Source organism: Urocampus carinirostris, chromosome 9 (assembly GCF_059441175.1).
Source record: "Urocampus carinirostris isolate Australia breed hairy pipefish chromosome 9, RoL_Ucar_1.0, whole genome shotgun sequence".
NCBI lineage: Eukaryota > Metazoa > Chordata > Actinopteri > Syngnathiformes > Syngnathidae > Urocampus > Urocampus carinirostris.
Window position 1 is genome coordinate 39,969,793 of NC_142357.1, and position 134,246 is coordinate 40,104,038.

A 134,246-nucleotide genomic window follows, 5' to 3' on the forward strand; every position below is an offset into this window, starting at 1 on the left:
AGTCAAAAATACAGAGACGGACGCTTCCGACGCGACCATCCGGCGTTCAGCAGCCAGGAGCAGCTACTCAAGGTACTGTCACCTGTTCTAATGCGCAATCAGAGTTCAAGTTGTGCATGGTACATACACTACAATTTTTGGTGGATTCCTTCAGGTTCTGTGTTCTGCTGTCTCGGAACACACGCTCCTCAAAACTGTCACTCACATCTTTGCCGAGGCCAGAACCAATGACCCGAGTGTGGGCGCAATCGTGCAACAACCGTCCAGCTACCAACCGCATCGATACTCCGCCTCGGGTCAGAAACCGTGCCATGATATTCCTAACTGCTGAAACAGTCGCAGAAGAAGGTCTGAGACAGCAGCGTTTTCTTTGGCCGGACTCTTTCAGATCCCGGTGTTTACGACGAGATCATGAAGACGGTTCTTCATTCTGGGTTCCTCTTCAGGTCCAGTTGCACCGGCAGCAGCCGAGGAACGATGTGCCGCCGTTCGCGAGAAGGTTGTTGTCTAAGTCTTGTTTGAGTTTTTTCTGTCCGCTTCATACCCCGTGAACTTCTGCAGACTTCCAGAAGTTCTGGTGCTCAGTGGACAGGTCCCTTTTGTTCTACCAGTCAGAGCGATCGCTGGAACCGTGCCTGGAGATCAGTCTGACGGACGTGGTGTGTTTGGGGGTCAGCCGACCTGATCCGTCCCACAAGGGATTTGCAGACAGGTAACCTCTTTGCTCAGCACCGCGATCCAGAACCGCAAATCGAGCAGTTTTCTGGCCCAGGTTCCGGTACACTTTCGATCTCTATTTGACCACGGACAAAGTCTATCAGTTCGCCGTGGAATCCGCAGAGGCTCTGCACACCTGGACCAGCGCCATTGGGAAGGTCAGATTCGTTTTTAGGGGCAGGTCCCGATGTGAGGCTCATTGGCAGTCTTCTGACAGTTAACGGGAAAACTGCCCTTTTCAGGCAGCGACTCCGCTCAGCTGTCACTGCCTGCTGACCCGGGAGTTTGAGCGGATCGGACGTTTGCGGTACCGAGCCATGTTGGACCCTCAATGTTGGAAGGAAGCTTACTTTGTCCTGCAGAAGTCCAACCTCTTCATCTGCCCCCAAAATGACGGTGCCGCCGAAGACATCATCAACCTAAAGCGTCTCCAGGAGCTAAGTGAGTCTCTCGAAGGAATGCCTTCGGTTTTTGTGTTGCTGACAGTTTGTTTTGAAGGCGTGGCTTCGGAAAACCAGAACAACGAGAAGAAAGAGATCCTGGTTCTGGTGGAGAAGGGGAGGTGAGCAATTTGGCCTCAGGTTGCTTTCATTCGGGCTGCTGTGACGCCACCCTTGTGTCAGGACGTTGCAACTGCAGGGCGTGGGCCGGGTCGACTTCACCTGGTGGTACACGGACATCCGACGTGCCGGCGGTGGGAAAGGAAACGCTCTCCGAGATCAGCAACTGAGCCGGAACGACATCCCCATCATCGTGGACAGCTGCATCGCCTTCATCACGCAGTACGGTCAGTAGGCCGTGAGCTGCTGTGGGTGCGGCCACTGCCCGGGGAGTGGCTTTTGCCGTTTCTCAGGTGTGGCGCTAACGCTCGCAGGTCTGGGTCACGAGGGAATCTATCGGAAGAACGGGGCCAAGTCCAGAATCCGACTGCTGATGGAAGCCTTCCGCACGGACGCTCGCGACGTCAAACTGCGCATCGGGGACCATTTCATAGAGGATGTGACGGACGTCCTCAAGCGCTTCTTCAGGGAGATTGACGATCCTGTCTTTGTTGCCGACCTACACCCGTTGTGGCAGGAGGCCGCCAGTGAGTCTTCTCTTTGTCTCCTGTCTTGTGTCTCCCTGTCTTATTTCTCTAGACCTGGGTCTCCCAGCCTTTTTCTCCTGTCCTGTGTCTCCCAGCCTTTTTTTCTCCTGTCTTGTGTCTCCTGGTGTTTTTCTTGTTTTTTGTCTCCTGCTTTCTGTGTCTCCTGTTCTTTGTCTCCTGTCATGTGTCTCCTGGTCATTGCTAAGCGTCTGGCACTGGCTAAACGACTCTCTCGTGTGCTCCTCAGAAATCCTGCTGAAGGCCTCCAGGTTAGACCGCTACAAGGAGATCATTCGGACTCTTCCGCGAGTCAACCGCTTGACTCTGGCGGCCCTGGTCAGCCACCTTTACAGGTGAGTAGTGCCCGGTATTCCCTGCCCCCCTGTGTGCGCCACCCAATCTTAATGTGTTTTTCCCTCCAGGGTTCAGAAATGCGCAGACTTGAACCAGATGTGCACAAAAAACCTGTCGCTGCTCTTTGCTCCAAGCCTCTTCCAGACTGATGGCAAAGGAGAACACGAAGTCAAGATCGTGGAAGATCTCATCGACAACTACTTGTATCTTTTTGACGTGAGTACGAGCATGGTCTTCTGCTCTGTGAGGATGATAACCTTTTTTCTACTATGCTCTCTGTCATAATCAGGACCAAACTCACACATGTGACATACACAGCAGCTAAAATCATAGGCCTACCGTCACTCAAACACTCAGACTTAAGTAACAGGTCCATCATCCGCAAACACAACAGACCAGAATATCACTCACCCATTACATCAATAGTCGATACTGTAATTGTCAGGGAGCAGATACAGGGCAAAAGAGTTAGGAGGGCCCGCCTCGGGAAAAGCCTGATCTCCGCTGCCACCGTCCTTCTAAACAACAAGCCTCGCTGACCCCTCCATTCAGTCTGCCTTCATTGTCCCACCGTCATTCTGCTGTTACTGAAATGCATGTTGTTTTCCACCGCTACAGTCTGTGGAATTGAATTTCCTTAAAAGGACTAATACATTCAATGTAATCTAATCCGATTGGTCGCCAGATTGACGAGGAGCAACAGAATCAGATGGACTTGGAGATCAGCCTCATCACCTCCTGGAAGGACACCCAAGTAATATGGCTGACTGCTGGGCAGGGTGGGGGGTGTCAAAGTAGTGGGCGTGGTCATAGGACTCAGCCAGCCTTTTGTGTGTTCCCAGTTGTCTCAGGCTGGAGATCTGATCATCGAGGTCTACTTAGAGTCCAAGACGCCGGACAGCTGCATCACTCTTAAAGTAAAGAAGTTCTCATCAATGGGATGCTTCTGTCGCTACCCTCAAAATATTTTGCCCCTCCCCCGTTAAGGTGTCGCCTAGTATGTGTGCTGAGGAGCTGACCAATCAGGTCCTCTACATGAGGAACGTCCCGCCCGCCGACAAATACGTCTGGATGACGTTTGAGGTCATCGAGGACGGGCAGCTCGGTGCGTTCGCCACCTGCCGCTGAACACGCGCGATGTAGGCGTGTTGCTAGCGTGTTTGACGTGTTTTTGGCTCGGTAGAGCGTCCCTTGCACCCCAAAGAGAAAGTTCTGGAGCAAGCGCTGCAGTGGTGCAAGATGGCCGACCCCAGCTCCGCATACCTGCTGGTGAAGAGGGTCCCCAAACGCGATGGTGTCGACATTCTCACCTGTGGGTTGACGGAACATGCTGAGGCTTGAGTGGCATCCCGGGTCTTCGACCTTAAGGTGTGATCTTGCGGTGTAACCTTCAGCCTACAGGTGTGACCTGACCAAGGTAGGTGTCCTGAGGTGCCGAGAGGAACCGCCCAAGCTGCTGCAGGGAAACAAATTCCAGGAGAGAAGTTTCCAGATCAAGAAGAACAAGCTTCTGCTGCTCAAAGACATGAAGGTTACTTGGCAGACAGACAGACGGATGGGGACTGACTCACCGGGACTATTGACCCTTCATTTTGTTCGTCAGAGCTTGAAAGCGGAGAAGGAGTGGCCTCTGAAGAGCATGAAAGTCTACATGGGCATCCGCAGGAAACTCAAAGCGCCCACAAGGTAAGCGGCATCTCAGGTGTGGCATTTGTGTTAAGCTAACGTGCTCATGTGCTATTCCCGCGCTAGGTGGGGCTTCACCTTGATATCGCACAAGCATCAACTGTAAGTGCCACCTGGCACCTTTTGGCAACTGGCACCAGCACATCAATTAGTGGCTTTGTGTGCCCACAGGTTCCTGTGTTGCCCCAGCGAGGCCGACTTGTGGGATTGGGTCAGCAGCTTCCTCAAAGCTCAGGTGGGTCCCCGACTCCTATCCTTCTTCTCCATCCGACTTGACCGACTCTTGCCCGCCGCCACCGTCCGCTTTGACTAACTCATGTCTGCCGCCGCCGTCCGATCTGAGCGACTCACGCCCGCCGCCCGATGCGACGACTCTTGCCCAAAATCCTATATGAGCGACTCCCCGCCGCCTCGCGATTCGCCAACGCCAGCGCTGTCCGATTTGACCCGCCGTCATTTTGTCAGAACGAGGATCCGGGCCCTCCCATCCTCCGCCGGCACTCCTCGTCCGACATCGCCAAGCAGAAGTTCGGCACCATGCCGCTGGTGCCCATCCGAGGAGACGACAGCAACCACGGCATGCTGTCGGCCAATCAAACGCTGGTGAGGACCGTCCGTTCTTATGGGGGCGGAGTCTTCTCCTTTAGTCGCTATTAAAGCCCCCCTGGTGATGATTGCGTGCGACACCACTGGCCATGGGCATTTTGTTTCTTGCGTTAGGGTTAGGTTAGGGTTATGGGTTAGGGGCTTGGGTTTGGATTTGGGTAAGGGGGTTAGGGTTTAAAGTTGGGTTTAGGGTTTAAGCTAAGAGTTGGGTTTAAAGTTTAAGGTTAGGAATTAGGGTTTAGGGTTAGTTTAAAAGTTTAAGGTTAGAGGTTGGAAGTTAAGGTTGGGGTTAGGGCTTGAAGAATAAAGTAAGGAGATTAGGATTAGAGTTTCGGGTGAGGGTCTGGGGTTAGGTTTAAAGTTTAAGGTTAGGAGTTCGGGTTAGGGTTTAAGGTTAGGTTTAAAGTTTAAGGTTAGGATTAAGGGGTAGGGTGTAGCAGTTAGGTTTAGGACCTTACCCTACGGCATGCCCGCAAGCGTTTGACCACCAAATTGTCTTTCTTGCGTCCATCCTCAGAGGAAACTTCACGACCGTCGGACGCTCTCCATGTACTTTGTGAGTGTCGGCCCCCTTGTCGGCGTCCGTCCAATCGGTGTCCTCCTGACTGTCCGGTGCCTCCGTTTCAGCCAATGAAAGTCCAGCGGGACAGCGGCGAGGACCGTTCCGGTTCGCCGCCGGAGCCGCTCTACGAAGAAGTGGGCGACTTCGGGCTGCAGGTGCTCCAATCACTGGAGACTAGCTTCCTGTCGGCCACGCCCGCAAGCACCTCGGAGGCTGGGCCACTTTCTGCCCCGCCCACTCCAGCTCAGGAGCTCCTCCTGCAGGAAATGAGTTCCGTCTTCGGCAGGAAGGGGGAGCCGAATGAGGAAGGGAAGGAACCTGGACAGGAAGAGCCTTTTGAGTGACAGCGGTGACGGGAATTACGGCTCTCGTTCGAGAATTGGCTCTTTCGGCTCACTGAAAATGAATCGGCTCTTTTGGCCCCTCGGAAGGCTCTCCAGATTCATTTTGTTGTTGCTTTCATTCAGAGATTACCGTTGTTATCATTATGTAACAATATGCATCAAATTAAGTCAAATGACGAAAGGAAAAAAAATGGGGGAAAGGAAAACAAAAAGGTAAAAAAAAAGGTTAAAAGCTAGGAAAACCGATACAAATGAAGAAAGAAAGGAAAAAGAAGGATAAAAATGATTATAATAAGTAATTATAATAAGTAAAGTAAGCAAGAAAAAAATAAGTAAACGGCAGGCAAAACAATAAGATGAAAAAGAATAAAGTAGACAAAACTCATAAGAAAACAATTAAAATGCAATCAAAAAGACGTAAACAGATGGGGGAAAAATGAAAAGGAAAAAGAGAATTAAAAATAATAAATGGATAAAAATGCAATGTAAAAGTAAAAAAAGAACGAAAAGACAAAAATAAAAAGGTAAACAGACAAAGAAAGAGAGAAGAAAAAAAACTTAGGGTAAAAGGAAATGAATAAAAGAAAAATGTATATTACTACTAATCATGTAACATTATGCACAAAGTGAAATCATAACTTGAAAATTCTATTATTTTACTAAATTATAATAGCATTTATTATTTTGTCCTGCTACAGTAAACTTTTAACACATTCCAAAAAGCAACTCGAAGTCAAGCAAATCCAAATCCTTGACGTCTACAGGACGAAATCTTCATTGAAACGGATCGACTTTTCATTGCAACACGTCAACTTTCAAACACGGAAAGACGGCAAATAGCAATCGAAACATTCGCAGACCTCAAGAAACCAACGGCAATGTTCAAAGCTTATTTAACCTGTACATACTCGACACATTTAGAGTCAAGACGACATGGGAAGAAAATGCTTTCTGGCCAATCATAAAAGCATCCTGAAGAGAGTCGGCTCATTAGGATGTTCCGTTCACGAACGACACGTTACTCCAGCCGGCGGAAAAGGAGGAACCTCGACAGGAAATGGGCTTTTGATTGACAGCCAATCACCAGGCTCATCTCGTCGTGGCGCTAGACGGCCTGCAGGCGGCAGTGTTGCTCAACGGCTCGCCGGACTGCCGCTTGCACCTGCAAATCTTTTTCTTTCTCCCACATTAAAAACATTAAAATGTGAATGGATTGATGAGTCAAGGTTTCAATTTTTATCACTTAAGCGTGTGAAAAAAAGATCGAATGGGACACGTTTTAACATTCTTGTATTTCATGGCGCCGAGGTTCTTGATTTGACGTCATAACCGTGCGACGTCATGGCGGGAGTTCGTTTGCAGCTAACTAGTGATTGTTATTTTTGGAATGTCGTTTTGCTCTTATATCAAGACTTTCTCGGGCGGCCTCATCAACATCCGAAGGATAAACGATGGCGTCGTAAGCGGCCAGTTTGTTTTTCCCTTTTCGATCGGAAGCCACGCGAAATGGAAACGATCTGCATTTTTTCTAGAGTGCTTTTCGAGTCACTGAAGAGCTCCCGAAGCGCTTTACGATGTGCTTCACACTCAGCCATTCAGCCATGCAAGGCGACTACCTGCTCACGGAGGCCATTAGGGACTTATTTAAGGGCCCTTTTACAGATAGAATGTACGCTTTCACTTCAAAGGTTCTACAAATGCAAAATGAAGCAACAACGCTACGTTTCTTTTGCCTTGGATCGAGTCTTCATTGTTATAATAATAGAATAGAATAAAAGTAGGATCTGAGATCCATTAAAGTCAGTCAACAATTTGCCTAGAAATGGGAACGATCTACGGAGAGAGCCTGTGTGGTTGCCCGCGGGCACCAGGTTGGAGACCAGTAATGTTTTTGTTTTGTTTTGTTTTTTGAGCTTCCTGCATTGTTTACCACTGTATCCAGAGCCGTCCCCAGGCATAAGCGGGCGAAGCGGCTGCCTAGGGCCTCGCAACCACGAGGGGGCCCCCGAGAGTCTTTAACTCTTTTGGTGACAACATTGTCACTTTGTCCACTCAAAAATATTTCGACAGAAATACAACAATAATAGTATACAAGATCTACAAAACTAAATGTCAAATAAAGTGCATCGAAATAGGGACCTTATCTATAATTTTGCCTTCCTTTTGAAAATCAAAAAATAGTTTTGAATTACTCCAAAAATACAACTACAGTATACTATATTACACAATACGACAGAATTATTTAATCCCAAAATACTACAAAAAAACACCAGTAATATTACAAAAGTCTTCAAAAATTAGGACAAAAATACTACTATGGAAATATTACTAGAATACTGCTTTAGAAATACATCAATTATACTTTTACTGAAATACCCAAAAATACGAATACACAATACTATAATATAAAAGACTACCGGTGAAATAATACTACAAGAGGATTACAAGAGAAATACTGCAAATTACACCTGTAGCGATGCTACAAAAATGTTCCTATGGAAAAATCACAAAAATAAATTTACAGTCACACTGTACTACAAAAATATTACTGCAATACTACAGATATACAACATTCTTGTGTAGAAAACTACAAAATACAACAGATATTGAACAAAAATACTAAAAAAAAAATAGTAATCCTACAGTAATACTACAAAACTACTATAATCATAAAATTACAGACTCTCCCCAGTTAGATTTTGCATCGTGTGCACCCTTTTCCGAGTACAGGACATTACTGTAGTGCTTTTTTCCGCCACTACCGGCGTGTGGCGCTGTAAGAGGTCATCCAGCATCCAGCCAGAAGAAAAAAAATCTGCTTCTGCTTCCTAGTTCGTGTGTAAACATTCTATACTGTATCTCCAGCGCGCTAAGAACTTTGATGTTTTTATTGTTTAATATCTCCTGCATCCATTCAATAGAGTTGGTGTCAAGTGCAAGGAAGAGGCGAGCCATTTCTTATGAAATGGAAGTGGAATAAGAAAGTTTGATGCGGTTGAGAAAATGATTGGATCAGGGTTTTTTTCGTCCACTTTCTACCACAGAGGAAGGAGCCTTACTGTTGAAGCTCATCTTCAAAAAGTAAGTTAAACTTAACTTTATTTATGTTTATAGTGTGTAATATTTTACGAAATGTGTTTTTTAGTACAAAAAATACAGGTTACTTATAGAAGCCTTAAACATACTTCTATAAACCTTAAACATACAAAACATACACCTTAAGCAGCTTACCAACAAATTCAACTTACGATCGTCTAGTTAGCGTCTGTACTGTAATAAAAACAAAAACACTACAGATATACAACAAAAAAATATCTACTTTCGAAATACAACAAAAGTACTACAGAAATCTTGAAAAACTACGACATAAAAAATGACTTCAGAAATACGACAAAAACGGTATAAAAATAAAACTCCAATAACACTTCAAAAAAACGACAGAACTTCCCCAAAAAAATCTGACTTCAGAAATACCGCAGTAACAAATTATTTTTTGAGGATTTGTGTTGGCCTTCGGACTCCATTTTAAGAAGGCTTTTTCTTACTTTCACCATTTTCAGGCTAGACTTAACAGTAGAGGCTGAGAAGAAAGACGCAGGGCCAGGTAGGGAGAGGTGTGCCTGACAGTCACATACCAGGCATAAACTCAAAGGGGTGGGGGGACTTGGGACTATCGACTTTGAGAGGAGGCTCTTTGAGAAAATCAAGTATCCGTTCCGGGACATTAGTACGGATCCCATCCGAGTGTTACGGATCGGCCTATTCTTAACGCGAAGGTCATGGGGTAGGAGGTGACCCGGTGCAGGTGGGCCACCTGGCCCCCCGTGGCACCTTTGCCCCCTCCCCAATTTGGGTGAAAACTGAGACCGGCGGCGTCTGCGGCTAAGTGCCTAAATGGCCTGAGGTGGCGCAGCAGCTCGTCCCGCTCGTGTCGCAATTTCACATCCGAGTGCGGCCTTTCGAGGACCTTTTTTTTCTCTTTTTCCTTTTTTTTTCCCTTTCGACATGACTCGACTCGTTCGCTCGCACGAGGTCACCCGGGTTAAGTCGGAGCGATGCCTCTTTTGCGAACAAAACGGCTCTCCCGGCCGACTCTTTGCGGCGAACGACCGGAGCCTGCTCTTCTAAACGCTCTCTCTTTTCTATTTCTTTCCCTCTTTCTTTCTCCTCTCTTTTTGGCTGTCGAACGGAAAGAGCCGCTTCTCTGAAGAGCCACAGAATTATCATCGCCGCTGATAACGTGGCAACTCGACATCCGAGTGTGCGATTCCAGAGCCCTTTTTAGGGTTGTTTTTTTCTTGTTTTGTGGCAGGGGTCGGCCCGCATTGCGTCCTAACCTTTGCTCCGTGCGGCAGCGACCCCCAAAGGTTTTTCGTCTCGGACCGGGCGTCATCAACCGGGCACGTATCCTCCTTTTGTGCGCGCACACTTGTTGCGTGCGACGGCGCGCTCCGTCTCTGTGCAGATGTCTCCGTCCCTCATTTGCCTAGAAAGCCACAATCGGGCCCATCTGGCCCCGTTTCACTGGGCCCTGAAAAATCACCTCTGTCGCCCCCCCCTTCCTCGGGGCCATCCTTCCCCGGGGCCCCCTTTCCTCCCCCTGCCACTAAATCTCCCTTCTAAGCCCCTCCCGGGCGGGGCCGAAGCATCCAGGCAGAAGGGTGTGCGTGTCACACAATCCAAAGCCAATCAAAAAGCTATACGAGAGTGCTTTGCTTTGCCGCGAGCAGACACAATCGGGGGCCCCGGGCGAGGCCGACTGCGGGGGGCCGATCCCCCGCCCGCCCCGCCGGCCACCAGTACGGCTATCGGTGCAAAAAAGAGCTATAGAAAAGGGGCGCAGGACAGACTTTTCCTGGGGAAAGCTCATGTCGGAGGACTGTCGTTTTCTTCTCTTGGGCCCATGGAAACGGCAGCAGAATTACAACTCCTTTCTAAAAAGTTTTTAATGACAGAATATTCTGGACACCGCCGTGATAGAGACAAAAGCTACATTCTGACAAGAGCGACATTTAGACGTTTTTTTGAGCCTTGCTGTCGAGGTCGTGGGTTGATTTTTTCATCCTTTATCGATTTCCTGCCGGCAGCCGTTCGATGAGCTGAACTCTTTAGACGGACAGTAGTTTGCTCTTTGGTCTTGCGCCGTGGTTGAATTTCAGGTGAAGAGAATGTTGCCAGAATCGAAGGCTGCAGGCAAACTACTTTTCAAGATGTTTCTTAATGCGGGAATATTCTGGACACCATCGTGATATAGACAAAGGCTACATGCCGTGACAAGAGCGTGTGCCAGTGAGACTTGAAAGAAGCTTTTTCTTATTTCTTCCAAGGTGTCGCTCGACCGCTATTGAGCTTTTGGGTTCTTTTTCACGGTTCGATTCCGGTCGGATGGCTCGCTTCTGCGGCGCCGCCTCGGTCTCGCGGACGTCAGACTTGTCGAAACCAGGCACTCTCGCGGCCAGCGCAAAAATCTGAAAACATGGCTCAAGTTGATCCGCTTCTTTTGCCTCAGCATTTTTTGACAGCCTTCCGCGCCGTCTTCCCTGAATCCGAACCGAGATAGCAAGTGAGAAACCTGATCTAGTAATGTTTTTTGTCAGGAACCAGAACAGATACAGGATCCAATCTTGGACTTTCTCACACATACCTTTTATTGTATGGAAAATGGGGAGTCATGCACGTTAGGCAGCAGTCTGGCGTGAAAGGACAGGAAGCCAGAGGCCGACAATATCGATACCGATTGCCCGAGTTGATATCGGATAGACGGGGTCGGCGTTAGGGACAGGAAGGGACAGCCGGGAGTGGTAACAAATCAGGATATTGAAAATCAACTGGAGAAACTAGACGGGAACGAAAACTGGAGAAAATAATAAACAGGACAAAAACAAACGGAAACAAAACCGGAACCCGAAATTAAACGGGACAAAAATAAAGGGGAACAATTCCGGACCGGAAATATCAACAGGCAAACAGGACCGAGTCAGAACCCAAGTCTTGTGGGGCAGAAGTTCGTTTGACGGGCTGACAACTGAAGCAAAGAGCGCTGAGCTTTATCTGGACAGAAAGTCACACGGGCGGGGCCAATTGGTCACCACGGCAACCGTAACAAACACGGCGCAGCCAATTGGGCAACATGGCAACCATGACATTTTTGGCACTTTGGTCCGATGACGGCCCACCGTGTCCCACCCCTTTTTTCGTCCCGACCTCTGACAAAACTGGGAGAGGCGAAGGAAAGGACCGGATTTCGGCGCCTGATCCTCTCCCGCTTTCATCGAAGGTTTCGCCATAAACGTTCCGATCCGGCCGATTCGGTTCTCGTTCCGAACCTTGTCGGTAAGACTGTCGTGGAGTTCCGCCGCGTCGACGCCAGCCAGAGGCGTCGTGGTACCGATGAGCTCATTGGGCTCAGCATTTAAATACAGCTGCGACAGACCTTCAGTGTTGGTACCCCTGATGAGATACCTGTAGCACCCTTGTTGTTTTATTGATTTGAATACCTTTATAGCAGTAATTATTGGAACACAAAATTGGTTTGGCAATCTCGTTGACCCTTGACCTACGTACACTTGTAAAGCGAATCATGAGAAAAGGTATTTAAGGCAGCCAGTTGCAAGTTCTTCTCCTCTTTGCATCTTCTCTGAAGAGTGGCAACATGGGAGCCTCTGTCAAATGACCTGAAAACAAAGATTTATCAACATCACGGTTTAAGGGAAGGATACAAAAAGCTAGCTCAGAGATTTCTGTTGTCAGTTTCCACTGTGAGGAACATAGTGAGGAAATGGAAGCACACAGGCGCAGTTCTAGTGAAGGCCTGGAGTGGCAAGCCAAGAAAAATCTCAGATAAGCAGAGACAAAGGATGGTGAGAACAGTCAAACTCAACCCACAGACCAGCTCCAAAGACGTACAACATGGAGATGCTGTATGGGAGAAGCCTTTTCTGCGCACATGCCACAAACAGTCGCTTGAGGTATTCTAAAGCACATTTGGACATGCCAGCTTCATTTTGGAATAAGGTGATGTGGACTGATCAAACTAAAATGGAGTTATTTGGACATAACAAGGGGCGGTATGCATGGCGGAAGAAGACCACAGCATTCCAAGACAAACACTTGCTACCCACAGTCAAATGTGGTGGTGGTTCCATCATGCTGTGGGGCGGTGTGGCCAGTGCAGGTGCTGGCAATCTTGTTAAAATTGAAGGTTGCATGGATCCCAGTCAGTATCAGCAGATTCTGGTGAACAATGTTCTAGAATCAGTGACTAAGCTGAAGTTGTGCCGGAGCTGGATACTTCAAGAAGACAACGACCCCAAACACCGCTCAAATTCTACGATGGCATTCATGCAGAGGAACAAGTACAATGTTCTGGAACGGCCGTCTCAGTCCCCAAACCTGAATAGCATTGAAAATCTGTGGTGTGATTTAAAGCGGGCTGTCCATGCTCGAGAACCATCATACCTGACTGAAGTGGAGATGTTTTGTAAAGAAGAATGGCCAAAAATACCTTCAACCAGAATCCAGACCCTCATTGGAAGCATTTAGAGGCGGTTATTTCTGCAAAAGGAGGATTCACTAAATATTGTTGTCATTTTTCTGTTGGGGTGCCCGAATTTACGCACTTTTATTGAAGCAATCATTCCACATTTTCTGTAAATCCTATAAACTTCGTTTCACTTCTCAGATATCACTGTCGTTGTCTGCTATATGATATACTGGACTGTCTCAGAAAATTAGAATATTATGATAAAGTTCTTTATTTTCTGTAATGCAATTAAAAAAACAAAAATGTCATACATTCTGGATTCATTACACATCAACTGAACTATTTCAAGCCTTTTATTATTTTAATATTGCTGAATTTGGCTTACAGCTTAAGAAAACTCAAAAATCATATCTCAAAATATTAGAATATCATGAAAAAATATACAAGTAGGCTATTCAACTAATCACCTGAATCATCTAATTAACTCGAAACACCTTGCGAGGGTTTCCTGAGCCTTAAAAACAATCAGCTTGGTTCAGTAAACTAAATCACAAGTATGGGGAAGACTGCTGATCTGAATGCTGTCCAGAGGACCATCATTGATACCCTCCATCAGGAGGGTATGACACAAAAAGAAATTTCTCAAAGAGCAGGCTGTTCACAGACTGCAGTTTTAAAGCATATCCACAAAAAGTCTGTCGGAAGGGAAAAATGTGGCCGGAAACGCTGCACAACCGAGAGAGATGACCGCAGCCTTAACAAAATTGTGAAGAAGAGCCGCTTCCAGAATTTGGGGGAGCTTCAAAGACGGTGGGCTGAAGCTGGAGTCCAGGTATCAAAAGCCACAGTTCACAGACGTGTCTGAGAAATGGGCTACAATAGCCGTATTCCCGTGGTCGAGCCACTTCTGAACTCAAGACAACGGAAGAAGCGTCTGACTTGGACTATGGAGAAGAAGCACTGGACAGTTGCAGACAGTCCTCTTTTCAGACGAAAGCAAGTTTTGCATTTCAAACCCAAACCCAAACCTTTGCATATGCCTTGACTTAAATGAGACTGTACGTTATTACTGGCCTCGTTTTGAATGGACTGTGGGGTTTTTTGTGTTATTGACTTCCTTCTCCCTTGCTCTTCGGAGCGCCTTTTGTTCAATTCTCCCTTTTCTTATGAAAACTCTGGTTCTGATGCCCGCGTCTGCGCCTGGATCTCGCACTTCATAACGACGGCGGCCTTTTCCGGATTTTGAGTCTTCCGAAAGGTCTGCGCCTAAGAGGGCCGCCGGATCGTTGATAAACAAAGGCGTATCGTGAGAAAGCGCTAACTCTTCGAATTCAAGATAGGATTTCAAAATAGACTCATCGGAGAAACATCACCTTCAGTCTCAAACAAGATAGCCCAAAATGAGAAAGCCGGCGTAAGTCACCCCTGACGTCCCCTGGCCATCATCAAATTTGTTGGATGACTGCAAAAAGAGCTTCCTTTCATTCAAGAAAATCCAGAGAATCAAACATTGACTCCAAAACACACCAGAATGCCGAAAGATGGGGAAAAAAATCCACCTAAAAGCATTCCCGCATCGGTTGACGATCCTTGTTGTAATCTGCTCGTTTCGCTACATAATTTCCGTTTACAATGAAACGGTCGTAAAATTATTTTTCATATGGCCGTTAGCCTCTAACCTTCGGATTGACACCGCTCCCAGCCAATAGCGGGCTTTTTTCACGGTCCACAGTCTATATTGGCCTATAAGGGCCTGGATTGATAATATGGAGCCCCAAATATCTTTAGCTGGTTAACGGGCTGACAACTGAAGCAAAGAGCGATTGAAATGATGATTGACGCATTGGTTAGCCTATGAAATTTCTAATACAAATACGTAAAGTATGTATTCAAATAAGAGCTGAAAATAAATGTGCGTGAATTCATTTTTTGCGCCGTTATTATGCACAAGTGTCCACAATCATGGTTCGACTTCTGGGAATAGAAGACATTTACAACTCTTTGACAATGTCTAAAAATAAATTGGCCAAAGTGAAGTGCACGGATGCTGAGGTTTTACTCTTGTTAAACCTGCATCTCCAAATGGCCACTTTTGGAAACGGCTAGACCCAGAAAAATGTGTAAATGACAAAGTTTAGTTTTTCAGGTTGTGTTCGAGCTTTTTCTGGGAGCAATTACGGCTTCAAACTATTGTCTCACCTGTTTTCCAGTTACGAAAACAGCGGCGGGCATATGATTGCAAAAGAAAATTCAGGCCAGAATAAAAACCTTCAATTTCTGTGTGTTCCAACTCAATGCTTTTGGCATCTTCTCCAAAGGGTTCCAAGGAGAGCATTCAATGGTCTTGGATTGGGATTGGAGGCCAATTTGAGAGGAACGCTAAGGGCTTAACGTAGGTGCCAATATTCAGATCCGCTAGCTCGGTAGACTCCTTTGGACTTTGAGATGCCTTCAAACTCTCTGATGCTAGGATTGTGTTTTCAATATCGGGAAAAGTAGAACCAAAACGGTGACAAAAACGAGGTGCGCTTGTTAGAGTGTTGACGGAGCGTAAGTATACGGTCTTTTCCTAGGAAAGGTAGGAGACCCTCTCGGTTGTGTGTCCAACTTGATCCCTTCGCCATCACAAAGGATCAAATCTGGTTCAGGTAACCCCTCTGTTCGGCTTCCAACTTGAGAAAATCCAAAATAGAAGAGACAAAAGAAAGGCTCCGCTTACAGGTCTGGGCCGGTGCTGCTACGCCCCTTTATTGAGTTGTGTTGGGGTCATCCAGCAGAGCTTGCAATCGCTAAGATGGAAATGTTTTAGAATTCAAAGCCAAATACCGCCCTTGTTTTTGAGCACCCCTGCCTCCGGTCCTTGTCTCCCCCACACGGGTCTATCTAAAACCGAAACTCAAGAAGGAGCACTCTTTGCCAGGGCTCAGACTGGATACAACTCATCAAGTCCAGTTCTGGCTTTTGTAGCTAGTGTACGGCAGCAAAGGAACGAGAAAATAAGAACCGGAGAAGATCGAACGTGGACATAAGGGGATCTTCACGGGGTGAAAGTTCAGAGTGTGACCTCGCCATGATTCGGCTCGGACTTTGACCTTTGAGGCCGCCGAAGCTCCTCCGAAGAAAGGGCCGGTTTCAAGACGGACGACAACAAACCTCCCGGCGGTCCGCAGGGCGAGATTGACACCCGCCGTGCCACCGCACCGCTTATTTGAAGCCGATCACAGAACGACCCATCGGGAAAGGCGTTTGCTCTTGTGGCTCCGGGCGGGCCGGCCAATCAGAAAAAGTCTTTGTTTCGGGCCGCAAAGGCAGGTGCCGCTGTCGACTTCTATCATTAAACAAACAGAACCCAGAGAAGACTGCAAACACCGTTCCTGCCGCACCTGGGCCGGCATCTTGGCCTTCTGGTCGCGTGCTGAGCTCCGGGACGGGTTATATTGTAACACAAAGGAAGAGAGGAGGTTGGTGGGACGTTATTCCAGTGATGGAGATTATACCCTCCGGGGTACGTGCCCTTTGGACGAGGTGTTTCAAAACTCTCCTAGTAGAATAGATCCGGTCAGTTTCACTGAATGCCCAACTGAGAAATTCCATTTTGGTAGCAGTGACTCTTGGTCGGAGCGGTGAAATGTCATCTTTGAAAGTCTGCGGGTCCATTTTCGGAGTTTTGTGCACAGATCAGCACAGATGTCAATAAACAGTGATAAGACGTCGCCTTGGTCCGGGTTCAACAATGACATAATGACGAAACATGTTGGTACACATGCAAGTTCTATAACAAGAAATCAATGAAAGCAAAAAAGACTATATTCTGGGCTTGTTCAAAAGACAATGACGCATTTTATAAGACATGGACATGGTTCCAAAGAACAGTCTCTGAATAATGTGGAAATTTCCTTATTCAGATTCAGATTCAGATTCAGATCTACTTTATTGTCATTCTAGTACACGTGTATACAGAACGAAATGTCGATGGATGTTTTTGAGTTTTTCCTTGCCCTCATGTTGGTTTTAGATCAGGGGATGGTGAAATAATAGTCTGTGCAATAACCTGTGCAGACCTTTGAGACTCTTTGATTAAGGGCTATACAAATAAAAATGACTTGACTTGACAATTTTCAACTATTAATCACCAACTAAAAAATGCAAGGAGTTTCCAATGACTGGACCAGACTGCAAACAAACAACTTGAAATAAATGAGTCACCTCCGCACAAAATAACAAAGTTACTACCGCTAAATGAATAATCTCATTTCACCCTCATGTTGTATCCGGAATGGGCAAAAGTAACCGGGTCTCAGTCAGTCCTGACTGTATAAAACCCTTCTCAACGTTTCTTATTTTCCTCATGTTGAGTTTTTTTAGTTTTTCCATTCCCGCAGGTTGGTTTCAGATCAGGGTATGGTGTCATTGTAACCTCTGCGGTCCTTTTCGACATTTTGTCTTTAAGAGCGTCAAAAATCAATGGGACTTGACTCCCTCCGTGGTTGCAGCGAAGCGCTGCTATTCGAGAACCACTGGGTTAAGTGTAATGGCGCTTGTGAATTGGAACCGCGAAACGGCAAAGGAACACTAAAATATCCCCATGAATGCAATTTTAAAACCCTCGATTCTTGTCATATCTTCCGGACAGGAAACGGGTCCCCTCGTAATCTCGATGTTATGGCCTCTGAGACACTTCTTACATTTTATAAGAGTAAACGGGACACTCGGAGACCATAACGTCACAGAAAGGGTGAATACGGCTGGAACTGGAAAATCGATCTATTCTAAACTATACGTCGCCTTTCCAGTCAGCCCGGGTCCCGAACGGATATTGTCTGCGTTGGGACCCAATGAGACCATTTTTAGGATCATTGTTGTGATCCAAGAGGCAGTGAGGGAATTTGTCCCGGTCCCATTGACGGGCGGCAGAAAAAGCGGAACGTCGTGAAAAAGCCATTAAAAGAATATCTGGGCCTGCCCGGCCCCCCATTCAAAAGCCCCCGTTCCCCCTCCCCCCCTCCCCCGTCGCCCGCCCGCCGCACAAACAAATGCAAATGGTGTGAGAAGTTTAGAATGGGGACCCCCGTTTGAGAGGAGCCCTGAATGGCCTCCAAAGGAGACCCTAATTAATCTAAGTACGGCACCAATAGGCCCACTTGGAATTTGAACATTCTCTTTATGTCAATGGAGGGTGGGTGTGGGCGCCGGGGGGAGGGAGCCCGCTCCTTTAAGAAAAAAGAAAGAAAAGGGAGAAGGGGGTTAGGCCTGGGGTGGGGTGGCTCGCCTATGGACCCGCCCTCTTCGGACCCCACTCGCCCTTACGCGCACGCTCCCTGGTACGGATCGCTTTTTTTTTTGTTACCGATGAGTCTTCGCTCTCGCTCTCGGTCCCGAGCTCGGTTTTCTGGCCGGCCCTAAGTATAAAAAAAATAACTGAAAAAGTAGATGGATAGATACATTATTCATTCCCGTCGGGAAAGTCACACTTCCAGCAGTATCCTTGTGTTGAAAAATAAAAGCTATAGAATACAAAAATACCCAATATAATGTGATGATATAGAGTATTTAAATAGTGCTACGCTGTAATAGAAATAGGGTAATATGCAAATGTCGGGGTGGGCTTTCATGTGGGCTTCTACTCCCCTGGGTGGAGTTAAAGAGCCTCATGGCATGAGGAAGAAATAAAGTACTAAAAGGTTCGGATGATGTGCAAAAGTCAGTGTGTAAAAAAAGAAAAAGTGCTGAAAACGATGTCAAAGTACTGAAAAGTAGTCTGTAAAAGGAGATGTTATGCCAAAGTATGAAAATGAATGAAAAAGGACCGGAAAAAAACAGGAAACCGATTGAAACGGCCCCCAAAAACCAACAGAAAAACGACTAAGATATCGATCGGAAAAACGACTCGAAAAGCGACGTTAAAAACCTGAAAGTTTTTTTGGTTGAATCTCCAATTTGAAAGGGGTCAGGTGGACAAGGGCGACAGAAGGGGGGTTTTGAGGGGGCTTTGAGGGGGCTTTGAGGCGGTGAATCAGTAACAGAGCTAAAGGCCATGTGCCTGCCTGCAGGGAGTTCTGCTTGAGAAAAGGGGCTTTGAGTGCGACAGGGTCCCCCCGTGGCCCCCCGCCCCTCCTGGAACCGGCCCCTTCACAATCACTTGAAAGGAGCAGGGGGTGTCCCCCAAACAAAGTCCCCCAGCAGCAAAAGCCTGAAAGAGCTTCTAATAAGCTTTTAACTATTTTACACGGGGCGAGGCGCTCTCCCCGTCCCGTGCCCGACCCTCTGTCCGAGACACCCCCCGACCACCTCTCCATCAATGCCCCCCGCTCCAGACTGATTCGACCCCTTCACGTTGCTGGGGTCCGCTTTTGGGCCTTCCGACTCTTGAGGAGCAATTGTGTCTTCACCGGTTACTGCATATTGTTGGAAAGTGCCAAGTCTTGGGATACAAAATCAAGTGATGGCAGAAACATCGCCGTCAAACTAAAAAGCTGGCCTAGCTCACCAAAGACGTCTTGCAGCCATCACCTTCGACGACAGTACGCGAGCATGGCCTCCTTACATCCAGGACTGTCTAGTCAATTCTTTCTAGACATCTACCTAGACATCTAGACATTTATCCATGTAGACATTGGTTTAAGATCAGGTAATTGTGTAATTGTAATCCTGTGCAGTCCTTTGAAACATTTTTGTGATTAAGGGCGTCATCAATAAATGGGACTTGACATCTATCTAGACATCTATATCTCTCTCAGGAAGCCATACTGTAAAAAACATACTCACATTCATTCCCTTTCGCTCTTCACAACCATGTGTATTCAAATCCATACCCGTCGACCTCCACGGCAACATGCCCATAGAAACTGTCGTATTTTCCCGTACAAAATACGAAATAATCATACACCATATTGTTTTGTTTTTTTTCAAAATGATGCATGATGAGAAATCCCCAGGCGACAGACGCATGCGATTGACAAATTTGCGTTTTTGCGAACAGATTTCCTTGTACGTCGTAAAAAAGAATTTTGCACGGCAAAACCGTACAGGTTGACAGGTATGCAAATCACAGCCAAAAATAAACGTGCGTCATGCAACTTGGGATCCATTTTTACGGCAGTTATCTCGCACAAGTGTGTACAATCATCGAATGACTTCTGGAAAGAAAGGTCAAACATTTACAACGCTTTCACGCTGTCTAAAAATTGGCTTAAGTCAAATACACAATTGCAAAGGTTTTAACGCTGTCATCTGGTGGTCTCCAAATGGCCACTTTTGGAAACGCCTTTAGAAGGATCAAGTCAAGTCAAGTCAAGTCATTTTTATTTGTATAGCCCTTAATCACAATAAGTCTCTAAGGGCTTCACAGATTAGTACACTATGTTACACAGACTATTTTTCAGCCGACAAGAAGAGGAGGTTATTATTCATATGCAATGGAGTAGAAGTGAGTTTTAAGTTTAGATTGTGGGGGATGTGTAAAATACAATGTTAGTTTTTCAGATGGTCATCCATTTTTACTTAGTGATGAAAAATTACACGATAACAATTTTTTTTTTTTTTAAATCAAAACAATGCCTGGCGAGTGTCAACATATTTGCATCCTTGCAGGGAGGAATAATACTAGGAACGGGACGGACTCTGAGGGCGGCGGGACCGGAGTTCGAGACCCTTCCGAACAGGATTGTTGCGCGACCCCGGCTGGCGGGCCCTGGGAGGTGCGGTCGCCGTGGAAACGCTTTATTGCTGTGGAAATCGTTTTGGAAGGGGTCAAAGTTGAGCCGGGACGAGCGGGGGTCCCGGTAGGGGGGGCCACCCGCCCTCCCCGTGACTTTTGCGCCGCGCGCTCAGAATTTCGCGCTCGTCCCGGTGACTGAGGACGGCGGTTGCCGTGACGATGCCACCGCGGAGAAAACGGGCGGCGGGTGCCGACCCTGACTTTCCGGAAGCCCACATTGACGCGCGGGACACGTTCACTTCCAGATGAGAGGGTTCCCCTTAAGGCGGGGGTCTCCGACCCAAGAGATCGGAGGGCCGGCGGGGCTCGGGTCCTCCCGAGCCGGGGCCCGAGTGGCTTTGCCGCGACATTGAAAAATAAACCCTGGTCTCAAAGATCTTTGTCAAAAAATGCTAAGCTAAAAGAAGAATCTCAAGAATCCATGTGAAAAGAAATCCATCAGTAATAGAGTATGTCTATGTCTGTATATGTCTATGATTTGACCGCTAGATGCGGCTTTAGGACGCCCCAAAACCGCTAGATAAAAACAAGACTTCATGTGACCAAACCACAACATTTTCTTTTTCTTTGCTCGGCCTTTTGCAAAGAAGGAAAAAAGGAAAGCCAGGCAAAAACAAGGGAAAAAAGGCGTTTTTTTTGTTTGGTTTTGGGGGGTACATGTAGCAGCAAGACGGCCGACGACGATGTCAGCTCCATCTAAGTGAGGCTAATATTATGTCAAAAAAATGCTAATTCCTCTACCTTACCTGTGAATTTTTTTTTTTTTTAAAACATGGATGTTTTTTTTTCTGTAGTATTTTTGTTTTTAGCTCATTTTTAATTCAGTCTTTTTTTCACAACTAGGAGGCCTTTAATAGTACACACTATCCCCTTAGACTTTATATGAAGGCAGGGGCCTTCGGCGATCATTTCGAGGACCGCCATTGGCCCCCGTGGCACGAGTTAAATACCCCTCCTTTAAGAAATGAAATGAAATGATCTGCATTTTATATATTCTCTTTTTTATGGGATCGATTGTTTTGCGTGTCGAAAATAAGGCACCGGGCTAAAATCGCATACGAGTTCAGGAAGAAGTGTTCTACATCAATGTTTCCTGAGCATTGAGTGAAACGAGGGCTCTCCAAGGTGGAACGGAGATGGAGGGCTGCGGGGTCCTCGTTCCCCCCACCGTCGCTCACGAACGAGACCCCGAGATCACGGAAGTCCTCCTCTCGGGGCGGGATCTCGTCCCCGATCCGGAAGCGGCAGAACCGGGGTCTCGGACTCGGAGGTGCCCGTCTTCGTCCCGGCCGCTTGTAAAAAGATCCAATGCTGAGGCCCCCCCCTGACCGGACCCCTCCCCCTCCAATACCGCGCCAACAACCTCTGTCCGTGAAAGTTCCGAACAGAGTCGGCGACCGATGGACGCCTTCGCCGAGTCCTGCCGGAAACCAATCCGGCAAGCGATCGAGTTGGAAAGTCCAAAAGCGGTCCGTCGTGAGTCTGAGCGTAGAGGGGGGTCCGTGTGGGGAGTTAGGGGGAGGTGGGGGGTCTACAGGTGCAATGAGTGTCATAAGGTGGGGAGGTCTTGGGGGTCAGAGTCAGAGGTTATCTTCAGGAGCAGAGGCCAACAAACTTCCATCTGCTTGAAAAGTCAAGCATCCTATCCGTAACCCCCCCTATGCCCCCCTCCCACAGGAACAGTGGCAGCCATCGCTTTTATGGAAAAGCAACGTCTGCCATCGCTGGGTTTTTTCTCCTCCAGGCAGAATTGGTCTTTTTTTTTCTTGATGGGGACTTTGACCACAAAGGGGGACACTCACCTTCGCAACTCGAGCACAATTGGCACTTTGCTTCCGTTCTAAAAGAAACCCCCGGCCCCTTCAAAAATCCAAGCGGGTCCCCGAAGGTCCTCCGGCACTCACTTGTACCTGTCGAGCCGCTGAACTTCGACCCCAAAGGTTATTGGAGTCAATGGCGAGCTTTAGGCTCCGCCCACAAGAAGGGGAGGGATGGTTTTGCGGTGCGTGTCGTGCGCCATCCCCCTTATTACCCTCCTTAACATTCCCACTAGGTTAGTCCTCCTAGTAGTGAAAAAGACAAACAATATCCTATCCATCCATCTTTAAAAATATATGACGTGCATTTGGTAAAATACTTGGCAGTCAGGAATTGAACATTTATTTGACATAGGATGATCCTCACCTGGAGGGAGCTGACATGATTGGTCTCCGTCTTTCTGCCAAGGCACCCCCTCTTTTCTTTTCTTTTCTTTTGCGCCTCGTTTGAATAGTCTTATGTTTTGCTCGTTTTGAGTCTCCATAGTTTGTATGCTTATGTCTTCTAGCACTCATCTTGCGTTGCGCGCATCACAGTACACATACACTGTAACTTCAATTGAGATGCTTTGCAAACTGTCGCAGTGCAGCGAGCACGTGTGAGCCATTTGCATACCTGTCAAAATACTACTCCATTTTTTACGCCTAATAACAATTGTTCGACTAGGGAATATAAACTGCTACATAAATGTGTGTGTGTGTGTGTGTATATATTTGTATATATGTATATGTGTATGTATATATATATATATATATATATATATATATATATATATATATATATATATATATATATATATATACACATATATCAGTGTATATATATATATATATATATATATACACATATATCAGTGTATATATATATATATATATATATATATATATATATATATATATATGTATATAGATATATATCAGTATATATATATATATATATATATATATATATATATATATATATATATATATATATCAGTATATATGTATATAGATATGATATATACATGTAGATATATATTTCACTTTATTTATTTTGAAAAAGATGATGAGTTTCATCATATTTGTTTTGAAACGATCACAATAAAAGTCAAATCATATGTTAGGTTCCTGTTTTAAGTATTACATTTATATTTGCTTTTGTAGTATTACTCTAATTGTGTTCTTGTGGTATTTCTGTAGAATTTTTGTCGCGTTTATGTAGTTTAATTGATAGAGTATTTTTGCTCGTAGTATTTTTTATTATTTCGATGATAGTTTTTGTGTAATATTTTGTATTACTTTGTAGAATTAACGTATTATATCTCTAGTCTTTTTTGTAATATTACGGTAGAATTTATTCAGTATTTTTTCGGTCGAGGCATTTTTTTAGTATTTCTGTCGTAATAATTTGTAAGAAATCCTGTATTCATATTTTTGTAGTACTCCTGTAGTCAAGAACTAGGAGAGATGTTGAAAGAATTGATTGTGTTATTCATTTGGACTATCAAATCGCCTCCGTTCTTTATTCTTCCGCGTCTTGCTGTGAGTAAATAGGTGCCGCGTGGTGTCTGTAAGTGTTTTTAGCACACACACAAAAAAGAAAGGTCGTGCATTTTCTTTATAAATACTTTATTTGTTCTGAAAAGCGCCAGCATAAAAAAATAGTTCTTTCTGTACAAATATTTTGAGCAATAAATTAAGACGACGAGAAGGAGGAGTCTTGAGTGGGACGCTGCTGGTCCCGGTTCTTGGTGCGTCATGCTTACGAGTTCCTTCACTCGGGCGAGAGTCTTTTCCACGCCTGTGCGTGGGTTCGAGTGGACGAGTCAGGCGTTGGTTCACGCGTCATCGAGTTTCATTTGGACCCGGGAGTTGATGCGCCGGTTCGAGTCATGGGTCGGGAGTCGGTTCCTGGGTGCTTGGGTTCGTTGGGTCAGGAGTCGGCTCTTGCATGCGGGGGTTCGGGCGGGTCAGGAGTCCTTTCACGCATGCGCACGTTCTGGGTTCCGGCGGGTCAGAAGAGCGCCCTCGGACCCCCAAAGAGAGCGAGCTCCCGCACGGGATCCAACGGACTCCCGGGACTGTAAGGGGGCGAGGAGGAGGAGGAGGACGAGCAGGACGAGGATCGCGGCGGCGAGGAAGAGGGCGAGCCGCCGCCGCAGGAGAACCAAGAAGCGGGCCCGGTTCCGCTCGGGCGTAGGGTCCCTCCTCGGTCCGCCATGCGCAAGGTCTCGGCCAAAGCCCAGATGTAATTGTGCGCCAGGCGGAGCGTCTCGATCTTGGTCAGCTTGCTTTCGTCCGGAAGCGCCGGCAGGACGCGCCGGAGCTGGTCCAAAGCGCCGTTCAGGTTGTGCATCCGGTTCCGTTCGCGGTCGTTGGCCTTCAGGCGCCGGCTTTTACGCACCACGCGCACGGTGGCTTCGTTGCGCGGCCGCCTTCGGCGTTTTTGCGTTCTTTGCGCCATGGGCGCGGGGGACGCCGAGCGGGTGCTGCCGTCCTCGTCGCTGGTGGGGTAGAGAGCGTGCGCGTCCATGTGGCGAGCGTGCGCGTGCACCTGCCTGTCTACGTGCGTAAAAGTGGCGCGTAAAAGTTAGCTCGGGCGAGTGTGGCACACGACCGGCCTCAGCCCGCCTTTTATAGCGCGCCCGACATAAAGAGCCCCCTCCCCACCTTCCCTTCCATTTCTTCGCAGAGGATAAAGAAGATGAATGGCGGCTGCCCCGTGCCGCAAGAGCGCCTCGTTTGCATAAGCCCCGGAGGAGCGTGCCACCAATCAGCAGGCAGCCAATCAGCGAGCAGCCACGCGCGACCGCTCCCCGCCCCCCCTCTGCGCCGTCACGTGACGGCACACAGTCCGTCACACTGCGCACAATGTGCGCGTGCGCGCGCCCCTGCGCGCTCCTCCCCTTGTCATTATGAAATGATGAGCTGCTGCTGCGCGTGCACGCGCCATCTATCAGAAGGTGAATGGCGGCTTTGTGAGCGCGCGCCCGCCGCGCTTTTCTTTTTCGCCCCTTTGTGGAGATTTCTTTTCTTATTGTAATGCTCGTGCATGGGCGCGCGCGCACGCACGTGCGTCTCGGCCTCTCGTGCGAACGACCCCCTGACAAGTTTTTTTTGTGACCTGCGAAGATTTGCGGTGCAAATGGCACCTTTTTTTGCAAGACAGAAACAATCCCACTATGCTCAGAAAGGGAGAGAAAGAAAGACGGACCCCCGCCCCCCCCCCCCTCCCCCCACCATACACACAAAACTTAAGACCTAAAGCAAGTGGTCTGCCTTGGTAACAAGAATCCCCCTTTCGCCTTCTTTATTTTGGGTGTAGAGTGGGCGACTTTTTGAGTGCTAAAAGAAAAAAAAAAGGATCGTCTACATCAGGGGTCAGTCAACTTTTGGAGTCAAACGTCCATGAAAGCAAAAAAGTTTGGTTTGTTTTTGTTCCCTTTGAGAGCCGCACCATATCTATTTTGCAGGCACAATTCAACCAAGACAAAAGCTCATTCTATAATGCATTCAATTTGTTTTGGAGTAGCGGCAGCAATACTCGGTCTCCTCTCTATGACTTACTTTATCACGTGCGCAAAGGATGGGGGAGCTTAAGATCAGTTCCATGTGTACAGGCCGTTATGACCGTAGGAGCTTCTGAATTGAAATCGTTACAGTACATCCGGTTTATTTGTTTTGAGAATGTTAGGCTAGAGAGGACAGTGTGGCCTTTTTCAGGACAGAAATGACGCATGATAGGAGTCTTAACACTCTCAAAGGTGAGGTTCCTACATTTTTGAATGAATGAATGAAAACTTTATTCAAAGATTAAAATAAAAACAGAACAAAAACAATAACTCAACAACAAAATAATGTTACATAACATGTTCGAAAAGGGATAGTTGGAAGCAAATTGCTTCTATTCCCTCCCCCTTCATCTTCCCTATTAAATACACCCAACGATTGTAATAATATTAATAATAACAGTTATGATATAACAACTATAACACGAAGTTAACCATAGTTCTAGACGCACTATTCCCAATCTCTCGTATCACCCATTTTCTTCATCTCTGTATTCCGCCAGGATTTTTTTTTTTTGTATTTTAATTTGAACAAATGAATCGTTGGACATTGTTTGATCTGGTCTTGTAAATTATTCCAAAGTTTGACTCCGCACACAGACACACACATACTTTTCCCGGTGGTTCTCACCTTTGGGATGATGAATTTACGACAGCCCCTTAAATCATACTTTCCCTCTTTTCGAATGAATCATTTACGGATGTTTTCTGGCACAATGTTTTTGTTGACCTCAATTAGCAGTTGTGCAGTGAAAATATTTACTAAATCATCTCGATTTAATCATTTGGACTGCAGGAATAAAATAGGAGTATGATCTCGATATCCTACCGTCTGTATGATTCTAATTGCATGTTTTTTGGAGGATTAAAAGGGGCCAAAATGAACTTTTGGAATGATGGCCTAGTTTGAGGGGTCCTTAAAAAGTGGCAAATGAAATCTTTTCTCAATTGATTGAGGGTCAACAATGCCTCATGAGGTTCAAAGAGCCCTTATACTTTCTCTTCCGTTGCGCCTATCTGCTTTTATCTTCCTGTTTTCCTGCTGGTTCCGGGCTGAACAAACTCCCAAAAGATGAAAAGCTGAAAAGATGGCTTCAATTCATGATTGCAGCCTTAAGATTTCAGACTATGAAATGTGCTGAAGAATGAGCTTTTGTGGAATTGTGTTTGAAAAGGCAAGGCGAGTTTTTTTGTATAGCACAATTCATACGCAAGGCAATTCAAAGTGCTTTACAGAAATGGCAGACAGGTTAAAAACACACCATAAAAGACATTGAAAATTTAAAATGTGGTTTTTAAAATGCATTCAAACCACAGATAAAACATCATCAAATCAATGAATTCAAATAAGGTCAAAGTGAAGAGTGCAGATAGAAGCCTTTCACTTGTATGCACAGTTGAACAGAGCTGTTTTTTAGCCTGGACTTAGACATTGTCAGAGTAGATGCCTGTCTGACCTCATCAGGAAGACTTTTCCAGAGTTGAGCTGCATGGAACTGAAACGCAGCTTCACCCTGTTTAGTCCTGGCTCTGAGCACCAGCAGAAGGCCCGTCCCTGAGGTTCTCAGGGTCCGAGATGGTTCATATGGGACCGACGTGTCACAGATGTACTTTGGTGCGGGACCATGAAGAGACTTATACACCAGCAGAGCTGTTTTAAAGTCTATTCTCTGAGCGACAGGAAGCCGGTGCAGAGACCTGAGCACAGGACTAATACGGTCGTACTTCCTGGTTCTAGTCAGGACCCGAGCAGCAGCGTTACGGGTGTTCTGCAGCTGTCTTACAGCGCGTTTAGAAAGTCCGGTCAGAAGGCCGTTACAGTAGTCTAACCTGCTAGAGATAAATGCATGGATAAGTCTGGTTTAGACAGTTAACCTTTGATTCTGGCAATGTTTTTGAGATGGTAAAAGGCTGATGATGTTACGGATTTCATGTGGCTGTTAAAGTTTAGGTCTGAGTTCATTATTACCCCGAGATTTCTAACCTGATTTTTAGCTTTTAAACGAAGTCATTCCAGATGACTGATGACTCCTTCTCTGGGTTTTTGTGGCCCAAAGACAATGACTTCAGTCTTGTCTGAGTTGAGTTGGAGAGAGTTGTTTTGCATCCACACAGTGATCTGTTGGAGGCAGTGACAGAGTGAGTTCACGGGCCCATGTTCTCCTGCTGTCAGCCAGATCTAAATCGGAGTGTCATCTGCATAGTTATGGTAGGACACGTTATTACTACGTATTAACTGGCCCAGCGGCAGCGTGTAAAAAACACACGGTGTGGCTTTTTTCAAACTACTTTTTGCTTTCATGGTTCTTTTGGTGGGAGAGTTTACAAACCCCTGATGGCCCCTGCCGTCCACATTGGCAGGCTGTCCTAACGGGCGCCTCGTCGTCTCCGGGACCGGGAGTCGACACGCCGGCAACCGCAAACTTCGGTCGCTTCGGCAAAGGAGAGATTTCTAGGCAGCCCGGATAGGCCGACGTGCCCCGCTGCCTGGTGCGGCTTTGTGTAGAGTGTACTACACAAAGGTGCCCCCCCCCCCACTTCTCGAAAGCCGAAACCCCCTCCTTCCAGAGAAGGTGAAAAGAAAACAAGTGAAAGAGAAAAGCGGCGGAGTGAGAGGTCTGTGCCCGGAGCAGCTCCGACAGGATTAAGACACCAGACGGGACAACCCCCCCCTTGCCTCGAGACCCCCCCGTGACCCCCCCCCCCTCCAACCTGTCAGGCCACCACTGGAAAGTCACCGCACCGTGCAAAAAGAGGTTTGGCCCCGCTCCTTTTTGTCTGCTCGATTGCCGATCGGATCTCTTCAGCAGCGCTTCCGCGTGAGTGGCGGGCCGTCGCCGGGGGTTGAAGAACGTATACACCCCGATTTGATTGGGGGTCCTTTGGGAAATTCACCTTTCTCCCCGCGACGCAGGTCGTATCCGCAACGTGGAAACGCTGTCGTGATTGCTGATTCGGGGGGCACCTGCGACTGCCCCGTTGGCCCCAACAGTCCTGAGCGCTGATTGGTTCCCTGACTCTTTTTAAACCCCCGGCTTACGAGAGGAAGCTGTCAGATCGTCTGCGAACTTATGCTTTCAGCTAGGCAAGCTTTGTACTATCCGACATTCTCTTGCCCTGTGTTCTCCTGCCTGATACCTGTTTCTGAACCCGTTTCTGCCTTCCTCCATCCCGGCTATCGACCTGTTTTGCCCCGTTTCCTCCCGATACCTGTTGCTGACCTCTTTTCTGGACTCGTTACCGCCCTTGCTCCCCCGTCCCGGCTATCGACCCGCTTTCCCGCTTCCTACGGCGTCCCTCGCTCGACACGGAAGTGCCACTTCCGCGTTCCTGCCGTCCGCTACCCGTGTCCGACGATCATGGGATCGCAGAAGCAAGCGCTGCTCTCTTTCTCAGTAAAACTGACGAGAGCCGAGGCCGGCGCACGTTCGGTTTCCCCGGACATTTCCCGTAAGTCGCGCGAGCGGAAGCGTCGACTGCAAAATGTGAGGCTGAGTCCCGTCCCGCCAACAAGGTGAACCTGTCCGAACCGCCCGTAGCAGCATGTCAGCTCGAGTTCAAGTTTCGTTTATTGGAAAAGGGACAAGGAGGCTCACGTCACGTACGTTAAGATTTTAGCCAAGGCTCGTTCTCAATGGGGCAGCACGGCGGCGCATTGGTTAGCGCGTGCGCAGCACTGTTCTGAGGTCATGAGATCAAACCTCCTGTGTGGAGTTTGCATGTTCTCCCCGTGTTTGCGTGGGTTTTCTCCAGGCACTCCGGTTTCCTCCCAATTTCCCCAAAACTTGCATATTAGGTTGATTGGCAGGTCCAAATTGTGAATGAGCGAGTGAGTTGTCTGTCCCTGTGTGCCCTGTGAATGGCTGGCAAGCAGTTGAGGGTGTCCCCTGCCCACTGCCCGAAGACAGCTGGGAGGGGCTCCGCCGCCCCTGCGACCCTACTGAGGATAAGCCCTGCAGATGATGGATGGATGGATAGTTCTCAATGTCTGTCCCCAGAAACAAAACATACATCAAATACACAATATTAGAAAAGCGCACAGTCGCAGAGGCCACGGGTGGTGGCCTTTCTGACCTCTGATTCAAAACAAGACATTTCCAACAGCAGGGCAAAAACCCGAAACAGCGGAACGTCTCCATCAGCTCTGAACCTTGAAAGTCCGAAGCGCGAGCTCCCTTCACGGATGCCGCCGAAGGTACAAGTAGCCTACCTTTTCCCCAGCATCTTCACGGCTTCTCCTCAGTAGGGTCGCGGGGGTGTCGGAGCCCTTCTCCGGGCAGTGGGCGAAGGCCGACCTCGACGGCCGCAGACCCTTTCCCCTCTCGTGTCGAAAATCCCGCGTCGGTGTTTCCGTGCAATCCGAGCCATTTCCGGCACTTTCCGGTCCGAACACTTCGGCTGCCTTCTACTACGGGAAGTTTTTGCACAAATGTTGTATTTTGTGATCTTCAAGCTTCACTCGGACAGCACAAGCATGGACAAACATCCATCCATGATCTGCACCGCTTATCCTCAGTAGGGTCGCGGGGTGCCCCAGCTATCTTCGGGCAGTGGGCAGGGGACACCCTGAACTGCTTGCCAGCCACTCGCAGGGCACACAGGGACAGACAATTCACTCGCTCAGTCGCACACTTTGGACCGGCCAATCCACCTGAAATGCATGTTTTTGGAACGTGGGAGGAAACCGGAGTGCCCGGAGGAAACCCACGCAAGCACGGGGAGAACATACAATCTCCGCACACAGGAAGGTTCGATCTCATGACCTCAGAACGGTGACGCGCACGCGCTAAACACTGCACCGCCGTGCCGCTTTGGATACTTTACGCGCTATTTCGTAATTCAAGTAAAAAAGAACGTGTCCATTGTCTTCTCAGACTTTGGAGTATCCACCTGATCAAAACACTTGCTTGGTATGGATGATATTGATATTCGCGCCTCTGGTTTTGCATCAGTGTCTGTGTTTTGGCTTTTGGGGATGGGGGGGAATGGGGGTGGGGGTGGGGGGGTCCGCAACGGGGTGTGTGTTTTGGAGAGCAAAAAGTGTCTTTGTGCGCCAGAAAAGCATTTGTTGAAAAGAGTCACTGCAAAAACTTTGCTTTCACGCTAATGAAGCTGTTGTGGCAGGGGCGGTGGCGAGGGGGGGCGAGGGGGGCGAGGGGGCGCGTCCGCCGTCCTCAGACCCGATATGTCCTACAATCGGAGTCTTTAAGGAGGGGGCGGAGACGGAGGCCGGGGTGACCCCCCCCGCCCCCCTCTGCGCCGCACCTCCCCTCCATATGTCTGCGCGCTTTGCATGTGAAAGGCGTGCGCGTGCGTCCTTGGGTGCGCACGCGCAGTCCGGAGCGCCTCCAAAGGGACATCGCTGCTGAGTTCGAGTCATGTCACCATGGCAACGGCCGGCCACCAAAAAGTGGAAATCTCGTCCGAGAAAGAAGGAGCGGAAATGAAGAGGACACCGGAGACGATTCTGCTTTACCGTGAACGAGATAACATGACGAAGAGGAAGGAATGAAAAGTACGACGAGGGAAAAAAAGAAGGCGAACGAAAAACCAAAGAGAATTGTGAAAAAGCAAGAAAAAAAAGGAATACATCAAATAAAACAGGAAAAAAAGAAGAGGCATAAAGGGGAAAGTAAAAAGGAAGAGGAAAACAAGGATAAAGGAAGAACAAAGAAGGCAGAAAAAAAGGAAATGGAATTGTAAAAAGGAAAGGAAAAAGGGCAAAGTCGAGGAAAAGAAAGAAGCAAAAGGGGAAGGAAAATAGGAAAAGTACAATAAAATAGAAAAAGAAACGAAGGCAAAAGAAAAGAAAAACAGCAAAAATATAAAACACAGAAAAGGGATTTTGAAAAGCAAGAACGGAGGAAAAGAAAAGAAAAAGGAAAAAACAGGGGGAAAGGAGAAAAACCAAAAAAGAAGGGTGAGTGAAAACGGAAAGAAACAAGCCCTATTTTTGTGTGTTGGGGGAACCCGTAGCAGCAAGATGGCGGACAATCACGTCAGCTCCCTTGAGGTGAGCCTCAAATGCAAACGAATGCCTCCATCGACAACTAGATTGCAATGCCCAATTCGAGATCGAGTTGATCGATTTGGGCTTCTTATTCGCGTCGATCTCCTTGTCTTGAATGGATGCATTTTTTCCCTAACGGTAGGTGGCGCACAATCGCGTACACTGTCCCTTGGAAGTCCTGAAGCGGATGCCGCTGATCGCTCGCGCCGAAAAGGAAACGGATAGGGGATTCTCTTCCCGTTTCAGCTGAACGTGAGCGCTTGACGCTGCTGCCCCCTGCCGGTATGACGGCGCAACTTCCGTTCCTTGCTCCTCTCTGCTCTGTCCAGAGCAAAATGGCTGCCCTTCAAAAGTCCAAACTTCCATCCCATCTTTCCCTTTTGTGATTGCTCAATAAGCAGTATGGCCAGGGACTCCATTTTTCAAGTGTATCTTGTTCTTCTTTGGATTCTCCGACATTTTCACGCACGCTTCCGTTGTTTTTCAGTACTTTCACTACTGTCTACGCTATTCTTGTATTTTGGAGTTGTTGCCACGGAGATTTTCTTGTTGTTACGCAGGGATTTCAGTCACTTACTTCCTTAAAGTTGCTTAAGTAGAATAAAAAAGTCAAATTCATAGAATTTTCTCAAATAGAAATTCCTTTTAGATAGATAGATAGATAGATAGTTTATTCATCCAGGTAGGGAAATTCACACTTCCAGCAGTATCCTTGTATTGAAAAATAAAATAAAGATATAGAATACAAAAATACCCAATATAACGTTTTACTATAGAGTATTTAAATAGGGCTACGTAAAATACACACTGTCATAAAAATAGGGTCATATGCAAATGTGGGGGTGGGGTTTCATGTGGGTTTTTACTCCCTCGGGTGGGGTTAAAGAGCCTCACGGTATGAGGAAGTAATGATCTCCTCAGTCTGTCCGTGGAACAAGACTGTGACATGCATTCTATGCATTACTTTAGTCACAAAACGACCCAAGGGACCCCCCCAAAACCTTTTCTTTTCTCTTTTTTCTTCTAACTTTTCATTTCTTTGTTTTTGTCATCTTTTATTTCTTGTTTTCCCAGCTTCTGACTTCCCTTTATTATGCTTTTTTCTTATCGTCTGCTTTATTTTCTTTTGTTTTCCCTTTTCTTCTTTTTTTTCTAACCTTCAACTTCTTTTCTCCTTGCTTTATTATCTTTGCTACTTTTTGTTTCGTTTTTCCTCTTTTATTCTCTCTTTTATCTTCTGTTTTTCTTTTGTGCATATTGCTCCCCTAGAATGGGTAATACGTGGTTTAAAGCAAGAAAAGACATCTGAAGAGCTGGAAAAGCCACGTGTCTTGAGTCAGCCGAGCCGAAAGTGCCGCTTCTCTAGAAATAAACGGAATTCCCATCACGACGACCGAGGCCGGGAGAGACCCATACACTGTGTGTGCTGTAGGGGGCAGCAGAGTCCAGGCTAGTGTTGGCTGACATACGCAATAAATGGTAAATGGTCTGCATTTCTCTAGCGCTTTTCAAGTCAATGAAGACTTCCCAAAGCGCTTTACAATGCGCTTCACACCCACCCATTCACACACACAAAAGAAATTCAACCGAGAAATATATTTTAAAAGGAAATTCTGGATATATGAAGTTATTATGGAGAAAATATTTTACCTACGTATGAAAAAAAACACATTTTCATATTTGATTCCTTTATTCTTATTTTTGCACAATGTTGCTGCCAATGATATAGTGGCTCTGTTTATTTTTAGAATCAGTGTTCTAGTCGCAGAAGGAAAGGAAGCAGGGGGTGTTTTCATGCTCGTTCTCAAGGTTCTTCTGTTAGCCTAGCTAGAAAATAGCCAAAGTAAGAAAAGGACTGGTTGAAATCCAGGCCAAAAAGCCAGCGCCCCCCAGTGGTGACAAAAGAAGAGTTTATTAGAGCCCATCTAAGATAGACACGTACTTTCACGTGCAACAAAAGGAACTTGACACAAGCCGCAATGACGAATCCAGCCAGGAGATGGCGTCAGCGAGTAGAATATTTTCAATCTCGGTGCCGGTTTCTACTCGATTGGGTTATGTGAGCGAGAGAAGCGCTTCGGGCGGATTCCGAGGGCAAAGTTCAAGGTCAAACTCCTCCTCCGGGTCGTTCCTCCTTCGGCGCTGAAAAAAAATACGACCGGCGGTTGCGGACGGCTTTTATTTTGAAGGGTACGCGCTGGCGGTCTTACCCTCCTCCGCCTGCGGGTGGTCCGCGACCTGCGCGATGACCTCGACCTTGACCTGGTCAAGGTCGTCCACCAGGCGGATCTCTCCCTGGGCCTTGGCTTGGCCTTTAGCGTTCGCCGCGTGACACTGGTAGGTGCCGGACTCCTCCTCCGAAAGTGGCGAGATCTGAGAATTGGACGGCGGTAAATAGCATAGAAAATAGAATAGAATGAAATAGAAGACGAAAGAAGAAAATGGAAACATTGTATGCGACGAAATTAGAAGAGATTAGACATGGCACTCCGGGCTAAAACATGTGATACATGGCAGAATCCATAAATTCGGTGTTTCTAGACGGACCCGAGTTTGAATCCTTAGGTAACGAAAAAGAAAGGGATCCCAAAAGGGTGTTTCCGCTTACGGGTTAGGTTTTAGACTTAGGGGTGAGTGCTAGGTTAGGGCTCGTTGTCAGGGTTCAGTGGTTAAGCGTTCTCGGTTAGGGCTTAGGGTTAGGGCCTAATGGTTACGATGAGTGGTTACGGTTAGGTTTTAGGGTTGTGGTTTAGTGGTTCATTGTTAGGGCTCGTTGTCAGGGTTCAATGGTTAGGGGTTCTTGGTTAGTGCTTAGGGTAAGTGGTTAGGGTCAGGGGCTAGTGTTATAATTCATGGTAATTAATTCGGTGTTGTTGTTGGTGGTTAAGGTTAGAGCATAGGGGCTAACAGTGGTGGTCAGGGGCTAATGGTGGTTAGTGACTAGGGATAGAGCTTAGGGGTAGTGGTAAGGGCTTGCGGCTAGTGGTTAGAGTCAGGGGCTAGTGGTTATGATTAGTGGTAATTGGTTTGGCGGTGGTGGTCAGCAGTTTGGGGCTTGTGGTTCAGGTTGCTAGTTAGTGGTTAGGGTCAAAGCTTAGGGGATAGTGGTTAGGGCTTGTGGTTAGTCAGGGGCTAGCGCTTATGATTAGTGGTATTTGTTTTGGGGATGGTGTTGGTGATTAGGGTTAGAGCATAGGGGCGAACAGTGGTGGTCAGGGGCGAGTGGTTCAGGTTGGTGGTTAGTGACTAGGGATAGAGCTCAGGGGATTGTGGTAAGGGCTTGCATTTAGTGGTTAGAGTCAGGGGGTAGTGGTTATGATTACTGGTGAATGGTTTCAGTGGTTAGGGTTAGAGCTTAGGGGCTAACAGTTGTGGTTAGCGGGTAGTGGTTGGTGGTTGATGTTTAGTGGTTAGGGGTTGGTAAAAAAAAAAAAAAGGTTTATTTCAAAGGCCTTCGTCCCTCGCCGCCACGTACCAGAAGCCATCCGGTGACTTGATGCTTCTCGGGTCCGCCCCTGGTCTGGACGGCCACGTTGTCCCTGTCCCCGGGGAGGAGGGAGGTCTTCTTCCCGCTGCCGATCACCTGCGGGGACGGGCGGACCGCGGTCGGGCGTGGCAGTCGAGGGCGCGGTTTCCGTGGGCGTGTCTTACCTTCCTCCAGGTGAGCACAGGCGTGGGCACGCCCAAGACTTCGCAGCTGAGGAAAACCTGAGCGCCGCTCACGTTGAAAACTCGTCCGGGAGGCGAAACCACGACGGGAGCTGCCCGAACACAAAATGGAATTTTGTGGAAATTTGTCGGCTATTGCCCGGAAACTCCCCGTTTTGCCCGGAGCCCCGCCCCCTTCCCCTTTCCACTTAACGGCAAATCTTTCTTTGATCCGATAATCCGGGTGTGTCGAACGTGATCGGGCCCGCCGAGGGTTTTAATCTGCCCCTCAAGACAACAGATGTTGTGGTTGCTATGGAAACCATTGTTTTTGACAAAAGTCGAAGATTTTTTTTTTGCGTTCGTTTTCAGTTGCATGACAATACAGTGGTCAATGAATACACTGTCCCTTTAATGCGGGTGGAAGAGGTCTGTCGGCATCACCCCAAGCGCAGCGGCATCAAGCTTTCGTGCTCGTCGCTCGCCATTTCTAAGGCATACCTAAATTTTGAAACTCACAAATGCCGAGGTCGCTTTTCTTGTCAGGGCGGGCCACGCTCCGGCCCGGGCGCCGCAACGTGCCAACCCGAGGCCAGACCTGTAGACCCGCAGCCTCACGATTAGCTTTTCTCCTGACGCCGCCTCGGTCTCTTCCCAAATCCCATAACAATCCACGGAGTACCCACTGGCGGTCAGCATTTCTTTGCGCTCTTTTGACTTTTCCTACCAGTCCTTCGCACGACGCACGATACGTCGAGATCAACAATAATAGAGACGATTCTATCGAAACCCTGCAGAGCGCCATATAGCAAGGGGGTTACCGATCTGTTTCTTTTCTTGAAATCCAAAGAAATGATACCATTTGTCGCGGTCTCCATGGCGCCCAATTGGTCCCTGCCGTGTGGCGCCAGCTTCTGTCACGGTTGCCAGGGCACCCAATTGGCCCTGCCCATGGACACCCGGTGAAACACGTTGACAGATTGCGCCCTGACTACTTAAACGCTGTCTTGTGAGTCGCCTTTTGTCGGAGTGTCTGCCAAACTCCTGCTAAACTCAGTTGTGATACGTCATGCCCTGTGAATCCCCGTTTTTCCTGTGTTTTTCACTCTTGTTTTGCCAAGCTCTGTGAATCTCAGTTTTTGCCTGCATTCTGCTCCTGTTTCGGTCTCGCCCCGATCTGTTTGATTTTGACCACTTCCTGGTTCCGAGCAATCTCCTTCCACGACCGACGATCCCCGGATCGAGTGTGCGCTCATTCCTCTTCTCCCCAATAAACGGTGAGTAACGTTACGCGATTGGGTTCTGCTTCCTCTTCTGGTTTGTGACAATTTAATATTTAATGAATGCGAGTGGGTTCTTTACTCTCCCACAAGGAGGAGGTGGCCCGCGTATATCAAAGAGACTCACCGGAGGCGCATCGGCCCTTGCCAATCATGGCGAGTGGCGGGCGTCCCGGCTCTTGCGCCCGCCGTCGGGCGTCTTTCAGGGCGCAAACGTTGGCGTAAGTGAGGCCGTCGCTCCCGCAGACTTCCTCCGGATTCTTACACCGGCAAACGCCGAGCTGGCTTTTCTCATCGGGGCGGGCGCACTCCAGCCCGGCGCCGCAGCCCGCCGACCCCCGGCTACCGCCCGGCCGGCAGGCCCGGCCCTCCGCCGGCAGGCAGGAGGTGCAGCAACCGCAAGCGTCCGGAACGGAACCGGCGACGCAACCGCCGGGGGGCGGGGGCGGGCAGCGGTCTGGTCGGCAGGCCCCGCATTCCGCCGCCGCCCCTGCCCAGGCCAGCGCCGCCAAACAAGAGCAAAGCAAGAAAAAGGCCATCCTCGCCTGGAAAATTGTGGCCGGGGGCCCACGGGGCTCGGAAAGAAACCGGGGGATGGCTCCGCCCATCGAGGCGTTCCAGTCCGCGAATAAGGTGCTCTATTCGCTCGACAACAACCGAATAAGATCTTGTTTTGACTGGTCTGGGCTTGATATGAATCCAAAAGAGATTGAGAGGAATGTCAAAGTCGTCCGGACATGTACAGTGCAAGTCGAGCTGCTCCATTAACCCTTTAATGTTGCTGTCAAATCCGCTTCAAATCCTGATCCGAGACAATTCAAATCAAGTCGTTTATTTGTTTGGCCCCTAATCACAAAGAGTCTCAAAGGGCTGCACAGAGCACATACTATTGCGAACCACAGACTATTAGGACAACATCCCCTCATCTAAAACCTACATGAGGTCACAGATATTTTCATCATAAAATATAGGTTATTCATATGTTATGGTATAGAAGTGTGTTTTAAGCTTAGATGGAAACATTTCCACTGAGGTTGCAGATCCGATCTCAGGGGGAGGAGCGTTCCACAGCACCAAGGCCCCCAATGAAAAACACTGTCGGATTTCTTCTTGGCTCTCGGGATCACTAGTAGATCTAATTGAATGCTGTTCTTAAACCTTCTAGACGCTTTTAGTCTCTTTTAGTATTTTGTCCCCACGGCGAGTGCTACTGACATCGAGTCATCTGAGTTTCGAACACACAAAAAATCCCATCACATGCTTGCTAAACAGGAATAGCTCGAAGCCTTACCTGGTCCTCATGTTAGGTCTATGCGTTTCCAAAAGTGGCCATTTTGAAAGAACCACTTGACAGCCCTAAAACCTTTACAACTGCGTATTTGACTTATCCCAATTTTTTTTAGACATTTTGAAAGAGTCGTAATGGTTTGACTTCTCTTTGCAGAAGTCAATCTATGATTGTGCAGGATTGTGGGTAAAAAGAAATCACAAGTTGCAATACTCGGGTTTATTTTGGGGTCTGATTTGAAAACACGGTGTGTATCTGCGTAGTGTCGTTTTCCCATTTCATTGGCTAACCAATGTGTCTATAATCATTTGTTTTAGTGACGACTGGCTAAATCTAATCCAGGCAATGTCCGTATAATCACGACAAGCCCTCGTTGTATCGTTTCTCGTGCATTCAACCATGAGACGTGGCGTGTTGACGCGGACAGGATGTTTTCTTTCGTGTCACTCGCTTCTCCACCATAACATACAACTCCAAACATGAGAATACACACCGTGCACGCTCCGTAACCAAGTGGCATCATGGGTAATGTAGGTCTTATTTTACGTGTTCATAACATTGCACTTAGAGACTAATGCGGGCCGTGGACCGTGAAAAATGTCCCGCTCATCGCCGAGAGTTGTGTCAATCAAAATATCTGAGGATAACGGCCATATTGGAATTTTTATTTAAAAAGGGGAGTTATGGTGCGAAACGAACAGATTACAACAAGGATGATCTCACGAGGCAGAAATGCCTTTAGGCGCATTTAAAAAAAAATCTGTGGGCATTATGGTGTTTCGAGTCAATATTTCACACAGTAGCATTTACTGGACTTTCATGAATGTAATCAGAACGTGTATGCGAAGAATTGTTTCATCAAGTGACTATCAGGGCCCGTTATCGGTCAGTTAAGCAGGATTTACAGTTTTGGGGTATCTGGTTTCGGACCGATGGTGATGTTTCTCTGATGATTACATTTAGAAATCATATCTTGAACGATGTGACCGATTTTAGGGACTGGTCACATCGTAGAGAGACGTCTTTGCTTCTCAACGGTGAAGGGGTTAAAAGCAAACATCTTGCTCGTCACGGCAGCAAAATTCAGACGGAGTACCCGGAGAGCTTGAAAAACGGGTCACCGAAACCTCAAATGCTGAGAAAATAAGTACAACGTCGATGTATGCTAACAGAACCTGGTTTATTTTTTGTCTTAGATGAGGCCTCTCTAATATACGATATTCGACTTGAGCTGATCCACTAGGAATTGTCCTTGCTTTTGGCATATTTCCATCTAAAAGCGGTCTTGCACACATGATCCACTTTTCTTTGTAAGATTTTGAAGAAAAACAACCCACGGGATTATTTTTGACCCCACTTCTGCATCCCAGGGTTAAACATGGAGAGATGTGCTCTACGGTTTGCACACGTTTGAGTTTGAGCTGCTGCAAAAAATGGAATCGAAAGCAGGAAATCGTCGTCTCATTCGCCGTTTACTTACGGCAGAAAGCATCAAACGGGAAAGGACTCCTTCATTTCCTGTCCCGGTTGGGGTCCGCCAGTCCAAAAGCCAAACCACAACAAGAAAACCACTTGTCCGCACGTCTTCAGTGGAGACCACTTTCCGTTTACTTGCAGTACTTCCTGAGAGCGGCATCCCAAAGGTCCTTGTAGGGCCTTTTGGACGGCTGCGGGGACAATTTCAGGAACTTGTGGACGACGTGGGCTCGAAGCAGAAGGTTGTGGGACAGGCCCGCCAGGCTGGAGCACCACCAGTAGAACGCCATGGCCTGAAATAAGAGAGGAGAGGGGTCAGCGACATCCGCTTCTAGAGCTTGCGGGATCTCCCGGAGGTACTGACCGACGGGACGCTGGCGGCGATGGGGATCATCAGCAGGGACACGCCTCGCATCATGTTGGTCGCCACTTTCTGGAAAGGAGACACGTTGGGACGCTGCAGCGAAAAGATCTGAAGAAAAAGGAAGATCATGGAAAAGACACTCGATATAAGGAGCGTGAAAGGATTATGAACTTGCTAGGAGAACGGAAGACGGGACTATACCAAAGAAAATTCCAACCTCTTCCAAAAAGAGAAGTACAAATGATAAAGACGCCGTACCTCCACGATGAGGAGATTGGTCAAACCGACGGCCAGCGGGAGAAGCCAGGTGGAGTCGGGCGAGGTCAGGTCGGGGAACCACAGGGCGCCCCCCGTGGACAAGGAGTTCTCCCAGGCTGCCGAGCAAAAAAGTGCAAGCTGGTCTTTGCCCCGGTCTCATGGGGAAGCCTTCTGACCTTGAAGCTGACCTGAAGGTCGGGCGCTGAGGTTCCTGAGGGCCAGCGAAAGGCTGATCCAAAGCGGCATCTGGACCCAGATCAGCAGCGAGGCTTTAAAGGGGTGACAGTTGTCCCTCACGTACAACTCCGACACCAAACGCCGAAAATTCTTCTTGAACTGGAAGCTGGAGAGGAGCGCCATCGTCAGACAAATGCCATCCGACCGCTTCACGGACGAAAACGGCCGACGGACCTTTTCCGTCCGCCCTCTGAACGCAAAACGTCACTTTGACGTCTGAAAACATTTCAGACGCCCCTCTAGAGGAGAAATGAGTCAGGTCCTGTTGATGGCTTTGGCCCTCCATCACAAAAAGTCGCTACAAACACTACCATTACGGCATCCCCTGATCTTCAAGCCGTGTTTATGAGAGTAGAGTTTGAAACGAGGATGTTACACGTGAGAGCAAAAATGAGAGTATCGGACTGTGTGCGCAGGGGGAGTATAAGACACACAATGGGGAAATTTCCTTTTGTGACAGCCGTAAGACAGCGAGTAATTCATTACAACTAAGAATATGAACGGTAAAAATAAGTATTTAAAGTATATTTCAAAAAAATGAATATTTTTAATGGCAGAAGTGCAAAATAGTTAGTTATCAAAGCGGTTATTTCACACTTTTTGTGATTTATCGTTTTAGGTGTCTGCTTCTATCTTCTGTGTTTTTGGTCCCGTTTGACAACGACACTTTGGATGACTTTCTATACTATGGTTCTGGCTTTTAACGCACAAGAATGCTTTTATTCGAGGAATCAATTCCTTTGCCCTGAAGAATTCTCGTGCCGGCGTGATGAGGGGCCCCTATCGTGGATGCAGAACCGGAGTAAAGGCTAAGCGGCGAGCGGCGTTATAAGTCTTCGCTGCCGTCCGTAATCATGCTAAATGTCAACTCTCTACCAAATAAGACCGAGGAACTGACTGTGCTGGTGAAAAACATCACCAGCGTACAGGGAGTGCAGTTTGCTGTGGAAACGTGGCTCACGTCTAGCATCCCGGACGCTAACGTGGAGCTGCCCGGCTTCGGCGCCTTTACGACAGACAGAGACACCAAAGGCTGCGGGAAGCGGAGAGGAGGCGGACTTGCTATCTACGTGAACACATAGTCAAGTCAAGTCATTTTTATTTGTGACGCCCTTAATCACAATTAGTCTCTAAGGGCTTCACAAGTTATTACATATAAGAAGTTTAGGTTAGTATTTGTTTGGATCTAGGATAGTAGTGGTGTAACCCTGGGCACAAAGATTTCCATCTGCCGCAGGGACGTCCAACTTTTGGCCTAGCGTGTGACATCACCCACTCTGCTGTTGCTAAACTACAACACAGCACCCCGAGGCCATCCTGTTCATCTGTTATCAAACAACAAAGGAGACTGCTGGAAGTGTGAAATTCCCTACGGGGATGAATAAAGTATCTATCTATCTATCTAAAGTGGCCTTGTGCGTGAGAGCATAGTAGTGTGTGTACGAAAGTATAGCAGTATGTGCAAGAGAATATAATGGTGTGTATAATAGAATGCGTAAAAGATTATAGTCGAGTGTATGAGAGAGTATAGTGGTGTTTGTGCACGGGTTTGACTACGTCTGTGTGAGACTAGAGAAATGCAATCGGGCACTATTCTCCACAGTATGGCTGCCCTGGCACTGTTCACGCGATGCATTTGTGTTTCTTCAGCACAGTCATTAATACGTGCTCATTGGATTTCGTGGTCTTCGCCGCCTCGAACGTTAACATCATCCGAAAAAAATGACATAAACGACTCGGAGTAGAGCTGAAAATGGCGCGGGGCGTGCCAAATTTCCCCCGGTCCTTACCGACTCTGTTTTTCAGTCCATCCTCGCTGGGCGGCCGCGACGGACACTTCGGCGCTAAGTCGCTTCGCTAGCGTCGCCATCTCGCTCTGTAGCGCCTCCACCTGCAGGTCGCCGCGGCGACGGACATAGGAAACAGGAAAAGGATGAGACAGAGCGGTCGCCGCGGTTACAAGAAAAGGCAAAGGCCGGTCCTGGGAGGTGACGACCCGTCTCGGCTTCCTGAAATCCAATGATTTTTCTTCTGTCTCCAACCTTTTTCAAGCCTTAAGCTAACATTTCTCACTAATTAACTTGGCTAGATGGCATGCTAAATCGTTCCAATTTTAGTATATGCTGAAGCTAAATCGCTCAAAAGGTAGCTCGATAGTTAGCTAGAAAGGCGAACGGGTAAAAAATGGAGAGGGAGCTAATTGGCTAGCCAAAGAAGGAACTCAATAGCCGATTAGAACGTTAAAAAGAGCTAAATAGCTAACAAAAAATGTAACTGGATAAATGGCAAAAAAGGTCAAATATTATCGAGATAGCGTTCGAAGAAATGTAAAAAGCAAGCTATCAAGCTCGCTTTGTACGGGTTTTGCATGCTATCTGACTTCAATTTTTTGCCAGTTATCAAGCGAAATGTTGGCTTCCTTTCGAGCTAGCTCGCTAGCCTTGTTTTTAGCTTTCTATCTTGCTTTCTTGTTAGCTGGCTAAAAGAGTAAAAAGCCATCTAGCTCCGCTTCTAGTTTTTGACCCGTTGACTCATCTTGCTAACTGTCAAGTAAAGCTATGTTTGAAGCGATGTTGCTATCTTAGAAACACATATAAAATTGGGTTCCCTTTGCGCTAACGAGTAACGAAAAGTAGCTCTTGAAAAGGCTCGGCGTTTGTCTTCTTCATCGTGTCTTTCAGCGTTCGGTTTCAGTTGTGCGACAATATACAGTGACATCCGGTGGTCAAATATGACACGCTGTCCCTTTAAATGTCAGGATGGGCGTCACCTTGGCGAGGATCCGCATCTGGTAGGCGGCGAGCGGCAAGGTGACCAAGGTCCTGACGCCGAGGGCGCTGAGTCCGATGCCGATCCACCAGGGGAAGGCGCCGCTCTGTTGGACTTGCACCAGGAAGTCCTCGGCCAAGCGTACCGGGGCGCAATGCGACAGCTGCTCCGACCAGCCCCCGCCTGAGGGGGCGCCGCCCGAGGAAAGCGAACGTAGTGCGGGCCGGACCAAGAAGGCCCGGCTGCGCCACGCGCGCATGGGGAGACGCGGGAGGCGCCCAGCCCCCACGGCCAACATGGCGGCGGCCTGCTGAGATAAAACCTCATTAACATCTCGGGCCGCAACCACTAATCGATTAACACGAATGATTAAAAGCGTTGGCGACACGAGATCACCGTTTGGTCGTATCGCGTGACTTATGAGCCACTAAGGGCATGAATCAATGCAAATGAGAGTTGTAGTACCTAAAATTATGAGCAATATAATAACGTATTATTATTATTATGATTATTATGATTGAATCCATCCGTTTTCCGCACCGCTTATCCTCAGTAGGGTCTCCCGGGTTCTGGAGCCCATCCTAGCTATCTTCGGTGGCTGTAGCTCAGGAGGTAGAGCGATCGTTTTAGGATTAAGGGATCCCAGTTCGAATCCCGGCTTGTCCGTGTTACATGCCGAAGTGTCCTTGGGTAAGACACTGAACCCCCAATACCCCCAATAAGCAGGTTAGCGCCTTACATGGCTGCACAGATCACGGCCGCTATTGGGAAATGTGAAGCACAATGTAAAGCGCTTTGGGAAGTCATTGACTTGAAAAGCGCTATAGAAATGCAGATCATTTCATTTCATTTCATTTCATAGACAGGCAGACACACTCGACTTGCCAGCCAGTCACAGGGCACATAGTGACAGGCATATAAGAAATATACATTAATATTGTTGTAACAATTACTATTATGAAAGATCTACTAGTTAGCACCAGTAAGAGGTAAGTATTAGTTTCAGGAGCGAGCAGCAGCAAGTCAACTGCAGGAGAGAGAGTGGGAAAGGTGAGATGGCACAACATTCATTTGGACAGGTAACTTAAAATTAGTTTTATCTGGTTATATCAGTATCAGAAATATTTTATTAACACTCCACTTATTGAAACATGAATATTTTGTTTGTTTGTTTGTAAATGATTCAAATTGAATCTTTTCTTCCGGCGCCGTCACGAATGGCAGCCACTCCAGCAGCTCCCGTGTTATTTTCGATTGTTCTCGATTGTTCTCAGCTCAGGGATGCTGCTGGAAATGTGAATTTCCCTTCGGGGATGAACAAAGTATCTATCTATCTATCTAGTAGCAAAGTTACAGCCTATAGTAGGCATTCCTAACAACTATCCTACTGACACTTACTAGCTCATTTGGCATTCACATAAATCTAATTCCTATGACTACAAATGTAAATATTTCGAATGAGGTATTTGGTCCAGTCAATCATTTTAATGTCATGTCGCCGCATAAGGCTTCTACGGTACTTTTGAAAAGGCCTGTTTCCTCTAGGAATAGCAAATAGAATTGGTTTTCCTTAACATTGCTATTTGAGCTCCCGCGCACACAAAAGCTGGGCATGTTGTTTTTGCAAATTGTGACTCTAGAATCATAACGCGACATACAAATTTGCTCTCGCTCTATTCAAACCCGTACTGCTGCTCCCACTGTTTTGGGTCAAGGATGCGCGCGCAACCTGCGACGATACCGTGATAACATCGGCTAGAAAGCTCTACAGTTTGACGTTTTTTTCTTCCTCCACCTTTTCGTAAAAGTCTTGCGTTTTCTAATTACCTTTCTGTTGTCAGTTTTGTTATCCCTTTTCTCCTTTTTCTTCGCTTGCCTTCAGCGAGTCAAGACGTTCACAGGGAGAACAAAACTAGTCGCTGTTGTGATGACGTCACTCCGAGGGGCGCTTAAATATGACGTTGAGCTTGCCTTTTTAAAGCTTTTTCCATAGCATCAACAAAGACACGAAGACAAATTAAAACATGCCATGGGGAGAAAGGGATGTTCGTGTCTTTGTGTTTTTTTTTCTATCTTTGTATCCTGGTGTCTCGTACAGTTTGAGTGTTTTCGCAACATTGTAAGAGAAGTTAGAAAATAAAGAGAGGAATTAAAATGTTGGGGAAAAAATAAATTTTGCATTTGCACGAAACATTCAAACAAAATACAAAGTTAACAATTTTCTAGGGAACAGAAAAGCAGCAATAACGCAGAGGGGGGGGGGGGTGTCACACAAAGAAAGTTAAAAGAAGTCATAACAATGATGACATGTTTAATGCGACACAAGGGGGACACTCTTATGGATATCACTTGCACATTTAGAATGTTTATCATAATTAAAGATTTAACCCACACAAAAACAAACTCTACAACATTCTGAAAAGTGGCCTTAGATCTTGGTATTCTTTGGGTGGCTATACTATATCCATATGTTATATATTTTTTTCCTATTGATAAAATGAGTTTTATTGCTCTTTCATCGGTCTTGTGTTGTGTGAAAATCCAATTGTAATATGTTCTCTGGATAAGGTGGGAGGAAAAATTACACTTGTGATCAAGAGTTGAATATCATGCCAGATCTTATAAACAATTGAACCGAAAAAAGGGTGAGTGGTTTCTATAACAATGTTGCGAAACGAGCAGAAGTTATCTTCAATTTTAAAAAGTTATTTTAATAATGACTTCGATACACAAATATTATTCACGTTTTAATGCGTGCTTCTTTAACTTTGGGGGCTATATGTAATTTTAAATACATAGTCGTCAATCTATTTCTCCCGGTGTCATCAAAATGTTTTATGACTTTGTTTTGTTTCTCCAAATGTCCACCGGAGACCATATCAAGTCGCAGTTTGATGACGTCACATCCCGAGGCGGATTACCTCTTGTTTGCTTCTGTAACCGTAATGCCATTGTTATAAATGTATTCAATGTTAGCTTTTAAAACACCGCCATGGTTTAAATTTTAGCAACTTTTTAAAAATTCCAATTGCTGGAACATAAAATTTGAGGCTTGGACAAAATACGTTGTGAACTGTCGCCTATCGCGGAATGAGGCGACTTTATTGTGAAAGATAAAGCGGAAGTGTAAAACAAAGCGGCCAAGATGGCGGAGTTTAGCCAGGTCGGCCTGGCAGCGGCTCTTGTCTTTTTCACGGCTCTAACGCTCCGAGACGTCTACTTGGGTCACCCGAGCCCCCAGGGCGACTCCAACCTTCCGCAGGAGCGAAAAGTGGGCAGGACGGCCTTGTACAGCGGACCCGTCCTCAAATTCCAGTACTGGTGAGCTCGTTAGCAATGGCGGCTTCGTTTAGCACATATGCTAACCAAATGAAACGTTCGCACTGGTAAGGCTTAGATAACAAAGAACCGGATTTGCAATGACTGTTCCTGTGGCTTGTAAAGTATAAACATAGACATATTCCATGTTAGTTTTACTTCCAAGTGGCGACTCTTATCAAATACATGACAGCAGGGGTATCCAACTCATTTGAGTTTGGCGGACACATGATAAGGAAAAAAAAAAAACCTCCCAGGGCCTGACGATTTGATCGAAGAGAAAGAAAGTAGGGAAGAAGAGCAATCGCGAGAAAACGAAGGGGTGTAAAGAAAGAGCAACACAGAGAAAGGGACATTAAAGGGTAATAAAAGCCAGGATGGAGCAAGACAGAAGGACCGAGAGAGAGAGACACAATGAGGAAAAAGAGGGCAAGAAATAGTGAGGGTAAGAAAATAAGGGGGGGAATAAAAAAAATTATAGGGGGGAAAGTGTGACTGAAAAGTGAGGGAAGGAGAGAAGAGCAACAGAGAGAAGGGTGGAAAGAGAAAGAAGAGACGAGAATCAGAGAAACAGAAAAATAAAGTAGGAAAAAAGAGACGGATTGAAAGAAAACAAAGAGAAAGAAAGGGAGAGAGACAGAAATAACGAAATAGGATGAGAACATGAAAGAGAAAATAGTAAATGATAGAAATAGGAGAAAGAAAGAAATAGAGTAAGACAGAAAAAGATGAGGGAAAAAAATAGAGATGCAGTTTGCGGCGACTGAGATGCGATGCTTTGTTTTTGTGCGTTTAGCATCTCTTGAGGCTACAGCCGGGTGTTCCAGGAGTACTCCAGGGCCATCGGGCAACTCTACCCCGACATGCGCATCCAGGGACAAAACTACCCTCCTTCCACCCTCAACAAGTATGTATAAGGTGTACCGACCCTGTGACACGTCCAAGATCAAGAGACTTCATCGTACACAAACACTTAAAGTTACCGCAAGTTTAGAGAACACACTAAAATATACTGCACAATATTTTGTTTTACTGTAGTAGTTTGCCGATGCTGGCGGTCTCTAGTGGTAGCCCCAACATTCAGGAGATCTTCCACATCCTCCACAAGCACCTCAACATGCAGCAGACTGATCTGGATTTTCCTACGTATAGATGCCCAAAATAAGCTGTACGGCTGAAATCCGCTGTTTAGAGGCGCTCTTCTAAAGAGGTTCTGCGATGAGCGCCACCTCCAGTTTGCTGAGGGTATTGTGTTTTGTGCAGGTTTTTGGGCAACGCCATCTCCTACCTGAAGGTGGCGCTGGTTTTGTTGATCCTCAGCGGGCACAACGTCTTTGCCACGCTCGGAACCGACACGCCCAGATTTTGGACCTGGAGCCAAGGCAACAAAGTAAGGGGGGAGTGGCCACGGTGCTCGCGCCTGGGTGGCTTTTTGCTTAAGCGTCAGCTTATTTATTTTTTTTTAATTTTTTAGATTTTCTCGTGTCTGATGGCTTACTTCCTGTGCAACATGATGGAGACGCACTTCCTCTCCACGGGCGCCTTCGAGGTCACGCTTAACGGTACGTCACACATCAAAGTGACAGGATATACTATTTGGCGCCTCCTATTGCCAAAATAGAACTTTATTAGAAAACAACAATATTGATTAATAGGATAAGTATAAAAATAATGTAAATCGTATATTCTTGTATTTTTTTTTTTTTTTTAATACTTTTAGAGATTTTTATTTTTTTTGGACATTAGATGAGGCTCACTTAGAATTAGGTGACGTTATTGCCGGCCATCTTCATGCTATGGCTACCCAAAAATCCCACAAAGCTTGTAAAAGGCTGGGCAAAAAAGAAGAGGGAAAAAGTTTTTGTTAAATCCATGTTTTCTTTTTTTTCCCTTTTTTTATATTTTTCTTTATTTTTTCTCCTTTTTCAGCTTTCCTTTCCCCTGTGTTTTCTTTTAAATTTTGTTCTTTTCTTTTTTACCTGTTCTTTTTTCATTCTGTTAGCGTTTTTTCTTTTTTCGTCTTTTTTACTTTTCCTTCATTCCAGTTTCTCTTTTCCTTATTGTCGATTTTCTCCCTTTTTCCTTCTCTCCTTGCCTTCCCCCCTTTTTCCCTTTTCATTTTTCCTTGTTTTCTTTTAATATTTTCCTTTTCTTTTTTTACTTTTTCTCTTGCATCTTTTACCCTTTTCATTTTCATATTTTGTGTTTTCCTTTCCTATTCCCTTTCTCCAATTTATTTTTCTTTCATTTTGCTTTTCCACCCTCTTATTCCGTGCCCCCCTTTTCATTTTTCGACTCATCAGTGTTTCCCTTTTTCCCCTTTTTGTTTGCAAGACTATGCAAGTAAGAAATACTGTTAAAACCTTGCAGTTTGGTCAGTTTGTGTATCGTTCCTTGTGCTTTTTCGCACGGGTGTTGGATTTCACCACCCAATACAGCGGTATTTGGTGATGAAGAGCTTTACACTGTCCCTTTAACTCGTGTTGCGATTCAGACGTACCCATCTGGTCCAAGCTGGAGTCGGGCTACGTCCCCAACATTCAGGAGATCTTCCACATCCTCCACAAGCACCTCAACATGCAGCAGACGGACGGCGCCGCCGCTTTCTCCTCGCTTTAGAAGCTCCGCCTGCTCTCCGTCGCCGTGTCGCGTGACCCTCGGCCGCCGGCGTCCATGACGGTCTGCTCCGAAAGCAAACGGTGCGGGACCGGACCCGAAGTATCCCGCCGGCGCCGTGTCGTCGCGTGGCCCGACGTCTTTCTGGATGAACGGTCTAGCTTTTCCATATTTTGAGGTCCCCGCCCGTGTCCCCCTTTCATTTCTTCCCTCGAACACCCCCGCAAGAAAAATTAACTGCAAAGTGGGGCTTATTGTCGCGTCCGAATAAAAGCAGTTCTGCGTTATCTCATTGTCTCCTTCTTTCAACAGAACGTAACGGAATAGAACACCTTTATTGTCATGACGCAGTGTCCTGAAGTTCAAAGCTCTCCCATATAGTAAACTTAGAAATGAAAGTCACGCAATGTAATACAATTGCAATATCTATCTATCTGCCTTGGTCATATGCCTCAAGAGGGGTGACCGACAGCAAGACAAACACATACAAAAAAAAATAAAAGTAATAAAATTAAATAAATAAATAAAGGGGGAAAATAGCAACAACAAAAAAACAAACATTTTTGGACCACGGCCAACCCAAACTAGTTAAGCACCCGAGCCGGTCACGCTTTCGTCCCTCCAGATGAAACGGGACACGAGAAAGCAGCCGTGTCACTTGGATCAGGGTGACACAACACACTTCTGTTCAACAGCAGGGCCCGACAGCTTTCGCTGGTTTACCCCTGCCGCATCATACGGGTGCTCTGCCCATCCCTTAATACGCGTTCAAACATCCCACTATCCTTTGACCAACACCTCTCCACTCATTCCTACCACCAACAAAATTCTCCTCTCACATTTAGTGACCCTATAACTAGGGTTTGCGGGACCTTTCGGTCTCCCGCTCCCCTCTCTTTGCCTCGCTGTCTCTTAGGACAGGACCATAAAATGTTGTCATGGTCAGTACGAGGATCGTACCCGCAACCTTGGCATTAATATCAATACGCTCTAATCAACTGAGCTAACTGACTCTCAAAGATTGAACCCCCTCAAAAAAGTGGCTTTGTGGATAAAAAAATTGCTACACATAGAATGACGTGTATTGCAATTTTTCCTTCCATGGTATTCCGTATATAATAGAAACTTTGGAAAAGGGTATCTGACTTATTTGCTGCACGTGTATGGCACACATTTTTATGTATTTGTGTTTATAAATTGACATACACTTTGATTTTTTGGGGGTTATTGTTCCAGTATTCTGTTGTTTTTCGGTTCGTCCAAAAGTTCGATATTCGAATAATGAGGAGGACATGGAAAATGTCTTGAAGAAATGCGATGGATGGCGCTTTGTGGCTTCTGCAACGCACCGTCGGTCCTTTTCCACTCGGAAGCGTCTTTGTTTGCTTTGACTCCTGGAAGATACGAAAAGCTCCCTTTGGCGAGGGCGCTTCGACGGGGAGCGGAGGACGCCAGAGCAAAAAAAGGGAACTCGAAAACTTGTGCAAAGTTGACGAATCGGAAAGCCACTTTTGTTTGTTCGGCACCGGACAGCGGTGAACCCATAGAAAACGTGTCTTGTGAGTAAACAGACCATATCTCCTATATGAGTTTTAAATGTAATACTCATATCAATGATTTAGTAAATGACAGTATTAAATATCAGCAGCCAGCGCTGCTTTTGGGATTGCCGTTTTGTCTTCAAATGACACTTTACAGAAGGTTATTGTAACACGGTGGTGGGAATTCCGGCTCTTATCAGGGAACTGCCTCTTGTGGCATGACTCTCCGAAAGGAGCCTGCTCTTTTGGCTCCCAAACGACTCTTCAGATTCATTTGTTTTTTTCTAATGACCAATAATTATCAAACATTATCCCCTAAATTGATTAGTTGCAAAAACGTTCCGTGCTACTATATTATAAAAGCATTCATTGTTTCAATCTACAGAGAACTTTGACCTCATTTAAACTTACTTCTTGTTTCTTCATTTTCCTCTTGCTGAGGTTTTTGAGTTTTTCCTTGCCCTCGTGGAGGTTTAAGATCAGGGGATGGTGTCATAGTCTGTAGTTTGCAATAGTCTGTGATCTGTGCAGCCCTTTGAGATTCTTTGTGATTAAGGGTGTCACAAATAAACATGACTTGACTTGATTTTTGGAAACCTTATCGTTTGAAACCCGAAAAATAGATAGAGGCCGTAAGGGAGAAAGATAAAAAGAGGGAAAATAGAGAGAGAGAGACGAAGAAAACGAGGAAGAGAAAAAAAAGATGGAGAGAGACTGAAAAAATAGAGAGAAAGGGAGACATAAATATGACGCCTGGCTTTGGTGACATTCACTCCACCTAATTCAAACTGCAAGTCATTTTTCTCTTGGGCCCGATTAAAACGCTTGGTGGGTCCGACCTGGGCCGCATGTCTTTAAGTCCGCCAGGGGGCGCTTACTTTATTTGGATATTGTCCACGTGCTTCTGCAGCCCCTATTCCTTCCACCTGGTTGATTTTGTATAGTTGTTTGACTGTTTCGTGCCAATTCGACTTGAAATGTTTCAATTTTCGACCAAACGAAAAAGGGTCACACGAGACTCGATGACTGGATTTTGTCACCCCCCCCCTCCAGTCCAACAGGGCGGCGCTACCACACGTTCAAATACTCGCTTCCGGGCAGGGAAACGTCTACGTCAGGTCGCGGGAAATTAGACTGTCACTGCACCAAGCGGACCTTAATCGCCTAAATGACTTTTTAGAAAGATTTTGTGCCAAAAAGCTCCAAAGAATAATTCGTTTTTGGGGAGGTTTGTGTAGGATTTCCCACCGCATGAGCGATCTTTGAACACCTCAGCACTGGGCGCGAGTGAGTCCTTTTTTGTCCGGTCTTATCCTCCGTGAAGAATGATTCATTCTTAGCATTTGAATATCCCAAACCGCATTTAATGATACACCTGAAAATATATCTGTCGCTAAATCACGCTTAAAATGTTTTCATGCGCCGGAGTCGTTTGTCCACAAGAGGGCGAGCGTGAACCGGAAGTAGCCAGGCACGTCAGCATTAGCATCTGCTAGCAGGAGCATGAGTGTCTTTGTCCTTATTTGTTCACATTGACTGCAAATTTAGTTGTAAATACCAACAACGAATGGCTGTTCGCGACGTTTGAGCTCAAATTATTGCTCAAAAAGCCAGCTTGGAAACCAACGAGTTTAGCTACGCTAATAGCAACCTAGAGGAAGTGAGCAAGGCTAGCTCCTTGCAACCAAAACAAGGCGACTTTTGGCGTTTTTTTTCTCCTATTCTCTCTCAATGGATTCTAATTATTAAATGATTTTTCTCGGCGTGTGCTCAACGTCACCAGCTGCCGCCTCCTTCCCGCAATGAGCAACAATGTAAGTAGCACACTTTCACTTTATGGACCCGAAACGCTGTTTGAAATGTCATCAAATCCAAATTTGATTTGTACTTTTGTCTTCGAACTCGATGACGGTGTATTGGAACTTCATCTTTTCAGGTTTGAGGTCTGAATTGATTTTTTCCCCCCGTAAGAAATCATGAGAGAGTGAAGCCGTTCTGAGCCATATGTAAAGTCCACGTTTCCTCAATAAAACCAGCAATTTAGTCCTGAACATTCGAATAGTGTGCTAAAGTTCTTTATATACTACTACTAATATTAACCACCTTGTAATCTTTCAGAGTTTTTTTGGTTTGAACACATTTATTGACACTAATAACAGAAAACAGATTGTGGGGGAAATAGCATCAACCATTAAAACGTCGATCATTTATGACGCCCTCACGAGTGATTTACATGAATAATAAAACGTCTTCTTTTCCAAAGTCAAGTCAAGTCACGTTTATTTGTCAGGCCCTTCATCACAAAGAGTCTCAAAGACTATTGCCAACTACAGACTTATGACACCGTCCCCTCATCTAAAACGTACATTAGGGCACATAATCCACAGATATTGTCAACATAAAATCTAGGTGAGTCATATGCTATAGAATAGAAGTGTGTTTTAAGTTTAGATTGACACATTTCCACTGAGGTCGCAGATCCAATCTCAGGGGGAAGAGCATCCCACAGCACCGGGGTCCGGATGGAGAACGCTTTCCGAGCTCAAATCGGGGTAATGCGATTCAACTTTCTTGTCTCCGTTAAAAGCCCGGCTGCAGCCTTTTTTGACCAGCTGAAGGCTCTTGATTTTGAACTTCAGGATATTAGAAAAAAAAGGATATTGGAAGAATAGCTCATGTATTTAAAGACAGTGGCCTTTCCTCACATGGTAAGTCTCAAGCAGTAGTCCATGCATGAGGTGTTCCTGGTCGTGTTATTATTGTACTCTGAATGTTTTTCTACAGCTCTTTTGAGTGGCTGAAAAATAACTTTACCAACGGCGTTCGTTTTCCTTTCCGCAATACAATTCAAAAGCCCGGACGTCATTCGTTCAGGATTCGTTCCAAATCGAATCTTTTATCGTTTTAATATCGTTTCAGCCTGACTTGTATAGTATGTTATGATTCTATAATAATCATTTGCCTCTGCATATTTGAGTTCTGGCAATCATCGGCCACATCAAAACTGTAAAGGACTTCGGTTGATTTGTAATGAACTGCGAACGTATGGCATTACGTCAATAACCTTGGCTAAAATCAAGAGTTTTGTAACAATATTCTCCTTTTTTCAGTCTTGTATCATTCAGATAAAGAGAATAGAACAGTGGACATGACACTCCAAGGTTAACACGGATAAACGCAAAGACCGAAAGCGTAAAAACGAGTTTGAAGGCAAAAATATTGCCGAGGTAGTGCTTTTTTTTTTTTTAAAGTTTTTTTGAAGTTTGCACATTTGTATTAAATTCCAAACCGTAATCTTTTTAGGTTTTTGGATTCATGCTTTTGTTTGGCCTCGCTGCTATGTGTATTGTGCTAAGTTTACACTCGGGGAAGAGGAAGTTATTTCGTCTGTGCCGCATAGAGCGCATTTGACAATAAAGTTTTGAAAAAAGAAAAGACCTTCTTCAAACCAACTCGCCAGATACTGTATTTCCTGGACGACCAAGCGCACATCAAAATAGAGAAATTTGCAAGTGCGCCCTATAGACCGTTAAAGGGCCCCCGGTCGCAGCCTCCCCAAAAAACGTCATTTCCTTTTGCACGTGGCCTGGTACCGAACCGGGCCCCGGTATCAACTCGAGCCCCGGTAGCGTTCCGCGTGCCGGCAGATGCCGACCACCGTTGCGCTTTTTGTGTTTTCAGGCGCAGAGAAAAAGAAGTAGCCCTCGGAGCCTGCGCGCGAGCCGAACGCGCAAACTACGTGTCCGGGATCACCTCAGCCTGGCGCCGCCCGCTGGCCAAGCGCTCCACGCGGCCCGGACCATTCACGTGATGGACAACTCCCAAGACGGTGAGTGCCTCGCGTTAAGCCAAACACGATTCGAGCAGAGTGGCCCGCCTTTCAAACCGTTCGCCCAGGAATGGCAAAGGTGCGGCCCCCCAAAGGTTTGGATCCGGCCTGCTGAGAGGAGCGCGTGAGAAAAACGAGCCGCTCTCTTAAATATGTTCCCTTGACGTGGCCCAAGCCAGGCAACGCTCGCAAAGCAATCGGAGCTGTGTTTCCTTCTCTTATCTTCGTTCTCTTTTTCTCTCTCCTCATTCTTTTTTCTCTTTCGCTCCTTCCCCTTTTCTCTCTTTTTCTGTGTCCATTATCGTTTATCTCTCTCTTAGTCTTTCTTTCCCCATATATTGTTTCTTTCTCTATTCTCTCCTCTTTTACCTTTTCTCATTCGTTTTCTTTTATTTCTTCTGTCATTTTTTCCTCTTTCTCTTTTTCTTTCTCTCATTCTTTTTCTTTGTTTCTTTTCTTTCTTTCTCCCTCTGTCGGCCTGTGTCTCTGTCGTTCTCTCTCTCGCATGTACCGGTCCGGCCTCGGCGAGAGTGTTTTATTTCTAATGGGTATGAGAGCCAGGCTCTGACCTGACGGAGACTCTGTCATGAGGTGCGGCGGACGGCGTTGTGTTCAGGTGCGGAGGAGCCGGAGGAGGTGGTGGACCTGACGTCGGAGGCGACCCAGGCAACGCAAGTGGTGGACCTCACCAGCAACGATTCTGTTGTGGTAACACAAAATGATAGACGCGTCGGTAACAAAATGAATTGTAGGATCTCGTGAAATCTCCGTCCCCCGTTCACCATTTTCAGCTACGGTTTTCATCCGACAGCGCTTCTCAGTTGTTGACAGAAATAACAGGCGATGTTGAAAAGGTCGACACGGTGCCCTCCTGCGCTTGAGTGAGAAAATAACGCTCGAAATGATATCATAATGTGTTCATAATCTCACGCTCGAGTCGCACCGGAGCCCCTGTCAAAGTATGCAAAAAATATGTAAAACATAATGCCGGGTTTTTTCCTAAAAGTGTCTTAAAATGCTGCAAATGGTATGTGTTCACCTTCTGGTATGTGACGCGGTCACACTTCTCACCTTGGGATCATGAGCGGTCCTCCGTTGTGTTTTAAACATGCGAGTTTCTCAAACGATATGCTTACATTTGCCCCGGTAGGATGCAAGACTCTAACCTTCGTTTCCAGTATCGTAAAAATCAAATGGAATGCCTTTTCCTATGTCATCTACCTCTCTCGTGTTCTATCGGTTAGGATTCGGTGCCCTCGCCGCCGCGATCCGGGTTTGATTCCCGTCGCATCCGATGTGCGAATGTGGTCAAACGTTGCTCTAATACAGTGATTTTCAACCGCCGCGACAGACTCGTGTGCCGTGAGAAATGATCCGATGTCACTTTTTAAAATTCACATTTTTATTAAACATTTATGAATCATTTTCTGCAAATATGTCGTTGTCAAAACTGGGGGTATTATAAATCATATTGTCGTTAAACATACTGTTCACTGTCGTTTTATAACATTTTTGGTTGTTGGTGCGCCGCAAAATGTTTCCAATGTCAAAAACATGCCCTGGCTTAAAAAAGCTTGAAAAACACCGCTCTAATAAACTACCGTAAAACCTCGTGTATAACGTGCACCCAGATGGAAGTCTTTTACAGGTCCGAAAAAGCCTCAAAACCTGGAAGTTCGCAACTCATTCTTCTTCTCCTTTTTTTCCGCCGTCCTGCGACCTCGACGCCGCCCCAGCTGGTGGATGAAGGTAACGCACGTCCGACGCGGGGCGGATACGGAGCGGTCGTGACTCGATTTTTGTCCTCCCATCAGACGCGCAAGACGGCAGGACCCGCTCCCGACAAAGTTACGTGGTCTGCAGCAGCAGCAGCGAGGACGAAGTGGACGTCTCGTCTCCTTTCCCCGGCGGGGACGTCTCCTCTTCCCTTCCGCTAAACGGCGACGCCAGGTGAGATCCGACACGCGGCTCGTCCAAAAGCAAGCCACGCGACACGGTGCCCGGAAAAAGTATTGGACCCCCAAAAACTTTCAAGCTGTACACTTAACCCCTTAACTATTGAGAAGCACATAGGTGCCTGGACCGTCTTACCAGTCACTGAAATATGTTAAGGGGTGAATATGTTTGACTAGTTCAGTCTGACTGTTTTATAGATGTTCCCACTGTAGCGCCTTTTAGTCCGCTGCGCCTTATGTATGGAAAATATAGGACATAACCTTATAACCTGGTGTGCCCCATAGTCGTGAAAATACAATACATTTAAAAAAATGAAAAGTAGGTGTTGTCGGCCCCCTGTGTTCTAGGCTCAGCCAACTGACTCTAGAGTTTCCCCGATGACTTTGGGATGGATCCAATGTTGACCTAAATGACTAACGATAACAGCTATGTCTTATGAGGTCTCTGTTTAAATGCATCTGAACAGACAGTATTGCGAAGACTCAAAAACACAGCAGGCAGGATAAAGTTGTGGCAAAGTTTAAAGCGGGAACGGAATATTAGAAATCTTTGCAACATTTACACATCTCCTAAAACGTTGTTCAAAAAGGAGAGGGCGCCGTATCAATGCCAACCTACAAAGACTTGGCCGTCCCTCCCTCTAACCTTTTATTCCAAACGAGGAGAAAACTAATCAGAGAAGCGACCAAGAGCCCCAGGATCACATCGGACGACATGCGGGCATACACAGGCGAGGTAGAACAATCCGTGCAGGAGACAATTCTGCATAAATCTGCCCTATATGGAAGAGTGGCCTTTAAGAGAGAATACCATAAAAAGGCCTGTTCTGGCAATACTTTTGCAAGTGACTGTGTCCCATGGGGCAACGGTTCAAAGAAGTGGTGGCCGGGGTGAGAAGAGTCCTCTCCGATAGTTGCCCATATATGAAAAGCGCGTCGTGAGAAAATGCATTCCGTCATCGGCTTCTGTGTTTCGTAATAAGGAGGCGCTCCGTGTTTTTGTGTGCACTCAGGCAGGCCTCGGGAAGCATCAGCTGCCCCATCTGCATGGACTCCTACTCGGAGGTGAGAGGAGAGCGCCATCTTGTGTTGCACACGCTCATTTCACATATATTCCGGACTCTAACGCGCACCCAAAAACTCCAAATTGGCCCCAAAATGTAAAATTGCGCCGTATCATCTGGGAAATACGGCGGATACAATTTTTGAACCCGCTTGATAAAACACATAACTTCATTTCCTTTTTTCAAACGAATTCTATGAGAACGAACTACTACTCGAAATTGTAAACTTCTTTCTCGGAGAGTGTTTGTCAACTGGTGGGTTGGGAGCCATTAGTGGGTCTTAAGCCTCTGCCTTGGCAAAATATGCTGAGAATCGAGAAATGAAAAAATAAGCCTTAACAGTAGATGGCAGTAATGGCCCGTTCCGTCTCTTCTACCCGTTTTTTTAATCGGCTCTGTCCCGATCGTGTTTGATTCTGTGGGTTTTATTAATAACGGCTCCCAAGAAGGTTAGTGATAAGAAAAAGTGGAAAACTGGCAAAATCCAAAAAGGACGTACACGGGTCTGCCATTGAAGCGGGTACAGTATATGCTCTCAAAATGTTCTATTTTGAGCCTTTTTATTTACGTTTGTCGACATAATGACATCGTTAACAATGTTCGGGTATGCGTTTTCTTGCGTATTTTGCTTAGGAATTTTCTGGCGCTTAAGGATTCCGTCAACACAAACGTAGAACGGTGCGGTCGTGCCCTCTCCTGGTTAACGTGTTGATTTCAAATCTTCTCATTTTGCTTTGAATTCAAATTGAAAGTATGAAGGATTGCGTTTATCCGAATGGCCGTTTTTGATCCCGGTAACTAGAGTCTCTGTATAGTCTCCAAAATGACTTTTTTGACTGCGGTGTGAACTGGCACGTGCGGGGTTTTATCGCCGTCTCGTGTTTAGGAGTGTCACTGACCCACAGATTTTCACATTTATCTGCGAGCCGTCGAAAAAGACTTTTGTTACCGACCCACCGCTCGCGAAGCACCGCGCTCGACCATAAGCGACGTCGATGACGTACGAAAAGGCAGTAGATGTGAGTCGACGTGCTCGTGCTTTTCCCCGGCAAGGTAAAAAAAATGGCACGTGCGTTTGTGGATGTTCAAAATACAAGATTGAAACCGGATTTTAATAGCCAATGGTTGAAGTAGAATAACAGAATTGGTGTCAGTTTGTAGCAGCCCATTGACTCGAAAAGATCTTGGATAGGAACAGCTCAAATAGCACAAAGTATGCGCTAGCGGCAAGATAGCCCCTTTTGTCATCAAAGAAATGATGTGTTTTGGTGGGCGCTGGATTTCTGCCTTTCCAGGCCCTGGAAAAGTTGGCCTTGAAAGTAGCTTGATTTGGTTCCTAAAAGGTGTAGGAACCCTTTGGTAATTCATCGGATGAGTATCTGGCATAGCACTCTTTCCGCCTTCTCTGTTTTTTTAGATGGTGGAGAGCGGGCGTTTGGCGGTGGCCACCCAATGCGGCCACGTCTTCTGCAGCCAGTGCCTCCGGGACGCCCTGGCGCAAGCGTACAAATGTCCCACCTGCCGAAAACGCACCACGCCTCGACAGTACCACCCTCTCTACATATGAGGCGCCGAAGGAGGCGCCGACCCCCCGGCGCCTCGTAGGTAAAGCGGCCGGCCTCCGAGATCCAGCCCGTCCGCGTCTTCTCATTTACGTTTCACGGAGCGCTTTCCCGTTCTTATCCCTTTCGGAAAATAAAGAGATTTCAATACCGATACTTGGTTTTTAAGGTACATTTGTTCACTTTTGGCAATTTGAGCTTCGTCTTTACATTTCCTATACTATTTTCTACAGTCTTGCGCTACTTTATCCCACACTTTTCTCAACGTTGGCATTTTCACTCCTTTTAGGTACCTTTTCCATCGGGTTCTGTGCACCCCCCCCCCTACTTTTCCGTACCTTTTTTCTGCACTTTTTCAAGTCGCCGATCTACACGCGTTGGGATTTTGCAGCGGACCCAAAAGCAGGAAACCTTGGGATTTCCTGAAAAATGAGGCTTTTTAATCACAAACTCACAAAGGGTTTAAAACAACGGAACGGTTGCAGCCAAGTCACAAAAACCAAACCTCGGAAACGGTGATAAACAATGGGAAATGGTCTGCATTTATATCGCGCTTTTCCACGCAGCCACGCAAGGGGCCGACTTGCTATATCGGGGGCATTAGGGATTCAGTGTAATCATAGTTTAGTATTTTTAATTTTAGTATTTGTAGTATTTTTTGTAAGATTCCAGTCGTTGTATTTTGACAGTATTTTAGTATTTGTCATGATTTCGTTGGTAGAATTATTTTTTTATGATGACTGTAGTTGAACTTCTGTAATATCTGTGCAGAAGTATCTCCAAAATATTATTTCTGTCGTCTTTCTTTGATATTTTTCTGATATTTGTGCAGTAGTATTGCTATAGGAGTGTTTTTTCTTCTCAAAATGCAATTAATGAATGATGTCCCTGATTTTAGGCACTAAATTTGATATTTAGTTTAGTAATCATTTTGCTCCAAGAGCTGAAACTTCTGTAAGGGCATTTTACCCCCACTAGATGGTGCCACCTCGGCAGGAGAGAGGCTCACGTTTACTCCCTCTAGTGGACCGAAAGAAAACAACCAGTAAAAGTAAAACCACTCCAGGTTCTGTATTGTTATAGAATGTACCGACAGAAACATAATCGCGGGAAAACTAGAGAAATACAAATACGGTAATCATATCATAAAATGACGGTAATAATACAAAAATACTACAGAAAAACTAAGAATTAACTTGGGAAATGCTACAAATATTACGATTTTGATGCTGGAAAGACTGATATCGAACCTGTATTTTCTCCTACATTGCAGTAATACTAAAACGAGACTTCAGAAACATCAAGAATACTACAAAATACTCCAGCAATACTACAAAAATACAAGAGAAAAACAACATTGATTTAACAAACCCACAACAAGCGCGTAACCAGCGTTTCCGTACCCCCAATTTCAAGCCAAGCACCCTCAAAAGTCATTGCATTTTTAACGCACTTTTTTTCCTTCATAAAGGACAGGGTAGGCCTAAAGCACAGGCGTCGAACAGGCAGCCCGCGGGCCAGATCAGGCCCGCTAATGGATTGAATCCGGCCCGCCAGACAACACCCAGAGAAGCGCGAGAGAAAAACAAGCTGCAGGTTGGAATAGGTCAACTTGATGTTGCCAAAGCCAGGTGCGAAAATACTTATCTGCCCGATAGAAAACATCAATTCTAAATAGTTACATTTCACATCAAATTAGAATGTCAAACCCATTCGAATTCCTTTATTAACTGTTTATAAGACATACATGTTCCAGCTCACACACCTTTTGTGTTTCACATTGAGAAATTTGCACAAATGAACATGACAGGACCTGGGTCTGCAACAATACTTTTACTCCTACCTTGCCAAAGGCGGGAATAAACGTCAAAAGATCTCTCTTTACTGTGCCGCTCGTGTTGCAGAGGACTAAAACAGGATGTCAACTTTTATTATTTTTGTATTCCAGCAGCAATATGGACGTAAACCTTAAACCCAATCGAAACCCTAAACTAACCCTTTACCTTAAACCCCCAACCCGCTAATCCTACCATAACTCTTAAATCCAGCCTTACCCTAACCCTGTACTGTAAACTAATCCCTAATCCTAAACCCTACCCCTTAAGTGAACATCCTACATCTACCTAAACCCTTTTAAACCCCATTCCTAAGGCCTACCCTAACCTCTAGCCCCCTAAACTCCTGAACCCCATAATAACTCCTACCCTAAACCCTTGTTTAAACTTTTACCCAAAACTCTGAAGCCCTAATCCTACCTCAACCACTATCACCAACTCGAACTCCCTAAGCCTAAACATATTAGGTTTTAATGTGTTCATTAATCATCTAGAATACATCACAGCAGATTTTCAAAGGAGATGGCAAACCCAGATCACATTAAACCGACTCGTCTTCCATTTCCCTAAAAGTTGAGAAAACGGAACAAAACACAAATCGGATAGCCCGGACAATAAAATAAGGCAAGCCAACTTGCACTGTGTCGTCTATTTACAATGAGGCTCGGGCGATATTTGTCGCCCTCTAGTGTTGACAGCTGCTCTTGCACCTTTTTAAAATTCCAAGCCAAGGAAACAGGCCGCGTCCTCAACTCTCTATTTACACAAAAAATATGATCATCTGACGATTAAAAGTATTTAATAGCAATCAAAGCTGAGCAAAAGACAGCCGATTAAGAAGCTTACAAGTTTTTGGGAACGTGATGGTGAATTCAAAAAGAAATCAACTACGACTAGGAAGTGGCCATGATTTGTGAAAATGCCACATATGTCAATAAATGATCCCTCAAGAGGAAATTCGAGAAAAGCATAAGCGAGCCAAAACTTTGCCGAGCTCGACGCGCGCCTCCGTCAGGAATCGGGACGGATTTTCTAACCTAAAAAGACTCGCGTTACACAAAAACAGAAACGTGAATTAAAAAGCTCGCTACGGAGGCAAAGCGGGACAAAACGGTGCCCCGAAACGTGAAAAAGAAACGGCGGATCGCTCGCGTTTGTGTGTTCGTGTAGAGACCGGAAAAAGTAAAGCCCGCCCTCACGGAGGCGTCTCTGCATTGGTGGTTTTCTTCTTTGGTGCCTTCTTCACCGTCTTGCTTTGAGTCTATGAAAGAAGAAGAAAGTAGAGGACAAACAAAACCGGTCGGCAATTGAAGCGTTTCTTTTTTTTCTTAATTACCTCGGTCTTTGCTGCGGGTTTTTTGGCGGTTTTGGCGGCGGCGGTCCGCTTCACGGGCTTTTCGGCGCCGTCCTCGTCAGAATGCTCCGTTCTAGCGTCCGATTGGTCGGAGCCGCGGTGAGACGAGATCTCGTCGGCGAGGGAGTTGGAGGCCATGGAACGAGCTGTAAATTTGGACAGGAAACTTTAAATGTGCTTGAATCGACTTCCTTTTTCATCTTTTGGGTTGGCCTTTTCTTATTTTCACCACTTTCATTCCACAAGAACAAAACTGCAGTGGCAAGCATAAAGTCACTTTCCAACCACCCTTAACGTTGACCTACTTTGTTGTGTGTCTCGGTACAGTGTTGCTAAAAGGAAGATAAAAGCAGATAGGTGCAGTGGAAAACTAAATAGAAAGGCTTTTTTATGTACATGAGAGAATTCTCTACTTTCAACTTTTGAAGGACACCTCAAACGCGGTACCCTAGCTTTTAATGATTATGTTTTTTTGGTCAATCATTTCGTCACTGTAGTTCAGGAGATAATTGCACGTGAATTATTTGGATGAATAATTTTGCCATCATGTACAATTTTACTGTATTTTTCAACTGTAACGTCGGCTATTTTTTAAATGTTGTTTTACCAGGAAAATAGTTTTTATAAGAAGTGCTTTAAAATGAGCAAGATGATCTGCCAGTGGAACAAAAAAATTGTTGTTTTTATAGAATTTAAAAAAAAAAGCAAAATATGTTTGCTTTATTTGATTTGTTTCATTATATTTGCAGCAAAATTCTTAACAGATTCATCAAACTAAATAAGTCATTAGATACATTTCCCTGTAGAATCTCATAAGCAGATAAATAATGTATAAAAGGGAGAAAAATATTCATCTGCTGGTATCTATAGATGAGGAATGTTAACGACTCGCCTGCTCACTGGAAAAAAGTAAAGGTATGGACCAATGGCGTGCTTTTTTTGAAAAGATACATTTGTGCAGTTTTCTGTGGCACACTAGACAAGGTCTTAATATAATCAATCATCTTTGATATACCCGGTGTATTTCAGTGCATTTACCGGGATTTGTCGGTGCAGTAATGGATCAGACAACGCTTGTTCTAATCAGTACATAGGGACGATGACGGCCGGTAGCTGCCGATTTTGGTCCTCCGTCTTTGTATCGCATGCGATCCGCACACTTGTACAATGGTACCTATACTTACGAATGTATTTTGTTCCGGGAGTCGCTTTGTAAGTATCAAAAATGGCTTGACGATGTGTCTGGGGCACTTATAACAATGATTATAGGGGTGAGGATCTGCCTTTTCCTCAGCCAAAATCTAATTTGGAGAAGTGTTGCCGTTGCCCTCACGTTCAACACAACATGAAGATGACTGACGGGAACCCTAACAAAGTCATTTGTTCTACAGTCTTCTACTTTTATTAAATTGAAGTTTACGCGGGCAGCACGGTAGGGCAGAGGTTAGCGCATGTGCAGACCGGTTCTGAGGTCATGAGATTGAACCTTCCTGTGTGGGGTTTGCATGTTCCCACATTCAAAAAACATGCACGTGAGGTCAATTCGCTGGTCTAAATTGTCCCTAGCGAGTGAGTTATCCGTCTCTGTGTGCCCTGCGACTGGCTGGCAACCGGTTGAGGGTGTCCCCTGCCCACTGCCCAAGGATGGCTGGGATGGGCTCCAGCACCCCCGCGACCCTACTGAGAATAAGCGGTGCGGATAATGGATCGATGGCTGGATGGAATTTAGGCAGAAGTTGGGTAGGTTATAACACGGCACCCCATCAGCCTCAAAGCATGCCACATTCTTTTGGTATCATACCATGAAATAAAAACCTGGACACGCCTTCAAAAATACAGAACAGGTTAGTTCTTTCATAAGTTATGAAATGATCTAGTTATCTGCACAGAAACTCTCAAGAAAATTTTGCTTCTTTTATAGCATTATACGTGCCAAGAAATAAGAGCGAGGTAACATATCTGCAACTCAGAAGGGAAAACGATACGGTGTACAAAGCCTGCTTTACATTTGCAGTAAGAGTCCGTCAGAGCTGACAAATCTGAATCCGTTTCTATGTAAAGGTGATACAGGGCTGACGACTTCCTCATTGATCACCAACATTACAGGGTTATTAGCGTCATTGGACACATTGATGCCACGAATACGAAAAAACAGTGAAAGAGGGACGTTATAACTTCAGGGGCTGTCGTAAATTCAAAATCCCAAAGGTGAGAACCACCAGGAAAAGTATGTGCGTGTGCGTGCGGAGTCCAACTTTGGAACAATTTACAAGACCAGATCATTCACGTGTTCACATTTAAATACAAAAAAAACATTCCTGGGGGAATGCAGAGATGAAGAAAATGGTGTATAAGTGATACGGAGGATTGTGAATACTGCGTTTACAACTATAGTTAACCTTGTTATTGTTACTATTTCTATATCATAACTTATTATTGCTATTGTTGTTGTTATCATTGGTGTCTCAATGATATTTAGTGACTAGTAGCATTGTAACATTAATAGATGGGTACTACAATAATTTGTGTACAAAATATGTGATTATTGTAATTATTATAATCTGACCTATGTAATACGTATATCCGTGAGATTTTGTTATATTAGACACAAGAGGAGCTATCTGTGAAATGTAATTAATAAGGAAGATGAAGGGGTAGGGAAAATAAGCGTCTGCTTCTGACTACCCCTTTTCCAACATGTTATGTCAACATTATTTTGTTGTTGAGTTATTGTTTTTGTTCTGCTGTTATTTTAATAAAGTTTTCATTCATTTGTTCATTCAATATAACTTTATTTATACCAATTGAGACCCTTTTCTACTGGCTTTTGATAAAGTGTGCATAATAAAGAAGAAATGATAAGAGTCGCGAGTTTTTTTCAGAAACCGCGATCGACAACAAAATCGGAGACACCAAACTCATAAAAAAAAAAAAAAACGGATCTTACTCTGTCGGCCGGAGGCGCTCCTGGCCCGGGGGAGCGTGCTGGCCCCCGGGCTCATCTCGTCCACCGAGTCGCGTCTGTTGCGTCCATCTGCGGGGTGGAGGGACAGTCGGTCCTCCGCGTTGAGGAGCGTTAAGTCCTGCATGCTGAAACTGCGAAGCTTATCTGAGAGGACTCCTTGGCCCTGCGCAACAAGCAGAATGCGGGGCATGACACACTATTCCATCTTTCTGATCCTCTGCAGAGGATAAAGATGCAAATTTTTGGTGTTGAAGACATCATCTTTGTGCTCAAACTCATAGTGCTAATTTTGGACATAGAAGAAGCTCAATTGTAGCATAGACCAAGAAGCTTGTTCCCACATAAAAGATAGCAGACAAAAAAGCTTGTTTTCCATAATATACAAGTTATCCTACTTAAAAAGATAAGACGGGCATGTTATTGTCAATAAGAGTAAACCTCAAACATGAGAGACTAAATGTATAAAAAAAACAGAAAATCTCATTGTTTAGTTTTTTAAGAATGTATTTCCAAATTACAGTAGAAAATGAGTATCTGGTCACAAACAATTTTTTCCGTTTAACTGGCTGTTATGCCGATTGTTTACAGATTTAAGTGCAAGGATTTTCTGTTTCCCTCCTGTGTTTTATATACTTAAAATAAACCCAACCAAATCCTCAGAGAACCTGAAGTTATTTCAGTAAAGAAAAAAAAAACAGAATCAAAGATCTTTCCCCCTCACCTTGGCGGCCGCGGTGACGGCAGCATTGGCAGCCAAGTTCAGGCCCCTTTTGCCGAACCTCATCATCGTCTCGTAGCTCCTGTCTTTGGCCTGTGCAATGTATTCGTCGATTTCCTAGAACAGATGTAAAAGACATCTATAGACAAAACAAAAGAGAGCAAAACCATTGAGCCCTACCTTCTCCTTGCTGGACAAAGTCGGGTGGACAAACTTTCGATAAAGAACACTGGATCCCTTTGTGTACGGCGACAAGAGCCAGATCACGAAGGCGATCTTCAACTCGAAGTAGAAAGGAAACCTGCTCAAAAAAAACAAATACATGAATCCGAGTCACATGGAGAACGATGATCCGACCTCACCATGATAGAAACAGGTCTGTGGCCGTCTCTGCCGTGGAGAACAAGGCAAACACGATCCAGTACATCATCCACTTGACCTGAATGCGGGGAAAAATCAATAGACGCTATATTAGCCGTCTTCTAACGACCAGCGTCTGAGGTTGAACCACATACAAGCATATCGGTACGGATGACTTTTTTTGCCAAAGACACAAAACGGTGCGATAGGCCGGAATCACGGCTGCGGGCAGAAAACCCATTCAAGTTCGTCAGCACCACTGCCCATAAAATCATCAGCTGCTCTCTGCCCGGTAACACAGCTGACATCTTCCCCTACCGATCCCTAAAACAAAGTCTAAGAGTCTCAGAAAAAGTTCCAATCCGGGGGCCTTTAACACCCCAGAAGACTTTGATATTACCTACAAAAAGGTCCAGTTAGAGAAATTAAGTCAAATGTAGAATAAAAAGCATTTTCCCAGGAAAAGGATTTTAGTCAACAATTGGAAAAACACTTAACTAATTTAATTCATACGAATATTATTATTATGATTATTATTATGGAATTTGAGTATAACTTGTTTTATTTCTGCTCCTTTTCATTCATTTTAAAAATGCTTAAATAAACCATTGAAATAAAATAGATATTTTTAAGAGCGTCTCCTCCGTGTCATATGTGGAAGTGTCCTTGGGCAAGACACTGAATCCCTAATGCCCCCAATAAGCAGGTCGGCGCCTTGCATGGCCGCTATTGGTGTGTGAGTGTGTGTGTGTGAATGGGGAAGTGTGAAGCACATTGTAAAGCACTTTGGGAGGTCTTCGCTTGAAAAGCGCTATATAAATGCAGACCATTTCACCATTTCTAAAAAACGGAAAAAAATTAATAATAATAATAATATAATAATAATTTCCTTGTATTGTCATTCTGTGTAACAATGTACACAGAACGAAATGTCGAATACTAACAGTAGTTAAAAAGGGAGGGGGGAATAATGCATATTTTAGCGATTACTCTTGTTTCCAAATAGAAAATATTTAGGTCATTTAAGTATTTCTAGTTTTTGGACAAATAGATTAAATAAACGGTCTATTTAAAAAAATACAACTAAAATGTGGTGTAAAAAAAGGAAAAAGAATGCATGTTTGAACTATTACCTTTGTTTTGACAACTAAAACAAGTAAAGCCATAGAAAAAGAAGAAAATTGGTTCATTAAAATGATCACATTTTTATGCTCAGGCAGCGATTTGGGCACGTCTTTTTTAAGACGACACTAGAGTTTACAATCAATCAAATCTTTGCTCATTTTAAGTCATATTTTTCTTTTTCACGAGTTTAAAAAAATTTCGTTAAAAAGAGGTTTCAGTTGTCATGAATTTTCGCTCAATCCAAGTATATTGTAGGAAATCAGGAAAAAAGAAGATCGTGTACTTAGGCCAAATTATTGCCTGATATGAAAATGTAAAAGGTTCAAGATATAAAACTGAAGCAAAATGTTTTTCGATCGGTTTTTTTTTCACAGGCAACATACCTCCAAAGGGTTATGAAACACTCACGTAGGGCATCGCTCTAAAATGTCACGTTACGCTTTCCGCGCACACGATTAAAAAAAGAAATCATTCCAACGACAGAATTGGAGCAAACAAATCAAGAGTTGTAAAAATGGTGTCCCACACACAGCATTTTCTCTTTCTGTTGTCGTGTGCGTGAATGAGGGGTTGCTATGGCAACCTAGCAGGAAGGAGGAGATTGTTTTTTTAGTTCTAATCCGGGCATCGGGCCAGAGCGCCGATGCTCCTGGTTTTCAACCAGGGAGGAGGTGAACGAGAAGGTCCCTTATTCGTCTGATGGCGAATATTTTTTTCACATATACCTTCTTTTTACTATGTTTTGAAAGCTTTAGCACTTGACACAAACAAAAGAGATTTTTGCCTACTGCCGTTAGCTGCATTCACTCGAAATGTGTCGAAATCTTAAAATGAAAGCCAAGCAAAGAGAAATGAATCCGCTCTACTGCCGTAGTCACTTTATGTGTGTTGAAACGAAGGGTATTTTTTCTCATCCGTGCACCTCATTTTTGCACTTTTTTACTAAAAAGTGAAGTCAAATATACTAGGAGCGGTTACCTCCCCTGTGCATGGTTCTGAAATCCTGCACCGTTGCAGTTGTTTTAATGATAGGAACAGAATATTGGGTTAATAATGATTTCTTGACCTTTAAATTGCTCTTCTTTATTAAAAGGGAGTCTCTGTAACTGATGCCATCTACTGGCTGAAATCATCATGGCAGCTCCTTTAGTTGCGCGTGCAAGTATGTGAAATCCTTACATGCGCACAAATAAACTCTTCCTTTTTTATCTTTTTTTTGTGTCTAGGCTGCCATTTAGACTGTATGTGAAACAGTCCTACTTACATTCACCAGTTTCATCCTAAAGTTTCCCAAAAACCTGCGATCCCGGCATTGAAATTAAGCTTATAGTATCATAGTAGCATATAATGCAGGGGGGAAAAAACATGACACTATATATTTATCAATCGTGATTATTTGTGTGACAAATTGTCTCCAAAAATTCCTGAATAGTCCTGGATAAAATTAATACAATAAAACTGAAGGGATTTAAAAAAGAAGGGAGCAAAAAAAAAAAAAAAAAATTCTGCCGTGATGTAGCATTTTGTATCAGTGTCATTTATAATGAGCGGGATGACGCTTCACACCAAAAACAACGGCGACCAGATAATGAAGGTGCTGTATCTGAGTCAGATCAGGAGGCTTCTCCTGCTACTGGTAACCATGGAAACCAGTACCATCTGTTGCCTTGGGTTAAAATGTAGGTAGCATTTGGCCAATTACAGCTGTAGAGGTTTCCAATGATAAATTATGCATGCCCCCTCATATCGTTTAGATTTCATTTCCTCCTATGTTCCTGCTCTTAGCCTTTGCTTGGAAAATGGGCCAAGAAGAGATCCGCAGATTCAAGAGAGTTCTCCGTTCGGGCCCCATTGCTGGAGAAAGCTCTAACCTCAGATTTGATCTGCAACCTTAGTGGAACTGTTTAAATACAGGCTTAAAACATATATTCAATAGCTTATGAATGATGTTGACCTCAGAAAGCCGTCTACTGGAAATTCTCTTATTACCTATGTTTCACGTTGATGGTGTCTGTTCATTCTCTTCATGCTAAGGTTTTTGAGTTTTTCCTTGCCTTTATGTAGGTTTTAGATCAGGGGATGTTAGAACAGTAGTATGTACAGCCTTTTGAGACTTCTTGTGATAAATGACAATTACTTGACTAAAAGCGGCGCACATGGACCAAATTAATTTGATTGATTTGCTGAGGGACTTAACGTTCAAAAACGTACAGTGCACTTTCTTCTATGTCTAGTCGTAAAAAGTAACACGTTGATTAAGAAACTTGTTGGCAGACTTGGTTGGGAAGCTATTAATCTTAAAGATCTGTCAATCTCAAATCAATCAGCATTTCAAGCACATTACAGAAACTCTGAAAAAAAAACATGGAGTATCAAAATATATTCTAATGAACAACAAAAAAGCTTTGAATCGTTGTAACAAGTAAGAGTCGACCGATTGAATATTATAAAGCGGTGTCAAGTGACTAATTAGGTCTTGATTTATCTTTTTCTGTCACAGTCTTGTTCCACGGTCAGACTGAGGAGTTCATTTCTTCCTCATGCCATGAGGCTCTTTAACTCCACCCGGGGGAGTAAAAGCCCACATTAAACCACACCCTCACATTGCATATTACCCTGTTTTTATTACAGTGTGTATTTTATGCAGCACTATTCAAATACTCTATATCAACACGTTACATTGGGTATTTATGTATTATATTCCTTTTACTTATTATTGTTTTGTTTTCAACACAAGGGTACTGCTGGAAGTGTCAATTTCCCTACGGGGATGAATAAACTATCCATCTATTAATGGGTGTTTATCAGACCGATAATTACTATGCATCCTTAGGTGAACTATTACGAGAGTAGAGTTCAAAACCTGAGCCTGAGCGTAACCAATATAGAGCAAAACAAACCAGTAAAAACTCAGCGGAGGCAAACACGGTCCACGGCAACTCGGGAGGCAAAATATTAAAAGAAGAAAAAAAAACCTCACAACAAATAGGATGCATTTGGATTTTGTAACCAGGGGTGATACTCACGTATTCCTTCACATTCTTCGTTTTGACAGCCTTGTAGGACGCGTATGCCGGGTAGAGCGTCCCGAAGGCGAGGCTAGGAAAGACGAAACAAAAATCAATCTAGAATCCGCTTCAAATGACAAGAAATGGAAAAACCGAACCGGTCGGTTTTGAAAGGCTAAAACCTAAACATGCGATTTCCCGCTGAGCTGTATTTTATCTCTCCACTTTCTACGCGATCTCAATCTTTGTTTTGATGTGATCAGCGGCAGCGGAACACACAAACCTGCTAAATACAGACTCGGGAAGTGAGATAAGATATCAGCTATAGCCCTAGTAGTGGGACGGAAAAAGTAAGATGGCAGACGAGAGCAATAACAGAAAAAAAAGTAAAAACCGGATAGCGCTAAACCAGTGTCTGAAAGTCGGGAGAAAAACTTAGCGGACATATTTCCCAACTTAAAACACAATAAGACGACTCATCGCAAAAAAACCATTGTTGCAAAGTATTAAGGATTGATCATCAGAATATAGAACACTTTCAAATGAAGTTGATTATAAATCCACTTCTAACATTGATTGCATGGATTGGACATGGCTGTTTTCCATCTGCCATCAGCATAGCTGTGGCGCTCCAGGGCTCCACGCCCTTACAAACCGTCCTAATTTTTCTTACAAAATACAAAATAATCTTACACCATTTTTTTTTCCCCGAACGTGTTTATTGTACGTGTGTTTCCTTATATCATATATATTGTTCATGAACATTTTGTTGTGAGATACTGAGTTGCTCGACATGAATAAGCTTTATTATAAAATGAAGTCGCTTGGACTTTCACTGTAGAAGGAAAAAATACATGCAAGTAGAATTAGGTAGAATAATCCATTTTCTTATTCAAATGATAAATTCATTTTCTGCATTCAATTATTGGTGGTAATATACTGATTCAAGGGGTAACCACAAACCTGTCTTTTTTCATTTTCTCCTTTTTTTCTTAACTTCTTTATACAACATCATCATTCGTAATATAATGCAACAAAACAAGTGAGCCGTCGGAGAGCCGGCTCTCTTGAATGAGTCGAGCCAAAAAATCCGGTTCTCTGAAAATAGACGGACTTCCTTTCACTACACAACTACCACAAGAAATCTGATGTTGACTGATGCATGATGGGAAAGCCCCAGGCGGCAGACGCATGAGCACAGTAGCATCAAACCGCTCGCTTCATTTGAAACGGAAAAAACAATACCGAGATAGAGGCTACCGTGGCGAACTCGTTTGACTCGATTGATTTGCCGTTTGGTGATCGTCGGTGTTTACCGGATGGTAGCCATCATTGACAAATTTGCCTTTTTCCATACAGATTTTCTTGTACGTCGTACACGTCTTAAAATGCATAATAAACGTACTTTGTACGGAAAAAATGCACAGCTTGACAGGTATGTACCTGTGCTTACTCATCTTCGTTCATGTAATGTTTGCGTTGCGTCGTCTGCTACAAGTCACGTGAACTCCTTTTTCCACCATGCTTTTAATGTAGGTTTACGTTTTGTAGCGTCATCCACTTTGTTAGCTTCTTTTGAATCTTTCTTCAAGGGCTGAGGTTTTGGCTTGATTCCTAACCTCTTCTCCATTTTTTCTTGTGTTTTCTGGGCGCCTACTTTGGAGAATGATATGCAAATGCGCGATCTTATAACCCTCGGGAGAGTCCGGAAGCACGAAGTTATATGATGCAGGCTTCTGATTGGCTGCCGTGTATGCAAATTGGCAAACCAACCGAAATTCCGAAATTTCCAAACCGAACGAAGATTTTGAAATTGGAATTAAGCAAACGTTTGATCTAAAAAAAAATATATATTTCGTTTTGTTTTGTTTTTTCTTGAAAAAGTTTTCGGCCACCCGGGCGCAGACATTTTGTAAGTTGTACGGCAAACGTAAAAGATGCAGACGTTGTTTCAGACACCAATAAACCAATAAACCAATAAAAATGACAAACTTAAACCAATTCCCATTAAAGGTGCACCAATGTGAAAATCTGGGGCCGAAATTGAAAACTGAAATGATACACAAAACAATATATTAAAAATGTTTAAAATATAAATACCTAATCACTGAAATTTTAATAACAAACAGCATTAAATGATAAATGACAAGCATCGTATTAGTTGCTAATTTTGTTGATGGATTTTCATTTGGGCACGGCACAAAAATCAACATCAACCACTAACTAGAATAGGACAAACAAAATATTTGCAAGGAAATTACTATACTGTGTAGATAAACGTGTGCCCAAAGGGGAGTAGGCTAAAGCAGAATCTTTAAACTGCCTACCCTAATAATATTTCTTTAAGCGTTTTATGAAATGAAATGATCTGCATTTCTATAGCGCTTTTCAAGTCAATGACTTCCCAAAGTGCTTTACAGTGTGGTTCACATTTCCCAATAGCGGCCGTGATCTGTGCAGCCATGTGAGGCGCTAACCTGCTTATTGGGGGTATTGGGGGTTCAGTGTCTTACCCAAGGACACTTCGACATGTAACACGGACGGGCCGGGATTCGAACTGGGATCCCTTGTCCCAAGACGAGCGCTCTAACTCCTGTGCTACCGCCGCCCCATTTATTGATTAAATGCTCATTAAAACAACAAAAATCGCATTAGGTGCTTTAAAAACGGACAGACAACAAAGTGATACAAAGATTGAGATTTAAAAGGCCAATAACTCAATCAAGTTCATTCTACTTTGAGTAAAGTTGCTGGTAATAATGAAAAAGAAATGATGGAAATACTGTACAGTAATCTTCTGTGCAGCCCTTCGAGACTCCTTGTGATAAAGGGCGTCACAAATAAACAGGACTTGACATTTACAAGTACTTGAAAACACAAGGTTGAATCAACGAAACCTGGAATACTGTCCAGTACTTTGACTTGCATTTGTGTGAAAAATGCAGCACTTGTGAACTCAAAAACAGCACATGCATCATCGAGATTTCCCTCTGGCACCTCAGGTGCAGCAATGAAGGGCCAGATGGATGCTTTCAGATCCTGAATTCGGCTTATGCAATCAAATAGAGTTAATTACAAACAAAAATGTTTAAAAAAAGCACGACTATCCAAACACCTTGCAAAATTCGAGGATCACAACCTCAGTGCTGCAGAATTTAGTCGAGTCATTCCTCGTTTAATGAATGCAGCCTGACATACTCAACACTATGATGTGGGATGAGTCAGCATACGTCAATTAGAAATGCAGTGTCAATTACGATTATTAGTATTGATAATTATTATTATCATTATTATTATTATTGACAACCCAAACAAGGGATGGGTAAATCGGTTAATTGTCTTGTCATCCTATATTTACAAGCCACTTACTTCCTTGGGAACCAAATCCACCTTTTATAAGTTTCTTTAGGATGAAAATACCGCTTATAAAAGTGTTTGATGTCGTCCAAGGAGCGAAAGTGGCGTTTTATGTTTGTCAGGTGGTGCTAGCTCACGGCGACTGCTAGCATAAAACGCGTCCTTATTTAACTCATTCATTCATTCGCGGTTGCAATAAACGACGTCTTTTTTTGGTGGAAGTAAAAACAAGTCACGAGTGTTTTAGTAGAGTAAAATAGGGGTGACAGGTGGGTTATTTATCGGGGGGGACGTCCAACAGCAGGCGGGTAGAGGATCAATGGAGGCGCTGCTTTAAAAAAATGAAAATAAATAAAAATACGGCGACTACTTACACCACCATCCTCGAAATCATCCACGACACCATCTTTCCTTGGAGGTCGATACGGAGACGAGCTATTCGGGTAAGGGCGTCCTCATACCGCCCGGGAGGTAGAAGCTGTTCGGGTGACGGGTCAGGGGCGGCCCGGGCGGGGAGCAGCGGCCGAAGATGGGATGCGCTTTTCGGCTACAAGCTGTTTAGCGTCCGGGAGGAGGGTGTTGGAGAAGATGCTAAATAGTGTGCCTCTTCTTAAAGGGGCCGCGCTACCATTTGGAATTGCCTTTTTTTTTTTTTAATTTTTATTTTTTTTAGCTGATTCCAATTAAACATATTATTCCAATGTTTACCATATATTTGTTATATTTTATGTATTATATTAATTATCTACGGTAAATATTTCTCAATTACGCTACTATAAAACCACGACACTTCAAAGGCTGCGTAAAATATAGAAAAGTATTAAAAGACACAATCATGTTGAATGAAATTAAAAATAATTCAAAAAATGTGTTAAAACATTCCACGTTGTTTAATTTGATATCATATATTAATGATTTCATTGTCCTGAACTCAAATATCTCCCCATAAGATGGCTCGATCCAACCTATCACGTGATAATAATAATGCCTACCAAACTGTGGCCCCTTAGCACTGTCCTAGTGGCTCCATTTCTTTTGCTGGTCAACAAGAATTCCATAGCAAAATGTGATTACATTTTCATGAATATTATTATCTATGTACATGAAATATTTACTTTAAATATTATCTTACGTATGGTGCACAACGTCATAAAACTATGAGGCTCAGGAAAGGCACTTCAGAGGTTACATGAGCTTTTTAAATGAATGTAAAAGCAAGTCATTCAACTTAATTTCATAAAATACTCACCCAAATCAGTTTACTATTTGTTGATTTCGTTCTCCTAAACACAACGTCTTCTCCTACCAAGATGGTTCGGCCCATCTCGTCACGAGAACCAGGGTCAGCAACTTGTTCCTTTTTTGTTCTCATTTTGCTAGTCAAACATGATTATAATGCAAAAATGATTCTAATTTCAATCAAGTCGTTTTATCTTTTACATATTTCATGATTAAATATGTACTTTAAATATTCCTCAAATATAGAGTAGCCCATCGAGGCTCCAAAACACTACGTGATATTTGAAGTCATTTTTATTAAAAACCTTTCTTGTGAAATTAAAATCAAGTATAATTGATAAATTGAACATTTCCCATTGATTTTAAAATTTGACCCAATTCAGTACACTTGTAATTGATTTATTGGTCTAGACCCGACCCCAAGCTGGTTCGATCCAATCGGTCCCAAGTTTCTGAGTATTGTGGGTAGACCAAAGCATCTGTGCGCTCTGAAAGGTCCGACTGAAACCACATCACAGTTCGATAGTTGTTATCGTGGTCACGCCATGTCGCCGCAATAGTAAATCGGTGAAATATTAAAAAAAGACAATTGATGTTACGAAATCTTTTTAGTTCAAACAAATAAAAATCTTATTAATGTGTTCCCATTTTTAAGACTTGGGAAAATTGCATTTAAGACATTTGAATGCCAATGAAGGTCATACATTTAGAATAATGATTTCAATGCCTTTCCACGGAAACCCTGGGACACCCCAAAAGACCAAAGTGCCATTTTTCTTAAACTTTATTGTGAAAATTCAAACAGACTGCTAAGATCAATATATATTGATACAATGTTAATGGCCAGTAGTTCAGTTCAGCTGCAAATGTGATTTTTCAAACAATGTTGTTGCAAATCTGCAGTTTTTCAGCCTGTGAAACCAAAAAAAGCATCATCTAAGGAATCCCTCCCATCATTACTCATGCAATGATAAAGGGCCCGTACAAAAATGAAAAGACTCCTTTGAGCGAAAACTAAAAATACAAAAACTTTGGTCTGCTTCCCGATCGGCTGCTCCACAAATACATTTCTGAGCCGGGTCGGAAGCGCCCGCTTTGAAAAAAGGACGACGACGAAATCTACAAAAGGAATCCGTTGCGTGTCTTGAAATACGATGACGTTGTCAAAATAGAACGCGGGATTTTCGGGTTTGCGGTGGCTGGACGTCAGCGTTTTTACCTCCCTTACTGGTAACGGGTACGACGGAAAACACAAAACACATTAAATACGCTCGATGGGAACAAATTCATAGAAAAACAAAAGAAAACTAGACGAGACGCGCGTTTTTGTGACTTCCTTCGACGACCCCGCCCAAATTTGATGTCGGATTTTCTTTGCGGTTTGTGCGTCACGTATGTACGTTTCTTCCGCGGCCGGTGGTAACGGGGCGGAATTCTGCCACTACGGGCGGGCGACTTTGGGGTCGTGGGACTTCAGCGTGCCGACGGCATCCTTTACGGCGTGATAAATGATGTTTTTCACCTAAAAAGAAGGCAGAAATTAAGAAGCAATACGAGACTTTCTTATTATTAGCACTGTTTCTTTGAAAAAGGAATGAGTTATACTGGTTACCCACTACTTAGTTGGTAACTGAATCATTCTATATCAAAAATGATTACTTACCAAGGAAAAGTAATTGCTTATGTTACTTTAAAAATAAGTTGTTGTATGACAAAGATTTTGAAACTTTCCGAGCAAATCGACATGCTGCGTTTACCTTTAGAGAAGGGAACCTCGACTATTTTTAGAGAACCGGCATTTTTTGGCTTGGCTCACTAAAGAGCCGACTTTCTTGCGCTTCTTTTTTTATTTCATAATTGTTTTTATTCCTAATTTCATCCATTTTTGTTTTTTTTCATTTTAAAACTGTATTTCTTATTTCTAATTTTATTCAAATGGCATTTTTATTTCTAATTAAGTGTGATTCTTATTTTATTTTACAATTATACTGTTTTTTATTTCTAATTTGATTTATTATTTTATTCTAAATTGTATTTGTAATTTAATTGGTATTTTATTTAAAATATATATATACATTTCTAGTTTTATTTAATAAAATATCTGTCATTTTAATTTTGTTTTCACAATTGTATTTTATATTTTTATATCGTACTTTATTTTTTATTGCTAATTTGATTTTTTTATTCTAAATTGTATTCCGAATTTCATATGTAATATAATTTGTGTTTAATTTGAAATTTGTATTTCTAATTTAATTCAAAAAATTTTAAATCTTATTTGTAATTTATTAGTATTATATTTTAAGTCAAATTGTATTTAGAATTTTCATTTTTAATTTTATTAAAATTTAAATATTTAATGGTATTGGGCTCCAGCACCCCCACGTCGTAATGGATGGATGGAATTGAATTGTCTTGATTGTCGATGATATCTAGGTTGATTCCTTGGATAAAACGAGATTGGACATGGTGCTCCAGGGTAAACGTGTCATAAAAGATTGAAATACAAAAAAAAGGATAAAAACCATCCGGATAAAAAGAGGAATAAAAAATATGACAACGTAGTGCTTAGAGACTGGCCTAAGTTGTAATAATAGTGCAATATTCGCGAATGAGAAAGAATAGTGCAATGTAAGGACCTCGCTCGAGTATTTCTCACACAAACATAGAAAACCGCATATTTCTTGACGCATTTAATAAAAGATGCATGGCCACACCTACCTGTAGCTTATCTTCGTGGTTGGTATGAGTCGTGGAAAGATGTCTGAACTCCTGCGTTAATCTGAAACAATGCCTCACGTGCTCTGGAGACACAAAGTCCTCAGCCGCCTTGATGCAACTGTACAAGTTGTGTACCTGAAAGCCGAAAAATAGGATTGTTTTCAAAATCATGCTCATGTTTACATGAAGTATTCAGATGATGTAAAGCAGATAAAACAAACAATTTTGATTCGAGTCTGACACAGAATTCTGATCCGATTGCTTGTGTGCATGCACATTTTCCCTTATCAAAGATATTTTGATGCCCCAAAGCACATTAGGACTTGCAGTAGCAGTACGTTGGTTGGTTTGTTGGATCCCTCGATCACACGGGTACAATTTCCTGGGGTGTGTCTTGGGCAAGTACAGCCTGGTGGCACCCATCCCTCTCCAGGCCCACAATTCACAATCCACCCTGTCTCGAACGAGCAACCTTTCGCGTGTCAGGCGAATGTGCTAACCGCATACACAAAAATTCCCGCTCGCTCGCCAAAAAAACCCATTTGTGTGTCGGTTGAGTTCTTCAGGACATTTCCATTGTATTTTCTTTCAATTTCACAGCTAAATCCCTCTTTATCTATATATAGTGGATGTCACAGCTGTATCCATCCATGTATAGTGTAAGTCCATGCTTCTTGTAATCTATGTACAGAACACCTTCCACGGTACTTCATTGAATTTGGCGAGTGACATGAACAAAATAACCCGTTATTTAATATCAAAAGTTAAATGTGGAAACAGATTTTATTTGAGTAATGACATTGCTCCCGCTTTGCCCTTGTAGTCGAAATACTAGCCATACTATATGGGGTTCATCATTTGTCTCTAGGGATGTAAACAATTCATTTGGATTGCTCCAGAAATCCAGTGTTCGTTTCCAATTGGTTTATTGTCCGATTGTAAACAAAGTCACTGACAGACAAGCGGATGAAATGCTCAAAGTTCACATCTTTACCTGGTGTGGAGCTCCCGCAGGGATGAAAACAGCGTCACCCAAAAACTGCACAATGGCCCAGCCTTGCACACCATATTCCTCGTGGAGTCTGCGGCGGAGAACTTGATCCAAGTACCAGCTCTGGTCGTGAATGGGGTCGTGGTCCAGCGGATTCTCCTGGCCCTGCTCCTCTCCAACCTGAAAGGAGAACCTCCAGAAGGTCAACTGAAAGCCTTGTTGGGGTAATGGGGAGGGTATCCAATGGTTAAGGACCTTGCGGAGGAGTTCTCTGATCTTCTCAGCGTCCTTGGCGGCGTAAATGTGCCAGAGAGCTCCAGGTTTCTCTTTTCCGGTGTACACCCTCCTTTTAGTCATTTCATCTACATCTCCCTCCTCAATAGTGGTCATGACCTCTGGAAATGTAGCCAAATGCACACGACACAATCAGCATATTTTCCCCTAAACGCTCCTCTGCTTTGTTTTATATGAAGATATTGTCTTTTTTTGGGGTGGGCGGGTTTGTTATTGGGAGTTTGAAGTGGTGTACCATGGTCATCACTTCTTCTAGTTACCAGTGCAAAGCACTAATAAAAATTGTTCTGATGCATACGTAATGCCGCCAATTCTGCAGTGTGTCAAATATTTTCATTTTATTAAAAGGATGTGTGTACGCTGAACCACAAACGTCTTTTATTAAACGGTCTAATGCTATAGAGCAAATAGGGAATGTCTATAAGTAAAAGCATAGCATGAGAAAAGAGAGTGAAGCGCAGTCGAAATACCGTTTTTTATATCAAATTCTTGCAGAGCGATTGCACATTTATGTTCTGAGAAAAAAAAACTTCTAGAAAGTGTAAAGAAACCTTTTTGCTGTTGAAAGGTTTAAGGAGTTTATCGGAAAGATGACTCCAAGTCCCAAACATTTTTAAAAGGAGGCTCAAAACACACTTTTTAGAACACATTTTCGAGACTATGAAGCGTATTTAAAAAACAAAATGATTACAAGAAACTTGAAAGTGTGCACCTTATAGACCATAACATACAGTAGTTTGATTCATTTTACTTCTTACCTTTTCTTATTGTATATTAAAGGATTTCATATAATACTTAAGTCTAAATTGTGCTAAACAAATAGATTTGTATTTGATTTTCTACATTGACATCCACAAGGGGCAGTTTTAATGATATTATTTTGAAAAAATAAGATTATTTTTTTCATCTCATCTCCAGACTTCCTGTGCGGAGTTTGTATATTCTCACCGTGCTTGCGTGGGTTTCCTCCGGGCACTCCGGTTTCCTCCCACATTCCAAAAACATGCATTTCAGGTGAATTGGCCGGTCCAAATTGTCCCTAGGTGTGAATGAGCGAGTGAGTTGTCTGTTCCCGTGTGCCCTGCGATTGGCTGGCAACCAGTTCAGGGTGTCCCCTGCCCACTGCCCGATGATTGCTGGGATGGGCTCCAGCACCCCCGCGACCCTACTGTGGATAAGCGGTGCAGCTAATGAGATGAGAAGATTATTTTTTATCATCACATTTGTTGCAATTGCAAAAGATCTGCAAGGACTTTATTGAAACTAATTTAAAGCATGTCCTTTAGGCCATTTTTTGTCTGAACTTGTCCTCATTTTCCTTTCTGAAAATGTAAGACAGATAGAATGAAGCAAATGATTGCCTTGTCTAGTCGCAAAGCAAAGAGTGGAACGGTCAACAAGGGGAAAGTTAGTCAGGAAGCAAATGCATGCTACTCAAGGGAAACAACTGAAATTCTACACACCTTTGCGTCCATTGATATCTGCTTCTGTGAATGAGAAATGTTGCCGTAATGAAAAAACATTCTTTTACGGCTGATGTGTAAGCCAAAGATGAGTGGCAATATACAGTTATGTCAAGGGATATTGGGCGTAAATCTTTGTCAATTAATAATCGTTGTCTTCTACCAATCAAGCTACAACAGATCATTAACGAGATTAAGTTTGTGAGGTAAATATTTGTGTTTCTGTTCTGCAATAAATGCATTGATATGTGAATTCTGGGGGAAAATAGAATTGAAATAATAAGAATTGCTCTCTGACTGCTTGATTCCACTGACCTTTCTCCATATCTCCTTCTCCTTTAGGTATTCCGACATAAACCATAACATTGACAGCGTCCGACACATCAAGATGAAGGTTGGTGGTGCCAACCTTCCTGTCTTCCGTCGAGATCAGACCTGAGGCGAGCAAGGAAAAACGAGAGGATGAGAATTGGAATTAAAAAGGCCATCACGGAGGAAAATAGGCAGCAGCGTCCTACCGTAAGCGTTGTACATCTTGGGTCCTAGATCCGGTCGTACAAAGAAGTTAGGCAGGCGGGCGGCGAGGTTTAGCCGGCCGTCTCTTTTTGTGTACTCGGGCAACGGAAGGTTTTCCATTAAATCTTCGAACCTGTGACACACACAGCAGAAAATACATGAGCAAATTCCAGGCTTGTTTTTTGTGTTCCGTTTATGGAATTGTTTTTCTACTCACCGTGTGGGCATCATATCCCTGAAATCTTCCCCCGGAGGCCAGTCTTTTAACTTCAACACCATCGGGTTCCCTTCAACGTCTTTCAGTCGCTCTGTATTTGATGAAAACAAATACAAATGTTCGATTGGGGCTATGCAGTCGGAAGGGGGCAAATCAATGTTTCCGCAACTTACTGGAGATGATCTCAAAGCCGTCCCAAAAGTCTCGCACTTTCACGTCAGAAATGATGGCACAGTTTCTGCAGTTGACCAGATCTACATCTTGGTCCCCAAACTCCTCACTGAAGGCCTCGGGACGCCACAATTCGGCCTTCAGTCGTTTGTGTATCCCCGACACCATGACAGGCTAAGCACAAAGGATAATCGATTGCAGATGTTAAAAGAATTTTGATACGAGTTGCAATTGCCTCAATCTATTTGAATCAAATAAAGAAGACCCCCAGGACATGGCATTAATCTGTTTGCAAAGTGAAATTGCTTTATAGCGGGGGGTAGAAACCAATGGTGATGCTTAGCTACTGCATTCGTAGGTACTACTATGAGTAATGTACGTGGATATTATTTTTTTTTTCAATGGGAAAAAAAAAGAACTATATTTCGCTTTAGTGTGACGTGACTTGGGCTCGTACATTTAAGGAGGAGACAGCCATGACGGGATAACAATCTGTTTTTAAATTTCCATTTATGAGGAACGTTGTACCCTTCGAAGGTTTACTTGCTTTAATCGGCACTTTAATTTTAGTAACGGTCACGATTGTCGATTCGTTAAGGCCGTACTGTGATTTGTGTACTTTCTTCATATTTTTTGACAATCACAAGCTTCGTTTCTAGGAGCGAGCAGAGAGAGTGGGAAAGGTGAGATGGCACAACATTCATTTGGACAGGTAACTTAAAATTAGTTTTACCTGGTTATATCAGTATCAGAAATTATTTTCCCCCCATTTTATTAACACTCCACTTATTGAAACATAAATATTTTGTTTGTTTGTTGTACATGATTCAATTGTTTGTTTGTTTGTACATGATTCAGATTGAATCGTTTCTTGTACATGATTCAATTGTTTGTTTGTTTGTACATGATTCAAATTGAATCGTTTCTCCGGCGCCGTCACGAATGGCAGCCACTCCAGCAGCTCCCGTGTTATTTTCGATTGTTCTCAGTTATTTTCGATTGTTCTCAGCTTAGGGATGCTGCTGGAAAAGTGAATTTCCCTTCGGGGATGAATAAAGTATCTATCTATCTATCTATCTATCTATCTTATCATGTTTTTGCTATCCCATTTAGCATCACGGCAAGCTATGGGAACCATACAAAAAATATAGTATTGTTTTTTTTCCTACAAGCAAAGTCTTTAAGAAGCACGCAAGATTCTGAAATTAAGAGAAAGGCATTGTGGGAGGGAGTTCAGCCACTAGCATATCTGAATCTTAATGATGCCGTATTGAAAGCTATCCGGAAATACAAGATGGTCTTTTTCCAAATAGTTTAATAGACAAGGACTTCATATGACTTCGACCAATAACAGAGAGGCATCTTAGAAATGTAACATGTCATACGAAGAAATACTACAAATTTTGAATTTGTTGGGCATGCCAAAGAATCGGTCGGTTATGTCGTATGGTGGAGAAAATACAGTTAAGAGTGCCAAAAAATAGATCTTATTACACACCGTAAAATGAAACATTGTAAGGCAGGGATTCTACTGTCATGTTCAGAAGGAAATGTGCTTCTTACCTGTCCCTGCTTCCAGCACTCTCTGAAAATCTTCCAGTTGTTGCTATTGCTGGGATCCTGAAGGCAAAGGAGTCGCCCATCACAGAGCCAAGAGTGCGAAGTGTGCGGTTCCAAAACGCTGAGGCCCATTATTCCATCTTTGCGGGCTCCCAGCACGCCGAGGTCGTTTCCCTCGGAGGTACCGCTACGGCGGCCTTCGGCTTTCTTTGTTTCCACCACTGAGGCGATGATGTGGTCCAAGAAGTTAGGAAGGCTACTCTTCAGCTTGTCACTCTAAACACACACAGGTAATTAAGGTTTCATAGTCGGCCAAGACACACAGACAAAAAAAGAGTTGATCCACTTACGCCTCCGGAGGTAAAGACGGATGGGAATGGCACCACGCTCTCTCCGTGTCCTTGTGAAAGCTTGCCGGATCCAGAATTGAGCAGATCTCTCAGGCTAGAACCTTCAGGTTTGGACTGTGTCACGCTTGAGCCGAGTAAAAGGCTGTTAAAGAGCTTGGGGCTGGCAGCCGAAGGCCTCGACAGAGCACCGAGTGAGTCCAGGCCGAAAGGGGGTCGACTTTCCCGATTCATAATAGCGCGCAGTGAACCGGATTCTGAATGATTAGAGGAAAAAAAAAAAGAATTGCGATAACCATTACAAATGTGTTCCTTTTTTTCTCTTACCTTTTGTGTCATCCTTCGATTTCTGCGTGGCCAGGTCTGCAAGCCAGTGAAGGGCCGAGCTGTTGCCCTCTCCTGGTGGCCTTGTCTCCTTGGTGGAGGACTGTGCAAGGATACCGAGGGACGCTGTACTACTACTACTACTACTACTACTACAACAACTGCTGGTGCCGGAAGTGCTTGTGCTGACCAGGATTTCTCCTGTCCCGCCACTGGACAGTACTGCAGTTTGAGTGATTTCTGATTTGATAATTGAGGGCTCACTTTCTAACTTGGGAGTTGTCCCAACAGTAGAGTGTGTAGTTCCAGGGATGGCTGCACTGTTTGGCGTTGTCTATTGGGATAAGCAGACGATCCATAAGTACCTTTTAAACATGTGAGAATCCTGACGGTATGACACACCTGTGCGACTCCGTTAGGGGCATTATGGCGGACCAGGGACTTGGTATGTCGACTTGCACAGGGGCAGTTGGCCTTAATACCCCACTTGCCTCTTGCCAGGTGCACCATGTTACCTATGTTGTAAAGAGCTAACACAAAAGACACACGTTAGCAATCAAACTTGATGAGCATATATTTACCGTTGGGATTCGAATGCACCTGTCCCTGGGATAATCTGTGTCGGCATGAGGTTCTCTGGCTCGTGAGGTTGGCCCTTAGCACACTTCAACCAAGAGAAAACATCATCCTCTGCATCGTCTTCTAAATCTAGACAAAATTCAGAACATTTTAGTGACACTCATCTGAATGTCAACCATGCTTTTTTGGATCGCTGGTTAGAGCATTTTTCATCATTTGACTGTGCGAGTTAAGTGCCTCATAAGTCTCCAAGTTACCTCCTCTATTACTCGACATCATAAGATGCTGGTCTGCTATTGGTTTATATCACTGCCGATATGCTATTGGCTGAACTCCCTCCCATAATATTCCCTTTCTCCCTTCAGTTCCGAATCGGGTGTAACAAACTTGCAGTGCTGCTAAAGAGAGAGGCAAGAAGATGATGACAACGGAAATGAAGCTTGAGGCAAGAATTGCAAAAAAGGCACAGGCATCGCTACTCTCCTAAATAATATGGCCGTAACCAATGGAAGATAGGGACGATTATTAAGAATAAGGCAGTGATTAAGTGCATGGCAGTCTTATTTTAGCCCCCACTCTCTGCATCCAACGATTACTCACTGTGCAAGCTCAAGTTACTTCAATGAATTTTCATTTTTTCTTTACATGTGTATTTAATCATGTACATTATTTAATAATACTATATATTTTTTTGTTACTAACGTTTCACACGTGTATACAATTTTAGTAATTGTATCTGGAATACCGGGGAGTTGGAATGCAATACTCAATTACCAAAGGTTTCTACCCCCTACCATCCAACAATTCCAATCCCCCACCTCGGAACAGGAAACGACGTATCCCTGTGTTCTACTGTACTTACCGTCTCTCGGTGTGCTCTTGCGATGCCGATAGCAGTCCAGACATACGCCGAAGCCGCACTTGCGACACACCCAGTGGATGTTAAACAGCGTGGTCTCGCACACGTCGCACATTTCCCTCACCCCTCGCACGGCACGTTTCCAAGCTACTCTCTCTGCGAGAGCACAAAGAAAATGTTGAGTTTATTAACATGAATACATATGAGCTGAGAAACTGATTTTCGGATGTGTGCTGGGGTATTTTTTCTGAAGACAAAAATTGCTCGACACCACATTTATAATAAATCTAACGAGTAGTTATTTTCCCAAGTAAGCATATTTTTCTTGTGCTAATAAAATGTATTAGGGTGTTTTTTCCCCAATGAAGTTATCATTAGTAATGTTATAACACATTGCCAAGACTGTAGTCAAACACGATGGATGTTACAATCAATATTATCTACAATAGTTATATCTCGCGTCAACCAATCACAAGCCCTTTTAATTAAACAAGTTACAATATTCGTAATTTTCCTTTCTTCCCGGTGGCAAATTTATAACAAATAGACAACTCTCTATGTCCTCTCTGTAAAAGGTGGGATGATCAAACTTCATGGCATCCAGCCGACATTTTAATAATAACTGCAAGAACTAGAAGTACGTACGGTGAGGTTCCACCATCATCATGGCCTCCTTCTCGGACATGACCAGCTGGCAGAACTGATCGCCCACGTTGGCCAGAATGTACTTGGATGTATCAAGGTCCAGCCCCTCTTGCACGGTGGGTGCAGGTAGCCATAGACCCATAGCCATTGAGTCACTTTGTTGGGGGCTTAAGAAACCTTCCACGCGCAATATACCCTTACGGGTGAAAGCCAACCTGTTCACAGTAAGAAAATACAATGGAAATATTACAAACTATTCGCCTGCGGTGTAACTTCTCATCACGGTCTACCTTCGAAAGTGGAAAAAACGACAGGAGACGTTGGGATCGTCGTCGTCTTCGCTGTCGTCGTCGCCGATGCGAGATTTCCGGTAGCGCTCCAGGCGGCACTCGCGGCACTTGTGCAGGTGAGGGGCCACATTGATACAGGAGCCGTCCTGAAGGAAGGACTCGCCGGACTGCTTAAGACGACGCACTTTATTCTGGTCTTTCAATACAGACTGACCCACTGGAACATAGAGAGTTGATATAAATTCGCTTGAAAGTGCAAACTTTTAAGACAAGTTCTGACTGTTAGGGCAAGGTTACCTTTGAAAGGCTTATTCCGTGGCCTGCTTTTGGCGGCGCCTTGGATTTTAGCTTTTTGCAGCATGGCTCCATCCTTGGCAGACTGTGACAATTCTCCGTGCAGATGCCCTCTGTCCGGACCGTCTTCGTTCTCACTCAAGTCCGACAAGTCGCTGTTACTGCTTAGGTCAGAGTCCCGTTTGGTGGATTGTACTCTTTCCTCCAAACCAAATTTTGGAGTCAGGTTCTGGTCGAAAGTCACCGGCAGCTGATCCATTCTAGCTGTTCCGAAAATAGAGCCGCCTGTTGTGGCAAGTCCCAATGTAGCAAAAACAGAGCTGCCCAATGTGGACGATGGCATCTCAATCGCTGCGTTTTCGTCTTTTATTAGAGTGCCTTCATTTGGCGAGCGCTGGGTTGCGATGGATGCCGGAGAGATCGAAGTGCCGGGTGAAGCAGCGGCTGAGAGCGCCGCAAAAGAGGAGGACAGAATACCCTTAGGCGGCTCTGCCATAGTGAAAAGATTGGGCTTATTGTCCGGGGAACAGTCAACTGTGGCGAGTCCGACAAACGGATTGTTTGCGTTTTGGTCCCCGCGTGCCAAAAATGGATTGGCTGGCTCTTTCGAGCCTTGCAAAAAGAGGTTCTTGTGGCTCTCTGAAGAGGTCAAATTAGATGGCATGGCCATGCTCCCTGGCAGTGTCCCGTTATTACAACTCTTTAAAATGCTTTGTAGTCCGGATACTGATTCGGAACCTCTTACAGCAGAAGAGCTCACCACGCTTGGAAAATTGGCTAAAGAGTTGTTCAGCGCACCGTTTCTCGTCGGATGAACGTCAAGTGTGTTCGTCTGCTCTAGCTTTTTTATCCCTTCGGTAGCAGACATGAAAAGGTTCGCTGGTTCTTTACCAAGCGTTTCTGATGCAGCAGCAAAGTAATTAGTGTCCTTTGACTGGTTTTTAGCACCAGTGAGAAGTGGGTTGGAATCCGGATTATTTGTCATGCACTGGAAAAACAAATTTTGGTCTTGCTTGGCTTGAGTCTCACTCTTGTCTCTAGCAAAGCCAAATCCAAAGGGTCTGGAAGAGTCCTTGGAGGTTGCGGGAACGGTTGCTGCTCCGTTGATCTGTGAGGTAACATCTCCAAAAACGGGAGTAGCCGGTACTGCTGCAGGGACCCGATAACTCAACGTGGGCCTGGGTGCCTGTAACATCAAAAAAGGTGATTGTAAATGTGCTAGTGAAATAGTAACAGAGATCTTGACTCATGACGAGTAGAGGGGAAAACATGGTTCGGAAAAGGGATTCGATTTTGGGTTACGCACTGTGAAGACGAGGCGCCTTTTGCGATCAGTGCCATTGGCATAAGCCACTGTTCCCTAGCAACCCTTTTGTCGTTTTCAGATATACTTTAAGTTGTGTTGATCGTGTGTTTGGGATCACGTAACCAGTCAAGATGGCGACAGAGGATACATACCATATTTTCTCAAATTTACATTACTTAAGTACAGAAAAATATGTACAAAAGAAGTAATGCTCAACAAAAGAAGACAGCATATCGATGCGAAAGATACTGTGGAAAAGTACTGTCGGAATCAGTGCAGGCGCTTTATGTGTTGTTGATGGTTGCCACGGTAACGGGCTTTTTCTTTTCCTTATATTTTGGGGACCGGCTCACATCGAAAGGCAAATTGAATTAGAAATTTTCGATTCATTTATTTTACAGAAAGTAAATGGAATGTTTTCAGATGTTACCACAGTGTTTTGTATTCCGAGAACATCCGTTGGGGAAAAGAGACGCTCACAGTTTTTGCTTATGCCTGTGACACAAACAGAATTTGGCGACCGAGGGTCAAAATGTTCTAACATGTTCAAACATACTCTATATCAACACGTTTCATTGGGTATTTATGTATTATATTCCTTTTACTATATTATTGTTGTTTTATTTTCAACACAAAGATACTGCTGGAAGTGGGAATTTCCCTACCCGGATGAATAAAGTATCTATCTATTCTATCTATCTATCTATCTAACACTCCACGCATTTGGCACCGTGCGGTTTTACTACAAAATGTGCCTTCGCACACCAGCCCCAAACAGTAAAATGCCGATCTACACTGTCAACGCACATAGGCAATGAGAAAAATGATAACGATATTACACGCATCCCTGCAGGAAAATAGAAAGTAGCTCAACCGGTCCCAGCAGAATACTTAATCGGTATAGGATCTTTTGTGTGGCAGCTCAACTGTGAATGTGTGTGTAGCCGCTGGTAATGAGCACAAGAAAAGTCTTTCCCATCTCTACCAGAAGGTACAAAGGAGTTCGGGTTGTCGTACCTCTGCTTGGTTTCCCCACATGGGAGCCTTGGGGGGAAAGCCTCCGGAGGGAGCCAGGGCAACAACAGCCGCACTGTTTTCAGGCGAAGTCCAAGAAATTGTGACAGGGCCGGGGGAAACAAGAGCTGCCGTTTGGGGAGAAGATTTCAAGGAGTCTTCTCTGACTACTTGCTGGTTTGGAGGAGCTTTGAGGACTGGGGCTCTGGCCACCAGGCTGGGCATTTGCCCTAAAGAGGGGAAAGCCGCTGCAGAAAACGGGGACGGTGCTGCCTTGAGCGGAGGAGGGGTGGGCGTATGAGAGACCGACGTGCTCGAGTCCGCTGCCAATTGAGTGGCGAGCATGCGACCGTTTTCTTTCACGTGAGCGTAGTAACGCGCTCCGTTAGCATTGGACTGATCCATCAGGACGGCGGTGGACACTTTGCCCTGAAGAACGCTTCCTTCTGAGGCAGTCCCGTTTTTGGTTGCGCTGCCAACGTTTTGGCCGGAGTCCCCTCGCCAGACGTCCGTCCCTTCCGTGGCGTTTTTGTTTTCGGGTTTCTGCTCCACCGCTCCAAATTCTCCCGCTCCTTTGAAACGCTTCAAGTTCAAGTCTTCTTCTTCGGATGCGGTTCTCCGCCTGCGACTGTTGTCGACCTTCAGTTTTTCGCTTTCCGTTCTCCGCCAGGCATTCTTAACGAACTGGAAAAGAATAGATGGGAAGGACTTTAATGCAAGCAGCATACATCAAGGCAAAACACGGACAAACAAAAAATGCTTATTTCTGTAAAGATGTACTTTTTATTGTTGCTCATTTATTCGGGATGCACGATAAGAGTTTTCTCCAATTAATACCCGAGAAAACCCTGCCCATGGACGGATACAGATAATATTGCAGAAAGTGCATATGATTATGGCTGTGTTCATTGTACATGTCATCCAATACTGGATGGCACACATGTCCATGCTAAGAAAGCACTCATTAGAAAGTGGCATTACTTTAGCTGTACCCATTAGTAGCTCTAATGAATAAAAATAAATACATAAATACTGACACAGAGAGGAGAAACTACATCAGGATAATGTAACGACCAAGTTATTTTACAACTTTTATAGAACATCTAAGTATATTTTTTTACAAATAACAAATATTTAGAACTTTCTAACAGGTAGTGGCTGATCGAATATCATAGTGGTATAGAGGGACAAATTATTGGGTCTTTTTATCTTTCAGGAAGATAACTGCAAAGTCATATTTGGCTCTTATCTGTTTTATAACTATGGGCTTGATCATTATTGCGCATCCCTACTATATATATCTAAATAGATCAAATTCTATATCATTCCTAAATCAAATTATCTTACCTCATCGTCCCCTAACGTGACATGTATAACGCGAGGGTCCACAAGCTGCTTTTCTTTATTCTACAAAAAGAAAGAAATGTATTGTTAGCGCACAACAATCTCCCCTGATTGTTTTAGAGTCAATTCAAAAACATCACCTTGTCCAACATAACCTCCATCGTGCGCGAGACGAGGTCGTGTTTTGTGACGAGTCCCAAGGCCCAGCATTCCTCCAGCTCGGGCTGATACACGCAAACTCTTCGTCCTTGAACAGTGTGGGAACCTGCACACAAAACAAGGGAGGGTTCACGACAAATCTGCTTTTGCTACCCAAAAAAAAAATCATTTGAATAGTTGAGCTCTTACCCTTCCTGAGGATCTGCTGCAATTCAAAATCAGTTCTCCAGCTGGAGATGGCAGTCAGCACGGAGGGCTGTTCCACAAGCAGAGGGTGTCTTACGTCTTTTTCGACCTGTACCACAGAAAACATTCTGCTAAGCCTATAACGGTCCAACTACTTCATCTGTGAAACGGCAAACAATACGTGTAAACAAAAACATACACACCTCAAATTTATGAGTAGACTTTTTATCCTGAAGGAACTCCAGATTGTTGCTTCCAAAATACTGAACTGGAAACATGGATCCTAAACCCACTTTGTCAACTATGGAGCGGAAAGCCTAACAGAGAAAAACATAAATAAATGGATTTTGTTTGAAATGTGATTGGTAAAAACAGTTTTAATTGCAATCAATGTCGTTACAAAGTAGTTACTCCTCTCTGCTTCAGCATTTGTATATCGATTATCAATGACTGCAAATAATAATAAGTACCTCTTAGTCGTCTCTTGATGAGAATGGAGGACCTTTTTTTCCAAGCCAAGACGTGTGTGATATTTAGTATTTGAGCACTTAAATCATGTTTAGAAGCGACGCATTTTCCCTTTATTTCATTTTTTACTTCCAATTTTGGTTAGAAACACGGTGCCAGACACTCACCAGAGCGGGCCAAGCGGTGATGGACACCGAGGACGTGATCCCGCCGCTCCGAGCGGCCCAAACGATGGCCTCCTCCACCAACAGGGCTTGGACGGCATCGTCGTACACTCGCACCCACGAACATCGCTGCGACGCGTTGTCGAACTCTACCAACACCTGCCGGTGGGAAATACTTTGTTACGCGCCATCCAAGTCCAAAGGCACAGAAAAAGATATCATTTACAAAAACAAACAGATATAAAGCCCGCACATCCACCCAACCAACCGTTTTTAACACATTCAAACTCAGGATATGGAGTACCCACCTTGCAATGTTTTCATTTGACAGTGTGGAATAAGGTGTTTTTCAGTCCCCTCTTTTGGACATTTTCCCCACTGTACGACATCAACAACAAATTGTTTTGCATTTCTAAAAACTAGAATAGGATTTTTACAGTGTGCGTGAAATAAGTTGCCCGTCTGCTATTGGTCGACGTCACATAAATTCAGTTCAGAAGCTCGTGTGCTAAGTAAAGCCTGAAACTGGGTGATACCATTTTTTTGTATTTAATCTAGTTGCTATGGGACCCATAGTAAGCCATCCATCCATTATCTGCACCACTTCTGGGGTGCCGGAGCCCATCCCAGCTATCTTCGGGCAGTGGCAGGGGACACCCTGAACTGGTTGCCAGCCATTCGCAGGGCACACAGGGACAGACAATTCGCTCGTTCATTCACACCTAGGGACAATTTGGTTAGGCCAATCAACCTGACATGCATGTTTTTGGAATGTGGGAGGAAACCGGAGTGCCCGGAGGAAACCCACGCAAGCACAGGGAGAACATGCAAACTCCACACAGGAGGTTCGATCTCATGACCTCAGAACTGTGCTGCACACGCGCTAACCACTGCGCCGCCGTCCTGCCCTGCATAGCAAGCATTGATGCTAAATAAAAATGCAAAAAACATGCTAATCATGGTGACAAAACTCGAGATAATGAAGAAGTACACAAAAATTGGTACCCTGTTGAAGGAATTCACGATTGTGACTATTGTTAAAGATGAGGCAAATACACAGCAAATTTTCTAAGTACAAGACAACCCTCATAAATTGAAGTTTTAAAATAGGTTCTATTGAAGCTAAAAGGTAACCGGGAATTACCTCATTCAAGACATTGAATCTTTTTGAATATATTTTTGTAGGATTAGGAGTAGTCCTAACCCTATGTCATTGGTGTGTATAACTGTGAAAGTTATGTCCCCAAGATTCCTGTCTACTATTTTCTAACGTGCAGCTTTAGCTCAGCATCTATTACAAGTAGACCCCAGGGATAAGGTAACCCCACTTTATGACATTTACACTTATCGGTGTGGAAAAGATGTTTTTCAGATGCTTTCTACGGCATTTTCCTCACCATACAATTTCAACAAGAACGAATTTTAAGTGGCTTCGTGGCGTTCATGCTTAATGATGAGTTATGTCTTTTAAGATACCCGTCTGCTCTTGGCCAGCATCAAATAAAATGCGGGTTTAATATCGGTTTGTATCAGGGCATCATGAAAATGCTGAGATTCTTTTGCCTGAATGACCTCCCACAATGCTTTTCTTTTCATTCAGTTCAGAATCTGCTGTGCTTTGTAAAAAAAAAAAAAAAATCGCAAGTTGGCGAAACAATACTGTATTTCTTTGTACTTTATTCACTATGAGTCCCAAGGCTTGCAGTGATGCTAAAGGGAGAAGAAAAATCATGATAACCCTGGAAACCAAGCTTGCGATTAACACGAAATACAAAGAAGGTTCACGCATCCCGACCCTTGATCATTTCTATGCCCGTAACCGATCGTGACAATTATTAAACATAAGGAAAGCGATGAAAGCAAGGAAATTGTCTAAGGGTATGGCAATCCTCACATCCACCTGACCAGCTCACTACACTTAAAGTAAATAGAAGTTCAATTTCCCTTAAAGTGTACATTTATTGATGTTATTTATTCATATACACATACATTACACATGAGTAGTACTTGCTATATACTATTTTGCTTGTTTAAGGCTTTTGCCTGGGGTAATTGGGTCCGGAACGCTTTAATTAATTTCCATAGGTTTGAATTACCCACTTAAGAGCAATTTCAAATTGAAATCCCCACTTCACAACGTATTAATGCTGTATTGTGGGCTTTATTGTACCATGAGCAAAATTTGAGATAGAGAAAATGATTAGCTATTTTCTTCTCATTTTGACAGATGAATGAATCGTTTAAATCCCAAAATATAATATACTGCGGTTGTGTTGTGAATTTCCCTGCGGGGATGAATAAAGTATCTATCTATCTATTGTAAACAACACCCTTAAGGAACAAACGGTGATGTTAACCAAAGTACATTAATATAATCTTTAACAAAAAAATCTCCAAATTATTTTGATAATCGCAGTATATAATACATGAAATATTCCTATGTTTTGATCGGGTTAGGTTTCCTAATTGGTTTCATTTATGTAGGTCAAACACCTTAACACCTTCATTTGGCCGGCTTTAGCACACTAATTAGCATTTCACTAATAAAATAATAATGTAAATACACGATATATACCGATTTAAATGATTTACTTTAAGAATTATATTAAGGCCTCTGCCTTATTATAATCGACCGAGACAGCTAGCATGGAAGCTAATTCTACATGTCAAAGCAGAAGGGCGAATTAAGTCTTCGGTTGAAGATTGAACTGAAATACAAAACTTCATATTTTGTGGGGGTTATTTAAGGAATACTGAGGATTTTTAAAACGAGTTAACGATTTAATTAGTGAAAAAAACTCGAAGGCCAAAAAAAATCCTCGGCGTCGAGTTTCGGTTCAGTCGGTTGCTTGTGACGTCAGAGCCGCATAGCTAGTACTCAGTGTCAACAAACACAACCGCCATTTGGACAATTTATGAGAAAGAATTTCGAACGATGTATTCGTCATTTTGCATATAAAAAGGCCTTCCTCCTTTAGAGAGTGCGTCGACACAAACCGTGAGAGCCGCCGCAGGAGTTGTTGTGATCGGCTGTCCCCCGCTAGCCTCCGCAGCGGCGCCCAGGCCGATGACACTGAGCGCCCGCACGGTCCCCCGCAGCCAGTCCCGGGCTGCCGGCGTCTTCTCCGGCGTCTTCTCCGGCTCCTTGTCGCCGAGCAGCAAAAGCAAACGCTTGCCGATCCATTCCAGAGACTCCCCCATCTTTGTGGGCCCGACTATGGAGCCAGCGTGAACGGGGGTCAACTTCCTCGCTCGGATGCCGACTGCCAATTGTTTGGAAAGGATGTTTGGAAGATCCGATGGCGGGTGATAAAAAAGAAGGAAAAGGAGCCGTCAGACGACCCGGCAGAGATGTTATTGTCCTCGGCGTTGGAGGAGAGCGACTACCCGACTAGGTCCGCCATTGCGCCCTGCAACAATCGAACGCACTCCTCGTAGGCAAGGGACACTGCGGAGTTTTGGCTGGGGGAGCAGCGGCACCCTGTGGTCAAAATCGGAAGTGCAAGTTGAACCACTGCGGAAGGATGGCTAATAACACGATATAACGCGTCCAATTGAATTACAGTACTATAACATTTTCATTAAAAGTATTTTGCTCAAGGGTTTTTATTTCAAAATGAATATAAAGTCCGTTTGATTTAATTCAGCTTATTTTAAGGCCGTTTTGATGATATAAATGTTTCTTTTTCAAATGGAATTTTGACACTCTTGGGCTTCCATATAAACACCCTCTCGCCGTAATACACTAGAGCCTCCACAGACTCAAGTAGACTGAACCATTTCAAGGCAATGGAGTAGTTGTGACGCTGCGTTGTTCACATTTTTGTTTCGTTTGACTTTATACTTGAGCTAGCGTTTTTAATCCTATTTAAGCCACCCCTGTCCTTTATTAAGGGAAAGAGTTTTCAAAATGCTATCATTTTTGGGGGTGCTTGGGTGGTTACGCACATGCTAGCTAATTCATTCCAAAAAAGTAAAAATAATATCTCGCTTTGTATCGTAATATATTTTTAAAGGTGGATATCGACGCTTGAAAATCTAAGGCTGCAATCATGACTTAAGCCAGGAGATGGCAGTATTTGCAGTATTTCTGCAGTAGTATTTTTTTAGTACCGTACTTCCATAGTAGGCTATTTGTAGTATATCCGTAGTATTTATGTAGTGTTACTCGAGTTTCATTTTTTGTGGTATTTTTGTATTATTCCTGCAGTCATAGTTTTGTAGTATATCTGTAGTATTTCTTTAGTATTACTGTAGTTGTATTTTGTAGTATTCCTGTCATAATATTTCTGTAGAAGTATTTTTGTATTATAGTGTTGCAGTAGTGGTATTTTTGTAGTATTTCTGTAGAAGTATTTCCATAGTAGAATCTTTGTTGTACATCCATAGTATTTATGTAGTATTACTTGAGTGTTATTTTTGAGGTATTTTTGTATTATTTCTCCTGTGATATTTTTGTAGTATTTCCGTAATTTTTTTTATAGTATTACTGTAATTTTCCATCCATCCATCCATCCATTGTCTTCCGCTTATCCGAGGTCGGGTCGCGGGGGCAGCAGCGTTAAAAGGGAAGCCCAGACGTCCCTATCCCCAGCCACTTCCTCCAGCTCATCCGACGGGACCCCGAGGCGTTCCCAAGCCAGCCGAGAGACATATGTGTCCTGGGTCGCCCCCGGGGCCTCCTGCCGGCGGGACATGCCCGGAACACCTCCCGAGGGAGGCGTCCAGGAGGCATCCTTATTAGATGCCCGAGCCACCTCAACTGGCTCCTCTCAACGCGGAGGAGCAGTGGCTCTACTCCGAGTCCCTCCCGGATGACTGAGCTTCTCACCCTATCTCTAAGGGAGAACCCAGCCACCCTGCGGAGGAAACTCATTTCGGCCGCTTGTATCCGGGATCGAGTTCTTTCGGTCATGACCCAAAGTTCATGACCATAGGTGAGGGTAGGAACGTAGATCGACCAGTAGATCGAGAGCTTTGCCTTTCGGCTCAGCTCCCTCTTCACCACGACAGACCGGTACAGGGTCCGAATGACGGCAGACGCTGCACTACTGTAATTTTGTGGTGTTTTGTAGTATTTCTACAGTGGTATTCTTGTACTATTTCCGTAGTATAATTTTTGTAGCATATGTGTAGTATTTTCGTATTATTACCAAAGTTGTATTTTGTTGTATTCCTATTGTAATAGGTCTGTAGATGTATTTTCTTATTATAGTGTTACTGTAGTGGTATTTCTGTAGCATTTCTGTAGTATTTCCATAGGAGAATCTTTGTAGTATATCCATAGTATTTATGTAGTATTACTTGAGTTTTATCTTTGTGGAATCTTTGTATTTTTTCTGCAGTGATATTTTGTAGTATTTCTGTAGTATTTTTATAGTGTTACTGTACTTTTGTAGTGTTTTGTAGTATTTCTACAGTGGTATTCTTGTACTATTTCCGTGGTGTATTTTTTGCAGTATATGTGTAGTATTTTTGTAGTATTACTGTTGTTGTATTTTGTAGTATTTCTGTCATAATATTTTTGTAGAAGTATTTTCGTATTACAGTGTTACTGCCATGGTATTTCTGTAGTATTTCTGTAGAAGTATTTTGAAGTTTTTCCATACGAGTATCTTTGTAGTATGTCTCAAGTTTTTTGTTAAATACTACTGTTGTGGTATTATTGTAGAATTTCTGTTTTAATATGTCTGTAATTATATTTAGATCTTTGTATTACTGTAGTAGAATTTTTGTAGTATTTCTATAGCATTTTTTATAATCATACCGAATACAAAATAGTATTTTAGACCCTGTTTTTAAGCACTAAATTTGTATATTTAGTATTGTAGTTTTTTGTTGCAGACACACAAAGAGACGATGAGGACAAAAAATATTTTTGATTACTGGTTCGAAATGATTTTTGTCCAGCGGGCCGTAGTTTGCCCACCCCTGATCTGGGTTGCTCTTTAATCAATTCAATCTTATTCCGCTAGATAGCAGTAAAATATATCACTAGTTCTAAAACAGCGAAATCAGTCAATTTCAAGATTATAAATCTCTCGGTAGATTTTTTCATTCTAGGGCACTTTATATTCCTCTGTGAAATAGTCAACAATCCACTCGCGAGTGTCAAATTTACTGTTAAATATTAAAGGACAATCAAGTTTTTTAAAATCTTATTTTGCCAAATTAGAAATGCAGAACAACTACTCTTTAAAATGTGTGATGGTTTGAAACAGGGGCGTTTGTGTGGGGTGGGCGGGGGTTTACCTAGAGAAATCTGGATGTAGAAGTTAGAGCAGTTAGGAAAAAATGAAAAAGACAAAAAAAAGACAAAAAAATGTTAAAAACTAAAAAAGAAAGGAAAAATATTGAGTCAAGAAAAATAAAGCAATACGCTGGGGGAAGAGAAACAAAAGAAAAAGGAAAAACAGAAAAAGAATAAGTGTCAGGACCAGAACAGAGACAGGACCCACTTGCGTTGCATTTCTCCCAAGTTTTAATAATGGAAGAAAGAGAAAGAGTCGCGCCCACGATCCGGTGATTGCTGGACGCGGGAAGCGGTTCGCTCTGAACGCGGAAAAAAAGCAGGAAGAAAACAAGAGTAAAAGCAAGAAAAAAGAAAAAGCTTGGAAAAGAAACAATAAAACATAAGGAAAAAAGAAGAAAATGATAAGGCAATAAAAAAAGAAAAGGGGAAAAAAAACAAAAGAATAAAAGAAAGAAGACAAAAGGAAGAAGAAAACAAGCAGGAAATAATAAGAAAAATGAAAAGTAAGAAAAAAAGAATTAAAAAGCTGGAGGGGAAGAAACAAAAGAATAATAATAAAATACAAAAGGAAAATGGAGAACAAAAGAAGCAAAAAGCTTGGGGAAAGAAGAAAAAAAGCGGGAAAAGGACACGTTTTGAGGTTCCCTTTGTTCAGTATATTACTAATAACAACGTAGTATTCTGCACAAAATCAAAGAAAATCGATTATTTCACTAAATTCTAATAACATTTCAAACATTTCAAACTCATTTAAACTGGAATCCCTTCATGACAACTAAATATCTGTTCAAATATTCAAGTACAGATAAACGACAAAATCCAAGAATAAAGTGTACATTCAAAAAAAGTGCTCTTTTTGAAACACATCGTTTGAAAAACGCGTTTATTCATAGCACAGGAGTAACAATATTTCAAGAAAGTATATACAAAACTTTGAATATTAAAAGAACAAAACACAACAGTATATAAATAGTCCTTTTGGAGCTTCCGAGAAATCGGCTTTCTTTTTTGGTGGATTGAAAACGAGGCGCTTTGGGAACATGCCCTTTATGTACAGTACAAAGATATGGCTACCCCGCCTTACAACTTGTTCCACGCTGTGGAATCAGATATTTTCCCGATTTTCTTTCCAAGAAATGATTCCACCCAGTTATGTCTCTAAAATGCCAGGGCGCTATTGGTTGATATCATATCACCGTATCACGAACATACCGATAGGCTGAACTACTTCCCACAATGTCTTTCTCTTCATTCAGTTCAGAATCCCGCGTGCCTTGTAAAGAATGAGAGTCGGCGGTACAATACTTCATTCTTTTGTACTGTATTGAGTTGATAGAGTCTTACTGATGCTGAAAGTCGAAACCAAAACATGATCACCGTGGACACAAAGCTCAAGATGATAAAAATATATAAAAAAAGGCACTTATATTGTTACCTAAGAAATATGGCCGTGACTAATCAAAACATCGGGACAATTATCAATCTTCTAAGGGCATGATCATTCTTGCAAGTTTTAAAATGAGTATTAAATGGAATTGTCTTGTCCCACCCTCTGCATCCACCCGCAACTCCACCGGAGCAGCTCAAGTCTCATCCCACCAAAGTGTAATACAATCTTATATCTTCTTTACATGTTTAATGATTGATAATGTTATTTAATCCTATACATGTATATCACACACTATATATTATTTTGTTATCTTTATGTTTCTATCGGGGATACTGGGGGTTCTGAATGCATGAGCTGATAGGTTTCAATCCCCCACTATAAAGCAATTTTAGCTAACGAAAGGGGATTCGTTTTTTTTAACTGTAGTTTAACACAAAAGTGTCCGTTTTTTGCTTTTTATTTTGTTTTTAAAATCGAAAATCAAGAAAAAATGGATTTTTATTCTAATCTCTCTAAACCGTCGTCATTATTTCCATTCTACTATTCATTGATAATGTACTACACACGTAGTATGTACTAAAACGTTGATATTTGGGACCCATTAGCGACACGACACTTTAGAGCGAACGAATGTCTTATCCCGGCGGTCTCCTGTACAGTAATATCGACGGTTCCTTCCTCACGGGTCTAGGAACCCGCTAAACTCGCCATCGAGGGCGATAACCGGACTCTCAAACTCAAGTCGAACGCGACAGAGGCAGTCTCCACGAGGGGAGGAAAACCCTCAGTCCAGCAGCGATAACACGAGTCCCAGTGTGGAGTACTGGTTTTGGAGCCGGGCCGGTTACTGGCGCTTGATGCATTTGTGGGGCACGCACTGGTCTTGTTCTTCCAGTTCCGGGCAGGGAACGCCGGCGTTGGCGGGCCGCAGGAGGATGTAGCGCGTGCGGTGGCGGACCCCGCCCCGGGAGCAGGGCCCCAGGCAAAGGCCCCAGGACGACCAGAGAGACACTTCGCAGTCCAGTGGGGTCACTGGGGAAAAAAAAAAAAGATTTGGATTATACCTGAAAGGATAGAATACCCCAAAAAAATGGTGAAAAAAAAGAACAGGCGGTATAAAGATTGACACAAGAGCTACCGTTGGTCACACGCGCACCGTTCGCCTGCACACACGGAGAAACTCCCGAGCGCAAGATTTCAGAAGGTCCTATCTTAAAGGCTCCGTGCGGGAACACAACAGCGACAAAAAGTAGAAGACGTTACAGTCATAGTTAAGTTAAGCTTGAATCTGACTCTTGGTTAGCAGATAGTTGTCTAGATATATATATATAGAGAGAGAGATCATATGTTTTTGTAGTATTTTTGTTGTAATTATTGTCAAATAGTATTTAGGATTCTAGTATTACCCGAGTCGTATTTTCGATGGTATTTTTGTCTTTTTTAAATAAAAGCAAAATAATACGTATTTAGTTCTCTGTTTTTAGGTGCTAAATGATATTTAGTTTAGTGGTGATTTCGTAGTACTTTTGTGGTATTTCTGTAGTTGTATTTTTGCAATTTGGTATTACTGTAGTAGAATTGTAGTAGCATTTCTTTAAAATAATGATTTTGAAGTACTTCCGTCGTCGTATTATTGTTGTATTTCTTGGGGATTTTTGTAATATTATGCTTTGGTAGTATTTTTGTTGTCGTTATTTTGTAATAGTATTTTTGATTTTAAGTAGTATTTTTGTAGTATTTCTCTAGTATTTTTCTTTTTGGATTTAAAGCATAATAATATATTAGGTCTCTTTTTTCAAGCGCTAAAGTTGATGTTTAGTAGTAATTTTGTAGTATTTTTGTGGTATTTCTCTAGTAGTATTTTTTAGTATAGTATTACTCTAGTAGAACTTTTTTTTAGTATTCCTTTAAAAGAATTGTTTTGAAGTATTTCCATAGTAGTATTTTTGTAGTATTCATACAGTATTTCTGTATTTTTTGAATAAAAGACTAATAATATAAATGAGGTCTCTGTTTTCAGGGGCTAAATGTGATAGTTAGTTTAGTAGTAATTTGGTAGTATTTTTGTGATATTTCTGAAGTATTACTGTAGTAGAACTTTAGTATTTCGTTAAAATAATGATTTTGAAATATTTCCATAGTAGTAGCTTTGTAGTATTTCTTTCGGATTTTTGTAATATGTTTTTGTATCATTTTTGTTGTCATTATTTTGTTGTAGTATTTTCGATTTTAGTAGAATTTTTGTAGTATTTCTCTCGTATTTTTTCTTTTTTAATTTAAATCAAAATGTATATATGAGATCCCTATTTTTAAGCGCTAAATTTGATATTGAGTTGAGTCGTCATTTTGTAGTATTTTTGTGGTATTTCTCTCGTGGTATTTTTGTAGTATGGTATTACTGTCGTGGGACTATTTTAGTATTTAAAATCATTATTATGAAGTATTTCCATAGTAGTAGTAGTTTTGTAATATTATGTTTTTGTTATTATTTTTTAGTAGTATTTTCGATTTTAGTAGTATTTTTGTGGTATTTCTGTTGTAGTAGTGGCCCCGAATATCATGTTTTATTAGTATTATATATATTGGCTTCATTTTTTGGGGGTTCGGCAGAAAAAGCCGTAGTTTGCGCACCCCAGTCCTACCGGTATCGGTATGTAATATCGGTGCGGGTGAGCTAGGATTCGGGGGCTCGGATTTTCTTACCCGAGAATCTGTGAGGCGTGACGGGGTTGGGGAGGATGTGGTTGGACACGGGCACTTGGCGGTGAAGAGCTCGACTCTGCCTGGTGATCCTGATGCTGGCGATGGGAGGAAGTTCCTTCAGCCGAGGATAAAAGAAGGAGTTGGCCGGATGGTTGGGCATCTGAGAGGTGATCTTCAAAGACCATCACAACAGTTTTTTAGTCTGGGGTCAGGCTTCAGGAGGAAAGGCCAGCTTCTCCATGGCCTCCTCAGACTCTTTGCGAGATAGCGTACCTTGGAGATGTTCTCCGGAGGGCTGGTGGGAAAGTTAGGGGAGGAGAAGGTGAAGCCGCTGTCCGTCCCGGCGTCGTAAGGGTGGAGGTCCAGGTTGACTTCCTGTTTCCAGTGACTCCCCTCGCAGAGGTCGAGGCTGTCCACGCCCACGAACCAATCCGGACTGGGGATCATCTTCACCATCAGGGACAGCTGAAAACCCATCAATCCGAGGGTCATAAATAGGTCATAAATCTATTGATCCGGAAAAAGGTCAGCAACCCAAAATGGTAAAAGAGCCATTTGTATGCAAGCCGTTTGGAGTAGAACGACTGAAAGGGACAGTGTGTTGGATTTAGTGCACCCTAGTGGTAAGAAAAATAAAGAAATGACCATAAACTATCCGATAAACATGCATCTTTTAAGAATACTCATAGGTTAAACTGAGTCTCGTTGAGGCTGGGCAAAATACAAAGAAAGATGTCGTTTGTATTCTTCTTTGTCCTTTTTTAGCAGCCTTTTTCAAGTCAAGTCAATCCTAAAATGTCTGCACAAGTTACAATGACAGCATCCCCTGATCTGAAACCAACATGCAGGCGAGGAAAAACTCAAATACCTCAGCATGAGGAAAATGAAAAAATGAAGAAAACCTTGAGGAGGGGCCTAATTTTAAGCATTTTTACTATTAGAAACATTGCATGGGAGAGCAGATAATAGGTTATTTAAAAAGATTCTTAATAAAGAAAATAATCCACAAAAACAGTCAAATCTTCCTGTTAAGATACATTCTGTACTTTGTAGTGTTTGCAGGAAACATGTCTTTGTGCTTTTTGTGTAGTTTTGTGAAGGACTGTTTTTGTAAATACCAGCAATAAATGAGGGATTACTGAAAAGGCCATTTCATACAGTATTCTTAAGCGACATTATCCACCAAAATAATGAAATATGACTGATTATGACAAATATTTTGATCAAGTTTACTGGCCAAACAATCTGTACTGGAGCTTTTGCAAGAAATGTGGCCTTTTTGTGCAGGATACCAGCGATAAATGAGGGATTACTGAATAGGCCAACTAATATTCCTATTAAACCAAATGATCAACTAAAATAATGAAATATTGCTGAGTATGATGAATATTTTTGATGAAGTTTACAGCGCTAGATGATAAGAAGTGACGCGGTTGCAGGAAATATGGTTTTTTGGGTGGCTTTTTTAAGAACTGTGTTTGGAAAAAGAGTGATAAATGAGGGATTACTGAATAGGTCTATTAATATTCTTAATTAGCGATAAACAGCGACCAAAACAATTACATTTGACTGGTTTCGATGAATATTTTGGTACGATCTGAAGTGGAGCTTTTACAGGAAATGTGGCTTTTTTTGTGCTTTTTCCTAAAACTAACTAATATCAATCAAAATTCGTAAAAATAGCGACCAAAACGATTCGATTTGACTGGTTACGGTGAATATTTAGGTACAATCTGAAGTGGAGCTTTTACAGGAAATGTGGCTTTTTTGTGCTTTTTCTTAAGAACTGTCTTTGGAAAAACAGTGATAAATGAGGGACTACTGAATAGGTCCATCAATATTCTTAATTAGCAAAAAAATATCTACCAAAACAATTGCATTTGACTGGTTACGATGAATATTTTTGATGAATTTTACTGCGCTCGATGATATGAAGCGGCACGTTTGCAGAAAATGTGTTTTTTTTGAAATGTGTTTGGAAAAACAGTGCTAAATGAGGGATCACCGAATAGGTCCATCGATAATCTTAATCAAGGAAAACTAGCGACCAAAACGGTTCCATTTGAATAGTTACGCTACATATTTTGACGGAGCGTACCGCGCTCGACGATATGATTTGCATGTTTTTTGCGGCTTTCGCGTGCAAATACCAGGGAGCTCCTGGGCAGCATCAGCAGTTCGGTGGAGCTGTGTCCGATCCCGTGGGGGATGCCGGCGGTGCGATACATGGCGGCCACCCGCCGTTTCCTCCTGGCCTCCTTGGCCGACTTCATCAGCTCCACCGTCACGCCCGCTTCGGCGAAGTTCCGCAGGCCCCGGCTCGCCTTTCCGCCTTCCTCCCACAGGCGAAAATGGCCGTTGTGGCTCACCGCTGAAGCCAGAAAGAAGAGATTTTGATGACTGCCCCCGGCTTCCTGTATCCAGACTGATCATCCTGGAAAAAAACTGCCCCGGACGTCTCCGGATTTTCTTCCTCGATAAAAACGGAGGGCTTTTGCTGTCAGACGGGGGAAGGGATCGGGTTTCCGGCCACCGTCTCAAACTGAGGCTGCCGAGGATTGTCTAGGTCAGGGTCTCTAACCCTTTTCTGGCGGAGAGCTACCGTTTGCTACTTATTAGTGCAAACGGCAACCAGTTCTATCAACATTTTTGTCTTGTACTGCTGACTATGTTGTTACTCTGTTAATACCAGGATCATTATTGCAAGTAGAGGGGGGGAAACAAAGACAGACAGACAAATACATAAGAGAAAGAGAAATAAATAAGGGAAAGATAAACAAATATAAAGAAAAAGAAAGAGCTAGAGGAAGACAGAGAGAGGGGAAGAAAGAAGAAAGAGTAAGAGAGGTAATATAAGCATTTGCTTCTGACTATCCCTTTTTGAACATATTATGTAATGTTATTTTGTTGTTGACTTATTGTTTTGGTTCAGTTTTTATTTGGATGTTCGAATCAAGTTTTTATTCATTTTGACTAAAGAGAAGAAATAAAGTAAGAGAAAAAGTTTTGGCAGCTTGGAATTGACGCGGGGCCCTCAAATGGAGTCTGCACCGCGAGTGCAACATCATCCAGCAGCTCCGTGTTATTTCGCTCTTTTTGGGATTTCTTGTTTTAAGTGTCTGCTTCGGTGTTTTTTCGTCCCGTTTGACAACGGTCTCCGTTTCTGCGTTTATTCGAGGAATCGACTCCTTGCCCTGAAAAATTCTCGTGATGAGGGGTCCCTATAGTGGATGCAGAGCCGGAGCTAGCTAAGCGGCTAGCAAGGTCATAAGCCTTCGGTACTGTTCGTAATCATGCTAAATGTGAACTCTCTACCAAATAAGACCGACGAACTGGCTCTACTGGTGAAGAACATCAAAGTGTACAGGGAATGCAGTTTGCTGTGTTCATGTCTAGCATCCCGGACGCTAACGTGGAGCTACCGGGCTTCGGCGCTGTTAGGACAGACAGAGACCAAAAAGCCTGCGGGAAGCGGACTCGCTATCTAGGTGAACAGGAGGCGGTGTAACCCTGGGCACAAAGATTTCCATCTGCTGCAGGGACGTCCAACTTTTGGCCTAGCGTGTGACGTCATCCACTCCGCTGTTGCTAAACTACAAACACAGCACCCCGAGGCCATCCTGTTCATCTCTGGGGTCTTCAATCACGTGACTCTGGATACAACACTGAATGCTTTCTTTATTATTTTATTTTTCAACACAAGGATACTGCTGGAAGTGTGATTTCCCCTACGGGGATGAAAAAAGTATCTGTCTAACTATCTACCTATCAATCAAAATGAATGGTTTGGTTCTGAAGACGTGAAACTGGACACAAGGCGCAGAAAAGAAAATCAAATTCTGCAGATCACGAGCTGCCAATAGTGAAAGATTTGGCCAAGGAGCAGAAATGATGACTGACGTGAGGGAGATGGAAGGAGGAAGCCGCGCATCTTTTTTGTGATTTTGAGTTAAACTGATCAGTGGGTAATCATTTTCTTCATCTAAATAATGACCCGAGTAGAAGTAAGTGCAAAGAACGTGAGAGAGAAGCCCGACCGGCCCGACTTAATGATTGACATTTTAAGCCCGGGGCCCAAAATCTTAGCTCAAACCCCTATTAAGTAGGCCAGAGTCTTCCGGAAACAGAATCCAGCCGGCGCGGCCGCAACCACTGACGTAGAACCGCGGTCTGGCATAAACAAACTCGGTCACGCATGGACATCTGCCGTTTGTCGGATCGGGGAAAGCAAACGGAAAGGAACCCGGTGAAGACGGACCCTGACCCCGCCCGAACCTCCGCCGCACTCCGTCGCCGCCGTTGCGGTCAACCAGCGGAAACGCGGCCGATAGGGAAACTATCACAGAGACGGCCGGACTTTGGGAGACGAAACACGGAACAGCATCTGCTAACGTTTAGATCGTCTGCTCCTCGAAACTCTTAGCGCGCGAAGATCTCGAGTGCGTGCTGACAGGCGAGGTCGTAAAACGGCGTTTCGGAAAGGGCCAAAATAGAAATCGGAACGGTCGGAAATCGCTCGTTTTGCGGAATCGGCGGATAAAAACTGTCCTCATCTGCCTGTTCGTTTTTGATGCACATAGAATTCTGTGGAAAAGTATATGCCTTCTTCCTGATTTCTGTGTTTTTTTTTGCGTATTTATCACTCAAAAAGGTTTCAGACCAGCAACCTCATTTTGATATCAACCAGAGACAACCCAAGGAAATACCAAATGCAGTCTTGAAATGTTGATTCCAAAAACCTATCTTGCCCAATTTGAAAAAGGAATTGCCCCCTGAACTTAATAGCGCCACCTTTGGCACAAATAACAAATCAATTGGAGTCCTTTACAACGCTGTGGAAGAATTTGGACCCACTCTTCTTTGCAAATTTGTTTCAAATCTCCCATATTGGGGTGCTTTCTAGCAGAAACTGCTCGTTTAAGTTCACATCATAGCATTTCATCCATCCATCATCTGCACCGCTTATCCTCAGTAGGGTCGCGGGGGTGCTGGAGCCATCTTCGGGCAGTGGGCAGGGGACACCCTCAACTGCTTGCCTGCCAGTCAGAGGGCACACAGGGACAGACAATTCGCTCGCTCATTCACACCTAGGGACAATTAACCTGACATTGTCATGATTACCGACTAGCATCACCTGTGCCCGCTCATTTGGCGCCAGCCTCTGCGGGCTACCCGATTGGTTCCCTGTCTCTTTTTAAGCCCAGTCCTGTCACTCTCCGGTTGTCAGTCCGTCAGCGAACCTTCGTTGTTACAAGGTAAGCATTTTGATTCTGACTCCCGCCTGTCCAGTTTTTGCACCCGTATTTCCACCCGTCCGTTCCTGATCTCCCCGTTTGTCTCCGGCTACGACCACGTCTGCTCTTCCGTCCCGGCTTACGACCCGTTTTTTTTATTCCGACCACGTTTTTGCTCTCCTTTCCCGGCTATCGACCTGTTTTTCCATCCCTGACACCGCCACCTCCGCTACGGAAGATCCTCTTCCGTATTCGGATCACGATCCGACTGCATGAGCGGTTTGCTTCCCGCGTCCAGCTGCCCTTGTTCTTTCTATAGATAAAACTTGTGAGTAAATTTTACGCGATTGGGTCTACGCTTTGTGCTGGTCGTGACAGACATGCATGTTTTTGCAATGTGGGAGAAAACCCACGCAAGCACAGGGAGAACATACAAACTCCACACAGGAGGATTCGATCCCATGACCTCAGAACTGTGCCGCACACGCACTAACCAATGTACCGCCATGCTGCCCCCAATATGGCATATTTGAAACAATTTTGCAAAGAAGAGTGGGTCAAAATTTCTCCACAGCGTTCCGAAAGACAACCGGGGTGCCCGGAGGAAACCTACGCAACTACGGGGAGAATATGCAGGACACATGACTCGATTACTACAGGTTTTCATTTCACTTTCTGTAAAGTCTATCGCATTCGACTCCGGCACCTTCTTACCTACGAGTTTGGACCACTGCGCAGGAGGCCTGAAGAGCGGATACTGTTTGGGGAAGGCCTGGGGGCTCCAGTGTCCCGTAAAAACCACGATGTAGGAAGCGGGGCCCCTGGCTTTGCATCGGGTCCCGTCGAGAGTCTCGGGGGGCCCGGCCACCACCAGGTAGAACTTGACCAGCAGGAGCAGAAGCCGCCGCAGCCCGGCGCTTTCGGGTCCTGGCGATGACATCGTCTGAAAGAAACAGAAGGCGAAAAACTTCTTCCGTTGCTTTATGGCCAGAAAGTACAAATTTACGGTCTCCGGACGTCCTTCTTCGTGTCTTTTTGTAAACCTCTTGTTCGTGAGTCAGCTTTTGTTTTTGACGACGAAGGCTTTTAATGAGGCGGGGGCGGCTCGATGTGGGATTCGCATCTCGGTTTACTAGTCTTCCGCTCTGGGGCGATATTCTCGGTGACGGGAAACCAAATATAATTGGTAAACAACTTAGAAACGGTAGCAAAAGGGTTAAGACGGAAATAGGGGCGGACTATCGTGCCGGTGAGCCAGAACAGATGGACAACTATTAGTCAGGATGACCGTCAAGTCGTCTTAAACGTATGTGTTCAAACGTGTGTATTTCAAATCAGATTGTATCCTGTTTCTCTGTTGTGGTACTGTCCCAGGGGGAGGGGGCATTTGACTTTTCTCCTTTGTCTTTGTTCAACCCTCATGACTTCAATAAAGGCCAACACCAAGAGAGCCTTCTCAAAATGGGAATTGGAAAGAAACCCGAAAAGTCTCGACCTGAACTTTCTCCTACATTTCAGTCAATATTTTTTGAAAAGCTCTCCCACATTGAAGCGCTCCTTTAGACCCGACAATTACTACTAATGACTAGACATAGAGAGAGAGGGATGGATAGATGGATCCATAACTTTATTCATCCCCGTAGAAACTCATCTTATCTTCGCCACTTGAGCGCTCTAGTCAATAGCTAAAAGGAAGAAGTGAAAAAGGAGAAGAACGCTAGAAGAGAGATTTTCCGTCGCTATGTCCACAAAACAAAGCCGTCATCCTAGAAGTTGCGGTAAACAGTCCGATATGAAGTCACCTGGGAAGTTACAAGCTTTCCCAAGAGCAGCCGGCCTACAAAAATGTCCCCAAATGAGTCACGAGGGTTGCAAATGAGACCGGGATAAGATCTCAAAAACCGCCGATTTCCTTTGCCTCGGTTAAAGTTCAGTTTTAATGATTTAACAATGGAAAAGGACGTTTGGGAAAAATCCCACGGCAAAAACCACTAAGCAAACCACTTCGATGATTTCGTGCAACTGGGAGAAGACGTCATGGTTTGAAAAGACAAAAGTTGAACTTTCTGGGATAAACGTTTTATTTGAGAAAAAAAAAGAAAAGAAAGGGGGACAAGATAAGATCAGTTTGATCTAGGGCTGCTTTGTCACTCCAGAACCTGGACGTCTTGCTGTTATTGACAGTTAATGAAGAAAACTATAAAGGCCTCCGTGATTTCCAAAAGTCTGAAAAGACAAAAGTTGAACCTTCTGGAATCCTAAAGGCATTTCATTTGAAAAATGAATAAACAGGAAAACAAATAAAGGTCAAGCAGAGTGCGATCTGGGGCTGCTTCGACTCTCCAGATCCCGGACGACCTGCTCTGATTGGTGCAAAAGTGAATGTAAAATACTATAAGGGCTTCGATGATTTCTAAGTATTTAGGAAGAAGACTTTACTGGTCCAACAAGACTGAAGTTGAAGTTTTTCAAGTATTTTGCTAAATCTATTTGTCTACCTGTTGCTAAATAAATAAATAAATGATTTAAAAAACAAAATCAGTCACTAAAGGTGGCAGAGGTTTTATCTTGGAGATCTTTGTCACGCCAAACCTGGATTTATTGCTTTACTTGACAATAAATAAAGAAAACTAGAAATGCCTGAATGAGTTCCTAGAATCTGCAGAAAAGACTATAATGTCTTAAGACCTTTTTGTAACCCTAAAGGCATTTCATAAAAAAAAATAAAAAAAAACACCACAAAAACAAAGAAAATAAGAAACAAACAAAGACAATAAAAAATAAAAGAAAATAAGAAATAGAGAAAAATAGAAAGACACACAAAAAATGTAAATGCTCTGCATTTATCCAGCGCTTTTCAAGTCAATGAAGCACTTTACAATGTGCTTCACACCTACCCATTCACGCACACACTCACACACCGATAGCAGCATCAGCCATGCAAGGCAACTACCTACTATTGGGGGGCATTAGGGATTCAGTGTCTTGCCCAAGGACACTTCGACATATAACTCCGAGGAGCCGGGAATTGAACCTGCGACCTCTCGGTCCCGAGATGAGCGCTTAAACTTCTGAGTTACTGCCGCCACAAAAAGAACCAAAGTAACAAAGAAAACAAAAACAAATAAAATCACAAAACTTGAAAAATAGTAGTGAAAGTGCAATCAAAGGCTGCTTTATCACTCCAGAGACTGGACAATTTGATTTGATTGATTCAATTGAATATTGGAATCTTCGGTGTAAGGGCTCGGATGACCTCAAAGAGTTTGGGAAGACACTTCTACAGTTTGAAAATACAAAAATGGAACGTTCTGGAATCACATCAAAATGGTACTAAAAGAAAACAAAATCCTCAAGGTTGTACAAGTATGAATTGGGGCTGCTTTGACACTCCAGAACCTGGATTGCTTGCTTCGCTCGATAATAAAGAAAACTCTGAAAACCAGATCAAAAAAATGGAGGGAAGCTATCGAGATGTCGTTTAAATACCGGTACGTAGAGTTCTTTGTAATCCGTCTTTCTGAATGCCATCCGACGCGGTTTTTATTCCAAGCCACTGCTATTTTCACGCCACGCAAAAAAAGTCTGGATGGTGTCATGCAGGGAATCCGTCGGCGAAACAAATCATGCGGGTGACTCACTCGTGGGACAAGCCCCAAAGTCCAAGACCAAAATAACCCGTTGTAAAAACACACCTCGTCCGAAAAACAAATGATGTCACCCGAAATATCTCGGTAAACAATCGGAGGCTCCGGGTCGGAATCCGGCCGGGGGATGGCAAAGGCCTGCCGAATCCGGTCCCGGCTTTACGGCGTGACAGAAACGCGTTGTCGTTTTGAAATTCCGGCTTTGTGTGCGCGCGCGGACACAAAGTGCGAAAGCCTCGCCAAAATAAGACCGTGCGGACCCCGATGATGGACGCAGATCCCGTCTGCCGCGCTGTTCGACTGACCTCAGCGACGGAACATGCGCCGGCCGACTCGGAGAGCGTCTTTGATGTTAGAAAATTGGACTCGTCTCATACGCTAAGGGGTAAGCTGGAAATGTCTGAGTCTGGCATTTTTCAAACACTCTTGAATCAATTCACCCTCCCTGAAAGGTTTTCAGTGCTCGGCGATAAGCATCGCCACCTTGTAGCATTTTCATTTGAGCGGCAGGGTCTCTTTGTACTCAGCATGTCTCTCTTTGAAAACAGCCACAGTCTCTTGGCAAATTAGACAGACGCAGTTGTTTCGGTTTGCCACTGAAAAAAAAAAATACTGCAATTTTTCCACTTGTCCTGGAAGGGAGGGCCCTCACAGTCAATTTTCCTTTTTTTATTTACAGTCACCGTGTCGGAAACTGTGCAAGCTAAAATTCTCACTGAATGGCGAGGTGACCAAAGAGATGGTGCCATATAATTGTCCGTTGTGCTTACTTTTCTTTAATAAATAAGTTTGTAACTCCCCTGAAAAATCTCTTTATTTCATCCTGACATCGTTTTGAACCTGACTGTACCTGTACTCCTCTGCTCCTGGAATGTTTTCCCTCCAAAAATGATCTTGCATCATAGAGTCACGTGACTAAAATGATGCTTTCTAAAGAACTTTTATCAACGTAACGGAGGGGGGGACAGTACACACGGGGATACAACCTATTTCAGAGATTTTAACATCAAAACACACAAAATATCTAGAATTGACATTAGGTGAGGAATCCTATCTTTAAGGCACTACACAAATGATGAAAAACCACGACGATGTCTTTTTGTAACCGTCTTGTTAGGGACATAAAGTTTTAGTGTAACTGTACTACAATCAGAGTCATTTATTCTAAATAAATGTATCCTTCATCATCCCAAAGGTGAGAACCACCAGGAAAAGTAGGTGCGTGTCTGTGTGCGGAGTCACACTTTGGAACAATTGACAAGAGGAGATGAAACAATGTCCAACGATTCACGTCTTCAAATCTAAATACAAAAAAAACATTCCTGGCGGAATACAGAGATGAAGAAATTGGGTTATGAGTGATACGAGAGATTGGAAATAGTGCGTCTATGGTTAACTTTGTTGTTATTGTTGCTATTGTTAAATCATAACTGTTATTATGAATATTATGAATATTGTTGTTATTATCATTGGTGTATTTAATAGGGAAGATGAAGGGGGAGGGAATATAAGCATCTACTCCTTTCTACCCCTTTTCGAACATGTTATGTAACATTATTTTGTTGTTGACTCATTGTTTCTGTTCTGTTTTTATTTTAATGTACGAATAAAGTTTTCATTCATTCATACCTATGATGTCTTATAGTAGACGGCAGTAAAGCATACAAGAAAATCTTTTAAAAATAATTATAAGCTCATTTTGACGCAAAATATACCAGTTGATGTCACTAAGACGCTAATAGAAGCATATAACAGGAATGACTCAGCTGCTAGCACAAGTGTCTTAATGGCGGGCCGACGCGTTGCTTTTCTGTACTGGACATTTCCCCTGGGATTTCGACAGAATGGAACACATGAATTGAGCTGTTTAAGCCCGCGTCCTCAGATCCGGTGCGCCATCTACCCAAACAAATTTTAATTTCCTCCTTACGTTGCGTCACATGACTCATTTTCACGAGTTTGTTCGGAATTTACAGGATGTTAACATTATACGAATGCCAGGACCTGCGTCCCATTTCAAGAACTATATCACAGTATTTGTCTCCTTCCCACTGTTACTCAAAGGGACAGTGTGTAATATTTAGTGTCCCCTAGTGGTACAAAAAACTTTTCATTCAGTAAAAAAAAAAAGATATATATTTTGAATACTAGGTAAAAATACCTATCATACTATTATTAATTTTTATTTTAAAAAATGATAGGTCAAGAAATTTGGATTTATTTTATTTGATTTTGTAGTGGAATCCCAATGAGGTCACCGTCACTGTGCTCTGTGGCACTGGCCCTCGCTACCAGATTCCTCTAGGTGCTTCTAGCTTTTCGGGTGTTTTCAGTTTGTTCTCTGGCTTTTCATTATCAAGTGTCTCCAAAAAAATGACGTTCCATTTAAATGATTATTTAGCAATTTACAGCAAAAACAGGGACTGTAAAAAATATCGTACTCTATATGCTGTATATTGGACAGAACACTACAACTAGGTTTACGCAGGTGCCACGAACGGCTCCACAAATCATTGCGCATGTTGTATTTTATTCATTTGTCCTAAAAAAATGATTTCAAAACAAGCGCTTTTGTAAAAATGTCGCAAAATACTGCAGACAAAGATAACATATTTACCTTGAGTGCAGACGACGCCGGGCAAGGCGAAGCAATGCACACGCTGTATGTTTAGCTGCGCCCATTCCGACCGCTCACCCGAACAAATTGCTCCGGGTGCTTTGCTGGCGCTTTTGGGTGTTTACAGTTTGTTTTCTGGCTTTTCATCATGAAGGACTCAAGAAATAGCATAAAATCTCTCAACGACCTTCCTTTTAAAGGAGTATTTCGCGATTTACCGACAAAACAGGGTCTGTTGGTATGACATCGTGACTGTAAACTGGAGTGAAAACCGTGCCCTATGTACTGTATATTGGAAAGAACCTTACAGGCGGTCGGTGACATCTAGGTTTTGGCAGGTGCCGCGAACACCAAATCCTTGCACATGTTCTAATCATGAAAGGAGCCAAATTGAGCTCGCTAGCCATAGGTTCCTGACCCCTGGTCGACAGGATACAAAGAAACAGGAGAGCGGCAACCTGCTGCTGCGTTTCTCAGAGTTCCCGTCCTCTAAAGCGCTTAGCAGCTGCGGAATGCCCCCGCTTCAATTTGGGCAAAAGCCAGCCCGGGGGCGCTCCCGTCGTCCCCGAGGTCTATTCCGAGAGTCGGGATCATGTTACCGCGCAAAAACTCCAGAGTCTTGCTTGCTTTTTTTTTTTTTTTTTTTTTTTTGATCTTCCTTGAGTCTTTGGACAACGGAGTGCAGAAGGTAACGCTTTTAAGAGCCGGCTGTAAAAACGCTGGCGGGACGGAGATGATGCGGGAGAACAGATCATCTGCCCAGTTGTGCGCCGAGATGCTAAGGGAGCTAGCTCCTTTCTCCTCCAGGAAGTTAGCCTCTTTGACCATTTCAAATTGTTTATGCTCAGATAGATGTCTAGATGTCTAGATAGATAGATCCTAATTTTATGTTCGGTGCAAGTGAGTTTGCATTCCAACATATCCTGTGGCTTTCTCCTTGCATGTTTTGTGAGTTTAGATCTAGTTAGTGTTATGAAGCATGGGTGTGTGATTGAACCTGCACCAAGAGTAGCTTCCATTTGGTATTCCAATAGATCACGCATTGTCTTTCTTGTTTTGTTTAATTTGAGCGAAGTTGTGCCCTGACATATCCCGTGTTTTCATGTTATGTTCAGTTACAAGCAGTTGAAGTTCCAACATACCAAGCATTATTCCTCAATCACGTCTTGTTCAGTGTGAGCGAGTATGTGACCCACTGTGTCTGGCAGGTTACTCCTTTCATGTTTTGTTAGTTTAGATTTAGTTAGTGTTTTAACTTTATGAAGCAAAGATGTGTAACCCAACCTATGCCAAGAGTAGCTTCCATTTGTTTTTTTAATTGTATCATGCATTGTCTTTTTTGTTTTGTTTAATTAGAGCGTGGTTGTGCCCCAACATATTCCGTGTTTTCATGTTATGTTCAGTTACAAGCGGTTGATATTCCAACATATCAAGCATTATATGTCAATTATGTCTCGTTTCAGTGTGAGCTAGTGTGTATCCCAATATTTCCCGTGCCTTTCATGTTTTGTTAGTTTAGATCTAGCGAGTGGTTCAACCTTATGGAGCGGCGACGTGTCGTTGAGCCTGTGTTTGCCGTGTGTCGCCCTCTTTCATGTTTTGTTCTGTTACAGCTGGCTGCCGTTGGAACATGATGTAGTAGCTCTATCCAAGCGCAGTTTGTGTTCCTTGCATCTTTCTTCCATTCTCGTTTTGTTCCGTTAGAACCCTGTCAGCTTTGGTCGTTGGCCTGAACTTTCATTCGCCGTGTTTGGACGAGACTAAAAGCGGCCCAGGGTGTTTATCTTTAATCAGAAACACCATGAACTCGGATAACGGATCGCTGCGCAAAGCTTGTAAAAACGGTGAGAAGTACAAGAAACAGGTTCTGACCTGGATTTCCAGCAAAGCGGGTTGATGGAAGTTCAGCACCCGGACTGGCGGGGAAAATAGGTCAGTCCCGTCACAGCCGTCCGTCGCAAAACACCTCTTCGGAAGGGATCGCTTTCCGCATAGAATCACGCGCCACTCTTTTTGGGTCCGCTTAAGCCGCAAAAAGGAAAGTCTGATCGGGTTGCGGCAGCGTTTGGCGTGACCTTCGATGAGCAAAACGACAGATGACCCCGTTCCGGACTGGGAGACCCCAATGTGGGGGTTTTGTGTATGTGTGTGTGTGCGTGTGGGGGGGTGTTATTGTGATCGGAATCCCGTCTCCTTTTATTCAGAGACTCGGCTCTTTCGGCTCGGCTCCCTAAAAAGGGCCGGCTCTGTCGGCTCTTCTTTCAATTTTTGTTTTTAATGATAAATTAGCAACGATAATGCAACGTGATGCACCGAAGGTTTTCGTTTTGAAAATTGATTACACGACTATTTTATAAACACAGACATGACGCCACTCGGATTTATCGGTCACAAGTGCATGAGAGGTCGAGAAAGAGAAAATGGAGAAAGCGAAAGAAAAAGAAAGCAAAAAAGAAAACAAGGAAGAAAGTGAAAGAAAGTAATGAAAAGGATAGGAAAGAGGTAAGTAAACAAAGAGAGAAACAGGAAGAAGAAGACCAAAAGAAGGAAAAGATAGAAAGACAGGGAAAAGGTGAGATAGAGATAGTGAAAGAGAGATGGAGAGATAGACATTGAGACAGAGAGATAGAAGGGAGACACACAGAAATAAAGAGCGAGAGAAAGCGAAAGCAAAGAGAGAAAGAACGTGAAGGACAAAAGGACGAATAGGGAAAGAAAAAGAAAGTAACATAGGGGGAAAGAGAAAATGAAAGAAAGGAAGATAGAGGGAGAAAGAGAAAGTGAGAGAGAAAAAGAGAAAGTAAGAGAAAGGAGGAAAAAGAGGGGGAGAAAGAGATAAAAAGTGGAAAAGATAAAGAGGGAAACAGACAGAAAGAGAAAGAGTGAGAGAAAGATAAAGAAGAAAGAATGAGAGCAAGAGAAAGAGTGAGAAATAAAAAGGGAAAGGGGGAAGCGAAACAGAGAGGCACAGTTTGAAGAGGAGCCGGCTCCAGTCGTTCACTTCAAAGAGCCGGCTCATCGAGCCGTTTCGCTCGCCGACGACCCGCCCCGACTTCTGACCTTGGCCTGGCACCGTAACGGACTATCAGACGTGACATAGACGGACGAGCGCCGCTAAAAATATACACGGCAAACATTCTTGCGTGTATTTCGGGGAGAACTTATTTTAATCGGAAATGTTTTAAGCCTTAGCGCCCCCCCTGCCCCTCCAGACAAGACATCATAAAATCAAGGGGATGCGGCACGGCGCCAAGCGGCACCCCTCGCTGCATAATTGCAGCGGCGTCACGTGGAGATAATGCACACGTTGGCCTCAGCTCTCGTAAACAGGAACCAGAGAAATGTCTTGATGTGCAGGGAACCATTATTATAATAATATTGTCAATATTCTGGTTTTGTATCGTAAAACTGCACAGAAATATATTCTAAATACGCTTCGATTCCGAAAATCAACAACGTCCCGACGACGAAGGTGCTGTATCCGAGTCGGATCAGAAGGCTTCTTCTGCGACGGGTAAACATGGAAACCAGTAGTATAGGTTTCATGCGGGGGAGCAAACCCCTACCCAAAACACAGCCTGGAGAGGGACGGCTGCCGCCAGGCTGTACTTGCCCAAGACACACCATAGGAAGCGGTGCCCCGGCGGTTAAGGGATCCGTGAACCGTGAAGAGTTTAAGAGGCTTTTCAAATGTTTTCCTGATGAGTTAAAGCTCTTAAGCAAATTTATTATTGAGGTAAAGCTGCTTTAATTAGAGTTCAAACTTTAGAGACCGATTTTGCTCTTGATTTAAAGCTTTGGGGAGTCGTGTGAATAAAAAGCCACCTCTCGCATTCATTTTTGTTTATTCATTATCCAAATTGAATAGCTCATTAAAGCAATAATCATTTTCTTAATTCCTCAATATTAGGAAAGATTCATTCAATTCCGTTTTTGGGGGATAATACTCTTCACATCTTTTTATTATTTTTTTTTATTTGAAAAACATAAAACAGTCATTAAAAAAAAGTAAAAGGAAAATCACTTTTTATGAATAATTATATATTTTTCAATGTTATTCTATCAATTTTGAAAATTATAAAATATTTTGATTTTTGTGGATACTATTGTGGTTTTTTTTTACATTATTTTCTATTTTTTTTTTATTTAAAAATATATCATAAAAAATATTGTTTTTTTCAACGTAGTTTCTTCAGTTGTATTTATTTATTAAACATTTTTTAAAAAGAGAAAAGAAAAACAGGAATAAAATTAATTTTAGAGTATATATATTTATATATTGTATATTGTTTTATCCATTTAAAAACATAAATGTACAACAAATTCAAATATATAAATATATATATCTTTTTCTTTTATCAATGCTATTTTATTTATTCAAATTTCTATATTTTATATTATGTTTGATCGAAAAAAAAACCCCAAACATTTAAAATGAATAAATATCAAATATATTCGGATTTTATTTATAGTGTTTTTTTCATCATCTTGGATTTTGGGGGGGCAGGGGATCGCTCCCCCACATGAATAGAATAGAATAGAATAGAATCTACCTTTATTGTCATTGTTACAAAATGGGTTAACATATTGTGACAACGAAATTGGGCATGACACTCCAGTTTTACACATTCACAGTGAGAAACCGATGGTCATGATTTCCATTGTTACCCGTAGCAGGAGAAACCTTCTGATCGGACTCAGATACGGCACCTTCATCAGAATCACCTTTAACGTCATTGTATTGAGAAAACGTGATTACGCTTGCACTCTTGTTGGCAAAAATATGCAATAGAAAGACTCGTAAATAGAAAAAATAGAAAGTATTCATATCTGAAATAAAGACTAGACACAAAGGGGATATTGCACTTCAAACGGTAACAAGTCAACTGAAATATCTTCCATCTGCACAAAATGATGGAAATGAATTCAAGAGTAAAAAAAATGTGAAATATAAACACTTATATATATATATATATATTTAAATTGAAGAGTCATGATATTGTATATTTTTTGCCAACTAGAGTGCAATTGTAATTTGGTTGTAGGACGACGATAATAATTGATGATTTTGATTCTGACCAAGTTCAGAAACGGGTGAGGAATCCGTGAACCGTGGTAAGATTCCATTTTTTTTAAAATATTCGGGACAAAAAACACATAAAAACTATAGAAATGACCTCATTCACTATCTACCTTGTTTCAAGGAATCGCCTTGTGCAAAAAGGCTCATTATTGATAATAATAGTATCAAGTGACACCATCAAGCTGCAAAAATACACCCAGAAGAGAATCTTAAAAATGGAGTTGTAAAAGTGCGCACACCCTCTTAATTGCCAGGTTGCGTTGGGGTTTTAAGGAGATTTTGTTGAAAGGGAGCCAGACCAATGTCACCTTGCTTTTAAATCAAAAGCTTAGCTGTTCCGGTAGGCTTTCTAGTCATGTTTGGACCTGTAGAGCAGTGTTTTTCAACCCGTGTGCCGGGGCACACTCGTGTGCCGTGAGACCTTTTCAAGTGTGCCGCAGATATTGGCCAAATTGGTTTTTTTGTCTGCAAAAAAGTACACCATTGTTGAGTATCTTTGCTTTCTTCCAGCGATAAGACCGTTGACCGTAACATTCATCCATTGGTAGATGGCAGAGGACTAGAATTCTTTTTTTCTTTTTATGATAGCGCGCTCGTCTGGGGATCAAGAGGTCGCAGGTTCGATTCCCGGCTCCTCCGTGTTATACGTGGAAGTGTCCTTGGGCAAGACACTGAATCCCTAACGCCCCCGATAGCAAGTTGCCGCCTTGCATGGTTGCACAGCCGCTATCGGTGTGTGAGTGTGTGTGTGTGAATGGGTAAGTGTGAAGTACATTGTAAAGCGCTTTGGGAGCTCTTCATTGAAAAGCGCTAGAGAAATGCAGAACATTCATTCATTCATGTACCGATTATCTGCTCATGAGGTCGTACAGGGAAATATATCTATTTACTTCTTTTGTTTTAAGAGGATGTTTAAGATTGCACAGCAAAAGAAAAATATAAATACAATAAACGATTTTACTTATTTTTTATTTTAAGGGAAACAAAAATTGGAAAAAGTTCAAACTTAGTTAAAGAAATGTGCCACTGACAGACAGTTTTTGCTCGTTTTAAATATGACGTTTAGTTAATTTGATTAAAAAAACATCAATTGACACAACATAGATGTCTAGATAGATGATAATGATGATTTAAGCTAAAAAAAAATAAACATGAAACCGGTGCCAGTAAATCATTTTGAAACATCGTCAAATGTGCTTTGAGCTATTTTATTGAAATGAAGTATGCTCCGTCTCGTAAAAGGTTAGGAACCACGGACGTGGTCCACTAGATATTGCATGAGCACCAGATATTGCAGGAAGAAAATATGATTTGGCGTATGTCACCTAAACACGATACGAGTGCTGCAATATGAAATGGCACACGAGAAAAAGTCTGGAATGGCATTATTTAGGCAGTAAATCTCAATTGAATCTGCAAGAAACGGGAGTGTGAAAAAAACATTCAAAAACAAAAACTGATTGAATATCTTCCCTACAGTTTCAGTACAACAGACTGAGCCACGCAACCGATTTTGGGCCAGCGCGCCAGTGCCTCCTGCACATTACAATGAGGTCGAGAGGAGACGCAACCAAAATATACTCTAATCAGGAACAGAAATGCTGAGAATCTTTTTTTTTTAAATTCCTTTTCTCATATTTAACGACTTGGTCAGACCTCACATACTTTGTGAAGAGGTAAAGAGGAGACACGACCAAGTTGTATGAGTACTTTTTTAGAAAATCTAAATATATTGTAAATGGGGAACGCAAAGGCTTCAAATCTCATCTAAATTTATTTTTTGGTATTATATTTTGTTATCTAGTAGGGACTCAGACACATTTCGAAGAAGGAGAGAGGAGACACAACCAAGTAGTGCTACTACCTCTTTAAAAAAAAAATCAAAATCTATTCTGACAAAAACAAACAGCGCTTGGAATCTTTTTTCATGCTCGATATTCTTATTGATTCTATATTATACTACATCATTGGGACTCACACATATTATGAAGAGGCAGCTAGGAGACACGACCAGAATGTGCCACTACTTCTGTTGAAAATCAAAATATATTCATATGAAAAACATAAAAGCCCACATACTTTCCTAGATGCCAAATTCTCCGGTGCCTCACTCACATCATGAAGAGGTGGCGAGGAGACACGACCAAGTTGTACTTTTATAGAAATTATATCTATAGCTATTATACACTTTTACAGAAAATCCAAATACTTTATAATGAGATACAGAAATAATAAGAATCTTTTCTCAATATTCTTACTTGTTTGATATTTTACTATTGAATTGGGCCTCACAGGTATTGTGAAGAGGTAAAAGGAGACACAACCAACATGTCTCACTACTTCTATTGAAAATCCAAATATATTTAAATGAGGAACATCAATTCCTAGATACTTTCTAAGGAGCTAAACTCTCCGGTGCTTCATTCACATTATGAAGAGGTAAAGAGGAGACACGACCAACAAGTGTTACTTCTTCTTTTGAAAATCAAAATATGTTTTAATGAGGAATATATATACCTAGATCATTTCCTAGAAGCCAAACGCTCCTGGGCTTGCTTCACTTACATTATGAAGAGGTAGAGAGGTGACATAACCAAGTTATTGTTTTATAGAAAACTACACTTTTATTGATAATCCAAATATATTTTAATGAGTAGTGGATTACTAAATATTATTGCATGGCATCAAGTGACGATTGAGTTTTGTGATAAATAAGTCTTCATATTTAACCGTTTTTCATTCGAACACTATGGACCCGATCACTTTCCTGCATCCCTCGTATTTTGCTGTATTTTGGATACCGTGAATTTTCTTAAAACGAAAAATATGCATGAAAACTTCCCAAAAGCAGCCAAGGCAAATGGACAGAACGAAGGAAAAGGGTCCTACCTTGCTAACTTCCTCGCCGGTTGCCGATCGAATCCCCGGTGTCGCCCGAGCCGTCAAGCTTATCAACCTTGAGCGCTTCTCCTCTCCTCCCTTCTCCCTCTTCGCATCGCCGTCCTCCCCCTTGGCTCTCCTCCCCCTGGCTCTCCTTGTATGGCGCTTCAAAGGCTCTCCTTCTTCTCCTCCGACGTCCGAGCGCTTTTCTCCCTCCGCTGACGAGTTAATCGAAGACACGTTGGAGCGGTGGATCGGAGTGACGTATTTGTGTGCAGGTGCGGGAATATTTAAAGGGGGGGGGGAGACGAGGGGGTCTGAATGATGTTCCAGATCCAGCGGCGATGTCAGCTGCTTTTCTTCAGACGCGGACTCGCCGCTTCTCTGCAGCTGCTGTGCACATGGACCCACAGGGAGAGATTACTTTTCACAGTCCAAATAGCAAGAAATACCACTGCAATACTGTAAATTCCGGACGAATGTTTCTACATGAAAGAGAAATCAGCGGGGAAGTGTCCAGTACACAAAAGCAACACAGTGCGGCGATTAAGACAAAAACATAGTGCCAGAAAACACCCCTAAATGATCCATTCGGAAAGAGATCAATTATCATTTAAGGGGCTGTCGTGAATTCCTCATCCCAAAGGTGAGAACCATCAGGAAAAGTACGTGTGTGTCTGTGTGCGGAGTCAAACTTTGGAACAATTTACTAGACGAGATCAAGCAATGTCCAACGATTCACGTCTTCAAATATAAATACAAAAAAAAAAACAGAGATGAAGATGAATACATGTAACCGCGGTGTACGTGTCCCACCAAAGATCCACATTCACGCTGGACCGGATGATGAGGTTTTTATTATTACAGTTTCTGCAAATGGATGAGTCACAACATTAGCTTTTTCTGCTGGGTCTGATCTCTTTGTAGTTCTCTCTCGTAAGACTAACAACAAAGCATATCAAAGAGCTTTCTTTTCACTTTACAGAAAATACATTTTAACAAGATACTTTTAACAAGAGATCGTATAGTGGATTTTTAATGTTTACAATGAATTCGACATGTTTTTCTTTAGTCTGAATTTTAACCAACATCATCCTTTTTTAATGTATATGAGAAAATAGGAATAAAAACAATAATGAGTATAAAAATGGGTACAATTTACCTGCAAATGGATGAGTCACAACATTAGCTTTTTCTGCTGGGTCTGATCTCTTTGATCTCTACAAGGGGAATTCATATTTAGTAAAACAGAAACAAAACGAAAATAAACCTAAACAGCTTGACAATATCAATCACATTACTATGCATGGTGAGAGATTTGTCAGCTTGGGGTTATAATGTTTAAAATTAACTTCTTTTGTGGAGCGTTCTCCCTTAGAGATAGGGTGAGAAGCTCAGTCATCCGGGAGGGACTCGGAGTAGAGCCACTGCTCCTCCGCGTTGAGAGGAGCCAGTTGAGGTGGCTCGGGCATCTAATAAGGATGCCTCCTGGACGCCTCCCTCGGGAGGTGTTCCGGGCATGTCCCACCGGCAGGAGGCCCCGGGGGCGGCCCAGGACACGTTGGAGAGACTATGTCTCTCGGCTGGCTTGGGAACGCCTCGGGGTCCCGTCGGATGAGCTGGAGGAAGTGGCTGGGGATAGGGACGTCTGGGCTTCCCTTTTAACGCTGTTGCCCCCGCGACCCGACCTCGGATAAGCGGAAGACAATGGATGGATGGATGGATTTTGTGGAGCACCAAAAGATAGGTCTTACCTTTGTAGTTCTCTCTCGTAAGACTAACAACAAACCCCGCCTCCTGGTCACATGTTAGAAGCCAAAACCAAACCCCACCCCATACCAGCAGATGGCACTGTTGGACTCAGCTTTTTCAGGACATTTACCAAAAACTATACACATATTTCAGCAGGAATTTCAATCAAACAAAAGTTATTATTACACCCGTTACATACAGAGATGAAGAAAATGGGGTATGAGTGATACAAGAGATTGGGATCAATGCGTCCAGTTAACTTTGTGTAATTCTTGCTATTGTTATAACTGTTATTATCATTGGTGTATTTAATAGGGGAGATGAAGGGGGAGGGAATAGAAGCATTTGCTTTTTACTTCCCCTTTTTGAACATATTATGTAACGTTAATTTGCGGTTGAGTTAGTTATTGTTTTGGTTCTGTTTTTATTTTGATGTTCGAATAAAGTTTTCATTCAAATCGGCGGGAAAATGTCGAGTACACAAAAGCAAGACAGTGCCACGATGAAGACCCTCGTTTTCGGACCGTGTCCAAAGCTGTCATTTTTAATCAACCGGCGCAGGAAGTCGGTATTAATTCATGGATCCGACAGAACTGATTTCAGCCAATCGGATTGCGAGGCAGACGACAGCCCTGCCCCTTTTTCTATTAATCTCAATGCATGACAAACCAAGGAGATACAAAATGCACTTTTTAAATGTTGATTCAATTTCTAAAAGGCACAAAAATATCAGGCGCCTGAACCTAAAGACGAAATCAAACATTTACGATAACAAATCACGAGTCTTTCACAAGGTTGTGGAGGAATGTTGGCCCACTCTTCTTTGCAAAACGGTTTCAAATCTGCCCTATTGGGCTGTTTTCTAGCATTGACTGCCTGTTTAAATGTAAATGCATCTCCGGACGTTCTCATTCCTGATTTTCTGGTAAATACCAGAATTCATGATTCCGTCAAGGACAGCAAGTTGTCCTGGACCTGAGGCAGCAAAGCAGCCCCAGACCATCACCGTGCTTTTTCTTTTGGCATCATGTTCTTTTTGTCAAAAGTTGCTCCATTTTTATGTCAGATATAACACACCTTCCCAAAAGTTCAATTTTGGACTCATCTGTCCACCTCATGTTTCTCCAAAAACTTATGAGGATAATCAAGATGCTTTTTGGCAAATGTGAGATGACTGTTTTCATTTTCACCTGGGAATTCTCCCTTTTGCTTCATGTCCTTCTTATAGTGGAGTCATGAACACTGACCTCAAATGATGCAAGCAAACCCTCCAGTTCCTAAGATGTTTTTTGAAGTTCTTTGTTTCGCCTCCCGGATGAGCCGTCGTGAGTTGTTCGACCTCTCCTGGGAAGGTTTTCCACTGTTCCCAGTTTTCCCCATTTGCGGAAAATGGCTCTGACAGTGGTCCGCTGGAACCCTACAACATGGGAAACGGCTTTGTGACCTTTTTTCGGACTGATGGATTTCAATTCTTTTCTCCTGGGAACTCTCCCGCGGATGCCATTTTCTTATAGAGAGTATAGAGTCTTAAAACTGACCTTAACTGATGCCAGCGAAGCCTAAAGTTCCTAATTCCGAAATCATTTATCTGTCAACCACAGAAACTTGTCCTGGTTCTAGATGTGGTTCAATGGCTGAAAATCAGTGTAGATAAGCCTCCCACAGGTCCCTTTTCTTACATGGTTAGTCTGTGCCTTGCCATCATCTTATTTTTTCCTAGGACTGTTTCCTTTCTTATTATTGCATTTCAACCATTCTGCGTGTCTGTGTGTTAGGCGATTCGGGTTCATGGAAAGGGAAAAAGGAGGGGATTTGACTGTCTTATTGTGCACCGAATGTTGTTGTACAGCACTTTAAGTCGCAATCTATTGCTTGAAAGTGCTTTACAAAGACATTTGATTTGACTTTATAAAGCTATGGTTGCCGATTAACACCAATTTACTCACAGTACACGAGAGCCAGCACAAACACACAACTATGTCCGATAGACGCAGAAAATGACTGAGAGTGAAGAGCATTTGGATCTTAATGACGACCTGGAAGACGGTGCTGATTAAAAACGGAAGAGGCAACGGTCCAAAGGAGTTCTCGGGTTTCTCGCGGAGGACGGCGAGCGCGCGTCATCCCCGCTCGGGCGGGATGGGCAAAGCCAAACCCGGCTCGTCGTTTCGGTCCGATGCTTCGGGCATAGCGTGGAAACACCACGTCAACGAACTCTGACCGGGATGATAGATGAGCTCCTTTCGGGAGAAATTGCGCAATCGGAAACCGCGGAAAACGGGAGGTTTTGTTTTTGGACCTGGGTCTGAGGGGTTTACGCTTTAAGGGGCGTATGTGTAATGTCATGCGAATGGCGCCGAACGCTGCGCTTTCCAAAAAAAGACGCTTAAGGAGACTGAAGGATACCACCAAATTCGGAAGCCTACTTCCAGCTTTTATTGCATGAACGTGAAAAGTTTAAACTAATGTAAGCGACTAAAACATGGATCATGCGTGGAAGACAAAGCTAACAATGTCAATAGCGGATGGTGGCCTGCAGCCAAATGGCTAACATGAGTGAGAAGGAAACCAACCTGAATCACAGAACTCAGCAACATTTGCTCGCACGAGTAGCTGTCAAAGGAAAGTGATACCGAAGCAGGAGCAGCTAACAATAACGATAGCGAGTAGCGGCTAGGCACGGCCCGCGCCCAAGTGGCTAGAGAGGGAAACTGTGGAAATGAGCACCACCTGCCCAAATAAGGGGACCTGGCAAAATTCGCTTGCATCACCGACTTTGAAAGAGTAGTGACACTCATAGAAAGCAGGAGCAGCTAACTGAATAAAAAGAGGAAGGTATTGTGGGAGGTAGCGCAGCCAAGAGCAAATCGTAGCAGATCGGAACGTGACGTGGTATATCTTCCTACGCATGAACGCGACGAAGCTCGAATTTTGTTACGTTTCGGACGGATGAAACGATTTGTTGTGAAGGGGAAAATTCCGTAAAGAGGGGCCAAAAAAGACACGATGAGGCGGTGACGCCATATCCTAGGGATCGACTGCGTATACCTTCAATAAATCAGCCCGTATTTTGTTTCAAGTTGGACCTCCCGTTTTCCAGGCTCCTTTTTGCGGTCGTGCGTCGAGTTTTTGATTTAAAACTTTCAAGGAACAGTAAACGGATCAGAAAGAAAAAGCCATGACATCATAACAGTATATGAAAGCGGGAGTCGCCCGGAGCGTAGGAGCAAAAAGTCTCCGCTGTTATTCCGTCTGGGCATGGCTAATTAGATTTGAAAACGGCTTCGCCGAGGCGCCAATTAGGTTTCTAAACGCACAGGCTTCTGGGTAAAAAAAACAGAATGAAGTCATAGCGCCGGCGCGAGGAACGGAATCCGAGCCCTGTTATGATAGCTGCGTGCCGCAAAGGCCCCGATGATGACAGATTCGCAGCCTCGCACTCGTAAAGTGGAAAGTCTTTTGACACCGACCCGGAATTATACGTCTGCTTGGCACGTTCGGCTTCTTCGGTGGTACGGGAGCTCTTTAGCGTCTGCGCTTAAATGTCCAGAGTAGCGATCGAGGGGCCTCTCGAATGTCACTTTAGAGTAAAACGGATGAGGTCATTGGAATCATCGACCCCAGGATAGACAAAATCCTCTTTTCAAATGTTGCGTCCGTTTATCAAGCAAAATCAAAACCTATCTGGCCCCAAGTTAAAAAAGTATTTCCACCACTACTGATTCTGTTAGATTCCATTGAATCTGTTAGACCAATGTTGGGATTTAACCATCAAAGAACAGGAGGGCAAAAACGCGGTCGGGGTCGGAAGCGAGTCGGAAGCCAGGAGAGGAGAGTCGACGCGATAGGGGACAAAAACGGTCAAAAGCCGGGACAGGAGTGTAGACGTGGTCGGGATCGAAAACATGTCGAAGCCGGGGGACAGACGAGAGCAAAATACAGGTGGGAGTCGGGGTCGAAAAAGGCTCGCCTAGTGTCCACTGAGGTTCGCAGACGGACTGACAAAAGGCGACAAACAGGAGTGGGTTTAAATAGGGACAGGGAGCCATTCGGAGTCCGAGGCAGTCGGCGCCAAAGGAGCGGGCGCAGGTCAATCGCATCGGTGATCATGACAAGAAGAAAAAAGCAGGAAGAAAAGAGTAAAATCAAGTAAAAAGAAAAAGCTTAGGAAAGAAGAAGAATAAAACATAAGGAAAAAAGAAGAGAAAAAAGAAGAAAATGATAAGGCAATAAAAAAGAAGGGGGAAAATCAAAAGAATAAAAAAGAAAGAAGAGGAAAGAAGGAAAAAGAAAACAAGCAGGAAATCAAAATAAAAATGCAGAGCAAGAAAAAAAGAATTAAAAACCTGGGGGGCGTTGGAATTGATCAAAATGTACCATTTACCTAATTGTTCGAATGAGTTATCCGACTCCACGACCTACATTCATCCAACAATTATGCGCGCTCGTTTCTTGAGAGAAAATTGACCAGGAAGGCCGACATTTTTATTATTCCTGACAGCGGATCTAAGTGTACCCAATAGGAGACAGCCCCCATCCGAGTTGCCCGGGATCATTTATACATTTCAACAAACAAAGCAAAGACAACCTACTATTCCCCTATTGGCTATGTGTCATCTGCATCTAACCACTGCCCGAGGATGGCTGGGATGGGCTCCTGCACCCCCGCGACCCTAATGAGGATAAGCGCTGCAGATAATGGATGAGATGCTCTGGTGCGACTTTAAATGGGCAGTTCATGCTAGCAAACCCTCAAACATGGCAGATTTAAAACCATTTTGCCAAGAAGAGTGGGCGAAAATTCCTCCACAGCGTTGCGACAGACTCGTTACAAATTATCGTAAACATTTGATTTCGGTTCTTGCTGTCAAAGGTGGTCCAACTCGCTATGAGGTTCAGGGGGCGATTGCATGTTCACGTTGGGCATCATAGGTTTTGGTGTTTTGTGCTTTAATAAATGGATTCAACATTTCAAGACTGCATTTTGTGTGATATTCAAATTGGTTTGCTAGTCTGAAACCTTTGTGAGCGATGTACATGCAAACATACTCGTTTACGGCACTGGAACGAAAAGTCTATCGACAACACGTGTATTGTGTAAGAATGGGACAAGTGTTTGGAAGCTAAAATGGATTTCTTGGAAAAAAAAAGTACCGGCATTCCCGGATGAGATGCTGCCGGAGGCATTTCATGCCCTTGACTTCCTTGCGGTGCCTCACTTCTTCCGTGCGGCAAGAAAAAAAGGTCACTTCCCCAATGATGCATATTGCTAGAATTCCTATAAAAACAATCAAAAATATGAATATGTAACAAGATGAAAATGTCGCCTTCGAGTGCCCCGTTGTCAGATGTGAGCGTGTGAGAGCAGGACAGGACAAAAAAGGAATTTTAATCAAATGTGAGAGGGCGTACCCTTTGTGGAGCTCAGGAGTGGGCAAACTATGTTGTCACGGTTGCCATGGCGCCCGATTGGCCACGCCCGTGTGGCGCCAGCTGCCGCACGTTGACAGATTGGCTTTCCGTCTATTCAAGCTCAGTGCTCTCACTCTTCCTTTGTCGGTCCGTCAACAAACCTCTGCCCCACAGGACGTGGGTTTTGACTCGGTCCCGTTTCCTGTCTGGGATCGTTTTTGTCCTGATTGATATCGGTTTCCTGTTTCGTTCCTGTCTATTTTTGTCCTGTTTTCTTTTGATATCCTGTTTCATTATCAATCCTGTCCTGTCTGGTATCGACCCCATCCGTCCGATATCTACTCAGGCAATTGGTATCATTCTTGTCAGCCTCTGGCTTCCTGTCATTTCATGGCCGGCTTCTGCTGCCTAATGTGCACAACTCCCCATTTCCTGTAAAATTAAAGGGTTGAGTGAGAAACGTCACGCGTTTGGGTCCCGTTTGCGTTCCGGTCCTGACAATATGTGAATATAAACTGACCCGTTGACTTTAGTATTTTATTTCATAGTCATAGTAAATCCAGCTTGGATGAGAGTGTATACGGTAGGGAGAATATCAGAATATTAGTAGGGAGAAATTCAACGTCCATGTGCATGAAACGGCGTCACTGTCACTGTATTCGATTGTACTTTGGGAGCTACCAGTTTAGAATGACTTTGAACGTTGCCGGCCAGGGTGTCGCCTTGCATTGCAGACACTGCTGTCGGTGTGTGTGTGTGTATTAATGGGTAAGATATGAAATGTATTGTAACGAGCTATGCAAATGAAGTCTATTTACTATTTATCTATCTAGTTATCAACCCCGGTCATATCCCTGGAGAGGGATGACCGACAGCAAGACAAGCACATACAATAACAAAGAAGATAAAAAAGGGAAAAAAAAACACAGACAAAATATTTTGGGGGACCATGGCCAACCCAAATGCCCAAACACCCAAACAAGTTAGGCACCTTAGTTGGTGAAATGAAATGATCTGCATTTATATAGCGCTTTTCAAGTCAATGACTTCCCAAAGCGCTTTACATTGTGCTTCACATTTCCCAATAGCGGCCGTGATGTGTGCAGCCATGTAAGGCGCTAACCTGCTTATTGGGGGTAATTGGGGGTTCAATGTCTTACCCAAGGACACTTCGACATGTAACACGGACAAGCCGGGATTCGAACTGGGATCCCTTAATCCTAAAACGATCGCTCTACCTCCTGAGCTACTGGTCATGCTTTTGTCCCTTCAAATCCCGACCTCTCCTGGTCTGCAAACACCAGAGCGGTGGTAGGGAAGGCCCAGCAGTGACTGCACTTCCTGAGATTGCTCAGGAAAAATAACCTAAAACAGCAGCTGCAGGTGTCCTTCTACAAAGCCACAGTGGAGAGCATCCTAACATACTGCATCACGGTGTGGTATGCTGGGTGCACAGCAGCAGACAGGAAAAAGCTCCAGAGGATCATCAAAACAGCCCAGAGAATCGTCGGCTGCTCTCTGCCCAGTCTGGAGGACATTGCCTGCTCTCGCTACCTCAGCAGAGCAGAAAACATCATCGAGGACTTTTCTCACCCCGGCCAACATCTCTTCGACCTGCTGCCTTCTGGCAAGCGCTACAGGTCACACAAAGCAAAAACGAACAGACTCAGAGACAGTTTCTTCCCCACAGCCATTACCACCCTAAACCCACACCGCACAAAAACTGAAACTGTTGCAAAAAACTACCTCACACGTATGTAAATGGTACTCACGTACATGCTGTCTGCACTATGCTTGTTCACTGCTCAAACAGACACCGCACAAAAAAACTGAAAACTCGTGCCAACACTACCTCATACGAATATAATGGTACTCATGTCTTGTTCTTGCACATGCCGACTGCACTACGTTTAATGCTCAAATTGCACAATGTCTGACCATTTCCTGTTTCTGCACTATGATGTCTATGTTTGCACCAATGCATATGCTGACTATTTTTGCACTATGATGACTTTGCACCAAATGCAATATTGCACAACCGTTACGATACCAACGTTATCACGACAACCCTGTATGTAACATCCCACATGCCGACATTTCTTGTGTAAATACCATGTAAATTATAACTATAGCCTTATCCCCCTTGTCTTATAACATTATCTTCTCTGTTCCTTTATCTTCTTGCTCATACCTCACTATGAATGTGTAAAACTGGAGTGTCATGCCCAATTTCGTTGTCACAATATGTTAGCCCATTTGTAGCAATGACAATAAAGGTATATTCTATTCTATTCTATTCTATTCAAATGAAATGGGACACGAGAAAGGGGCCGTATCACTCGGTACAGGGTGACACAACACTCTTCTGTCCGACAGTTTTCACTGGTTTACCCCTGCCGCATCATACGGGTCCCCTGTCCATCCCTTAGAACGCGTCCAAACATCCCACTATCCTTTTCACAACACCTCTCCACTCATTCCGAAAGGTTTCGCAAACCCTAGTTCTAGGGTCACTAAACGTGAGAGGATGTGGAAGTAAAGCGGCCGAGTGGAAGAAAGAGAAGATCGGAAGGATGATGACTAAAAGGAAGTCTATTTACTAGGAGGCAGTAAATATTACACCGTCTCCTGTAAGAGGGCCTAAGGATGACCTGGATGGATATTGTCGTTTGGGAATTTTTTTATGGTCCACCGTTCTTCTCCTTGCAAGCTCAAAATCCATTATTTCGAGTATCTGTTTCACAATTTTTTGATTTTAAAGCAACTCCCAAAAATCCCCCCTACCCCCGATATAGCCCCTTTAGAGCGCCCGGCGACTCCCCGCCATGACCCAGTGGGATTCTTTCCAGTCACCTCAAAGCTTTTTTCGCGACTCCGCCACGTGTATAGCGTTTTCCTTTCCCTTCCAAATTGGCGGCCTTTCGGTAACAACCCTCGAAAGACATGTTTTCACTTTCCGAGGAAGCCGGTGTTTTGCGCTTTCAGTGTACGTACCTTCCGTCTGAAACGACTTTGTTAACGTACGCTGGATAGTTTAACCTTGAAGGTGCCGATCCCCGAGATTTCAGAGCCTTGGCAGGAGTCGCTCCTGGATCGTAATGATTTCCCTATGCCGACCGAAAGGTGAGCGTAGAACAGACTGTACTCGGGATAGAACTGTATGACGGGGGATAGAAACCTACGGTCAAATTAAAATAGCAAAATTGTAAGGATTACTCATGACCAGATAACATTACAATCAAATGTACAAAGAAAAATTGGATTTTACCTTTGGTGCGACGAGACTCGAGCCGGTCGAGTAGAGTAGCGGGTGGATGCAGAAGGTGGCATCACCCACTCTCAAAGTCTTGACATAGCTCACGCGATTCTGACCGAATTCATACGACGTCGACCAATAGCAGACGTGACTCGCGGTCACATGTGCAGAATTTTAATTTTTAGAAATGGAAAATTATCGATGCCCTGCGACTGGCTGGCAAGCAGTTGAGGGTGTCCCCTGCCCACTGCCTGAAGACAGCTGAGATAGGCTCTAGCACCCCCGCGACCCTACTGAGGATAAGCGGTAAGGATAATGGTAAATGCATAACGGCCTGCATTTCTATAGCGCTTTACAAGTCAATGATCTCCCAAAGCGCTTTACAATGAGCTTCACACTTACCCATTCACACCCACACACCAATAGTGTCCATGCAGCCACGCAAGGGGCCTACCTGCTTACCGGGGGCATTCGGGATTCAGACATATAACACGGAGGAATCAAACCTGCGACCTCTTGATCCCAAGACAAGCGCTCTACCTCCTGAGCTAATGCCGTCACTTTTTTTTTTGTCAATGTAAAATCTCATGTAATAACATTGAATGTATGAATCTATGGGTTCCAAGACTTGCAGTGATGCTAAAGGGAGAAGAAAAAAAATATAACCATAGAAACAAAGCTCGAGATGATAAAGAAGTATAAAGAAGGCACACTCATCGCTTGCTAAGGAATTGGAAAAGGATTTCTTGTAAATATTGTATAGTGGGTGAAATATCTTTATATCCATCTTTATATCCATCTATCCATCTTTTTATCCATCTATATGGATAGATATAAATATCTCTCTCTCTCTCTCTCTCTCGTTTCCTTTTCTCTCTTCCTACCCTTTGCGCTTCCTTTTCTCTTTTTTCTCCTTCTGTCTTTTTCTCTTTGGATTTCTTTCTTCCTCTCCCTTTCTTTTCCCTCTCTCATGACTTTTTATCTTTTGTTTCTCAAGCTCTCTCCCCCTCTCTCTTTCTTTGTCCCGCCCTCTCTCCTTTTCTCTCTCTAATCTACTCGTCCGGCCCCTGACAAAATGTTTCTTCTATGGTGTGGCCCCCCCATGCGTTAAAATGAGTTGGACACCCCTCCATTGGAAGGACGGCGATGGAACGCAGCCCCTCACCCTCGAAGTACAATGTGTCCGTGGAGCGAGAGACTAATGCATCGGGCAGCCGGTGTAAAGACATGGCGATCCGTCAAAGCCATTTTCCTGCGGGGCGACCGGCGCAACATTCCGCCTTTCAAAAAAAAGCGATCTGGACGACCATTTAAGCCGGCCGGCATCGGCGCACGGGCCGGCGATCCCGTTTCAGCGCTTTTGGCGAGGAACCTGTGGATTTTTCCGTGATATCATTCCCGGTTCTCTCGCGAGCGTGAACAAATAAATAGGCTTAATCTGGAAAACCAGCACGGAGGCCGAGAGCCGTCCCGGGTTGGGCTTTGGGGTGTAATGAGGCGAGGCAGGTTTGAAGTCGGGCTGTAAAAATACCTTTTCTGCTATGAAAACTGCTGGCAGTATTCGCTCTAAAGCGGGGGTTGTTCACCTTTTCGAGCGCCAAACTACCGTGTTGTGAAAAAGTATTTGCCCTCTTCCTGGTTTCTCCTCTTTTTGGCATATTTGTCACTCACAAAGGCGGCAGATCCATCTTAATATCACACAGAGACAACCCAAGGAAATAAAAAATGTTTGAAATGTTGATTCCAGAACGCTGTGGAGGAATTTTGACCCACTCTTCTTTGCAAAATGGTTTCATCTCTGCCATATTGGATGACTTTCGATCCTATGGTTATGGGTTTTAACGCACAAAAATGCGTTTATTCGAGGACTCCTTGCTCTGAAGAATTCTCGTGCCGGCGTGATGAGGGAGCCCTATCGTGGATACAAAGTCGGAACTAGCTAAGCGGCTAGCGGCATTATAAGCCTTCGATACAGTTCGTAATCATGGGAAATGTGAACTCTCTACCAAATAAGACCGACGAACAGGCTGTGCTGGTGAAAAACATCAAAGCTAACATCCCAGACGCTAACGTGGAGCGACCCGGCTTCAGCGCTGTTAGAGCAGACAGAGACAAAAAGCCTGCGGGAAGCGGAGAGAAGGCCGACTCGCCATCTACGTGAACAGGAGGTGGTGGTGTAACCCTGGGCACAAAGATTTCCATCTGCTGCAGGGATGTCGAACTTTTGGCCTAGCGTGTGACGTCATCCACTCCGCTGTTGCTAAACGACAACACAGCACCCCGAGGCCATCCTGTTAATAAACGACAAAAGGATACTGCTGGAAGTGTGAATTTCCTTACAGGGATGAATAAAGTATCTATCTATCTATATTGGGGTGATTTCTAGCATGAACTGCCCATTAAAGATCGTACCACAGCATCTCAAATGGATCAATCCGAGTCCTGAGGACGCAAAGCCGGAAGTGCAAGACCACATTCCTACCACTACTAGCAGGAGCGCTGTGGCGCTTTTCTACATTTAATTATTTCTTTTTCTGTCTCTCTTCCCTAATGAAATCAATCAGAAAACAAACTTATTAGCATTTTCTGGATATTTTTTGCACGCTATTAACAACAAAAATGTGCATTAGTTGTGACAGACAACCCGTTTTGGATTTTTAAGACTTATTTTGGTAGAAAAATATTCATGCTAAACAAAAATATTCAAGGTTAGAACTGCAACCACGTACCTGAGCTGACGGTAGACATATCAGGTAACTTACTCGGGGGCAGGTTTAAGTTAGGTGGAATTTGGTCTCAGATTATGATAGGTCGACCCTCGGGATACGGCGTCCCCGCCTTACATTTTTAGTTCACGGCGAGGTCAAGAGTTGTTTATGTTCCTTTTTCAACATTTTTCCCACTATTCGATATATATACTCAAATTATTTTGCGTCTCGAAGAATTACAACTTCGATTTTGCAGTGCCCGCTGCCCGAAGATGGGATGGGCTCTAGCACCCCCGCGA

At 43.7% G+C, this 134,246-nt stretch overlaps 9 protein-coding genes across 14 annotated transcripts in view; 3 read left to right on the plus strand and 6 right to left on the minus strand.

Annotated features, from left to right (window-relative positions):
* Positions 1-6,570, plus strand: part of arap3 (ArfGAP with RhoGAP domain, ankyrin repeat and PH domain 3) — a 14,327-nt gene extending 7,757 nt beyond the window's left edge. The window contains exons 14-35 of the mRNA XM_088343821.1: positions 1-72; positions 155-296; positions 389-499; positions 562-712; positions 773-875; positions 960-1,158; positions 1,216-1,279; positions 1,341-1,504; positions 1,592-1,804; positions 2,052-2,157; positions 2,227-2,374; positions 2,844-2,912; positions 3,001-3,075; positions 3,146-3,263; positions 3,342-3,470; positions 3,553-3,689; positions 3,762-3,844; positions 3,911-3,946; positions 4,016-4,079; positions 4,310-4,447; positions 4,968-5,006; positions 5,078-6,570. The exon at positions 1-72 is cut by the window's left edge and continues 111 nt beyond it. Coding sequence (XP_088199947.1) covers positions 1-72; positions 155-296; positions 389-499; positions 562-712; positions 773-875; positions 960-1,158; positions 1,216-1,279; positions 1,341-1,504; positions 1,592-1,804; positions 2,052-2,157; positions 2,227-2,374; positions 2,844-2,912; positions 3,001-3,075; positions 3,146-3,263; positions 3,342-3,470; positions 3,553-3,689; positions 3,762-3,844; positions 3,911-3,946; positions 4,016-4,079; positions 4,310-4,447; positions 4,968-5,006; positions 5,078-5,356 — 2,640 coding nt within the window. The 3' untranslated portion in view covers positions 5,357-6,570. The remainder of the gene's footprint in view (positions 73-154; positions 297-388; positions 500-561; positions 713-772; positions 876-959; positions 1,159-1,215; positions 1,280-1,340; positions 1,505-1,591; positions 1,805-2,051; positions 2,158-2,226; positions 2,375-2,843; positions 2,913-3,000; positions 3,076-3,145; positions 3,264-3,341; positions 3,471-3,552; positions 3,690-3,761; positions 3,845-3,910; positions 3,947-4,015; positions 4,080-4,309; positions 4,448-4,967; positions 5,007-5,077) is intronic.
* Positions 6,571-24,058: 17,488 nt separating this feature from the next.
* neurog1 (neurogenin 1) lies at positions 24,059-24,939 on the minus strand. The gene has a single exon (XM_088344260.1). It carries the CDS (start codon positions 24,886-24,888, stop codon positions 24,370-24,372), a length of 519 nt encoding a protein of 172 aa, XP_088200386.1. The 5' UTR covers positions 24,889-24,939; the 3' UTR covers positions 24,059-24,369.
* An 8,666-nt stretch (positions 24,940-33,605) lies between these two features.
* On the minus strand, positions 33,606-37,512 carry igfbp7 (insulin-like growth factor binding protein 7). Its single transcript, XM_088343824.1, has 5 exons — positions 36,990-37,512; positions 35,586-35,695; positions 35,410-35,517; positions 34,145-34,307; positions 33,606-34,076 (listed from the first exon to the last, which is right to left on the minus strand). Exons 1-5 carry the CDS (start codon positions 37,468-37,470, stop codon positions 34,042-34,044), a joined length of 897 nt encoding a protein of 298 aa, XP_088199950.1. The 5' UTR covers positions 37,471-37,512; the 3' UTR covers positions 33,606-34,041.
* Positions 37,513-39,311: 1,799 nt separating this feature from the next.
* cox18 (cytochrome c oxidase assembly factor COX18) lies at positions 39,312-45,191 on the minus strand. Of its 2 annotated transcripts, none has more exons than XM_088343823.1 (7): positions 45,082-45,191; positions 43,256-43,564; positions 42,276-42,376; positions 40,437-40,591; positions 40,249-40,364; positions 39,991-40,098; positions 39,312-39,919 (listed from the first exon to the last, which is right to left on the minus strand). In XM_088343823.1, exons 2-7 carry the CDS (start codon positions 43,550-43,552, stop codon positions 39,758-39,760), a joined length of 939 nt encoding a protein of 312 aa, XP_088199949.1. In that variant the 5' UTR covers positions 43,553-43,564; positions 45,082-45,191; the 3' UTR covers positions 39,312-39,757. The 2 variants fall into 2 exon arrangements, with proteins under 2 accessions (XP_088199949.1, XP_088199948.1); XM_088343822.1 differs by having other exon boundaries at positions 40,425-40,591.
* Positions 45,192-46,210: 1,019 nt separating this feature from the next.
* selenot2 (selenoprotein T, 2) lies at positions 46,211-49,475 on the plus strand. Its single transcript, XM_088344261.1, has 5 exons — positions 46,211-46,575; positions 47,369-47,479; positions 47,836-47,962; positions 48,047-48,134; positions 49,067-49,475. The coding sequence occupies exons 1-5, from the start codon at positions 46,400-46,402 to the stop codon at positions 49,189-49,191; spliced, it is 627 nt and encodes a 208-aa protein (XP_088200387.1). The 5' UTR covers positions 46,211-46,399; the 3' UTR covers positions 49,192-49,475.
* A 2,648-nt stretch (positions 49,476-52,123) lies between these two features.
* rnf4 (ring finger protein 4) lies at positions 52,124-59,295 on the plus strand. Its single transcript, XM_088343865.1, has 8 exons — positions 52,124-52,200; positions 52,513-52,543; positions 54,411-54,558; positions 55,175-55,316; positions 56,126-56,307; positions 56,373-56,508; positions 57,527-57,578; positions 58,995-59,295. The coding sequence occupies exons 1-8, from the start codon at positions 52,139-52,141 to the stop codon at positions 59,142-59,144; spliced, it is 903 nt and encodes a 300-aa protein (XP_088199991.1). The 5' UTR covers positions 52,124-52,138; the 3' UTR covers positions 59,145-59,295.
* A 1,552-nt stretch (positions 59,296-60,847) lies between these two features.
* Positions 60,848-74,438, minus strand: reep2 (receptor accessory protein 2). 2 transcript variants are annotated; one of them, XM_088343825.1, is made up of 8 exons: positions 74,236-74,438; positions 70,523-70,595; positions 66,374-66,450; positions 66,192-66,312; positions 66,015-66,128; positions 65,276-65,456; positions 62,311-62,474; positions 60,848-62,235 (listed from the first exon to the last, which is right to left on the minus strand). In XM_088343825.1, exons 1-8 carry the CDS (start codon positions 74,265-74,267, stop codon positions 62,170-62,172), a joined length of 828 nt encoding a protein of 275 aa, XP_088199951.1. In that variant the 5' UTR covers positions 74,268-74,438; the 3' UTR covers positions 60,848-62,169. The 2 variants fall into 2 exon arrangements, with proteins under 2 accessions (XP_088199951.1, XP_088199953.1); XM_088343827.1 differs by lacking the exons at positions 70,523-70,595; positions 74,236-74,438 and adding an exon at positions 67,880-68,011.
* Positions 74,439-75,866: 1,428 nt separating this feature from the next.
* On the minus strand, positions 75,867-94,452 carry kdm3b (lysine (K)-specific demethylase 3B). Of its 2 annotated transcripts, XM_088343828.1 has the most exons (25): positions 94,010-94,452; positions 91,016-91,171; positions 90,584-90,697; positions 90,384-90,489; positions 90,176-90,300; positions 90,039-90,098; positions 88,695-89,375; positions 86,375-87,557; positions 86,078-86,294; positions 85,788-86,002; positions 85,146-85,298; positions 84,305-84,412; positions 84,107-84,234; positions 83,708-84,038; positions 83,384-83,637; positions 83,037-83,309; positions 81,476-81,647; positions 81,303-81,393; positions 81,088-81,218; positions 80,885-81,004; positions 80,570-80,593; positions 79,068-79,207; positions 78,816-78,992; positions 77,822-77,956; positions 75,867-76,622 (listed from the first exon to the last, which is right to left on the minus strand). In XM_088343828.1, the coding sequence occupies exons 1-25, from the start codon at positions 94,211-94,213 to the stop codon at positions 76,542-76,544; spliced, it is 5,379 nt and encodes a 1,792-aa protein (XP_088199954.1). In that variant the 5' UTR covers positions 94,214-94,452; the 3' UTR covers positions 75,867-76,541. The 2 variants fall into 2 exon arrangements, with proteins under 2 accessions (XP_088199954.1, XP_088199955.1); XM_088343829.1 differs by lacking the exon at positions 80,570-80,593.
* A 4,585-nt stretch (positions 94,453-99,037) lies between these two features.
* Positions 99,038-121,079, minus strand: spon2a (spondin 2a, extracellular matrix protein). 3 transcript variants are annotated; one of them, XM_088344263.1, is made up of 6 exons: positions 120,829-121,079; positions 107,307-107,535; positions 103,509-103,729; positions 101,632-101,823; positions 101,359-101,530; positions 99,038-99,687 (listed from the first exon to the last, which is right to left on the minus strand). In XM_088344263.1, exons 2-6 carry the CDS (start codon positions 107,530-107,532, stop codon positions 99,500-99,502), a joined length of 999 nt encoding a protein of 332 aa, XP_088200389.1. In that variant the 5' UTR covers positions 107,533-107,535; positions 120,829-121,079; the 3' UTR covers positions 99,038-99,499. The 3 variants fall into 3 exon arrangements, with proteins under 3 accessions (XP_088200389.1, XP_088200390.1, XP_088200388.1); XM_088344264.1 differs by lacking the exon at positions 120,829-121,079 and adding an exon at positions 114,729-114,892; XM_088344262.1 differs by lacking the exon at positions 120,829-121,079 and adding an exon at positions 110,082-110,151.
* Positions 121,080-134,246: the final 13,167 nt, after the last annotated feature.

Coding starts and splice junctions, on each gene's coding strand:
- spon2a (XM_088344262.1), bottom strand. CDS start 110,123: ATGGCATTCAGAAAGACGGATTACAAAGAACTCTACGTACCG. Junction 101,824..103,508: donor TGCTGCCCAGGAGCTCCCTG/GTATTTGCACGC, acceptor ATGGGTTTTCAG/CTGTCCCTGATGGTGAAGAT. Junction 99,688..101,358: donor CACGCCTCACAGATTCTCGG/GTAAGAAAATCC, acceptor TTTTTTCCCCAG/TGACCCCACTGGACTGCGAA.
- kdm3b (XM_088343828.1), bottom strand. CDS start 94,213: ATGGGGGAGTCTCTGGAATGGATCGGCAAGCGTTTGCTTTTGCTGCTC. Junction 84,039..84,106: donor CCCCTAACGGAGTCGCACAG/GTGTGTCATACC, acceptor TTATCCCAATAG/ACAACGCCAAACAGTGCAGC. Junction 83,310..83,383: donor CCGTCTTTACCTCCGGAGGC/GTAAGTGGATCA, acceptor GTGTGTGTTTAG/AGTGACAAGCTGAAGAGTAG.
- cox18 (XM_088343822.1), bottom strand. CDS start 43,552: ATGTTGGCCGTGGGGGCTGGGCGCCTCCCGCGTCTCCCCATGCGCGCG. Junction 40,592..42,275: donor TGGACTGAAAAACAGAGTCG/GTAAGGACCGGG, acceptor GCTCCTCTCCAG/CTTCCAGTTCAAGAAGAATT. Junction 40,365..40,424: donor ACCTTCAGGTCAGCTTCAAG/GTCAGAAGGCTT, acceptor TTTGCTCGGCAG/CCTGGGAGAACTCCTTGTCC.
- igfbp7 (XM_088343824.1), bottom strand. CDS start 37,470: ATGGGCGGAGCCATCCCCCGGTTTCTTTCCGAGCCCCGTGGGCCCCCG. Junction 35,518..35,585: donor CTGTGCTCACCTGGAGGAAG/GTAAGACACGCC, acceptor CCGTCCCCGCAG/GTGATCGGCAGCGGGAAGAA. Junction 34,308..35,409: donor AAGTCACCGGATGGCTTCTG/GTACGTGGCGGC, acceptor TCCAATTCTCAG/ATCTCGCCACTTTCGGAGGA.
- rnf4 (XM_088343865.1), top strand. CDS start 52,139: ATGTTTTCATGCGCCGGAGTCGTTTGTCCACAAGAGGGCGAGCGTGAA. Junction 52,544..54,410: donor TTCCCGCAATGAGCAACAAT/GTAAGTAGCACA, acceptor TTGTGTTTTCAG/GCGCAGAGAAAAAGAAGTAG. Junction 56,509..57,526: donor CCGCTAAACGGCGACGCCAG/GTGAGATCCGAC, acceptor GTGTGCACTCAG/GCAGGCCTCGGGAAGCATCA.
- neurog1 (XM_088344260.1), bottom strand. CDS start 24,888: ATGGACGCGCACGCTCTCTACCCCACCAGCGACGAGGACGGCAGCACC.
- reep2 (XM_088343825.1), bottom strand. CDS start 74,267: ATGGTGTCGTGGATGATTTCGAGGATGGTGGT. Junction 66,313..66,373: donor ACAGACCTGTTTCTATCATG/GTGAGGTCGGAT, acceptor TTTTTTGAGCAG/GTTTCCTTTCTACTTCGAGT. Junction 66,129..66,191: donor CTTTGTCCAGCAAGGAGAAG/GTAGGGCTCAAT, acceptor CATCTGTTCTAG/GAAATCGACGAATACATTGC.